At 40.0% G+C, this 144,179-nt stretch overlaps 3 protein-coding genes across 4 annotated transcripts in view; all 3 read right to left on the bottom strand.

Moving 5' to 3' along the window:
- The window catches only part of insra (insulin receptor a), a 62,215-nt gene extending 27,078 nt beyond the window's left edge, over positions 1 to 35,137 (bottom strand). The window contains exons 1-3 of the mRNA XM_050074616.1: positions 33,921 to 35,137; positions 24,899 to 25,447; positions 1,045 to 1,381 (exon numbers count right to left, since the gene is read on the bottom strand). Of these exons, the coding sequence (XP_049930573.1) occupies positions 1,045 to 1,381; positions 24,899 to 25,447; positions 33,921 to 34,020 (986 nt within the window). The 5' untranslated portion in view covers positions 34,021 to 35,137. The remainder of the gene's footprint in view (positions 1 to 1,044; positions 1,382 to 24,898; positions 25,448 to 33,920) is intronic.
- A 15,429-nt stretch (positions 35,138 to 50,566) lies between these two features.
- mfsd14a2 (major facilitator superfamily domain containing 14A2) lies at positions 50,567 to 72,603 on the bottom strand. Its single transcript, XM_050032427.1, has 12 exons — positions 72,358 to 72,603; positions 69,165 to 69,260; positions 65,504 to 65,566; positions 62,692 to 62,819; positions 62,440 to 62,554; positions 61,991 to 62,209; positions 61,007 to 61,120; positions 59,928 to 59,999; positions 58,688 to 58,800; positions 55,554 to 55,651; positions 54,895 to 55,052; positions 50,567 to 54,131 (listed from the first exon to the last, which is right to left on the bottom strand). The coding sequence occupies exons 1-12, from the start codon at positions 72,439 to 72,441 to the stop codon at positions 53,919 to 53,921; spliced, it is 1,473 nt and encodes a 490-aa protein (XP_049888384.1). The 5' UTR covers positions 72,442 to 72,603; the 3' UTR covers positions 50,567 to 53,918.
- Positions 72,604 to 74,852: 2,249 nt separating this feature from the next.
- myo9b (myosin IXb) lies at positions 74,853 to 113,123 on the bottom strand. Of its 2 annotated transcripts, XM_050032441.1 has the most exons (41): positions 112,737 to 113,123; positions 111,594 to 112,421; positions 102,168 to 102,262; positions 101,915 to 101,977; positions 101,532 to 101,631; positions 98,981 to 99,081; positions 97,476 to 97,599; positions 96,455 to 96,544; positions 95,607 to 95,723; positions 95,223 to 95,357; positions 94,630 to 94,751; positions 93,704 to 93,845; positions 93,192 to 93,381; positions 92,883 to 92,958; positions 92,308 to 92,400; positions 92,150 to 92,189; positions 91,862 to 91,984; positions 91,022 to 91,102; positions 90,800 to 90,910; positions 90,556 to 90,678; positions 90,074 to 90,223; positions 89,692 to 89,837; positions 87,512 to 87,826; positions 87,179 to 87,260; positions 86,722 to 86,919; positions 85,584 to 85,690; positions 85,379 to 85,458; positions 84,308 to 84,492; positions 83,393 to 83,500; positions 82,320 to 82,496; positions 82,179 to 82,220; positions 81,972 to 82,083; positions 81,803 to 81,876; positions 81,474 to 81,666; positions 79,510 to 79,638; positions 79,262 to 79,367; positions 78,937 to 79,068; positions 78,619 to 78,742; positions 77,149 to 77,246; positions 76,941 to 77,065; positions 74,853 to 76,051 (listed from the first exon to the last, which is right to left on the bottom strand). In XM_050032441.1, exons 2-41 carry the CDS (start codon positions 112,353 to 112,355, stop codon positions 75,762 to 75,764), a joined length of 5,661 nt encoding a protein of 1,886 aa, XP_049888398.1. In that variant the 5' UTR covers positions 112,356 to 112,421; positions 112,737 to 113,123; the 3' UTR covers positions 74,853 to 75,761. The 2 variants fall into 2 exon arrangements, with proteins under 2 accessions (XP_049888398.1, XP_049888399.1); XM_050032442.1 differs by lacking the exon at positions 86,722 to 86,919.
- Positions 113,124 to 144,179: the final 31,056 nt, after the last annotated feature.

Raw genomic sequence — 144,179 nt, 5'->3', positions numbered from 1 at the left:
CGGCACCCCGGGGCAGTCTGTTCTGAATGCCTCTCTCCCCTGGTGTTAAAATGCCACCAAGTCAACTACCCAGTCATGCTGTAACAGAAGACAACAAGTCTTGAAAGATCCAGCTGCGTTTTCAACCTCTGTCACAGCAGAATGATTAGAGCTGTCTGCCGGACTGTCTTACAGGCGCGCCCACACTAATCAACAGCCCTGTCACGGTCAATGAAGGTGTCAAACAGGGTGGCGATAAAGGTTACCGGCAGGTCAGGACAAGTACAACGCCCTTCTTTAGAGAAGGAAGTCTGTACAGATGTAGCGACGAAGATACAAGCACAACAAGTAGTAAATTACAGACGTAGGGAAAAGGGAAAAAACACTTCACGTCTAACTGTCTGTGCCTACAGGTCGCACACTGCAATGCAGACACCAGCGGTTGGTAAACAACCATCAATTTAGTGCTGCGAGTGAGCCAAGGGGGAAGGGAAAAAAAAAAAAAAAAAAAAGCAGTGGATGGCTACCGAGTCAAAATCAGAAACGTAGATGTGCCAGGTTTCCTACTGTGTTGCACCACTTTGACCCAGCTGCCTGCTGTCTCACATGCACGCAAAAAAGAGGTGTGTGTGTATGTGTGTGCGTGTGTGTGTGTGTACAAATACAGAGTGCTTTCTGAGTTCATCAGGAGGACCTTCAGTTCCTGCACTGTCACTCAGTGCTACAAACACAGTGACAAGAGTCAAACCAAGGCAGGAAACTGCAAGATTTCAGAATTATTTTTCCAGATGATATCTTTTTTAAATTTTCCACTGCATTTGTTTACTTATCTTTCTCTCTTTTACATTAGGGTATGTTGCTGTTGTTATTGTTGCTGAGATTTCTGCTGTGGTATTATTCATTTTTATTGGACACCCTTTTAGTATAATTGGCTGTTCTATCAAAGATAGCTGTGTACGTGAATGTGTGTGTATACATGCAGAATATTAACCCAGCTTCACTGATCACACATCGTTCCATCCAACCCATCAAGAGCCCATCAGACCGACATGAGTGTCCACTTACGAGGAGGAGTTGACGGTCGTGTAGCCGGAGGGACACTCAGGGATGCAGGCACCGTTGTGGATGACGTACTCGTGGCAGTCGGGGCTCTTGCTGTGCTCCTTCTCCCGCTTGCATTTGTTGTGGAGATCCTGGCAGAAGGTGAAAGAGACACAGCGCCAGCCCTTGTACGTGAAGTGGTTTTCAGGGCAGCGCTCCACACATTTGTCCTCATACTGGAGGCCGCGGCAGGCCACGCAGTGACCGGCTGAGTGAGGCTTCAAGCAGCCACCCAGGCACTGGTCGTGGCAGCACTGGTCGTCCTTGGTGCAGGCTCGATGTTTGCACTGAACAGGGCACACTGCAGGTGAGAGAGTGACAACAGAGTTAGTAAAGTAAAGTAGAGACAAGTTAAAGAAAAAAGTTACTTGGTCAATTCGTAATATGTAAAGTTTTTAATGTGTGCTGCAGGAAGAGAGTCACAGGAAACAGAAACTGATCAGCATTCAAACACCCACGCAATATTTCACTTCCCCAATGTGACTGGGGTGATTTTAATCTTTAATGACTGTATATCTTTATATCTCCAACTCCACAGATATCTCTCATGGTCACAGTGAAATCCCTCGTCACTGAAACAGCCAGCAGCCCAGAGGACCATCTGTCACTGGCCAACAAGCATGTTGAATACAAACAGTGGGGATCCAACACTAGCTGACAAAGGACAGACACTTCTACAGAAGGCTGGGTGAAAGTGAGACGGGGGGGGGGGGACTGGCATTCAAGCATTAAGTATTTTGTAAGTGAGACACGTGCAAGATGTCTTTGCTGGGTTTCTCTTGCACTTGTCCAGAGGCTCTGAAGCGCATTTCATGTGTGAATGTACGACTATAAAATGTTGTTAATGTAAATGTCACTCCCTTTTTTGTGCTGTGAAGGGTTTGTTTAAAAATAAAAAATCTTGTAGCACCCTTAGCCTGTCAACTACGGAACCACTCACTATGATTGATGTAGATATATCACAACATCTGTTCAGATAAGGCAAATCACACATCAAAGCGTCTGGTTGATTCGTGCTGAAAACCATTGCTCAATTAATTGACAGACAGAAAATTAATAAGCAATGAATGTGTCAGTGGATTTATCATTCATCAAGCAAAAAATGGCAAAAAGTCACTGGTTCCAGTTTCATGAAATTGCACTTCTCTGTGTTACATAATTAAAAATTCAATACTTTTAGGTTTTGGATTCTAAAGCCAGCCTTACGCCAAATGACTTTTCAAGCATTTTCACTGTTGCAGACAAATTTTCAGTGTCTGAATAAAGTCCTGAGAGTTCTACCTCAGTTGGTGAGTGCTCCTGTGATCTCGATCGTTTGGTGTAAGGTGGTCGTAAAACTCTTAATTCTGTCTTTTTCTTGTCTTGATGTTCCGACAAAATCAAGCATGTTCAATTTATCATACATTTTTAGACCTGGATCATGCAAGTACTGGTGTTCAGTGACTTTAAAATTGTCCACAACCAATAGCTGTGCTCTCTTAGCACCATACAAGACGCAACAAACCAGACAGACAGTAAACACTGAGGGGAATTCTGAGAGGCGCAAGAACGTGAACAAGTCTCAGTTCTCTTGTATGGTGGTAAAGGAGGAGAAAGTTGTTAGCAGTTGTGGAGTGAACAAGAGTCAGTGTTGAATTCGGTGTGTATCTGATCCACCAGTTTGAATTTATTTTAGTGAGAAATCTAGTTTTTGAAACTATTTATCCCTCATTCCCATGATTTCCTTACACTAAGAAGGTAACTAACAAAGGCTGGCAGTGAGTTGAGGCAACAGAAACCAATATGTAAGGTTTCTACACAAATACAGTCTCTTTATGGATTATATTGATGCTAAATTGACAAATATCCAAATTGTTCCTAGAGTCATGTGTTTTTGCAGACAAGTTGTACATCATATTTCTTAAAGGGTGTTTGGCGTAATATTTTCCACTGGAACAGGATGGAAATAATTTCAAAAGGAATCTAGTCTAGTAATAGTTTAATAGTGACTCTGCAGGATCCCTAGTGTTTGCAAAATCTTTTAGTCTGTGACTAAAAAGTCACATCATCTCTTTTGTGAGAGGGTGTCAGACTTAAGACTTTTTGAAGTCTTTTCAAAGTCTTCTGGTGTATGGTAAGTGTTAGCTGGACAAGACAAGGCAGATGAAGTTGTCACTTTGGGTTCTGGGCACATGTAATGAACAGTTTTCATTATTTTATGTCACTTAAAAGTTGAAAGATTAATGGAGGAAGCACTACAATGGCACCTGATAAGTATCGATGCATCGCTGAGCCCTTGGCCATAGTAAAAACAAGCCCCAAATCATCTATAGTAGGCGAACAAAACCAATGCACAGGCCTCTTTCTAGCAGCAGGACCTACACAGGCTCTCTGTGAGCAGGTAGAAGAAATAAACACTGACAGAAAGATACAGTGTCCTGACAGTCGCACAAACACATGCTGAAGTTCAGAGATGTTTTTTGGGGCGTAAACACGATCATCTAAGGACAGAGACAAGTCTGTAGGCTGGCTGTTTGTGCATACGTCTGCATGTGTGTGTGTGCCTGTAAATCAGCCTGTTACATAACATTAGACTCTCAGGATTGGCAGATGTGAGTGTGTGAGTACATGCACCGCAGTTGGTGTGTGTGTGTGTGTTGTTATCTCAGCATAGGTGTGAGGACAAGTGTGCAAGGATGGACGGAGGCTTCTCAGAGGTAAATACAGCTGACTGACCTGCCTGCTGAGATTAGCTTCTCATCCACAAGAGCCACATTAAGACTGTTGGACAGCAGGGGAGATAATGAGTCTCTGAGGTTAGGGGCAGGTTACAGGTCAGACCGTAAAGTATGTGTGTCTTTTACGGGTCTGGACTAATATTGAGTCACAAAACCAAGAAGGGAGAGTTGGGTGATGCAATTCCCATTACAGGAGCAATTTATCTCAATAGTCTGTTCCTCTTAACTGGCTTTCTATTGTTGAGCAAGTGTCCAAAAAACTGCTTGGTTTCATTAGTGTCACGAGGTCAGCCCTTAAATGAACAAAACATGGACACCCTGTCCTCTTACATTCGCAGAGGTAAGCTCTTGAAGCTCCTGAAGAGCGTGTGTTTGGGGCGGGCAGCAGCAACATGAGAATGGCAGTGTAAGGGGGAAGCTAAAGGGGGCATGGTGCTAGGAAAACAAATGATATAACCACCTTTTATCTACGTCAGCCTGTCCGTCTAAATAATCTACTCTGCCGTGGGATTTACAAAGAGCACTGATGATGATTTCCACACTGACGAGCAAAAATGTCCTCTTGGTACTATGTTTTCCTAATAGTTTATTTCAAAATCTGCCCTTAAACTTCCCCTCAAATGTATGTACGCACATGCACTCACACACATATACTAAAAAACTCTGCTGTCTGCTCAGACTGACTCCTGATCCTCCAGCTGGGCTCCATGTCGCAGCACAGGCCCAGCAGCAGATCCACCCTCAGCCTTAGCCAATGTGTTGGCTAGCTGTAGAAGCTAGCCATTCAAATGGCCTCTCCCATCTCCAAGGAAGACAGGCACAGTTTAACCCTTTGTGTCCCTCTCTCTTCCCTCCCAGCCAGTCAGACAGCAGTAGCAGCAATGGGAGGTATGCAAAGAAATTACGCGAGAGGCACATAGTAACAGGCTGGAACTGCTCTGCTCTGCTCTTTACGTCTTCTCACTACCACGAATCGGCTGCTCTTCTACCAATCTAAAGCACAACTGGTTCTTATTAAGTACTTCTGATTTATTTTTTCTTTTCTGTCATGCACATAAATCTTGTCAGCGGGAAAAACACAGTGCTCTGGGACAATCTCTCTATTCTTTCAATTCCTTGTTGGGAGAAACGTGGTGCAGTAGTGAATGGGTTCAAACTCGTGCGCATGTTAGTTTTGTGCCGAGCAGCTCAGTGCCTCGGGTGATGCATTGTGTCTCGTCTGTCACGTCCACAACTTAGGAGTTTTTACAGACTTCAACAACCTGGGAACTGAAAAATCTCCATCCAGACTGAAATATCTGTTCAAAACAAAATCAATCCTCCTTCAACAAACTGACTGCCATCAGCTAAAGATAAAGATTTCCACTTTTTGTTTGTATTTTTTGACCAATCCAGAACATTTTTGAATGATGTATGGTTACTGTTGTCTGGTGTTTGAATGAGATCCATTAAATGTTGCAGCAGGCTTTTTGAAATTATAATTCAGTAATAAAGTTGACTTCTAATGAAGACAAACCACACAGTCTTGATACAAAACACTGCATAAAAGCTGAAACAATCAGGCCATTAACTGATTAGTTGATTGACGTACAAATTAATCAGTGACAACGCTCACAATCTTTTATGCATTTCTGGTGTATAATAATCAAACATCTCAAATAATTATTGGTTCCAGCTTCTCAAATTTGAACATTTGCTTCTTTTTAAATTATATATATTATATAATAATATTAAATAAAATATCTCTGGGTTTTGGTTGGACAAAACAAGAAGAGTTAATCTTGAACTCTCAGACCTTGTGATGGGCATTTTTCAATTTTTTGATATTTCTTCAACTAAACAATTTTGAAGACTCATCAGAAAATATACGATCAGATTAGTGGATAATATTATTTTTTAATCTGCAGCTCTACATTGTTTCTTCTTTAGGTTTAAATTAAAGTTGAAACGACTGGTCAGTTAATCGATTGGTCAACAGACAAGAAAATTTGTTGGTAACTATTTTGATAATCAGTTAATCACTTTAGTTGTATGAGTATGAATGCCAAACTTAATCTGGTTCCAGCTTCTCCAACGTGAGGATTTACTGCTTTTCTACGTGTATATAATTTTAAATAGATCGATTTTGAATTTGCTGGTTGGACAAAACATTCAAAGACATTCTCAGAAGTTGTGATGGCCATTTTTCTTTTTGTTTGTTTGACATTTCGATTGAGTAGATTATAACTAATGATGAAAATACTTGTAGGGCTGCACAAAATATAATTTTTTATTGTCATCGCAATGTCAACTTGCGCAATAAACACATTGCGAAAGACTGCAATGTTGCACTAAGGCATTTTGTGAGTGAGATGAAAGAGTATCGCTAAAAAAATTGACTAATTTAACTATCATTCGTTTTTTTAAATTGGTGCCCTTTTTAAGTTCAGTGTTTAACTTGTTCGATCAAAGAAGGTTTAAAATTTTTGCCTCTTTCATTGCTTTAATTTAACAAGCACGTGTATTTTAGCAGTACACTGAAAACTGAGTACACTTTAATATCTGTTTATTTATCATCAGTAATCTCTTTATTGTTATTGCATATTGTATATTTTACCTATATTGTGCAGCCCTAAATACTTACCCATTGCAGCAAGTTAAAAGTTAAACATCTTAAGTTTGTTTTTAATCAGAGGCACCAGTGGATGCAGACTTTTAGGGGGGAAAAAACACAAGGGTTAATGTGGGTCAGTCAATTTCAGTGACTGATGTCAAGCTTCTGACATGCGCTGAGTGCCACCTGAGAGAACAAGCCGGCAATCACTTTCATGAAGCACCAAAACAAACCACTCACTGTCCAAAAGATTTTTACAGCCCACTTTGCCAGCAGCTGACCTGGCCATGTCTGCATAGTTGAAATCAATGCTGGTAGTTGATCCTAAATTAGCGGTATCATTCACTATCAGACATCATAGAGGCTTTCATAGTATCAACAACAGTGGCCACACTGAAGGCAATAGACTTGTTTCTTGTGTGCTTGTCAAAAATGTTTTCAAGGTCGAGACCCTGAGGACCTTTGAGAGTGGGGCCACCCCAAGCCATCTTTGATCTCCCGGAGCGAGAAGAACGCTGAGGGGACTGTTCAGGGGAGTTTGTGATTCTTTCCTTAAAACATGCAAATCTCTAAATACAAGCCCAGTTTCTTTATTATCATTATAGACCCTTCAGCGAGCGCCCTTCATGAGGAACAGAGGTCTTTTCTCAGTGTGTCAATTAGTTATGCTCAGCTTGAGTTTGCTGTTGTCAGCATCTCTACTACTTATCTTCCATTTGGACAGAGTAGAATCACCTGTCACCTGACAACAATAAATCAATGGGGTTTTTGGGAGACAAGTGCTGGGTAGGCAGTTGGACTTAGGACTGTTTACGACTTGGCTACATCTTTTTTTTTTTTAAAAGTATTGAGGCTGAATGTGTGTATCGCCTCCCGTGTCTGAACTCCTTATCCGTATTACTCTGGCACACTGGTCAGGGCCTGTCTGATCTCTTGTCATGCGGTTTGTGCAAAGTGCAGCAGGATCACATGAAGGCCAGGGAATAATGCTGCAGAAATGCCTGGCGCTTTATCTCATCAGCGGAGGTTTCACTGGGATGAGGGGGGAGCAGAGCCACACAATGAGACGCTCAATCCCCGAAGCCCGAAACGAACATCAACAACAAACCAACACAACTCCAGGCCCCTGTGTGACAGAGAATAATGCACCCTGTCAGGGCAATGCCAGCTTGGAAATGGGAGGTGAAGGAATAGATTTACACAGCCTGCCAGCCGACGGCGAGCTTCAACAACGTGGGGCGTCGAAAATGCAGAAAGAATCCACATTGCTCGCAAGGAATGACTCATACAGTTCAAAACGGCCCGTTGTCTACTGTCTGCAATAAATGCAAACACACTGCATGAAGAGTTACCAGACTTTTCTGCCTTTCTTGTTTCTACCAACATCTAAATGTACACCAGCAGGCAATTACTAATGCATTTATACAGGCAAGGACAACCAAACCTCATCGTACCCTAAAGTCAGGGATTTCTGCCTAAAATTAAGAGCCTCCGTACTTTTCATTAACCACAATCCTCCCTAAAATCATTTCGTGGTGAGTTTTTCCAAGTTCCTTTTTTTGGCAGTGATGAAACAGGAGCATAATCAGGCTTTCTGCGTTGAGATCATATTAGACCCCAGAAAATGCCAAACGGGAATGCGGTGGTGCGCTGGTTGGTAATTAAAATTCCACGGCCATGACAAGGGTAGTATTTAGTTTCTTATGAAAGACGGTTTTTGCTGAAGGCCCAGAAGAGAAGAATCTTAAGAACAAATAAAGTGCTTTTGAAAATGGTCATCTTTCAAAGTTTGCACACTTCTGACAATCTAACTCTCTGTCTGTATGTATGTATGTCCATGTCTTTCAATTCTCTTGACAAGCGTTCATCCAATCAACTTCACACTTGGCGGGTGTGTGTGTAGTGTCAAGTGTCAGCTCTCTAGCTCTCGAGGGCTACATAGGACATATATATTAGTAGGATGTTACTACTGCCACTGTGTACTGTATTGAGAAGGGTTCCCTATACACTGTTACAGTGCCAAATTGCATGCAATTGTTTCTCCATTGTTTGCTACATGATGTGTTAGAGAACTGGATGTGCTACCGTTGTTCAGCCTTGCTTCCAATTTTGCCCAGTGGCAACTTGCAGTGTTGCAGCGAAAAATTCCCCTACAGCCCCGAAAGTATTTTCCCCATGGACCACAATTATAAAAGAGACATTTGTAAACTGCTGACAGGACACTTTGAACTACAATTGTCAGTTATGATGCTTCCTATTATGTATTTTTTTTATCTATTATATTTGTAAAAATTTCCTTGAGCGATTTAAAAGTGATTTAAAAAATCTATTACTTTATCATAATGTTAAGTCTATGAGTCAAGTAGGAACCCACAGGCAGGGTCAGCAGGAGAAACACTGCTAGGAATTTTCAAAGGACTGCATACACCTGGACGTAAACCCCAATGCTAGAAACTTTTCTGGGGTATGCACCAGGCGAGCAGTTCTATTTGGACTGAAGTGGGCTCTGGTATTTAGCTCTTATTATGGATATATGCAGTTGATTCAATAACAGATGAAGGAGGAGATACTGGAGACGTTACATTGTAGCCAACTCAAACATTTCAAGCATCAGCGAAATAACTTTTATAATAAACGCTTTTGTTCCCGGAAAAAGCCTGGTACCAAAGAGCTAGCAGTTAACGAACGTCGCTTATACTCCCAAGGAAGCACAGTGTTGAGTGTTTGGATGAGTGGTTTTTGAGAAAGCTGCAAGCAGCAATATCACAGGCCAAGCAATCAGCTAGTTCAGAAGAGGCACTGCACTAGTTTAAAACAAACAGGCAGAATAAAAGAGCAGCAACCTGAGTATTAAGTAGTAAGTTGAGTGGTAACTGTCAAAATTGAACTTTGACAGTTGATTCATGTTTCACATGTGACATGCATTGCTTGGCACTCACGGCTTGTACAGCACGACAGCTGACTAGATATTTAGGGATAATGAGGTCATGCATTAAATATGGAAAAGGCAAAAAGGAAGAGACAAAAAGCTAACCAAATTACTTGTATAGTCAATGCATACAGAGGTGTAACTAATGACTATTGTAATTTTGGATTAATCATTGCAGTCTATAAAAGGTTATAAAAGAGCAATCTAACCTAATGCTTGCTAGAATCCAATTTGTCTGGCAGATGATTTTGAATGTATTAAGAGAACCAGTTTTGTTACCTATTTTTAGTCAACTGAATGTGTGCAACATGAAGATATATGAAAGTTGTTAATTTATGTTAATTTGAGGTGTATTTATTTGTAGATAACCATGGTAACAGTACACTGATCTCACAGTGTGCTGTCTCTGACTGTATGGTATATGACAGAAGGCCATCAAAAGGCCAACATCTTTGATTATCTTGCCGTCGTCAGGCTGGTATATGAAGTTATTTTTGGTCATTTAATAAGACCTTCAGAGTGATTTGTATAGTACTATCAAGTCCATTACCTACAGGTCTATCTATATACAGCACATGTTATAGCTGATATTACTGTGTAGTGCCAGAAGAACATAGACTGCAAGAACACAAAATGTCCTAAAAGTAATGGATGTAAATATGAGCCAGACATCAGAGTCTGTTTTTTCCATTGCCCAATTTACATATAATAAATGACAGTAGTGCAGGGCTCGACAGTGCGAGCGTTTCACTCGCATTTGCGACTAAAAGTAGATGTGTGCGAACTATAAAAAATATTTAGGGGCACATGTGCGCATAAAAAAATCAGCCGAAGCAGCCTATATTTTTGTCAATAAAAAAATATGATAATCTAACTGCAAATGTTGGAGGAACTCCAGCCGCCTTCCCTCTTCCCTCTTCCCTGTGTGACACGGTTATGGGCGGTTTTCCAAGCCACTGTCGGCACAATGCGCTCTTGCGCCGCGGTAGCACATACACAATGAATGGGTCCGTCGGCGGAGGTCTGCGCTTTGCGCGCTCTGTGTGAAAAGGGCTTAAGTCCCACTGTTGGCAGCGTGGAAATAAGTCAAAGTGTGGAGGAGATGGACCGGGTTAAGCGGTGGATCTCCGGGGAAGCCTGCTCCGTTCTCCCCGTAGTTCAAATAATTTCAACTCTGAGCGCAGCGCTCGGGCGGAAAATCAGAGCGGTGCCCTCTCCATAGACAAACAATGGGACAGCCAGCGCAAAGCAGTTTTACAGCTGATCATGTATAGAGGCCTTTAGGGACCGTTCACCACGGTACCGCTGCTGGGCAGGGTGGAAATAAAGCCCTTTTCACACAGAGCGCGCAAAGCGCAGACCTCCACCGACGAACCCATTCATTGTGTATGTGCTACCTTGGCGCAAGTGCGCACCGCTCTGCTGCCGAGCTGAGCGGCGTGCGAGAGGGCGCATGTCGCGGCGTCTGCGCGCTGTGACGACACCTTGGCGCCACGAGTCCAATAGCAGAGAAGAGCCTGAAGTAGACCCGGAAGCGGTCACCATGGAGCTGTAGCTCCTGAACGAGCCTGTACTCCCCCAAATCCGGTCCTCTGCGCCCTACCCCTCGGTGGGCGCCGCGAAAGCTCTGTGTGAAAGAGGCTTAAGTCCTGCAAAGTTTCAGAGGACCTGGAGAATATTTTAGGATAGTAATAACATTATATAAGATAATCATATTGCAAAGATAATATATATAAGATAATAACATTAAAGACAAAATTAAATTGCAATAGGCCTACTTTTTCAAAACTTGATGATTTTACCTTTCTGTACATTTTGTATACAAATTCATTAAATAATTTTGCTTGTAAATGTCTATTTGCATCACGTTTATTACGGAAAACACATTATTTGATCAATTTACATTGTGCCCCTAAAGTTCTTTGTGCGCTCCTTACTTTTTCAACTTAGGAGCACATGTGCTCCTTGGGAAAAAAAGTTAGCGTCAAGCCCTGTAGTGTACACCATATTTAGCATTTCCATTTCTATAATAGAATCAAAATTCTTCACAGTACTGTTAGTGTGATTACTGGTTTCTGCCCTGATAATGTCTGTCATTAATACAGAGCTGTGCTGGTTTCCTCTCTACTAGTGAAGAACAGATGTTATACAGTCCCCACTTCTATTTCCAAACATCTCTCTACCTACTGGAGCTCCTTCTATAACTTTAATAAGAGTGAGATGGCAGTGAATGAAGATGGATGGATGGCAGGACATAGAATCAACAATGAAATATTGCCGCAAGCGGCAAGTGCGGATTCAAGCCCTTTCTTGGTCAACTGAAGGAAGCAGCTCAATTGCCAAAAATCAAAGCCACAAGCAGCAGCGAGCCGGTTTCAGGCTTCACAAGGCTGAGCAAAGTCCCTTCAGCTTTTTAAATTCTGCCTAAAGGAGTGAGACCAATCACACACTTGTCCCACTATTACAATGTCTGCAGCTTTTCGGGTAATTACTTATCATCAAATATTTATAAGTAAAAATATAAAGGAAAAGCATTTATCAAAACGTGAAAACAGATGACTACTAAGTCGTGTGGAAACTGTTCATAATTTAGTTGGCTGACAATAAAAAGAACAATTTCAATTGATAAATCAATAAAGTCATCTATCGACCAAAACCAGCAAACATTCTCTGTTTCCATCATCTCAAATGTGAAGGTGAATTAATAGAGTAATTTTTCAAGCAAAAATGCCAAACATTTGTACGCTCCAGCTTCTCATTAAACAGATGTTTAAATATTACTTCCAGCTCTGGAAAATAATCAACATTTATTACATTTTATAGACAAAGTTAATAATTACCATGGACTAAACAATTAATCTATTGCTAGAAAAACATAATGGAAAGATTAACTGATGATTAAAAATACCTGCTAGCTGCAGCACTTAAACCAAGAAAGACAGATTCGCAGGATCTAAAATTCTTCTGGTCCTTTCTGTGTTACTCATCCTTTGCATCATCCTCATGATCACGAGAAGGACATGAACAAGTGACACGTTTAAACTCATTTAATTCATTTAGTCGTGTCTGACACAGAAAGCCGAAGACAGATATCAGCTTAGGACCGATTATTCTTATTCTAATGTCTAAATATTCAATTATGCGTCAAAACACAGATGAGGAAGATTAAGACTCAAAAACAACTGGGTTCAATCTAATTCAAATTAAAGCAAAATTAAGTACGTCACAGCAAAAGATTAAAACTGCTGTCTGAGTGTGACCTTATAAAAAAGAACCAGCTAATGACCTGGGTTTATTTGTCTCATTTTTTCTTGGTAACCACTTGTCAGCTCGTCTGACTCAGCAGCAGCAGGGTTCGATAGAGATGACTTGGGCAGCAACGGGAAACGTAAACAATTTCATTAACTGGCCCGGCCAGCGTTAATAGAACAAAAACACACAAACAACATGGAAAAGCACTTTTTGTTTTTAATGTCGCCCTGCCGCCGCTGTCATCAGAAGGCAGGATATCCAGTCTGTCCGTGACTGGAATAGAAATGATAAACACTGTGCTCTCATTGATGGGCAATTACACTGCCTGCTTTACAGGCAAATGACGCACGCCACGGCCTTGAATCTTCGTTTCCTTCCAGGGCTCAGTGTCAGACTGAAATAATGACTACCTTTGTGGTTGACTTTGACTACCTCTTATGACATCACAAGCATTTGTCACGCTTCCATCATTAATGCAATGACACAACACCCTTTAAAAAAAAAAAAAATTCAAATTTTAGCTAACGCAATTAATCTTTTTATGAGGAGGTCAGCAGTAGAAACAAATGAAAAATATTAGCAGGGAGAAAATAATCACAAAACCAGATCTATGATGGAAGGTCCACTAAAAAGAGTTTCTTCAATCAGAAAATTATCTAAGCTGCCAAGCGAAGTCTTTTTTCATTCACTAAATTGTCCACAGCGACCTACAAATGAGGTCCAATGCAAGCCAACACAGTAAAGGTACTGCCGTCTGCTGTCTTTATTCATGACACTTTTGAGAGCCTGTTTGTTTCCAGCAGTGCCAACAACAGATTATGTGCAATAAAAAGAAAATCTTGGAAGTAAACATGACCAGTGATACAGACTGAGACAGCTTTAGGCCGATTTCATACCAGTTCGCCCCTCCTGACAATCGGAGGGGAAATCTAGTCCATGAACTTGGTCGGTACCGATGTTCAGTCCAGATTATGTGGTAATGTGAGGGGTTCAGTCTGTGAGGGGTTCAGACTGCACACAGACTCCTCAGGGCTGCTCCGATTATTTAGAGCATGTACTACTATGATTACGCCAATGAGAGAGACAAGACGGTGTTTCCAACCACTGTAAAACATTCCAGCTCTTGAGGCTAACATTTACTTGCATACTACTGTTGACAGATAATAAAACTGACAGTTAAAATCTCACCTCCAGTTCTCGCTGAAGAATAGACAACCTGTGTTAACCATTTTCTCATCCAGACTCGTTTAGCCTTCTGCTTTTGTTTTTCTCACTGCAAAGCATTGTTATAGCAAGATACCGCCATGCATCAGTCTCTGTTTTGTTTACATCTGCTTCCCCATGAGATCATGTGGGAAAGATCATTGAGGTGATGCATTCACGCTCCCTCTGGAACAATAATATTAATAATATCCTAATAATACTGTAGTTTGTGCACGTTTGAGATAACAGAGAAGAAGATCTGTGAAGTTTCTTCACATGTGCATGATACAGCCCAGTTTAGTTTTAAAATCTGGTAGGCTTCTAAAAAACTGATTTAGTGCTGCACACCTATAACGTGTGATTCACAATGTAAAGGAAAAAAGGATCAACACTGATTAAGCGGAGTGACTGTTATATCAAAATATTACAATGGAAGAAAGCAATAAGCAGCAGTCTTCAGAATAAACCTTTTCAAATCATTTACCAAAAACCAGTGGAAGTTATTCAAGTTGTGCTGTAAGACAAATTAATATCTTGTGTTTTGGATTTATAAATCTACTGCCATTTTTTCCTTCAACTTTTCACAATTTTTTTTTTTTTAGTTTAGTTTTCTTGGGCTGCAGTAAAAACACTCGCACACACAATCTTTAAGCCTCTGAGATGCCAAAAATCAATTACATCTGTGTCCCTGAACCAACTCCCTTTTAGAGAAGTCCATTTTCAAGAGCACCATTACATGATGTTTTTCATTTCCTCATTCATTTGCAGCCTTGAGTACAATCAAAACACTGATGCATCAGTGCCATGTTATGGAGTGAGGTGTTACGGTATTAAACAATAATTATATTTTGTCACATTGCATACAAAAGAAAGAAAATTAGGTGCAGGTACAGCAGAACAAAAATGTCTTCCCCCAATAACACAAACCGTATTTAATAGAAAAATGACAACATAAACTATTAAAAAACATCTGGTTCAAGGCCTGGTGTAAAAAGTGAGAGTAGATAAAAAGAAACATTTCTTGCCAGTCTGATTGAACGAGCAGTAAAACAGCAGTAAGCTGTTGTAAATCGAATGGCTGTGGTGAGTGTGAGCGCGTACAGCGGTGAAGAAACGCCTGTCGGCCCAGCTTTAACAAATGCCTGAAATGTCTGGGATTCCATGGGAATGGCTCCAGGAGCTGAACGGCGAGGGTTCGCAGGGTGCAGCTCTACAAGACTGAGTGCCAGAGCAGTTAAGTCAACTCAAAGGAAAGGACTCATGGTGTGTGTGTGTGTGTGTGTGTGTGTGTGTGTGTGTGNTGAACCATGAAAAGAGTAGACTGTCAAAGCTGGAAAGAAAAGGGGGTAGATTTTTATGAGTTATACAAATCTGTCTGATCTTGTCTGATGCTTTTTTTTTCCTTTTCGTGGCTGGTTACAAACCAGAGTTTTGATATAGAAATAAGGGCAAAACAGGCCAAAATATATACAACAAAATAAGTTTACTAATTGGGTCCCTCATAGCTGCTGTGTACTTCAAGTTCTGCTGCTTTGCCAATTGGATTTATTCACTATTAGCGTCAGCACAGCAGCTTTATTTTCTTGCTCTGCTGAGGGTTTTTAAATGTAATGTCAAGACCTTTGTATCAATAGGTGTGTTTCTAGCCATCTCTTTTTGGAAAAATTGATGTATCGATAAAAGGCTAATGCAACTTAGTGCAATGAAAACAGATTCGGCGAATAAATGATAATGTACAGCCATGACTGACTGTCATTTTGTCATCACTGGATGGCTTATGCACCCTGGGCTGTTACCAAAACTCTTCCAAGACCACATAGCTGTTATATTAGTTTTTCAGAGCTCTGTTTCTTTTGTCCACAGTGCTCTCTGTTATCATAAATCCATTGTTTTCCCTCATTTGAAGCTTAACTGGTGCTCTTTTAATTACATCATACCATTGCTGGCACCTGACTGAGGAATTAGCGCCATCTACTTCTTATCTTGCTGAGCCAAGTCCAAATAACTGCCTAACAGTAGTGGATATTAAAGTACATGACTTTGCATTATTGTCTTTAGACAATTTTCTGAAAATCTGGTTAAAATTTGCGCTACATGTGGATACAAACCCAACTAATGCTTCCTTGCCTCGATTTGTTTTATTCTTTAACATTTTTTGCTTGTCTTTGTGTTTAACTTCCATTCAAATGTTTTACTTACTTTTAACTTTCTGCACCAAACATAGGAATAGGAAGAAGCATTTATTCGAGGCAGGCAAAGAAACCAAAGATGAAAGATAAACAGCTCACAGACAGGCTGAATATTTGTTTAGAAGCCTTTGCACAGTGGAAACAAAGAAGGAAAGGAAAGGAAAGGAAAGGAAAGGAATTCAAACATGATTCTGGTGTATGAGGCTTCTTTTGGGCAGATAATCTAGTTGCCAATAAGAAAATCCATGGCCCTTACCTTGTAAACTTGCTGGCCATATGTGCATGTGCAGTATATATTGTGTTTGTATGATGCTGGATTTAACTAGCTGTGTGAGATCTCTGAATGGAGGTTGCAATTCTGTAATTAAATCACAGCAGTCCGTACTGTGGGCAGGATATCCAGTTTGTCAGCAAATACATTTTGCACAAACCAGGAAAGGTAAAGTAAGTTTGTCTCTGCTGGTGGTTTGAGGACATTTTCATCCAGTGGAATAGCTGTTGACGCTCAGCAAGGGCGTAATGTCTTTCACAAGTCTCGATTTTCTACCACCTTTGTTTTAGCTTTAACACAATCTAATTTACTTCTCACGGCAGTGAAGGTCAACAACGTGCAGAAGGCTGCAGATTTAAGCTTTAATATTGTATAGAGGATACAGAGTGAATGGTGGCCATGACAAAAATAGAAACAGAAGGAATGATTCATGTGATGGGAGGAGGACAAGGCTGGCTTGGCTTTCAAACACAGTTCATGTTTTTAAGGCAATGCCACAGGCAATGAATACAGAAGCCACACCAGCCCTCAACATGTCAAAGACATCTAAGAGCAGTGTCCTGACACTGCTGGCAGGTTTAAAGTGACACACAAGCAAGTCAGGAGTCAATATAATAAAGCCATATTTTCTTGTCACACCAGGGGTCACTTCCATCTTAAAATAATAAAACTTAATAACAATATTCTCCTATTTCCCGACAGACAGCTTTACTAGCAGCTAAATTTGTCCTCTTTCCTGCCTTGCTGACCTCCCACGGGTCAGCCATCAGTATTTTGGTCTCATAAAAGTGTCTGCCGCTACCGAGGCAACACCCGAGGCCCCTGTGTTCATTCATAACCTCAGAGAGGAAGCAGACCAACAAAGACAGGAAACAATTGGGAAGAACTCTCTGTGAACTTCTACGACCACCATTGTTCAGGGTGGAAGAGGATCGTGGCGCCAACACTGACCGTTGCGTGTGGGAGCTGCGACAAGGTCGGCAGAGGGGAGAGCTGAGGGTCAACGGTGAGGCGGAACCCATTCCCCAAACCCACTCACCCCTGCTCACCTTCCTCACCCCCGTAGTGACCGGTGACCTCGCTTTTCCTCCTGATACAGCCCGGGTGAAAGACTGATGTGTTCATATCCATGATTACACCACAGTGTTACTCTCCTGTTTCCTAGCAGCAAGACTAAACAATAGCCGTCCACTCTGTCTGCACACACACACACAGAGGTTATGTCCCTGTGTGATTTATAACCCATGTCTGTGTTGCCGTCACAGACTGACCCTGACAAATCTCCAAGTCCATCTTGTGATTGGTGGACAGACATATGTGATGTGAGCCAAGAGTATATTTGGAACATCCATATCAAGGAAGGTCCAGCGCAGAGTCCTCACCTGACCTGGTTGAAATGGGATTCATAGGAATACTGCAATTGTGACAGCCTGCATGAAACCAACAGCAGTCTCCCTGTGCCAGCAGGCTACAGAGGCACACATGCTACAAGTGTGGCAAGTGCCAAACCACTCCGAGGTTGAGGCGTCTGCTAAGAGCTGTTCACCACCTTATGGGAGCTTATTAAATATGTAACAGATCTTGCAAACCCAAACACTGGTGAGAGCTGCTGTGGTGGCTGAGTGGGAGGAGGACAACAACCCCCCCTGGGCGCCTCATCTCCGGCAGAGGGTAGATAATTAAGATCACTTTTAATCATGTGTGTAAAATACTGGCCACCTGGGAAATACAGGCTAATTTATATCTCTCTGGGCTTGGTGGAAGGCCTGCAACAAAAACTGGTCTGAAAAAGAACAAACACAGACTGCGTTTGATTACAAAAGGAACAAAAATATTAAAAAAGAGCCTTTTTAGTGAAGATGACACTTTTGTTGCAAAGCTGAAAAATGACTGTAAAAGCACGTCTCTTAACAAATGTCGTATACTCAGATGGGCGAATTCACAAAAGGATTGCAAAGCTTTTGTGACCGCTAGATCTACACAAATAGGACAAAAAGAAACTGTGTAATACTCAAAGCACCCGCAAAGTGTGAAATGCACTCTAACTGTGCTTCCAAGCCAAAAGCATTTTGGCGCTCCTGTGCTATTGGCATGTATTTAAATTAGGTAATATGCATACATTTGGGCCCTTTCTATGCAAATTGGCTTCATTGCAAAACAGTCAAATTCACAAAGATCAGCGCAGTTCCAGTTATATTATTAGTGTCTTCAGAGTTGGTGGTAACTGAAGCCTACTGACAGACTGGGACAGTAAATACCAAAAATGATTTCTCCCTGTCACATTTGTCAATTCCTTGCCTCAAGTTCTGATGAATACCTCTGCACCTCGCCCATCAAGACCTGTAGCTCCCGGTCTGAAAATTTCAGCTTTCTTTTTTTCTCCGCCATTGCTCTGCCTTCTGTGTTTTTGGCACAAAGGCACCATTTATATTTTGCCACATGGCAATCAGAATTTTTTAATCAGAAAAAAGCGGCAAATTGCACTCAGCTGCAAAACTTTATGGGTGTTTTAGTGCCGTAATAACTTTTGTGAATCCCACCATGGAGACTAGGCAGATAGCGGCTGCAAGTGATGTGCAATTCAATGTGCTATCGGTGGCTGCAATCCATCCTTTGTGAATTTGCCAGCAAATGTCTTACACGTAAAAACTGGATTATGTGCACTGTTTTGACAAAGACTATTTTTTACTTCAACTGGCATTTTCCGCAAATTTAAACAAAAAGAAGTCTGTTAGATGTGTAAGATTAGGGACACCCTTAAAGACCTCAATGTTTTATGGTGCTGACAAAGAAACACAATGTTCTGCCATTGTTGCATATCATTCCACATCTTCTCCCCCCTCATTTCCTGCCATCTCTCTACTGTCTTCTCTCTAGTAAAGACATAAAATAAGAAAAAAGAAAGAAAAAAAAGGACCAAACTAAAGAAAAAAAACTGATGGACAGATGGACATTCTGTCGGTGCAGCGGAAACGAGTAAGATCCCAATGGGAAGCCCCTGATTTCTTATTGAGTCGGAGCCAATATTTTCAGCTGCCAGCCTCTTTCAGGGCTCGGGCTAAGCTGACGTGCTATCAGCCAAACAAGCTGTGCCGCATAACAGCCATTACCAAAACATAATCAAATGCCCATTATCTTCAAATGAGTGTTGGCAAGAAATAGTACTTCATTACAAGTAAACAGACTCAACTGTAATATTTCCCTTCACGCCAGCTCGTAATTTCAACTCAATTTTTTAAAAGGAAATAAAGGCCTGCTTTGTTTTGCAACATATTTAATAAACTTCTGTTTATAACAGAGAATTGAGATATTAAAAAAGGAGACATTAGGGATTCCATAACTACTGATTATTGCCACTAACAGGGTTTTTCAAAATAGTCCTTTATGCGTTTTGGATTAAGGCTCGGCTTTACTCCGTGTGAAGCATACAACAGCAACAGCAACATAATTTTGATTCTGTTTATGCCACATTAGGTGTTTGCATACATGGAAATGCTCACACCTGCAGTTGGTGTGTACAGTCTACGCATATAGTCCACATGGTCATAAATTTTGGGCTGCACGTGGATGTCTGCAGGGACCCTCACGGACATGGACTGTTGACCAAAGATCCCATCACACAACAACTATTTAAACTGTTATCTAATTACGTAATTGAGAAGCGTGAGGATCTGTCAGATTCAACTTGTCGAGTGATAAACTCATGAATCACACTGCACATTCACTTCAATTTAACTTATCAGTCTAGTGATGCTTGCTAAAGTCACATCCTTGCTGACTGGCTGACTACTGTGCAGTGTTAACTTGTAGTTTAAGTGGTCAAAACATCTAACCCATACAATATATGAATATGTTACACTGTCCAACAAGTAATCTGTGACATGACACAATGACAGAAGCCTCTAAAATGCACAGTAATCACTAAGTGCTCAAGCTCTGTTAGAAAAGCTTTTTTGTATGAATGTCTGGTTTGTTAGTGTGTTTGTCTGGCATTCATCTTTAAAACTCCATGACATATATCAAACATAATTTGTACACAACTTCAAAGAGTTAATTGCCAAGATGAGAGAGATGCTTTGCAGGATGATGTCTTGTATTTACCACTATTACAGCTGTTACATGTTGTGTGTGTTGTGTGTGCCTGTAGCCAAATCTAATCAGCTTTAGTAATGAGCATCTCCTGCAACCTTGCTTTGCCACTTTGCTTAACGGACGCACCCAATTTGGTGTAAAAAGGAGGGGGAAATTAGGAGAGAAGCTCAAATTACCCGTTACAGAGGCAGGGAAGGGAAATGGGTTGTGACTCCAAACATGGGAGCTAAGCCAAGCCTCGTGGCTCTGCAGCTTTGTTTTCTGCTGGTGTACAGACCAGAGAAAGTGTGTGTGACCCGCAGTCACCTGTGGCACTTAAACAGCACTTAAAGCTATACCATGCAGGATTTTCCTAAAAAAGAAAAAAAATGTATCTACTCATACAGAAGTATTCCCTCTCAATCATAACTTATGACCCACTTGAGGAGCATTGCTATGTATTTTCCTGCAGAGAATCTGCCCTCCATTTGAATTCTCTTATGTTATTCTTACTTTCTGTGTTTGGGACGAATATGGGGGTGTACTTCCACTGCGCCCACGTGAGGTAAGGACTTTATAAAAAGGTAGCGACCAGGTGCCAGATTGGTATTAACAGGCAAGAGCCACAGATCCAAAAGGCACAGTTTCAAGTCTATACCACCTTCCTATCAAGAGTTATTTGCGAACATACTTTCCCGTTTTTGGACCTGACTCCTTGAGTTTCGAGTTTATCCACTTCCCAACGTCCTAGAAGGTCGGATGGGCTCTATCGATGCGGAAGGGCCGAAAACGGGAGTGTAAAGTTTAGTTTCAAGTCTATACCACCTTCCTATCAAAAGTTATTCGCGAACATACGTTCCCGTTTGTGGACCTTACTCCTTGGCAAAACGTCTGACAAAAATGATTCTGGGATGAACTTTCACTTTCATTTTCGCTGGCGAGTGTGTTTACAAACAGTAACTGACAATCCTGCGTAGTATAAATTTAACCACTGCCTACATTTTGCATAGCAAAATTATGAGAACTAAAAGAGACTTGCTGTGTATAGATATAAAGAATACAGCAAGTTTGGGAGAAGCAGCTTACTTTAAGAACTACAGTAGGTCTATAAAAAGCAGTAACAGGGTACATCTGAAGAGGACACCGAATGCCTTGCACTCTGTCCTGCGGTTCTAGCTGGGGCTTAACAGATCTTTTCATGCTTTAGTGAAAGTAGGCAAAAAACCGCAGGTCCCAGACCTCAAGACCACAGGCCCTGCCCGTGCCGAATGCAGGCCCATGACTGTGCTTGCCAGTCAACATTTGGTCTTGATTCATCGTCAGAGAACGGCACAAAATTAGGAAATTGTCTCTGCTGTGAGACTTTTTATGAAACACTTCCGCCTTCACCACAATTTGGCAAAAGGCCTTCTGGTCCTGTTCTAAAAATGCCTTCAAGGATTTGTGATGACTATGAGCAGTCACCTAAAGCACAAAGTCATTAATGTAAAAAACTATTTAAAAAAAAAAAAACAACATTCTTAAGCGGCACGGGGACTGAAGAGCATAATAATGGAGCTCACTCAGCTCAAGAGAAACTGCCACACCAAACAAACATTACTAAGAGCCTCAAAAGGCAGACATGTGCAAGGAAACTCGTTCAAAAGAGCTGTTAAACTAACGCATGCAGTGTTGCGTAATGGTGCGAGCCAAGGTGTTCAGACAGCACCCATGCGCAAAATTCTTCCCAGCACTCGAACTTGAACTCTTTGGCAGTGTGAAATGGGTGGGCTTGTCATTTTACAGTAAAAGTCAGCACACAAGGGCCCATGTCACAGGGGCTGTGCTTACGGGGGGACAATGGGAAACGTGCCACGATGTCTAATATCTTCTTAACCTCCTTCACACATCATGAGCAACGACAACACTACAGTCTATTGAGAGTAAACATTCAAAGACTAACTGGCGAGGTGTTGCGTCACATTAGAGTACAGTTCAAGCTGCATTGACACAGAAGTTGGCCTACTTAACTAAACCTGAGCACATGACGCAGCTCTGACATTTCAACACTAAAGAAGGGACATAACTCACTTTTGGCAAAACAAGGCTGCAAGTCAGTCCATTCTGAAACAAACAAAGAACTATTTTTGTTTCAAACATTGACCCTCATCAGCTTTTATTTGGTCCAAATGGAGAGCTGAATTCTGTAAATGTTAGACCGGTTGGACGTGTGGCTAAAGAAGGGGAGGAGGGGAGTGAAAATAATGATGTGTTGATGGAAAGCAGATCTACACAAATATGCTATTACTAGTCATATGCAAAATGCACAAGACAATAATGTAACTGTTTGATAGAGTTTCTCAATTATAACGAGTGTTGCAAATGTGGGAAAAGAAACTAAGCAAAATCCACCTGTTGAAGGGTCCACATTGCTTGATTTGTTGGACCATCATTTTATGAATATTGAATTTACAATCATAACAAGGATCATAGCAGCACATACCCACATTTGACACTGAGGTTGAACGTTGAAACCAGCTAATTTTTTGGCCTCATCCAATATTCAATTATAAAAACTATAAACAATTAACTGTTTTAGTACTTGGTGGTATTTAGTCCTGATCCAGGACAGTTACACATATCACAGTGGCCATTAGAGGGAATCCAAACATTTCAAGCACTCCATTCATTAAACTTGTGGAGGGCAATGGATAAAATCTTATTAGCAACTGATATGGATACTAAAAAATGTGTCAGGCACCCAAAAAGAAAAATTAATTTGACAATAATGTGGTGGCTTTATTGAAGTCTATATAAACCATGTTAAATTACTGATGGAGCAGGATTTCTTCCCCACCTCCTGCTGCAGCTCCAGCGTGCTCAGTGCTGTCACTGGTGGCTGGAAACTTGTCTGTAGTAACACCACTGATTAATGCATAGTTCACACTACACAAATTTAGTCCTGATTTTCCACTTGTCAACAGTTTTTGGAGCTCCCTGACAAAAACCCCAGTTTAGAGGCAAATTGGCATTGGCTGGATGCTTGCAAATTAGTGCTTGAGCGCTATGTGAGAACTGTTCAAAGGCACAAGTCGAGAGGCCCGCTGTTGCATTGCAGACACAACCCAGATATCTAGCATTTAGCTATATATCTGGACCTGCTTGGGACCTGTTGGTGAGCTAAAGTCAAGTATTTTCGTGCCAAAACATAGCTTGGACACTATACATAATCACTGGGGACTCCTCCTGATGAAAGATCTTGCTGTGTGTGACCTCCTGTCACCAGACAGTCATGTGGTGTGAAAACCACCACAATTTTATGGCTCCCAATTACAAGACAGCAGTTTGTGTAGTGTGAACACTACAGCGATCTAACGACTTCGAAAGTCGTGTAGTGTGAACTTAGTTTTGGCCGATCGTGTACACGACAGCGGTGTTTTGGGTGCCTGAAAATGCAGCGTTTTGAAAACGGGTTCCAGAGTGCAACTTTTTGGAAATGGCAGCGTCTCCGTTGTCACGTAAACTTGCAATATGCAGTTTCTCTGAAAACGGAGACTTTTTGCACATGCGCATTACGGTTCCAGTCACTAGGCATGCCGACCGTCACAACAACAATGCCAAGCTCTGTTTGTGCTGCTCACCCTGTTGATTTGAAGTGAAGTGTAGATCTGTTACTGTAGCAACTCCACCTCGTCGTCCATCCAGACAAAGTTATCTGTGCATGCTTTCGCCATTGTGTCTTCTTTGTTTTGGTTTGTAATCACTGCATTGTAGAGGAAGGTGCTTCAGCGCAGGGCGTCATGCCGTGGTGGTGCTTTGCAAATTTACACTGCCACCCATTGGCCTGGCCTGCATACTACAACGTTTCCAGTAGATTTTGCGGCTCCGTGTGAACGAGGATCGTTTCAATAACATCGTCATGTAAACGCACAAGTTTTTTAAAACGCAAAGGACAGACTTTTCTGTTTTTAGAGAAACCGTTGTCGCCTAAACAGGGCCTTAGTATAAAACCATAGTCTCATTTATAAAGCATTATATATATTGCTAAGAAGAATGCATTCCATCCAGTGAATAATTATCTTCGCTCTTCTTTTCAAACCAGATTGTAGAAATGTCGAAGTGTCTGGAATGTTCGGATTCCCTCTGACAGCCATCCAGGACTGTGAGATGAAGTATTATGTTATGGTCCTGGATCAGAGCTAGACAGAACTGCTGCTTGTTTGCAGATTGTATGACTCCATATCTCCCATAAAAAAATCAAAGGGAGCAAAGAGGTGCAACTAACTATTATTTCCGTTGTCGATTATTCTGTTAATTATTTTCTTGGTTAATTGTTAAGTTGTCTGGTATCAATCAGTGCTTCCCCAAAGCCCAGGATGACTCCTTCAAATTGTTTTGTCCACAACCCAAAGATACTCAGTTTAGTGTCACAGAGGAGGAAAGCAACCAGAAAATATTCACATTTCAGACGCTGGAATCAGATTTGACCCTGATTCCCCTAAAACCAGTTGATTAATACATTTGTTGATGATTGTTTAAAAGTTGACAACTAATAGATTAATTGTTGCAGCTCTATAATTTATGACATGAGAGTTATAACAGAAGACTGCTTACTTCTTTGACAGTGGTTCTGAGTCCAGCAGCGTTCACTGAAGTGTCCATTGATGGTGGTGGTCTGGCAGGTGGTCTTTCCGATGGCTGCGCCTGGGCACACGTCTCCACACTCTCTGTCGTTCTTGTTGGCCATGATGTAGTTGTCCTCCACTGAGTCTAGGATCTTGGACCAGTCCAGAGTGGAGAGATAGCACAGATCTGGGTTCTTCTCGATTCTCACTGCTCCGCGGGTGATGTTCATCAAGCTATGGAGGCCGATCTCTCGCAGCTGGAGCATCTCGAACATCACAAGGGCGTAGTTGAAGAAAAGGTTGTTGCCTCTGATGACAGTTAGGTTGGGGAAGAGATCACTGAGGGTCTCCAGGCCATAAACTCTGAAGAGCAACAGGTAGTCGGTGACCACCCTCAGTTTGGGGAAACTGAGGCCCCGGAAATCCTCAGGCTTGGTCCTGAACATGAGTAAGATCTTCAGGTGGCCTTCGATCACAGTGCAGTTCTCTAGCGTATGTAGGTTGGTCACATTGTTGCGGATGTCCTTGCTTGGACAAACTAAAAAAAAAGACACAAAAGAAAAGACACATGTTCTTAAAAACATTCATGTATGACTCATAAAACAAATAAAAACATGGCTCAAATATATAACGTGGAAAGGCTGAGATGTACAGTTATGTCTCAGGGGTTACTAAACAATACTGCATTACGAATAGGAAATGTTATGACTCTCGGACATGAACAATAAAAGACCTTCCAAGAGACAATTTATCTTGTGCAGTTGTTGGCGGATTTCAACTGCTAAACGTGACTAATGCGTTAGGCAAGATGTCTGCTCTGTAAACTGGAAAAACAGGGTTGAAGAAGTCAGACACGGTCTCAAGGAGGAAAATAAATAGATCTCTTGGTAATTAGAGGGGGTATCTCACTAAAAAATATGTGGTTATGTCTCTGGCTTTGATGAAGACCAGACCATCTTCGCTGACATTTTGTTTAGCAACCACATATCTGGCTGTGAGCCACTGTCTAATATGGAGTGCTGTCATCAGTGTGAGGCTGTGCTCATCCTTGGTTACGCTGAGTTGATTTGTGGAGTTGCTTCTGTAACTCAAGACACTAAAAAACATTAGCTAATACATTAAAAATATTTGTCTGGGAGGCGAATTCAAGCACTGATGGTCAAGTATTGCACCAGTAGTAGATTTGTGGCTTTGTCAGTCCTCACCCAGACACATGATCCTGTTTGATGGGAAATTCCTTAACTACATTTTAACTGTCTCAATCATTTTAAATTCTACTGTATCACAATAACACAAGGGACTAATGTCAGTCAATCAGTCATATCAGACAATAGTGAACAAAGCTGCGCACAATTTGTCTTTTAATTACTTGATTTGTTCAACCAACAGCCTCAAACTCAATAACATCCCATTTAACAATGATATATAGCCCCTTGAGGCAAATTTGTGATTTGTGATATTGGGCTATATAAATCAAATTAAACTGACTTGAACAAAGAATAGCACCAAATCCCCACATCTGGGATGCTAGATGCATTTTTGCCCTTGTTGCTTCAAGAAAATACTTCATCGATTCTAGTTATGCTTGATGAATTCTTTTAATCAACTAATTGATTAAGTAGCTCATTGTTTCAGCTCTGGATCAATGCCAACTACACTGCAACTCAAGACTATCATTTCTTGAGATCATTTTCCAGGACATTTCCATTCGAAGTTTATATTGTCACAGTGTTTGCACAACATAACTGAAAGCCACCTATTAAAAATACTTAACATACATAAACTACCATTTGAATGTTAATATGATCCTGAACGTAACTTTTGGGGAAGATAGCCTAGTAGTTCATTCTCAGCTAAAGGAAAATAGGAGAAGTTTGAAACATTTTTAAGAGACATTTTACAAGAAGTTTTAGGACATTTAACCTTTTCCATTCATTTTCCATGTGTTTTCCATGACCGGAAAATTTGTCAATTGTTTTCTAGGTTTTCCAGGGCGCGTGGGAACCCTGATAATGTAGTACAGTGCTCTTGAATCCTCCTGCATAATACATTATGCAGTACTATTACACTCAGGGGGTTCTGTATGAAGAGATCTGACAGTAATGAGGATATCCTCAACACTCTGCTCTGGATATAAGCCAAACTCTTAAGCATATGCTTTGTGTGACATAACACAAGTAATGATGGTCATAAAGATGTTTTCCTTCGCGGGTGTAATGTGGCACATTCCAGGCCCAATTTTACAGTTCACAAGTCACAGCTGCAGCTGGAGGTGTGCTGCTGCCTGGTGAGTGGACTGTTTTTGTTTACCAACCAACCCACCGTTGAGCTGGGTGCATCAGGCCAACTGGTTGGCCATGTGGGGAAGAGGTATAACAGCTAGGCGTGCACCTCTTTATGGCAGCAGCTCATTTTACACCTTCTGTTACATAACAGTACAAGACAACCGGCTCACACACACAGTGTCCAAACAACAAGCTTTTCACTCCATGACCTTAACCAGCATGCTCGCTCCACAGCAGTTATCTACAGTTCAGCCTACAACTTTGAGGCTTGTTTAGAATAAACACAAAATGTCCTAACATGGGTTTTAACTACATGCTATTAAAAGGAACTTGGCTCGTTGAAAGTACATTTCTCTTTTTAAACTATATTTAAATCTGCAGCTCTCTTTGTGGCCTTGGGTCCACTGCCGAATTTTAAGCATGAATGGCATGCCACAAACCTGTAATTTCAACACATCGACCTCCAAATGAAACATTTCCGATCAAACTGATGGTAACTGCCAGAGGAGTCTGCAGCGATTGTAGCCTACAGTAGATTCATCAAGGGACACATTTACAACTACAACAAGCCTTCATATTCCTAATACAAGACTCCACACACACTCAAACAAAACAATTTAATAGACAAAGACCCTCAGCAGTGTACAGTACAAGAGGAAAGTGGTTCTGTAGTTGCTCTTAAGTCAACCAGCAGAGTACTGAGTGACCCTGTGGAGAAAGCGAATCATCACAAGGCGGCGAGTCTGGGCTTCTATCAGTGTACACTTTCAGCCAGGCCAGTATTTTTAGCACTGCATTCCCAATAGAGAATCTAATACACACCGGCCGTACCGATAGTGGCTCACATTGGAAACTGGAACATGGCAGCCCTGGTGTGTAAGTGAGGAATTTTAGAGCGGCAGCAAAGAAAGAACTGGCCGATCTGACTTCTCCATGTGTGAACACTTAGTTAAGGAATCAAACTTTGGCAGAAATAGGAACTTTTAAAAAAAGTTTTTTGCTGCTCTGGCGTAAAGCGCTGAAACTCAGTCCGAGACGACATGACACAACTCAAGCAAAACAAACCGGGTGCATCCCAGAATTTAAATGTTCTCTGTATTGTTGAGAAAGAGAACAAACTGGGAGACCTCACAAAGGTTACTATGGTGACTAGGCCAGCTCCAGCTCTCCATACATCACCTAATCTGAGCCAGACAAGACTGAAAACACAGCCATGGTGCTCTGAATCGACAATTAGAGTCATTAGAGGGGCAGATTGATATTGACTTAAGTCTCTCACGGCCTGCAGCTCCGAGACAGATGAACTTTTAAGGTTAATTAAAAAGGAGTAGTATGATGATTTCCTATAAATCCAAAGGAAGAACCAAAACCAACAATTTATATATGCTACTAACAAGACAAGGCAAAGCTGATTTGTAAAGTACTTTCCAAACAGAAATAAATGCCTTAAAGTGGCATTTAAAAACCCAATAAAAATAAAAAATAAAATCAATTTAAGTAAAGCAAAATTAATCACAAAAAATAATCGACCATTTAATCAACAATGCTAGCAACTGTTAGCAGCAATCCTACACATTATTGTAAATAATGACCGCATGAAGTGGGCACTGCAAACAGAAGCCCTTCTTACACTGCCTGTTCAATGTCGCAGCGGCTAGAGTGTGTTCAGATCCACTGGATGACACCTGAAGGTGGTCCGGCTCACAGTTTAATCAGAACACAATGGTAGTTGACGTAAAGGAAATCCATGCAGTTCGTCACATTTGCAAGACAATATCCATCCACAAGAAGAAAATGTTAATTTCTTCACATCTGACTTCTCTGATCCTACTTGCGCAATTTCTATGTCACAATTCAGTAAAAAATAAATGCAAATAAGCTGCAAACAAGACAAGGTAATAAAAACAAACAATAGCCTAATACAATGCCGGTGATGACATGCTGTCCTAATAATAAATCCAGATAGATACCACTGTGAAACACCTGATGAAAACAACAAAGGTTGTTAGACTGATGGCGTATCGTAGCGCTTGGCCTGAGAGAGAGAACTGAGGCCTCAATGAGCATGCAAGAACACAAACACTCTGTGATTGCAAAACTTCCCTTTTCAAGGTTTCGCTGCTCTGCTGTTTTCTAACCCAGGCTAAAACTAGCCGTAGATCCACAAAATGCCGAGGTCACCAAGATACATGTTCACCGTTTCCAAACTGACATGTGATGTAATCCACTTTAAGACGGGTTGTAAAAACCTAATCACCAGTCGGTTTTAAAGGTACGTTGTGAACACAGAAAACAACTTTCAACAGCTCATTCTCTCTTCTGAATTAAATGACATGTAATACAAAAAAAACGTAAAATCAAAAGCAAATGAGCTTAAATTGCAACAAATGTTTAAGCTCGAGGCTATGTTTAGTACGTCTGCATACAACCATTTAACTTTGAAAGGCACTACGCTGCAATTAAAGTTAATTAGGAGAGGTTTGTCATATCTCTGACTGCACAGGGTCAGGTATTATAGCAGTCAAACCAGCGACATTACTACAACTCTAAGAGATACAAACTTCTTAGGAAATTTCTAAAGGCTCTCCGATAAATGTCTTGTGAGCAGGACCGGGGGCAGAACGGGCGGGTTTCTAAGATATGGCTGCTGTTAGGTAGGGGTGACATGGCAAGTGCAGCACACTGACAATACAATACAGTACAACAGTCCAGGGAATCAGACTAAACCAAAGTAATTCAGGCCTCGGTCTTTAAATAGAGGGAAATGGAGTAAAAAGAGAGAGCCTATAAAACCACAAAGTTCCCTCTTGGGGTTGTTTGAAGTGGATCGTGTATGGATGGCTCTGGACCAAAGATCATTTGGTGATTCAGTTGCACACCAGCTGCACTTGCATACACTTTATTCTTGCTTCCAGTGTTGGCATTGAGGTAATTATTACCTCTTAAGTGTGAGAGCACAATAACAAGCACATTTCCTTTTAACAGGGGCACGGTGTCAAGGGTAAAGATGTGACACAACAACGCTTCCTTGTCAGGCGCCTGTGTGGTCGGAGTGCAAGAGTGCAGGTGTGCCAATTTACTCCATTTTTGAGCCGTATATAATTTTCAAACCTGAACTTGTCAACCAGGATTACTGGGACATTGTTGAGGGTGACAAGTGTAAAGATCATTCTATTGTGCGCATGTCAAACGTACTCTTCTCATCTCCAGACAGCAGTGGCAGTTTGTGTGTGGTGTTTTTGTGAGTGTTTTTTGGAGAGGTGGTGGCGGGGTGACAGTTTCATCACCTTACAATTGCTTTTCTTGTCCGGAGGCGTAAATCTAGAGTCCCAGGTTGCTGGATTGTTGTCTGCTCATGAGACCTGCTCTGGCTAGAGTGGCACTCAACAACAGGCTGCCGGTGGCTTCATTGCGAGCCCCTGCTGTTTGACCCTCTTGATAAATTGATGTGGTATAATGGCACAACAGTACGCTGCAGTCTGAGAACCCGACCACCTGAGACCTCCACACACCACACCAAGCTGAACTAAACAACTGTTTGTGCGTCTTATGTATTGCCATTACATTCAAGAGCTAAACATCCTTTTTTTTTAATGGTAAAATAAATAACTGGTGATGTCTGTTCTGAAGGTATTTCCAAAACCCTCTCTGACCATCTAGATTAAAAAACACTGTGTCTGCTGTTTCATACAAAAAGATTCTCAACCTGTTCGGCAAGTTTCAACTGTTTCCTATCTAGATTGTCAGAAATGACATACTCCCTTGCTCGTTTTACACAAGACAAGAGGAATATAAACACAATGTTTTGTATGAAAAAAGCAAGATAATACAATGCAGCATCAATATAGACAAATATTGCTGGTGATAAAACTTTTGAACTGCATTGAGTTGACTTGAAAAGCTTGCCTCGGTGAGCTCCCAGTGCAACTGAACAGACAGGAAAACCACCACAACGCACAAATAAAAAGCATACATAAGTACCATAAATATAAAAGATAAGCTAAAAACAATACACCTTAAAGTGCGAGAGGTTTGTAATACAGAAATCAAATAACCTAAACATTAATATGACCTTTTATGTTTTGTTTCACGATGTACAAATTCTACATACAGCATCTGAGTCACTTCCAGCCGACATTTTTGTTGGGAAACAATGGCACAACAAAAGAAATAACTTTGAAAAAGATGTCATGGTGCAGCAGACACAGTATTTTTTCATCCATATTGTTAGGATAGATATTTTGGAGATACCTAAAGAGCAGCAGTAATGACTTTCTGGGCTTTTCAAAGAACACTAGGTATTTATCTCTCAGAAAAACGGATGCCTACCTCTGTGACTTGAATGTAATGTTACTACATAAGAGGCCTGAACTGGAGCTAGCGTAAAGTATGAAATATGCAATACGTAACAAAACAGTAAGACACATTAGCAGTTACACAGACAAATCAGCGCTAACATTTCCAACTGCCGGCTGGTGTTAAATAAATTAAATCAATTCAGGCTGCCACCAAATATAAGCTTCCATTATTAAGTGAATTTTTCCATCAAGCTGAGTTGGACTGGTACCAACAAGTAGCTCAGAAGGTTTCCCGACTTCGACACTGGTCAGTCCAGCTTATGAAATCGAGCAGTGTGAGGCCCAGGTTCCACTCTTCCCTTCTGTGGTTCACTCTCGAGTCTGAGAGGAGCACGAGGGGAGGACTGCAGTGCAATTACACAACTTGCTTTTGATTTATGTCTTAAAATTCTTGCTCAAACTGGTTTGATGACATCGCTCTATTCGCCGTTGACTAAAATCTGATGAACGGTGAGAGAGTCTGTGCTTTTCTTTTGCGTCAAAGCACCTCTTAAAGCCAACTGCAGCCACAAACAGTACTGCAGTAGTAGGAGTTTTAAAGCTACCTGGGGCTACATACTGTGCGTGGATACAGTGGACAAACTTCTCATACACTACAAAGGAGGATTGTGTACTACTGTTCATGTGCTTGTGTCAAGATTATTGAGACACAGCACAAACCTTGAAGCAATGTTGTCTTAAAAGCAGAAGAGGAAAAAATGAATGGGTTGACACATCAGAGATATTTGTTAATCTTAATAAAAGCATCCATAAAGGCCTTTGATATTTTGGGATTGTGTACCAAAACTAAAGCAATGTGTTTGGCATGCGTTCCCTGTAGGCAAAGATTTAATGGAAATTAGTGAGTGACAATTATGAAAATCAGTGTTTTGTCTGCATGTCAATCACACAACACAGAGTTAATTGACATACTTTTCTTGTAGTGGAGCTTTTGGGCATAATTTGGATTTGGAATATATTTTGTCTTTGCCATCTATTTTAGTAATATCTTATGAGTTCATTTCAAAACTCAAAACAAAGTAATAACACATGGACTGAACACAGGCCAACAATTCTTCAAACTATGGAAAGCCAAGAGTCAAAAGAACTGCTGAATTGATTTTGCTATTTCAGTAAGTCTACTAAACACTAGAGGAACTTAACAGAGTTTGAAAGTTCTTCATCTCACCTATAAAATCACCATTTACTACCACTGAATCATCAGCTCAGTTAAAAAATGAGAATATTTCCCAGCATATGGAACGATGAAAGAACTGTGTAGTGTCACATTCAATATGCTGGTCTCCGTTGTTGTCATACTCTAAGTGTCTGAAGTCAACTCTCTGAAGTTTAAAGCAGCAAGTAGTCCCACAGGTTTGCTATACATTTCCTCAAACGTTTAACCAATATTTGCTTAAAGTAACAGATTCCAACAGTGTGAGACACTGAGTGTGTCACAGCCATTGAGGTGTTTGAGAAATGTCAAAATGTCTCCGGGTGATTGCAAATGTTCATTCATTCATTCTTCTTATCGCCCGGTGCTTGTTGGCTGGTGAATATAAAGGGATTGTCACAAGCTGTAAAGAGGGCTTATTGTTACATTCCTGCGCTGACCACAACAACAAGCCACGGCTTTGCCTTTTACAATAACAACCAATTAATTCTCCTTAACTCTCAGACTTCTTATTTATTTGGGATAAAACATTTTGTTTACAGTTCCTGGGGACTCCAAATAGCCGATAAGTGTTAACCTTTGTCCCTTCAATGCAGTGACTGTGTACAAGCCCACTGTTGCTGTCTACGTGCCTCGATCAAATCACCATCACTAACAAAACAAAAAAATCTGGATGACAATATTGCAGTGAGACTAGGTCACAGGGTGTCTACATTGATCAGATGTATGTTTATACTGTCTAAAAATGTATGTAATTTAATATAATTTCACTAACTTCTGTATTTAGTTAAGTATATATATATATATGTAGCTGAAAGTTAATTAATGTCACATTATTTGGCTTCTACATGCATATGACAATATATCTCAATCAAAATATTAAAATAATACAATAAATCAGTTTAATTGATTTTCCCATTATCTTGGCACAATCAGAAGAATCTGTAATGGGTTTCAGATTACAGTGTTAATCCCCTCACATACAACACACAGATAATTGTGTGATATTTCAAAAACATTTTTTTATAATCAAATAAAAGTCTGTGTCTGCAGTTTTTAATTTCTGGGTCCTTAATTTATTGCAGAATTGATCATTTCTTAAGTGTATAAACAAGCAGTGGTGCAGTTCAACCAGCCACGGATTCAAACAATTTTACAGAATTAAAATGCTTAATATTAAGTATAATAAAAAGTGTTATAATAAGTATTACTTACTCTCTGCACTCGCTCGATGACAGCTCATCAAAAAGCAGACAGCGGTCAAAACAAAACACAAAGTCCGGAGCCACATAACTGACTCGGAATAAGACCCCATCCAGCACTATTCCGGGTCAAATACAGAATAATCCTTGGCAAGGAGAACAGTTCAAACTGGAGAAGAAATACCTTCAGGAGATTGGTTTTGTTGTGCGGCGTGGGCCAACAGGTAAACAAAAATAAATAAAAGACATCCCGGAAGATGGGCGGAGGAACGAGTCCAACGTGTTCAGTCAAACACAAGCTAACACTGCTGCTGCTGCTAAAGTTAGCCACCTCATGGAAAAGCAACGTTAACACACACCACCACGGGTCATGAGTGCTCTTTTGGTGTCTTTATACGCACTGGTTGGTTAAACTGGCCCAGCTGAGTTCGTCCGTGTCCGGAAAAAAAGAGCAACAACAAGACTTTTTGGCCGAGACGAAGCTAACGTTGCTGCTGCAAAGGGCAGTTAAGCTAGCTAGCTAGCTGCCTAGCCTGGCTCCGCCACTCTAGCCCAGGCCACAAGTGAAGTTTGCGCTGCTTTTCAGCAACTGTCTCAATTAAATTTAAGTTTAAGAAACCCCACACACACCACGCAGATGCAGCGCATGATTTTTAAAACGAGAGACAAGTTGCATGGAAGAAAATCACAGCAAAAGTGACCGTTAACTTATTTTAGAGGAATTTTTGGAGCCGTTTGCTGCTGACTCGATGGTTGTGGCATGCGTGGCGTAACGTTAGCGTGTCTTTCGTAAAAATCCCCTTCAAGTCCTTCAGCAGCGAGCACAAAACATCACAGTTGACTTATCCCGCGTGTGAAATACGGTTATTTTTTCCGGGCAGCTGGTAAAGCACGAAAGCGACAACTCCTCTTCAGTCAGTGCAGAGATTTCAGTGAGACCTCCACTCTGTGTGAGCGGCTGACAGACAGACTTCGTCGTGGCTCCGCAGCACTCCGCTCTTCTCTTTTTTTGTTTGGGAACAGAAAAAATAAAACAAATATGCTCCAAGTTGTGTTCACACTCCTGCCACGGCAACTAAGCGAGTATCCCAATGAGAGAAAAGTAGGTGTAGTAAAGTTTTCGACTTATTCTTTTTTTTCCTTTTCTTCTTCCACAAACAGAGGTAGATTGTACAGTCTCCCAGGTCCTGTAGGATCCCCTTCTTCCCAGCCTCTCCGCCAGTAAACAAACCCTGCCAGTGAGCCAGATGGGCTTGAGGGGAAATACGGACTGGAGCTTATTGGATTACACAACAAACTGATCCCACTGTCAGGTGGTAGCGCGATAAAAAAGTATGCATTTACTGCTTAGTGGAGTAAAAGACCTGATATATTACCCACAGAAGGCTGCGGTGTATTAGGCTGCTAGGACTAAAACAATGAAGCGATAAATCCATTGACAGAAAATTATTTTAATAATAAGTCATTTTTGAGCATAATTACAGAAGTGAGTACTTTATGGTTTTCTTTGTTTTATATGATAATAAGTTGGATGTTATTAACAGGTTGTGGACAGTAAGAGCTCCTTGACGTCACCACTTTTGGAAACTGATTATTTACATTTTGTGACATTTTATTGACCAAACGAATTATCAATTAATTGATTAATCGAGGAAATTATTGGCAGCATAATGGATTTTGAAAATAATCTTGGTTGCAGCCTGAAAATACTATTGTTCTTCTTTTTATTACAATTTAATAACAACAATAATATAGTAATATATCAATATTAACTTAAAACAACAGTAATAATAACAATTATTAAGGACGACAATAATAATAAAAAAAATAAATTAATAATAATAATAATAATAATGGTAATAACGTTTTAATTTTTAAAATAAATATTTTAAATATTTTAATATTTCTTAATTATTTTCCATCAACACTCTCGTGTCAGTGAATCTATTAAAATGAATCAAGCTGTTTGGGGGGATCATTATCATGATAATATAATAATCATTCATAGACCATTGCTGTGATTGGCCATCAGCACTACTGGCCTCACCCCCTCCTTTGACACAAAATTGCTGGCCAACAGGACACATGACCATGTGTAGCAGAGAAAAAAAATCTGATTCAGAGTTACTTTCAATAAGTTCACTCTGGATCTTAGAAACAATAAATCTTAACTCAAGTACCTCTTACTAGTTTTTCAGGCCTTTCAGCCACATGTCACAGTCTCTCTCAGTGGATGGGGTTTGCTCTGTTGTTATGGAGACAGCTCAGTTGTTGTTGTTTGTTCACATTGCAACACCATACAGAAGAACAGATCTAAGTGTGGCATTCAAGTACATAAATATTGTGAAATCTTTAGGGAATACATGTTGCATGTTATCTCAGAGTCACTTGAAAATATGCACAATAGAAAATACCAGAATTTTCATGGTTGGTTGCACAGACACTAAACAGGATTCTTAAAAAAGTATTAATATTATTGTGAACTGCATGGTATAATGCACACTGTAAATACAGATAGGCAGTATATAGAAACGTGCAAGCTGCATGTGTTTAGAGTAAAACAGTTTAGTGTAAGTATGCAAAGTTTTCATGCAACAACAGGTAGTGAAATGTCCATTGTAGTGTGACTGTAGCAGTGCTGAGATTTGATGGAGATCTACTAAAAGCGCAGCTGCTGGAATAAAAGGGATTGCCAGTTATTTTGCCACCACTTCCACCTCAGCCCTCCGCCTGCCCCCCTTCACCCTGCAGTGTACCAGTATTTAAGCTCAGTCTTTATAAGGTAGATGGCAAAATAGTGATATGATTACTATAATAACATAAAACAAAGCAGAATGATTGTCATTGTATTTTATTGCATCTTTTTGTTGTTGTTGCTCTGTGCTAATTGCGGAAAGCAAAACTTAACATTAAAGCTCCAGTGTATAGGATTTTTTGGCATCTAGAGGTGAGGCTGCAGAATTTAAACTTCTCCCGTGTGCCAATCATGTGGGTGATCTACGTGAAAATGCAAAAATGCAAATGGCCTTATCTACAGCCAGCATTTGGTTTGTCCCCTCTAGGCTGCTGTAGAAACAACATGGAAGAGGACTCCTCTTTCTAAGGTAATGAAAACACAACGATTCTTATCTTCAGGTGATTATAAACCAATGAAAACATATGATATTATATAATATATTTGCCAACATATGCCCTTAAATCCTACACACTGTACCTTTAACATAAACAAATTTCTTTCTTCACTGACAAGTTTAATTTAAGATCTTAATGAAAATACAGAAAGCAAATACTTGGTGGCAATCCAAGAGGAAAAAAAAAATACAGTTAACTCAATACCAACAGTACAGGCCTGAGGGCCTCCTCTGTGATCTCAGAAACTGCCATACAGGTTCTCCAACGGCTTTTTATGTTGTGGTAAATGATTACTAATTATGTCGCAATGCTGCTCACCTTATTTTACTACTACCAAAACAGCAAGGCTGCAAACACATGCTGAGTTTTTACTAATGTGCTTGTCCAAGAACCAGCACAAGTTTTGCATTTTGTATGTAGTGTTTTATTTAAATGTAAAAATATAACAATTAAGTTTCTGTCTTTGCATTAAGTATGGCGTGAAACCAAAGCTCAGGCAACCATGAAACACTGTAATGGGAGCTTTCTGTCAATCTTATTCCTCACATTTTGTTGTCATTTGTTCCTAATTTGGCTGTTATCTTCCATCCAACTCAATTCAAGAATTGAAAATCCATCTTTAATTTTCATCCTTACAAAGCCCAAAGACTGGCTTATTCTGGTCAGACTTGATCCTTCAGTACATGTTTAAAAATAAAAAAAGATCCTCTGTTATTTTAAGAAGCCAAGCGGAAAAGATGAAGAAGGAAAATCCTTGTGTGATTCAACCATTGTTAAAAAAAACAGAACTTGTCTCTTCTTTTGATCCTGGGATGTTCTCACACTCAGACAGACTAATGGAAAAACATCGAGATTACGTATTTCACACATGAGCTGAAAATATCTGAGATTGTCCTTCTTGGCATGTTTATGTGAGCTGCAATTGTGCCCGAATGCCATCTCCATCACCACCGCTAATTCACTACCTGTTTACGTCCTCCATCAAAGCAGCAGCATGTTTGGTGCAAGATAATCATGTCCTGTTGTTTATTGTACTGAAATAGATTTTACTGGAATCCTAAAAAAAGCTGCACTTATGGGATTTCTGCGGCAGCTGCAACATCTAAATCATTGGTTTGTTGTGAAATCTTCTGTGGCTGAGATCTTTCTGTACAGCAGGCAGGTGGTGCGAAATGAACACCAACCACTACCTGCTGTTGACACAGGCATTGATTCAGTGGGACGTGACCACTTACAGGTAACAGGAAACAAGAGATCAGCTCATTACTAATATCAGCACTTGGTAATCAGAGTGATTTACCACCAGAGGAAAACTCAGAGACTCACACGTGTTCTCAACAACACCTCTGAGATGGTGGAAGGAAAAGAGAAGCAACAGGGTCAAGAGGTGATGCTCGCTCACACCTTTCAACAGGCGCCACTTACAACAACAAGAGGAAGAGAAAGGTTACAGGAGCACAAAAGTAATTAGCTACTGTGCCGTCACGCAGTGCGAGAGCATCTTGCATTATAGAGGAAGCAGAGCTGAATTGCATCGCTGTGAATTCCATATCTTAAACATAATCCCTCATTGAGTGTGCAGTCTGTAGGAGTGAGGTGCTGTAATGAGATTACAGCCTGAATGAAGCCATGTCCCACTTCCCATTCATGAGCTGTTATAGACAAAGAGTTATATTTTGACTGTTACAACAAATATAGCCTAATTAGTGAGAAGTTCAGGTTTTGTCTGATTTTTTCCAATTATCTTAAGTAATTTTTGTGCTTGTAATGAATAAGTTGTAGAGGAGGACATGTTTGGTATTAGCATGTAAGACTTAGGAACATGCTATCATTCAACATTAATAATGATAATAATCAAAGAAAGACCTTTACATGAGAAAAACAACTAGAGATGATCATGCAATAGGATCGCTCCAGACGCGACACAGCGACCCACAACTTAAAGGTGAGCACCGCCAAGTTAAGAATTCCAGTATGTTGTTTCCATGGCCTCGGAAAGTGTAAACAATGTTTGTGAACAAGAGATACTCTCTCTCAAAGCCAGAAACCAGAGAAGTAAGTCTCAAACTTGTGATGTCATCAGCAATAAAGTCTGGGGCTGCTCTATAGACAATGAATCGGAGCTTGATTTTGTGGACACACAGAATGTTTGCTTTCTTTTTTATACCCAAATGAGGTTTATACTATTGTAGTGTTCTCAGTTCCAAAACAGAAAATGTACCCATATACCCAGAACATTCCCCTGGGTGCTCTCAGTGTCATCTATGGGTGCTTTCACACCTGCCCTGTTTGGTTCGGTTCAGTTGAACTCAGGTTCGTTTGCACTGTAAGTACAGTTCATTTGGGCAGGTGTAAACACAGGAATCACACTCGGGTGAGCACCAAAACAACCGTACCGAGACCTTCTTGAAGAGGTGGTCTCGGTCCCAGTTGCATTACACACTATTTGGGTTAAGCAAGCACAAGCATGTTACAGTCCCGGAGGATTATTAATGTGCACCTCCTTCTGTACGGCATTCAGTGCATCCAGTGCATCAAAACATTGTTCTTCATTGTTCTACTTCCTGGATTTTTCTTGCATGGAAATTCTGACCAATCAAGAGCAGCTTTCTCACCCAGGGCATTTCATATGATCCACTTGTAAATGTTGCTGTGAGAACACAAACCAGCTCTAGGCAATTATGCAACTTTGTAACAAAATTAGTCCCTGATTCGGACCAAAGCAAGCGAACACCCTACCGATCATTGTCTGTGGAGCAGCTCCAGAATTTATACGCTGTGACATCACAAATTTGAGTTTTAGAACTCTGGATTTGAAGTTTTTGGAGTTCCCCTTTAAAGCGAATTTTGGCCAGGGGCGTAAAGTGGCCCCTTACCTTCTTCCTACCCCCCTACTTCCAGCCCCCTTGCTTTGACCACACCCATCTTCAAACTTGGCCTTCATTTTGATCTCAATTGCACACCTGTAAAGTTTCGTGGCTGCATCTTGCATAATTGTGCCGTTATAACCAAAATCTGTCCACGGACAGACAGACAGACACCTGCAAAAGTATTCAAAACATCGTCTGTGGTAGTTCCTGATACAATAGGTGTTACCAGAACCTCATTTCGTCATGATGACACACATGCACACAGACTCACAAGATGATAACTTTACTAGCTGTTGCGACATTTCAGCACAATAGGCCTTTTTCATGGAGGACATTTTAACTTCTCACAGTAGGAAAGGAAGTCAAATTGATGATGGCTGAATTAATTAAACTGCTTTGATTTCGGGTCCCTCATATCGTCCATGCTGGCTCGCTGAGACACTTGTTAGTATTATTGGTAAAACCTGTGCCTTTCCTACTGTGACAGTCAAAATATCTGCTGTGAGAAATGCCTATTAAAATCTGAAAAATTATATTGAACAAAATATCCAAAACTACAACAAAAAAGGATAAAAACAGCAAAATAAACAAATAAAACACATAAAACAAATCACAAGTTGTCTATATGTTTAATGTGTTGCATGTCCAACAGTTCATTACCTCCTTTAAAACATCCACATCTTTCTCCTTAGATGTTTGTCATGTGAATGTGTCACGCCTGTGATCGTCCATTAACCATCTTTTACCATTCTAAAACGTCAGAGCAGAGGTCTCCTTAACCGTGAATCAATAAAAGGCTAAACACAAAAACACCTTGTTACTAATGTAGGATGATGTCACTTTCATAAAATGTTTTGTGCCTAATATGTGAGGCTGAAGCAGAGTACGTACTCTGCTTTGCTATTTTGGCCAGATTAGGGTTATTATGGGGTATTATGGCTCAGAACTATTGATGTGTTATTGAAGTGAAGATGAACAACAAAACAAATGACTCATGAACACATGATGTGAATGCTGACGACCCCTCGCCTGTTGCTGGGGACTAAAAAGAGGTTGTTTTTTGACCCGTGTCTCTTAATCCTGATGACCTCCTAATCCTGACCTCTGCTGGGGTCTGTTCAGCGTGGAGTGGTCTCACTGTACGGTGAAAGGTCAAGTGGTTAATGGGGGGTGGGGGTCATGGTCCCTGCTTGACTTGAAGGAAAGAGCAGTATTTTAGAAATGTAAATGCACTGACAAGCATTTAGCAGGTTAATTAAAAATGTTTTTTTATCCCACAAGGGAAACAAGAGTACATCAAAAAAATGTATGAGAAAAATGATTACCAGTTTCAAGGATGTATTTTTCACCTTGTGAGTCTGTGTGTGTCATCATGGCAAAATGTGGTCCTGCTGTGTTTATATGTCTGTCCGTCTGTCTGTGGATAGAATTTTTCAATGCAGTGATGTTGCATCTGTGCAAGATGTGGTCACAAAGCTTCACTGATCTGTAGTTGAGGTCAAAATGAAGGCTGAGTTCAAGATGGGTGTGGTCTAAGCAAGATGGCTGGAAGTAGGGATGGGCCATTACCCCCACTCCCCTGATTTGTTGTTGTGCATTACTGTATCGCAGCTGGAGTGATCCCAGATGGTCTCTAGTTTTGATTTAATTCTAATCCTACATTTAATCATAGTTTGTTTTAATAAACAGTTGTGGAATGTAGTTTTGTGTTGTTTTAATCAGGGACTGCTGTGAAAATAAGGTAAAACACAACAACCAAAAACAATTAAAAAAACAAAACATCAACATCTCTGCTTTAGGAAATGGTCAGAAACCTGAAAGGTACACACAATTAGCCACTTAAGAATTGGCTGCCAAACAGCAACATTTGTGATGTTTGTGCCAGATTCAAAGTCCTTGTCAGGAAATCCATGTTTGCTTATCATTCTTCCGGGTCTGATTTCCCGACAACATAGCTTGGGGAATCAATGTTTTTTAACAGCCAACATGTAAATAACGGATGTCTGAGCTTCCTTAAAGGCACCACAAAGGAGCAGTTCTTCGTCCAAGCAGCTTGACATAACTACATGTCACTTGGACAAGAAACCAAATGGCGGGCAATTCTTCAAGCAAGTTTCACCTCTCACAAAAAATATTTTCATGCTTAAGTAAAATTAGTGGAAAACAATGCCTGTTGAAATAAATTTTCCTAAACACTTGGTGTGTTTTGGAAAATGGTAACCAATGTTTTAAAGTAGTCAGTATGTGTTTGTTGATGGGTTGATGGATATAAGAACATATCCATATGTTTGCATGTTTTGACTTGTGAACAGAGCAAAAATAATGTAAAAGAATCAGACATGACAACAACAACTTGTCGTCTTGGGCATCCACAACACCTGAGAATGTTCTCAATGTAAGGCCAAGACATATGGTTGAAAGCTCCAGAAAAAGATAGGATTTAGATATTTGAGTGAATGCTCTACACAATAGGTTTAAGAAATTTGAATCATGTTTGTGAAGATCAATGTCTGATCTCAGGAAGATTTCACAGGTCGGCAGGTTAACTGGTAACAAATGATAATATCATGACTAGATATAAAGGGACCTCCTTGAAAGGCTCTGTTGTTCACAAACAAGCAAAGTCTGTGGAAATCTGTGCGGGCAAACAGTGTCATAGTTTGAGAATGACCTTTCTCAATGCACAATTGCAAGGTATTTAAGGATTTCACCATCTGCAATCCATAACATTATCAAAAGATTCAGAGAATCCAGAGAATTCTCTGTAAGGGGCAAGGCTGAAATTGATATTGAATGCTTGTGATGATTGTATAAGGGATATTATTACATGGGCTTGGGAGTTCATCTGAGATGGACTGACACAGAAGAGTGTGCTGTGGTCTGAAGAGTCCATCATGGATGTTGTGTCCTCTGGGCTTAAAAGGACAAGGACCATCCAGATTGTCAGCATCTGTGATGGCATAGGTGTGTCTTCATGCCCATGGCATCACGGGTAACTTGCACATCTGTGAAGGCACCATGAATGCTGAAAGGAACATAAGGCTTTGGAGCAACATACACCGATCAGCCAAAACATTAAAACCACTGACAGGTGACGTGACCAACATTGATCCTCTGTAGCAGTGGCCCCACCAGCAAGACAATGCGCCATGCCACACCACACCACACCACACCACACCACACCACACCACACCACAAAAACTGCTCAGGAGTGGCCCGAGGAAGATGACAAAGAGCTCAAGGTGTCGACCTGGCCTCTGAATTCCCCAAATCCCAGTCTGATCAAACATCTTTGGGACGTGCTGTTACCCCACCTCACATCGTACAGGACTCAAAAGATCTGAAGCTAACGCCCTGGTGCCAGACACCAAAGGACATGCCTTGACAGGTGCCAAGTCCAGTCCAAGAAGCATCCACCGTGGATCGGGGATACCATTATCTCAAATGTTCAATCAGATCAGGATCTGGGGTATTTTTAAGCAAAGTCTACACCTTGAGCTCTTTGTCCCATTCCACAGGTCATTCCTGAGCAGTTTCTGTGGTGTGGTATGGTGCATTGTCCTGCTGGGGGGCACTGCCATTGACAAGTGCTGTTGCAGTGAGGGGGTTTACTTGGTCTGCAATAGTGTTCGGATGGATGGAGCACATCAGGTAGCATCTACATGAATGCCAGGACCCAAGGTCTCCCAGTAGAACATTGCACTGTAAGAAGATGATCAATGTTACTCACTTCACCTACCAGTGGTTTAAATGTTTTGGCTGAATGGTGTATGCTGCCATCTAGACAACATCTTTTTCAGGGACGTATCTGCTTATTGAAACAAGACAATGAGACACAGTGAGTAACAGCCTCAACAGTGAGGCTTGTACTAAAAGATTACGGGTACTAGACTGACCTGCCTGCACTCCAGACCTGTCACCCATCCTTTCCTAGTTTTACTTAAAGGTCTAGCGTGCAGGATTTAGGGGAATCTATTGGCAGAAATTCGAAAATAATATTTATAATCATGTTTTCATTAGTGTACAATCAAATAATACCAAGACTTGTTGTGTTTTCATTGCCTTAGAATGAGCCCTTCATGTACACATACGGAGCGGGGCCACTTCCAGTTCACCATGTTGCACCACCATGTTTCTACAGTAGCCAGGAATGGACAAACCAAACACTGGCTCTAGAGAGGGCCTTCGACATGTTTACATAACTGAAGGTTACTGTGGGTTCTTCTGCTTGCTTGGAAAGGGAGGGGTATTTATTTGGTTGCAATCTGCAACCTCAACACTAGCTGCCACTTACAGGCTTTTTATTTGTAACAGAATATTTTTACACTGCAGTACAGCTACTTTAAAATAAAGGATCTGAATACCTTTCCTGGCACTAATAGTGACTGTGTGGTTGACTCTGGCACAGCTAAAAGTCAGCTAAAAGACCATGATGAGGCTCTCAGGGAGTTAAAAGCTGTTTATTATAGCTTATTATATGCTGTAGAGTATGGTGGGAAGCAGTATAAAGTAGATCTGTGGTAAATAGCCTCAAACATTAAAAAACCCACCGATGTGGCACTTTAACTGTCACTCACAGCAACAGGTGCGTTAGTTTATGTTGTGTCTCTCTCAGTAATGACATAAATCTGCTTGAAATGATCAGCTCACTGCAGGGTGGGATTAAAGTGCTCTTACATAAAAGCCTGAAGCTGCACTTTCTGCCTCTCTTTAGGTGTCTGCTGCGTGCAGCCACGTTAAAAACAACCACGCTACCTTATTCCAACATGTAGGTGAAAACAACAGGGTCAGGGTTCAGTGTGATAAGGCTGACTCACTCTGTTATTATGGACGTACTGTGACATACTGCGGTTACTTGTGTCAGTCTACAGTATCTATAAGAGGTGCAGTAGATATCTGCAAGGTAAATACAAGGAGACTTGATCATACTTCCCAAGTCCTGAGTCAGGACAGGCAAGTCCCAAGTCAAATCAAATCAAATCAAGTTTATTATATAGCACATTTAAGGTCCGCAAAGGTACGATCTCCCCTACCCATCAGCCTCGATTGCTGGACAGTTAAAAGACATTGTGCTGAGGATCAAAGAGGTCTGGAGTTGGAGTAGGGGCATAGAAGTTTGGCAATATACTGGGGTGTCAGCCCATGTATGGCTTTAAAAACAAATCAAAGAACCTCAAAAGCAATCCCGTATTTGATAGGTAACCAGTGCAGGGATGCTAGCACTGGGGTAATGCTGTCTCTTTTTCTGGCCCCAGTGAGGAGTCTCGCTGCAGCGTTCTGCACCAGCTGCAGGTGAGACAAAGATGACCGGCCGACACCCAGGTACAGAGAGTTGCAATAGCCAAGCCTTGAAGAGATTAACACAGTGGTTTCAGTTGTCATGTCATTGTGAGAGATGGTGGACTTGAACCTTTCACCACAGGGTTGATTTGTTTGTCAAATTTGAGATCAGAGTTGAAAATGACACCAAGATTCCTGACATGGGTATGAATGTATGATGTGAGCGGTCCAGTCAAGACTGAGAAATCCTGAGTAGAGTCCCAAGTAGGGATGCACCAATCCGATATGTGGATCGAATATTGGCCCCGATATCATCAAAATAGATGGATCGGGTATTGGAAAATGCAACCTATACCTGAGGTGATCCTTTCCTTTTAAATCTATTGCGACGGGAGCTACGTCATACCTCATGGAGCGAAGGAGAGAATCTGCTGTGGGGAGGTATTTTGCTCTATTTCAACTGCTGTTGATGTTATTTTTGTTAAAAATAAATAGTTAATCATTAGATTAATCTGTTTCATCTTGTTACATTGTATCTTAGGAAAGAACTGTGTAGTCATCAATGCCTGATGCCTCTAGTCTTTTCTGTTCTACATGTAAAGGTACATAGCTTGGTATCGGATCAGTATCAGGTATCGGCTGATACTCAAAGCCACAGAATCGGGATCGTGCATCTCTAGTCCCAAGGCAAGAAGATAAGTCTCGAGTCATGTCGTAAATCATAACTGACAATCCCGAGTCAACTCCAAGTCCTGAACTTAAAGTTTTGACTCCTCAAGAAGTCATTTTTTGTTGACCAACTTTTCGTTTTTGTATGTGAATAAAATTTATCTTTAGCATCTTTTTCCTACCGTAAGGTAACGTTAATTCTTTATGGTTATCTCCTGCAACTTGACCTGTGCTGTCCGATTGGTTCAAACAAAGTGGATCTGAGGAGTTAAGTGTCAACTTGCTTTGAATGAATAGTATTAATGTTAGTAGATTCAGGAAATGGAGGGAAATCGATTTGTGGCAAACTTTTCAATCTTTGGGCTTGGGGAAAGGTATCAAGTAGTCAGAAGGCTTCAATCCAAGTCACAAGTCATTGGTGTTTAAGTCCAAGTCGACTCGCAATTCTTTTTTAATTTTGTAAACTTGAGTACAAAATAATCAAATTTGTAGCTTGGATCTGACTCAGGTCCAAGTCATATGACTCAAGTCCACACCTCAGGGGCCTTGTGTGTGAAACACCCATTACCCGCAGGCCCACACCTATCTAGTTAATCGTCAACTACATGTGCTAGGAAGTCATATGAGGAAACGTTGCTGCTCTGCATATAGAACATGGGAAAGCAGGCAGAGGTTAGTGACAAACCCAGGTTCACACAGACCCGTTTGACTGGAAGAACAATGAGGTTCACACATGATTCATCCCAGGGCTCTTCCTAGACGCCAGTACGCTACACTTCACCACCACAGGAAAAGATGCCGCCGCGTGTCAGGGCCGAGTGGGACATCCACCGATGGGCCCACTTCCCCTTCCCAGTGCGTCTGAGGTGTACAGCTCTAAAGAAAGATTCCTTCCTGCTGACATTTACAGCATTTTGCAAAGACAATACTTTAAGTTTAGAGGCCGAGCTTGATGGATGCCCTGCCTCTCTGGGGTTAATGGACACTCACATTTATAGTATTGGTGCTGTGGACTGTGCATGGCCCGTAGCCAAGTCCAGGAGGCCAGTTTTCAAACATGTAAGCACTCTTCCACTCTCATGCACCTAATTGAAGCCTGGGAAGTAAATGTGCTATGACAGCGACTCTGCATCACAATACATTCCAGCAGCTCCCCCCAAAATAGTCACATGGCCCCTTTTCATCCCAAACATGAGCACAAATGAGCAGCTTGGGGGGGCGGGGGGGGGGGGGGGGGCGACACTAAAGGGGCTCTTGCGCTCACACTCATGCCTTGGAAGTGATCTGNAGCACAAATGAGCAGCTTGGGGGGGTGGGGGGGGGGGGGGGTGGGGGGGACACACTAAAGGGGCTCTTGCGCTCACACTCATGCCTTGGAAGTGATCTGAACAGCTACCTTCTCTAAAGTGCTCAGCGAAGTTGCTCTTGTTAAAACATGCCCAATCCTTTCCCTGCCAGAGAGCTGTTAATCCTGACAAGGCTGTGTGCCCCTAATTCCCCGGAGAGCTGGAACCTGCCGTTTGTTGATGTGTTGTGTAGCTACAAGCACTGGAGGCTGCAAGTTAAAGCATTCCTCCCTACCTTTTAGTGCCATGAGTGTTATACATGGAAGAAAAAAGTAATATGTCAAACATGTATCTGCAAGTCTTCATGGAAACCAAACTCAAAGTGTGATATCAAACGGTCGCCAGGTGGTCGTCTTTCTCACACTACTCACTGGATGTCCGGAGCCAATATGCTGCAGTATTTGATGATTATGGGTGCTTAATAAGAGACCCCATTGTGCTGATGAGTCCATCATAATTAAACCACCGTCTGTGCCCAGTACTGTTAGAGGGCTTCGCAGGAAACAATGGGCATGGATTACTGTTAAGAGTCTTATTATTATCTCTTCTATCCCAGGTTAAGACCACACAGCACCTGTTGCTCCACTTGGACGCTTTGCCTACATCATCACATCCCAGCAGATAGAAGGAAAACAGAAGCAGACTGCTCAGGCATGCAGAGATTATAGTGTGAACATAGAGGGGAAATATCCCATTAGTGGCTGACATGTATCCACTTTTTGTCTACATGTAGGTAGACTAATCTCTCAAAAGCGAGAGTGAAAGTGACGTGAAAGCACCATTAATCTCCTGCAGGATCATGTTAACATGAGTGTAAAGTGTGACGATGGGGAAGTAATGTGCTCCGATTTATGGAGACTGTATTTTGCAAAGCTCTCCTCCTCCTGTCTATGATGAAAAAATATATAAAATGAGTCCCGATGTCAACACAATCAAGTAAAAATGATTATTTTACAATTCACTCTCAATCATGCTGCTGCTTTCTGTATAAAGCTATAGACTTGGCTTCACAGAAGCACACACAACATATAAATCAATGAAATAGGTCCTTGATAAATAATTAAAACTTAATTATTTTCTTATTCAACAGGTAGCAGCTTATAAATAATAGAGCATTTTAAAAGGGAATGAAATAAATGCAACCAGTCTATTCAAGGGAACACTTCATACACAAAATGATCATATGTATATTATTTACTAGGGGTGGGGGGAAGTGTGGCAATATTGCATTATCCCACAGCGCCAAATATAGTTGTTTTTTTTATATCTAAATTATTTATTATTATAAACTTTAGGTAGCCGACTTAAATAATAAAGCCAATCGTGATAACATCGTATCATAGATCCTCTGGTGATTCCCGCCCCTATTATTTGCCATGTGCTACACTGAAGTCATGAGGAAAACTATTTCTCACATGCCTCCACGGTGAACGAAGAATCAAAAAACAGGAAAATTCTTGTTGAACTGAAGTCATAGGGGGCCTGTTGTTAATAAAAGCAAAACTAGGTGTGTAAACATCGGTTTACAAACTCTAGACTCAAGACTATTTAAAACACTGACACAGAAACAGTCTTGCACAGGGACATGTAGCACAGCTTGGCAAGTGCGTTCAAACCCTGCTCATTGATTCCATTCAGTTTAAACAAGCATGCGTGAAACTGTTTATGCAAAAGTGTTTAAATCAGGGGTGTCAAACTCATTTAGTTAATGGGCCCCATACAGACCAATTTGATCTCAAGTGGGCCGGACCAGTAAAACCATTGCGTAATAACCTCTGATAACATTACTTCCAAATGTTAGTGTAAAGTACAAGTGCACTCTGAAAATGCTCATCCATTGATAAAACAGATGATGAACAGCCTGACATGAGAAAGAAAAATAAGTGCACTTTCAACAACATGTCTCAGTTTTTCCACATTCAGTCAGCCTCCTACTCAGTCATTACATGCATTTGTCCATACATTTCTACTCCTGTGCAGTGATGCTGTCATCACAACACTAAACAAGGTGGGGCCAGGTGAGGTTATCACCTACCTTACAAACCATTTATGAATCTATAGTTTTGGCAGTGCCTTGGTGGTTTTAAGATATAAGTCTGATACAGCTGCTGATTGACAATATTTTGCTCTACGTTCAATAACTTTAAATACGATCATGATTAGTACTCACTGATTTTTCAGAGAATTTTATTCCAGTCTGGGTGAAAAGCCTCTGTACCAGCATTTTACATGAAGTAGGCTTCTCACAGTTAACTTGCTCCTAAAACCCGACACCTCTTAGCCTTTACAAGTGCATCACTAATTGGTGTGCACAGCTATCTAGTGGGCCGGATTGGATCCTTTGGTGGGCCGTATGTTTGACACCCAGTAAGGTTATAACGAAAATGCATGTGTTCGGGAAGTACCGATCAAACCTCTGGATAAATGAGACTTGGATTATACTGCACGAAATGTGTGTGAGTTTGTAAACGGATGTTTGGATTCTACGTTCACCGTGGAGGGATGTGGGAAAAACAAAGTTTCCTTCACAAATTAAAAAACAAACAAACAACCTAATCATCATTTTATGGGCAAATTATTCCTTTAAGTCTTGACATACAGTAAAGGATTATTTTGTGGTCCATAGGACATATTGATTTATAGAGCATTGCTACTACAAATACTAGAATAAATAGGATCGATAACCAAAAAAGAAAAAGGATCCTCATCATGTTATGTTTTGCGTACATGAACGCTGTTGTTAGCATCCTGTATGCACATGTGCTGAGCTTTCACATAAAAGCACCTGAAATAAACCCTTATTTACCATACAGAGAACATTTAAAAGAAAAGCCTGATGTTGATGAAACTATTAAAATATTTTAAGAAAACTACCCCTGACTCACAACACATTTCTCCCCTCTACATATTACTGTAGCTGCTTTTAATAACAAATGTTACATTATTCTGGCCCTGGATCAGACGGCTCATCACTACTACACACTTGTTCAGGGGGGAGCAGAGTGATGGCCTTGTTAAGGATTTTGGCCAGACGGTGCTACAGCCTCCATGCAGCTTTAATAAAGAAAGGCTCAGAGCACAGAAAGTAAATGAGCTTAGGTCTGTGCATTAATAACAGTTGAGTATATACGGTGTGTAGGTGGTGGAGAGCATTAGAGCCCCAGTAGAACTCTGAAGGGCAGGATTACTAAACAAACAGGCAGCAACTTTAGAGCATTAAACAAAACTTGTGGTATTATGAGCAGTAAGTAAAAGCTGAATGAAATACTGCTTGTGATTTGGTTTAGCAGCCATTAAATGTATAATCTGTTTAAAACATCACACAAAAAGACCTGAATAAACACTCCCAAACCCACAGAGGCAAACTCAAACATTTCATTGTACAATAAACCTTTAATAAATAGTTTGTCATTAGTTTCCCATATTTACATAATAACCACCATTTACTTATGTTGCCATACTCATTTCTTGGCTAATTTTAGGCACACAGAGAGGGGGTTCAGGCCACAAACCACATCGTACTAAAAACAGGAGTGGCTAGCAGGTAAGTCTTGAGAAATATAGAATAATAATTGCACCATACAACCAAATAGACCAAGAGGTGGCCGTCTCCTTGAGCAATAAATATATACATTTGCTGTACGTACAGGTGATTTTTGTACATTTACAGTCATCTGCTTGGAAGCTGTACGAGTGCACGTGGGGCTGGTGCAGAATCTTACCAATTTGAGTAGGATCTGAATTCATGGGTTCACCAATGTGTTGGTCCGATAAATGATAAATTAAAAAAAAAAGTATGATATTCAGATTAAATCAACAACAATGGCCTCCTGTCTCGTAACACCCCCTCTGAAATAATAAAAACTATGACAGGTTAAGTCAAAACCGTCGAGGGGTATAGTGTGGTCAACATGTACAGCTTGGCTTGGAACATTCAGTGACTTCTGTTATTATCTACTGATAAACCTGGGAAATATATCAAATGTAACTAACCACGGTGAAATGCTTGTTATTCAACGGAGATCAAGACTGAAAACAGACAAGATGGACATTCGATAATTTACCATCTAGCCACGATGTTGAATAGATTCCTAAAAATGACTGGATGAAGTTTTAAAAAGCTATAAAAAAAAAATAGCATTAAAACTCAAATGTTCAGTCAAAGAAATTAAGACAAGAGAACACAAAACAAACAAAATATCCATATCACTCAAATGCACACATACACACACAGTATGAAAAATCAAAAAAAAAAAAAAAAAAAAAATTGGCACAAAATAAATGACATTTGTCTTCAGATCGATGTTAAACATCATGAAACCCACTGTTAGCTACTGATCCGTATCAGGTTGTAATTTGGCTTTAAATGCACTTGAGGCATTTAGAAATTAACTTCTGGAAAATCACAATAAGGATCAATTTACCAGTTGCTGATGCAGTATGTGAAGAAAGGGAACACAGTGTCACTGATGTGAAGCACCAAAACCAGCTGCAGCCAATATCACCCACTTACTCAGACCTGCAGTTCATGTTCAACCTGCGCCACCTACTGGCAAGAGAAGTAACAGCAGCAGCTTAGACCTGAAGACAGATAGGCTGATGTGTGCCATCCACAAGCAAGAAAGGTTACATCTGCTCTCCATTTAAGGTTTTACATTTTGCTACGTTTTAATTGTTAACCCGATCATATTTATAAATGAATTCTGGGACACTGTCAATGCTCTGAATGTCACTGTGTATCCTCGGACCTAAAGTGCTGTCCGCCTGGTTGCTTTGCATGTTTATATTTAGATTTCATGGGTTAGAGAGGACAAAAACTGTAATTTTAAACTGTTTTATGCTTGCTTGAACTTTTCTTTAATTCTTAAAACCGTTTTTCTTAATACCTAGTTTTTTATGAAGATATTTATTTAATGAGTATTTATTTTCTGTTTTAGCATTGATTGATTAGGACGCCTGCACCGTTATCCCATGTTTTTAATGAATAAATATATATAATCTAAGTTGTAAGGTGTTTTTGGAAAATGTAAAAACCTAAAACTCTAAAAAACAGGCGCTTTAAAGAAAGAAAAATGTGCCAGAATTGGTGCAGCTGTGACCTTCCTTGCCCGTAGAGAGTGACAAACATTTTTAGTTACCAGTCTGAACCACTGCTGAACTTTGCCCCCCTGTAGGTGGCGCGGGTGGGCGTGTGCAGAACAGCTCTGAAAATGTCCAAATGGCTCCCTTTTGTGGAGAATCAAAAGCCTTTTAAAAGTGAGTTCGAGTCCAGCTCCACGAGGTGCTTCACATCTGTTAGTTATTGTTAGGCAAATATGCGGTGCCTGTTAACAACGGTTTGTATGGGAGCTTAAATGTCAGGGACTCGGTGAAACGGTTCCATTGCTCATATGACCACTGTCGAATTCTTCATCACACTTGACCTTTGAATTATCTGCTGCAGCAGCATGAGTGATATTCTGTTTCACGTAATGATATTAAGTCAAAGACTCCGCGTTAACAGTCAGTGCCAACGCTGACACATGCTGATAGCAACGTTCTAGCTCCAAGTGGTCCAGAGGCTTTTAAAATAAAACCATGGTTCTGTTTAGCCTTAACCCTGATGATGGTGATACATGTCGGAAAACAAAGTAACAAGGAAGGGCATGAAAACAAAAGGAATAAAGAGTGTGTAACGGCTCCGATGGGAGCGATAGCGTAAGATTACAGAGCCTTTTCAGACCTCGGTCTTCATACAGGTTACGTAATTAATATATATATTTATATATATATTAAGTCACTTCGAGGCAACATTTGTTTCTTGAATAAAAACTTGAAGCACAGCTAGCCTTCAGTTGGAACAGAGAAAAATATACAACCCAAACTGTACTACTAATCTAGAGAATGGCAAGTAAACATTGAAAAACAGTTTCAGCTAATAAAGTGGTCTCTCTCTCTCGCACACACTTCTCTCTGTAAGAAGTGTGATATTTAAATAAAACGTGGTCTTACGAAGCTTTTTATATCTGAACTGGTTGACCCATCCTGACCTAGATTAGGCAGCGCCTTTTCAAACACTGGTTTGCAGAGAGACTCCCCTCACAGGTGTACAGTTGCTGCAGTGCATTCAGAGGAAGAACTGTGTTCCCTTCTCGGACGCTTCAACAGAGCTGTGAGCATCAGGACAGAAGTTAGCTTGTGAAAGACCATTAGACAAGTGCTCAACTAACTGTTTGTTACACTCTCGTAGGACAAACAGACAAAGTTGCCACTGCACTGGCTACAGAGGAATATGAAGAATCACACAGGGATTTAGTAACATTTGAGATCTACCCCACTCACACTCTAAACCAAAATCACTTCGGTTCTGTTTTGCACCAGGAGGGGGGCAAGCTGTTGTATGCTCCACTCTGTTACTGCTTTATAGAAACCAAGAATAAGAGTCCAGCTCAGCCAAGTCACACACACCTTTCCACTGCAGCCCAAAAAAATACTCAACACTCTCTTTACACAGGGTCTTTAGAGAGTCCTCACAATACCCTGCTTTAAAAAAAAGAAAAGGGGCTGCTAAGGAAGGAGTGCCCACTTTTGTGCTGTGGACACAAACACCTCTTCATGGCACTTGAGTCTGATGTGTGCCTGAGGTGAGAGTGTGTCCATGTGGTAAAATGTGTGTATCTGTCCGTGTGTGCGGGGGTGTCGGGTCGGAGCGCTGTCTGCCCCCCGTAGCTGTGGTTATACACTGCTGTCCTCCAGCAGTGGCTCCTTGCCCTCGGCCCCGCTGCCTTGAGGGCTGTGGGAGTGACTCTGTGCCCCGTTGCTGTGCTTCTTATAGGCGCCGGGCCTCATGCCGGGCCCCGTGTGCTCTGGGATAAACAGGGCCACCAGCAGAGACAGCAGCACTGAGCATGCACCAAACAGGAAGGGAGGGCCTGGGATGATGGCACTCTGAAGACACAACAGAAGAAATATTTTAAGTTCAGCGACAAAATGTGCATAGGCCTGTCACCATAATTCTGTTGTCGACTTATTCTACAATTTGTGGACATGACCTTGATTTTTTTGCTGCCCGTTTTGTTTACATGCATGTTTGCTTACATAAAAAGGTCATTAACAGTTTAGCCAACATGATGCACGAGTCCGAAGAATAGCTTACTGGTAACCGGCAGCTGCCATTTTGAATGAAAGAAGCAAAGTCCTGATAGTCTTTAACTTGCAAACCCCTGGTGAGGAGCCAAAAGCTCTGTCGTTTGTAATTTTACCCTCCAACAACTTCATCTTCTGCTCCATAAATCCACCAGCAAACTGCACAGCCCCACAAACCGTCCAACCCTGGGAGCCGACACATTGGCCAGCTTATGCACTGACTGTGTTGTTTCCGGAACTTCACTAAGCTTATCTATTAGTCGCAAGAGGCATCACAAATTTTATTTATCTTTTGCCGACCAAATTTTGTGCACACTGCAATGCCACGCAGCTGGTGGCACAGGTCATTGCTCTTTGACAGGGTGTACTGTACTTGCATTATTATGCTACTATATTATCACTATATCAGTGGCATAAAATGGCCTCAAAATGACAATAATGACAATTTCTGGGACCACATATCCTCCAACAAACATATATCATATATCCGATATGTATTGTCTCACAAAAGTAGTTATCGCGAGAGGTATGTATGTGAAACTTGTTATTTGTGTGGTGCAACTACCTCGTCAGTGGGGTTGGCCATGTTGGGTTTGGCACCTTTCTCAGAGCCGTCTGTGTCAGTCAGCTCCACGTGGAACAAGTAGAAGACAAAACCGTAAAGAGCAGGGCCCAAACCGTTACAAAGGCCCCGGATTCCAGTAATCATCCCCTGGACAACACCTACAGGCAGACGGATATAAACACAACACTGTCAGGAAAATCTCAAATAGATGCAGCATTTCAGTATCAACTGTCAGCTAGCAGCAAGACATCTCTGTTCGGACAAACAGGTAAACAGCAGCAAAACAAACATTTACAGATGCATGCACTTGTGTTTATCCCTCCTCTCTGTAGTGTGCAATGCTCCAGCACAGAAGGCCTCTATGTCAACAAATGGAAAAGGCTAGGTTCTGAACTTCAATACTTTGAATATACTGACCAAAATGTCTGTCTTGCACCTGGAATAGAAACTGTATAAAAAGGTACCTATATGTGGCGTTGAATGCAGGGTCAAATTCTTAGTTTTGTTCACCTATATGTGATCAGACATCAATAATTTAGCTCATTATAGACCATGTTTCATTTCGGCCTAAAGTTCGTACACAGCACTCTGTGTCAAGACAAAATCAAACACTGATGCTTGATTGTTTTATCAAATAGAAAAAAAGTTGAAAAACGTACCTTGTTGATCGGGGTCTGCATTACGGGACACGATGGCGCTGATGGCAGGGAAAGTGATGCTGGACATGGCTGCAACAGCTCCAGCGGCCCACATCATCCTACAATCAACAACACACAATTGTTAAGGATTAGGCTCGCTGCAGTAGTCTGTGTTACATGGTGTGACGCTGTTCGGCTGTTGTTTTGCTTTTGGTTTTATAGAAATAAAACCCATTTAGTTCATTACTTGTGAATTAGCATCCACACAAAGTCCACAGATACATAACCCCTCTAATTCATAAAATACAAAGTGTGCTTATCAATACTTAGTCTAACGAGAGATGCTACCATTAGGAACCGAAAGGTTCTGCTCTGTACAGCAGCAGAGTCGCTGTAGATTTCACTCGTGACAGGAGTAATGAGAGTTGACAGAGAAGACAATGGTGGAGGTTTGGGTGTCAAATAGAAAAGCAAAAGCAACTGTTTGACAAGATTTGATTTGAGATACAACTTACTATCCCTGTAATGTTTTATCCACAATTTAGTAATAATCATTTTTTCACTCATTCTAATTATTAGGGTAAAATAAATTGTTTGTTAAAAGTGTTTGCTTGAGCCAGTTGAATGAACGCTACATATGCATGCTTATGCAAATAATCAGGATGGTTCCACCCCCGCCTCATTTTGAGCCTGGGAAACCCTGAAGCCTTAAATTCATATAGAAACAAACTGAATGAATATAAAAAATGGGATCTGTAACCAAACTGCAACTATAAAACAAGTCCAAAATGTCAAAGCTAATTTTAGAAACAGCTGCACATCCCACTCTATGTATGAAATCTAAAACCACGACAATAATGGCCAGTCATATGTTTTCCGCCATCACTTGACTTTTAATGGTCACCCTAAAAGGTAGAGGCATTAGGTGTATAATGGATACTGTTTATTCCTTTTGTGACCATTGAGTCAACAAAGACAATCACCCTAATGCATAATACGGCCAAATTGACCTTTATTTAACTTAATTTCCTGGGTACTGACGAGAGCAGAGAGGAGACATGTTGTGAATGTTTTCCCTCAGATAGTGTGGGTCCCTCTGCCTTGCCCTCCAGGCTGAAACAAGAGAAACTTGAGGAGTTGTTGTTATGATCTCACTTCAAGGGAAGTGAAACTGGTAAGGTGACCTGTGTGTATGGGTGGTGGTTGTTTTGTGGAAGCAGCTTCTCCTCATATTTTCAGGTTTCGAGTGAACGAACAAACAAAAACCTTTTTTGTACAACTGCTTTCAAAAATAAAATTTGAAAGGCAATGAACCTCAATCTGTAACTTCCAAGACAGTACAATGCCTGTTGTCAAAACCTTTCAACCTTATATAGACAACACTGTACTGAAGCCTTCAAAGAGCTTCAGTTATCAGATTACAGTGTCACCACCTAGCAGGTGGCAGTACTATTGATTAAGGCTGTGCTCCCCTCTAGTGGTTTGTCAAGACATTACAACAACTGAGCATATCTAACTATAAAGCAAGGAGTCTCTGTCTGCCCTTCTGTGTGTCCTCTGAATATCTCAGCAAACATTCACCAAATCTACTTCACACTTGGAGAGTGTATTTCTGGGGAGCCAATGTTGTGCCTTTCTTGAATTTGGTGCAATTTGGACAAATGACATGTTCAACATTAATAAACTTTGAATAAACAAGCGAGGAGCGCTCTGTCTCTGTGTAAAGGTGAAGGCGGGGCATCAGGGCTCCACAGAGAGCAGACTATATGCGGAGCATGATATGTCTCACCATGTATAATTCACTGTCTTTCTGATTGGGAGTAGATTTCTGGTGTTTTCTTTGCCATATTAACTTATAACCAGGGAGGAAAGGAGGCTGGAATGGGCCAGTACTCCAAATCGTATGACTTGAACAGTTTTGTCAACTCTTAAATTACTTTATAGTCCTTACACTATTGAAATAAATCATTTGTTATACATTATGTCAGGTGTTTATCATTTCTTCCTACACCATACAGGTGTTAAAAAAAAGTAATGCATGTGTTCAGGGATGCATAAAGCAGGGGGCAGGAGGAGAATAATAATAAGCAATGAAGGAAGGCACAATTTAGGTGTAGGAAGGTGGAGCTTTCAACTCTAATATACTGCTGGATAGTTTAATGAATATAATAATACATCACATTTTACTGTTATATTTTGTGAGTAAAATCTGAATGTGCAGTGTAACCAGTAATATGTCCCTGTCAGGTAAATGTAGTAGAGGTACACAGTAAGGAAGTCATATATAATTGAGTTTCATATTTCAAGAGCTTTGGCAGCCTTTTGTAACTTATTTTGGGGTACGACGAGTAAAAATAAGCGACATAATTCAATTTTTCATACCTACACATCATAATGATTCTGTGGTTTGAACGTAGGTGTATTGCTCGCAACCCAAAGCAGCGCAGTGTGAGTGTGAAGTTGTGTGGATGAGCGGTCTTGAGAAAAGCTGCAAGCAGCAATACCACAGGCCAAACAATAACAGTTCCTTTTCGGAACAGGCAGGTTTTAAATGGGGACTGCACCAGTTAACAAGGATTTCCAATGAAAAAAAACAACAACAAAAACTTAGATTAAATTAATTATGATTATAGATTCTGGTTGTTATCTGGCCGGGCTTCAGGTTTTCGGAATATTATACACATCTTCAGCAGATCTGACTTTTACATTTGTCATAAATGGGTACATATTTTATGATTTTTTTTGACATGAAAGGTTCAATTAAGAACAAATAGAAATGCTTTATATCTTGCCATACACAAGTTAAACATTTACGCCATTTTATTAGGGATGAATGAGCCACCATTAACTAATTCAGAGGCGTTGTGACTTCGACTGTGGTTTTACACCATGCTACAGGAAATGATTTGACATGTCACATGCTTCCTCCCTTCCTTGAATTATATTCACTGAGTGATTATTTCTTTGTATCACTAGTGCCTTTTGTGAAGCTTGCCCACACTATTGAACCTGAGCTGCAGATGCAGGCATGGTAGATCCAAACAAAAAACAGAATTCTTAATCAATCTCTGGTTCATAATGTGTGGAGTGTCTGTCCAGGAATAAAAGTAGTGGAAAGGTGCTTGTGTTAGAAACAAGGTGAGGAGATTACTGACCAGGGCTGAGAGCCGAAGCCATACCACGCCAGCTGGAGGATCTGGAAGCCAAGGCCGAGCAGGATTGTGTTCTTGTTCCCTATGGAACGCATCAGTATCCCCAACACCACCGTCTGCAGGAACACAGCACACAGGTCATACAAGAAACCTCTGAGGAGGCATTAAGTTACACAGCAGATAGTTTTAATGATTTTAACACTCGAGTCTTGATGCTAACATAGCACTTAAATGACGAGTTGATTAATCGATGGGCTGAAAATTCATCTGCAACAATATTTAAAACAAATGTGAAGAACTGCTGCTTTTCTTTATCTTCTGTGATGGCAAACTGAATAACTGGGTTGCTTTGGGGACAAAAGGCAATTTAAAGGCCCTACTGTTATTTCTGTCTGCTCTGTACACACATCTAATCACATGTCTGTCTATTCTATTTCTCTTCCCAAAGTTTCTTCCTTTTTCCCCTGCTAAAGTTTTAGGTGGAGGTTTTCTTATCACAACTGTGGCTCTAAAGGCCCAGACACACCAAACTGACGTCAAAGAACTAGAGGCGTTGAAGGCTAACTGCTGCGTTGCCTCTCGTCACTTGTGTCACGACCAAAAAGTTGCAGACGGCAAACCAGCATGTATGTTCTGAGCCTGCATGAGAGAAAATAACTCCCCACACCAGCAGGCAACTGTAGTCTGTACTCCTTATTCAAAACATGAAATTGGAAGACCAAAACGACAAATTCAAGGCACTAGTTTGCACATTAGCACCGTAGCACCTTAACACATGTAGAAAGAATAAGGGATGTTTAACATGTGCCAGCTCACAATAACACAAACAGTTACTGTTTCTACTAAATAGCTCAATGGCTAAAAAAATAATAATCTTACGTTCCTCACTTTGTTTCTTGTCTTGTTAACTAAACTTAACTGCCAATCTGAGTAATTTTATTAACTGATGGGCTCCTCTGTCTCCGACACCTAAAGTGCCAACAGTGTGGGTCACACAGCAAAAACTAGGGCAACAGCCACTTATTGGTGGACCAACACTGACCAAAGGTTAACCGTCAGCTTAGTGTGTCAGGGCCCTACGAACGGAGGGTGGGGTATGCTGTACAGACGTAAGCGCTGTGATGTAAAATTTGATTTGACTTTAACACAAAACAATTAAGAACACTACTCAAACTCCAAAAATAAGGCGAGGATGGCTCAATTTCACATGTAATTCTTTTGCAAAATTGATTTTTTTCAGTACCTGAGCTAGTATTGAGAGGATCCCCACAACAGCGATAAAGGCAGCAACTGTCTCTGATGAGAAGCCTATGACCTGAGGGTGAGAGAGCATTCAGATAACACAAGTTAGGACATGACAAGACAAGCACAGTCAGAGACAAGGAGACACCTAAAACACAGACCCATTTTCAGGAGACACAAAAGAAGAAGGGGGTTTATTTGTGGCCTCTTGGTTAGCATGTGTTGTTTACTATTTCACAACAAAAGGTGCGCCTCTCCTTTTTCCCCTTGTATTTAGGTCAAATATGCTCTCCTTTATCTCCTTCAATACAAGCAGCCACATGAGTAGGGGAGCTGCAAGGTGTGTATAATTTATGATAATAAATGTGGAGAGATATATGATAAAGCAACTTCGGCATAAAGGGGACAGGATGGCGTGTAGAGTAATGTTAGCTCTAACGCTCCACAGCTACAAGTCTGTCTTTTTCAAAATGGTAGCAGCAGAGACTGTGTGTGTGTGAGCGCGTCACACTAGCCCAACTGGTTCATCAGACACTATTTACACAAACTAAACTATCATCACTTGGAGCAGTTAAATAGATAACATCTTGTCGGTTCATCTCGAAGGTTCCAGCTGCTTCCAGATACTTCTGTGCCGCTGTGTAAGGACAGAGACCGTCTGTTTCTGGCTACTCGTGTTGTTGGAATACTTTGGTTTTCCTGTGGTAGCATTCTGCTGAGACAACTAATGAGTTTGCTCTACTTATTCACATGCTGAAATCGGCTACACGGCAAACTTGCTGATCCAATCTTAAAGCGATGGAGGAAAAAGTGTGTGTGTTGGGCATATCTCGCCCCTGGTTGTACTGAGATTTTTCCCTGAGCTGCAAAACAAAAGTGTGATGCTACAAGATACAGCATGCATACAACTGTCAACAGAGTTTACAGTTTAATCCTTAAATAACAACTCACATTTGGATGAGTAGGTGCTTGGCATGTGGTAGAAAGTGTGCATGATGCGTGTGAATAATGTTCATGTGTATAATCAGGTTGTTTTTGTGGTCTTTCTGGATTGTGTAAGCAGGTAAAGCAGACTGTTACCTGTCTGAGATAGAGGAAGAAGCTGGAGTACTGGCCGGCCTCGGGGAGGTAGGAGAGAAACACTGTGATGCAGATGAGGAGCACTGTGGAGTCCTGGCCCACCTTACGCAGAGACTGGTCAAGAGAACAGCAAGAATGGTTAACCTTGTTGCTGCACAGCTACATGATTTAAAACATGAACAATGTCAGTGGCATTTTTTAAATATTGACTTATCAGTGTCTCCTATTAAGCCTAAATAAAAAGATACCTCTGCTGCCAAATGTCCTGCCATAATCACAGTGAGTATTTTAACTGCCATGTGAGTAGGACAAGGCCTGTGGATTTTGGAATTTTGTCCATGATTTTGGAAGCAAATTATGAAGGGATTTTGAACAGGTAGAATGACTACAACAAACAAAATCTGTTCGATGTACATCCAATTTTCTTTGCCAATATACAAATTTAGGCAGCAAGGCGGTCCAAAATCATCTCATCAGATCCACACACTGGCAGACACACAAATACCACCATAACAGATGCAAGAAACAAGACTACAGTTGCTTTTTGTCTTATAAAGAACCATGTAATCCCTAAAGCTACAGCATTAAAATGTATTTATTACAAATAAGGGAATCTGATTATGCATCATGGCACTGCTATGCAGGAATTAATGACTGAATGAAAGAATTGTGTTGATTTTTTTTCCGAGATTGAAAGAATGTATCTGTGGGCAATGTGCCCTTGCACATAATTTGCAGCACTATCAATTGTGTTCCCAGCATGACGCTCTTTGCTAGAGTGGAATACATTAATTTTTCAGATCTAGTTTACTGTGAAGTTAAAGCTTCCACTCAATATGTTAACCTTAAATCGCTATCTAGCCCAACATGTTTTTATACCAATAGATACACTGATATCTGATGAAACACACGCGATCAACTGCTGTTTGATTGGAAACAACCTGTGCACGATACTAGGTCAACAAACAGTATGTTGTTGCCTACCGCGAAGGGGTCTGCCTGTTCCCAGGAGATGGGCGCTCCCCACGATGCTGGCCTCATTTTCTCCGGCAGCGACTCCGGTACAGCCACCAGGATGAAGCAGATGTCAAGCAGGGCAATGGCCGTGGCCAGGATCACCACCAAGGTGTCACCATAGGCCACAGACAGGTAAGCTCCGATAGCTGGGCTGGTAACCAGGCTGGCTGCAAAGGTAGCTGATACCTGGGGGGAGGGAGAGGCAGAGCTGAGGTGAGAAAAACAGGAAGTGATTGATCTTTCATGCAGTTATCTTTATGGACTGCTGTGACGATTGTGAGTTTTGAAAAGTGATTAACAAAATACAGATATGTTTCTTCACTGATAATTGCCTCCTTGGATTTCATAATCATTTTGGAGGGTGTTTTGTGACACATATTTTAAAAGGGGTCTGTTTTGGTGAACCATCTCCTTACCAAACCATATGCTGTGCTCCTTTCATGCTCTTGCGTGATATCCGCCACATAGGCAAAGATCACAGAGAAGGTGACGGCAAAGACGCCGGACATGGAGATGACTGCAAAGTACCACCTAAAAGAAGAAAGAGTTTGGTTTGTGAAGTTTTGTTAATTGGTCGTTTTGGTGCTGTAGCTTGTTCTGTTATCAGCACAGGATAATATGTCACCTGACTGAGTAACTGCACAGAGTTGTCATTGTCTTGGACTCACCATGGGCTGATCTTCATCAGTGGAATGGGTGCACACGTGAAGAAGACCGTTAGCAGCAAGAAGGATTTGCGTCCCCATACGTCTGACAACGCTCCAATCAGCGGAGCACTCAGAAATGATAATAGGCCCTGGAGAAGATGGAGAGGGGAAGATGGAGAGGACATGGGACAGAAAGGGAGGTGGATGTGTCAGAAAAGTGCTGTAAATGGATAACTTCAGTGAGGTTACCACTCATTTCGAATACGTCATGCACACACTCTGTCAACACAGCCAGTTTTGAAACCTGCAGGTTTGGTAGAGGGCAATGTACAAAACCTAACTATAATCTATGCATGATACTGGCTTTACGGCTAACTCTCAAGTGTGGAAAATTAACACCAGTCACACATCTCAGCTTTGCCCCTAGGATCTTTTCCAGCAGTGGTGCCGAAGTGCTTTAGTTTTATTTTGCACTGGTGAAAAATTTAGCATGTCTGCTTACACAAAAGGCTTTACACACAAATTTGTACACAGTTGTAGATGTCAAATGACATTTGATAAATTGCTCTCCATGCCCTGTATGCTGCATGCCGCTCCTACATGCAGGGGCAGATGTAACATTTGACATCTAGTGTTTAATCGATGTTGTTAATCAAACTATGCTTGTAAAAACAAGTGATGACTAGTAACAAGTAGAACATAGATACAAGTTACCTACATAGAAATGTACCAAAATAGTTTAAGAGGTTTTTTAGTAATGAAATCAAAACCATAAAATACTACAATTGATCCCAGACTCCCATAATCAACCCTGCATGTCAAGTCGCAGTGACAAAATGACTCAAATCCTGGAGAACTGCAGATGAGAAAAAGCTGGTCTACATAAAGATGCCACGTTGGTCGTGTGGGCAAACTACAGGACAAAATAAAGTGTGTACATGTAAACACTATCAGAAAACAAAAGTGTATTGCAGCCTCTACAGAAGTGCTCAGTGGTATGTGTGTGTGTGTGTGTGTGTGTGTGTGTGTGTGTGGCAAGTGAGGTCAGAGAGATGTGTGTCTGCACTCAGGTAAGGAAGGTGGGCAGGATGTCAGGTTAGCAGTAAACCATGAATACAACAGTGAATGTGTGTGACCTACAGTTTGTCGTAACCAGACCCGTGATGCTATTTTAGTGCGTAGACACACTGTCTTGTGGGTTGTGCATTATCTGATCAGCATTCAAACTACTTCGACCTATTGTAGGCTGATAACAAGTTGTAGCCGATCGATCTGAGCACCCTTATATGGGGGTGTTCAATTTATAATCCTTGTTTGTCCCCAACTCTAGCTGCTTGAAGTAGAGATAGTGAGTTGATAGAGTATGGTGAGAGGTTTATATGGCAGCAGTGCTATTCATATGCCGCTAAATACAAATGGGGGAAACACAGCATCTAGAACTCAACAACTTGTGCTTTCATTTGTCTTATAGGCATACTGACATGAAGGCAATCATTATCCTAACAATTATTTCTATTGTTTAGGCAATTTGAAGTATTTTATATGGACTGTGAAATCTGGTATCACTGGGCTATTGTAGCTGGCAGACTGGAGAGAAAAGATCTTCCTAATCTAAATAAAGACAAGGAAAAAAAGACAAAAACAAAGCATATAAGGCCTGCTGGTGGAAGGTTTGCTTTAAAGTAAAATCTGTTAGGGTGGGACATGCTGATTGACACATGAAGGCCAGAAACACAAAGGTCTTATCTTGCTAATAAGAGAGTTATTTACTTTTTTTTTTTTTGAAGGTTCATTTTTGTGTGACCACAAAATTGTATATGTCATCATAAAAATACTTTAAAAAATCTTGATAACAAAAATGATGTTTCTCTTTTAAACATTTATTTAATCTTTGTCAATTTTAATTCTTTATATTGAATAATTTCACCCATTATATACATGTTATATATATCGTTGAATATACATTAATATAATTTTATGATTCATTGATATGAATGAAAGTGGGCTGAAAATATATTGATGTCTGTAATCTTTTTTGTCCTAATTAAAAATATTTGAACAATGGGTGGTTTTTGGTGATTATTAATAAGTTTACCCACTCAAATAAGCTGATTCACAGAGTAAGTATTTCTTGCTCAGACATTAACAGTCATAATGACTAGAAAACAAAAAAATCTGAAATAATTACAAGAGCAAACTCTCCAGCTATCCTTAGACACACTTCCCTTCTCCTGATTAAAGACCATCAAGGTGCACTTGACACACTTCACCCTTGATAGTGCCTCTATGAGCTGTTCTGTGGCCAGCTGGGGAACCTGCTAGAGTTACTGGACAGCTTGCAGGTGTTAACATGTTACCGCATTGGTGTCAAGGAGGGCGTCGCTGAACATGAGCACACATGCTCAGGAAATCTTCCAAGGGCAAATAAAAGCAAGACAAACTGGCTGAAGAAGAATGTTCGTTATCAGGGCCTGTAGTAGTAAAAACCCAGACAGCACACAGCTGCTGACATGCCTATTTGTATGACTTTATGTGACCAGAAAAATAGATTTAATATTTGATTAATCTGCAAAAACAGTCATACAAAGAAGGTAAAAATTCTGCTATTGCTCATCTATTTCTTGTGAATAATTACAGATCAACTCCACAGTGCCCTCAAATGCTTGCCCTTCCATTCATTTAAAGTCATTACCTTTTGCACAACACAAAGATATTGCTTGCTATTGAGATAATGCAGCTGGGACTGTGCTTTTGGCATGTGTTACCGTTACACTGCCGTCATGATAGATTAAGCATCAACGTCTGTATCTGTTTGTGTGTACTGTTGTCTTACCTTGACACCATGGATAAGCCCATTCATCAGGAATGTGTGTTGGGGGAATGTCTGGTGTAATACCTGAACAAAACACACACAGATAACACCACATGAAACCACTTTACCCACACATACTGCATCACATTTCAAACAATGGCTGACACAGGTTTATGTACTTTCCAGAGTTAAACTACAACCAGGGAGGAAAACAAGTTTGACGCCACATGACAAAAATGTACCAAATAATAGAACTGAAATTAAGAGAATAAACAATTAATTAAATCACTGAGGCTGTACAAAAGAAACTGTAACAATATTTAAACAGACAAAGTGTTACACACAAAATTGATGCTTGACACAGGATAAAAACACTAAAAGTTAAAATAATTTCCAGTGCAGACCTGGCTGCCTCCAAATCATGACAGTTTGCTGGGCCCTGCTACTTTACTTGAGACATGCAGATCATAGCATACAGTATTAGTCATTATGCAAATTGCGTATTAGCATTGATCCCAAACATTTTCATGGACAAAATTTCAAAACTTTTCCATGACATTTTAAGGACCCATATTAAAATTTTCCTGACAATTCACAATATATAATACGGACATTTTTCCATCTCAAACTGCAGCACAATTAGAAGTAGAAGTGGGGCATAGAATAGGTACAGTATGGAAACTTCGGTATTCATGGCTCTACATGTTAAATCAAACTGTAACAACATTACTTTCTCTTATTCAAACATATCAAATTCAAACTCCACCAAATATGATTCCAGCTAGCTGGCATACATTGATTGAGAGACAGAGTGAGAGTGGGGAGAAAATTAAGAAAGGTACGTGATAGTAAACAAAAGCTGTCACACATCAAGAGCTTAGTGTAAGAGCTACGGAAAATAAATTTGCCGTTACATTATATTACCTGGAAAGTTATCTGTGGAAGATTCCATGACTTTCCCAGGCCTGGAAAATGTGGTTGTGAAATTATTAGACTTTCCGGGGTTGTCCATGACTGTGGGAACCCTGTATTTAGTAAGATACTGAATACATCCACCCATCTTTCCTCTCTCCATCTCCTTAAATAAAATGTTTTTACACATTTTATTTATTTATTTATTTTATTTGTAATATATTTCAAAGCTCTCACTTTAGCTGGTAAACTGTCCAAATTTTAGCTCCCACAGACTGAAAGGATTTAGATCCAAAAGTACCACATCTTTGACATTTGACTGAATTTTGACTATGCCCAGTATTACAACTATGCTGGTCTGCAGTATGTTCAAACACCTGTAGATAATCTGGTGACCTACTGAAAAGGAGTTAAATGCTTGGATCACACTGCAGATAAATATGGTTTAATATGTTACATTTACATATGTACTTAAGTCATGAATGCAACAGACTTCTGGAGTTTGGATTTAAAATACATTTCAGTAGTCACTGGCACATGTTTTATGTTCTGAGACGACCTAAATTGTCCACACTGAGCGATAACACTATAAAAGATAGAAATTCATCAGGAAGAAAAGAATGTAAAGTTGTAGTTCTTCTTACATCTGATACACAAACTCACATTTTCCGCTGTTTAGGCAGTCAAGTGACCTAAACAGCTCTCACTTTTGGTCTGTACTAAGTGGTGTCATGGTTACAGGTGACATCCATTCATCCAGACTAGCTGCAACAATGAAAGAGTAATTTTACCTGTTACAAATGATGTTCATTTCCCTCTGCTCTGTTGAGGGTGAACATTAAATCTTTTAGTAAATATGATTTGTCAAACAGTCAAACAGTCCGAGTGTAGCTGCAGAGACTGGAGAGCTCATTCAGTCTTCATATAAGGACCTGGCTATATACTGAGTAGCTGAGTAATATCAGGAAGCAAAATAATCTCAAGTCAGATTTCTCGTGGTTACAACATTTAACTTACAGTAAAATCCGGTTCTTGGTTTAGTCAACAAACTGCTTTGCTGAGAAACTGCTCTGTTACCCAACTGTGGTTGGAAGTACCCAGAGTGCGTACCCTGTCAATGCTGCACAATCCTCTACATGCTACCTTAATTGTAGGAAATGTTTACAATTTTCTTGACTCTGAAATTGGCAGTTTGATACTTATTTCCATCAAAAATAATGAAATAAAAAAAGTTTACTCTGTAAATGCAGCCTTTAAAAAGTGGACTTTAAAAAGCTTTTCCTATAAACACATTAAATGGAGAACTTTTCTGTTTTCAATGCAGTTTATCACTGCTGTCCCAAAAATAAAACGAACCATTGTTGAGAGTATTTTAGGATCGATACGGCCAGACACTGTGGTTCCTACAATACTGTATCTCTGTGATAATACAGAGGGGAAGGGGATTCAGACAGTCAAAATCTAAAGTTCAAAGTCCATAACAGTCAGTGTACAACAAGTGTGGAGAACCAGTGTCATTGACACTAGTGTGGGAACATGAAGCTTTGGTTAGTGCGTGTGGAGCTTGACTGAGACGGAATAACAGGATCTAGTTATTGTTTAGGGGTACAGAGGGAAAGCTCGTGGCATGGCTAAGAATCTCCTCTCTCCCACTGGGAGTCAGTTACTCAACACACACAGACTGTGAATGCCTAGTGACGACTGTTGCTGTTGGATACTAATGAAGCAGTGTGCTCATTGGGAGCAGTGAAGCAGTCCCTCTCATCTTCAGGCGCCCTCTGATTAGTCCAAAATGCAAATCCTGCCTCCGCCCAGGGATCTTGAGGGCAACAAACCCCCAGTAATTAATGCTTTACAAACCCCCAGTAATTAATGCCCAACAGTTACACATACAACCACCTCTTCAAACAAGACACTGCTGAAAAGCATGCGTTGCATAAGCCTGTCTGGTTTACATCATGTGGCGCACAGATGTTGGCTCATCATTTGTTTGACATATCAGTTCCTACCCAAGTCATTCACATCGGTAGAGAAAAGGTTAAAAAAAACAAAAACTGGACAGGATTCAGTAAATACCTTGCTTGGCTTAAAAAAAAAAAAAGAAAAACTACTGTCAGAAAAATGAAAACTATTTATACACAATCCCTGCTGGTATAAAATAAAGCATGTCATCACTATGAGTCATCTTAGCACTTCGCTTACAAATTAGATCTGTTTTTGAGGAAATGACCATCTGTGTTTTTAAATATTGGCTGATCATTTTCTCGTGCCAACGTTTTTCAAATACACAGGTTAAAAAGAAGAAGATCCCTTAAATAATGCTCTTCAAATTGCCTGTAAGTACATAAAACATGCCCCTCTGCAGTGCACTGAAGTGAATGTGTGGTGTGGTTTGCCTGGCCGGCATATGTGCTGTGTGGTCTGACAACACAAACCACTGACCCCCTGATAAGCCTTTTCCACAATGAACTGGTGCTCAGACAATACGACTGTTTGATGCCCTTTTCATATTTCTTAGTCCATTAGCGCTTGGCAAAACATCTGCCAACACATAGGCACAAAAAACAAAACTGCGTCACACGGGGCCTTGCTCATTTGATTAGGAATTCAATCATTCATAGACACTGATGGGCCTTGTGTGATTCCAGTCAATGGGAAATGCCACTCTTTGGCTGGGTTTCCAGAGAGGAGAGGTGTAGGCGTATGAATATATTACTAACCGTTATGTCAGTTTACATAACAGTGTGTGTGTGTGTGTGTCCAGGCTTACCGTGAGCATCGGGGTGGTGAGAAGACCCCATGCAAAAAACTCCAGGAAGATGACAACCACAGCATGGTAAACACTGGGCTCACCGATTCCCTGAGGCTGGGCGGAGACAGACAAAGACACATACAAATAGAAAGGGGATTAGCTGAGAGGCAACAAACATTATTACATGCATCAAGGTGCCTGTAAACGGTAACACATTAACAAATCGAACCTTAAACTGAAATCTATTTCAAAGCCAGACTCTGCATCACCTGATCCTGAGGGACAGCCCACAGTTAGGTAAGAGTGAGTAAGAAAATGAAACAGTTTTTCGCTCTGAACTTTTGGACGAAGTACACTAGGGGAAGTTTTAATTAGCCAATACAGTGCTAAATGTTTAATTAAACAAGCCACCAATCATGTTAGGATTGCTGTGACTACTTTCTTCCCTTTAATTGAAATTCTAATTTATATTTCCTCCATAGAGCTATTGACACCTGCTCACGGGAGACAATCACTCAGATGATCGGCAGTTTTACATGCACACAAATAATGTAGTTACTGTCAATAAAAAGATGAAGGGAACATTTTGCATAAGGAATTTACATGATTCATGGCAACTCCTTTAAGCTGAGTTCACAAACTGCCTGCAATATATATGTTGCCAAAATCAAGTGGTTTTATTTTTCATTGCTACAAGCCATTCTGCTTTTTTTCCCCACCAACTTACTACTTTCAATTATTCTAAAGCATGAACTTTGCTGTGCCTGCACAGTATCGAAATTGAGGATCCAAAAACAAAAAGCGACTAAGCTGCATACATTCCAAGACAAATTTAAAAGCATGCGATCACTGTGGCTCTATTAATCCAGTCCTACTTACACTAATTGTGACATTAATGTGAGCGAGACAAGGTTAAGCTGTTTACATGACATCTGCAATATCAGCTATATTGCCTTACTCTAACTGCAAATGAATTTTGCTTAGTGCTTGTAAATGCACAGACTGTGAAGCAAGAGAAGAGGATTACTTTAATTTCACATTTATGAAGTGTCACCTGTGACTTTGTAGCCTATTTACTGGTACAATATTTTATAAAAAAAGATTTACAATTCGTTATTATCAAAATTCAAAGTAATAAAGTAAAGCATTACATTTCACAGCCAGGAACCAAGCTGTCTAATCTAACAGGTAAAATAACTAAACATTCTTAGATATAGGTTGCTGGGTCACTCTAAATACAGAGCTTAATCTAATGAGAAAAACACAGATAGACACCCCTTTAACTTTAATACAAACCCACTCCCTAGAGAAGAAGTCACTTTACTGTTACACAGTGAAATCAATAAAAGTCTGTAAGATGAAGACAAAGTGTGATGGAGTAAGCGTGGATGCTGAGCAGGGTCTTCTGCAGGAAACACAACAAGGTGTGACAATTGTGGAGACTGTAAATAGGCCAGGGCCAACTTAACAAAGACACTAGCTGCTAGTTCACTCGCACATGTGGTTTGACATTTCCCCACAAGGAGAGGGTGAAAGCACCACAGACAACCAGTCTACACATCTGGGTATGACTGACTGGGGTGCAAGTGGCAAACCAGAAGAAACTCCCCCCCTTTTTGTTCCATGATACGTCTATGATCACACCACCTGCCTGAGTGAGAAAATGAGGAACAATCTGAAACTGCCTTACAATATGGATGTTGCAACTTCCTTTCCACTGAAACGACAACCAGCTTCATCTCTAGAAACCACATTTTACTATTGACTTGTGAGCGTCTGAGCCTATTAGGTCATTATGAATGGATCATAGGTTGGATGTTGAAAGTGAATTCTTAATGGCTGAGTGGTCAGACCTAGCTGCAATAATGCAGTAAGGCAATAACAATGATCTCAACTAAGGAACCCATCAGGAGAGAACCACATCATGTCAGATGTGTTTTTTCCCTACAGACACAAGGCCATCATCAGGATGACCAAACCATGACTGAGGGAAAACAACAGTTTCCAGTTCTCTTCATTAGGATTACAAATCTGTGAGTCTTCATATGGATACCCAGCATGTTTGCCATAGCTGTCCAACTGATTACATAACCAGCATGGATGCCTTGTTGTATTTATAACGATCCTACCATTCTCACTCTGTGCCAACACTCTAATTTGGGACAATCATCACTTTCACCATCTAAATGTTACAAACTACCAGAATCAGAGAAGACATAATAGTTGCCTATTTGATCTGTCTATTGAGGAAGCTTGATGCTTCCAGGTAAGTGCATTATATAACTATGTAGGATGGTTTCATACCTGGACTACAGGTGTCAATGACCCAGAGAAAGGACTATAAATGTGTCAGAAGCAACGAGCCCTGACTGATATTTAACCAATCTTTAGCACCATATCCCCCAACAGCCATATTGTAGGCTGGCTAGCTATAAGAAACGTTACATTACCCGGCTGTCTTGGCAGTGGCAGTCAACATTTTAGCTTCCCTGGTATGTTGACTTAAATGTCATGTTTGCTTGTTTTCAACTAGCATAACTAACCCCTGTTTAAGTCTTGCCTTCGCCCTTTTACAAACCACATTATTGACTAACGATATCTTACGTTGTCTGACAAGTTACCTAACTTTGTCTCTTTAACAGTTAGCTAAGTACCAGTACCAAAAATAGCTTAAAGCCTTTATTAAATTATCCGTTTGTTACAACAGGCTAAAAATAACCCCAATTAACGTTTAACACATATGCTAGTGAGCTAATGTTAACCTAGCCCCAGTTTGTGCCTGATAGTGATGCACTGTCACACGTAAATTCTACAAGACTTTAGCAAACATGAGAAGCGATTAAACATTACGTGTTAGCTTATGTTGGATGAGAGAATAGTCGTGGTGTCTGAATTACAATGGAAAGATAAAGAAAAACACAGCCAGCGTTGACATTAGCCAGCTAGCGTTACCTGAGCTGACGTGTAAACGACTAGCAAACGTAGGCCGCTAACATTAGCCAATGCTAGCTCGGTTAGCTAGGCGGACCCAGCTAACGGTTAACATTATCGCCAAGGGAAACCCTCAAACACAGAAAGCTATAAACAAATACCGCTAAGACTGATACATTTTCATGACATACACAAGGCTACTGACTAACTTCGGCGGCTGAGAGCCAGTTTAGCTCCGCGGCAAGCTGAGTTAACGAAGATAAATAAATATTTAACTCACACTTCCTCCATCTTTTATTATAATTTTCTTTGCAAGAAGAATGCTGCGGTTCAGCCGCTTTTTCTTCTTTTTCTCCCCCGTCATTGTTAACTTATGTCCATTCTTGATGTCAGAGGGTCATCGTTGCACCTATCAAAACTAAAACAATCTACTGATTTCGGCTACAAAGCTCATAACACCTCGGCAGTCCGCTACAAGCAGCTAGCAGTGAGCTAACTAAATGATGATTTCTCATCCCATTCCCCACCTCACTTCAACCCGTCTTCCTGAACTACATGTGGACCCACCCTTCCATTGCAACGCCGCTCAGCGATTGGCTGCATGATGAGGGCGCAAGCCCAAACTGTGCGTCTGGTTGGTTCAGAGAAACGTTGGGTGCTATTGATCCTCCAATGGGGATTTGAGAACATCACACCGCGGGTTCGGTGTACAAAGAGGAAATCCGTATATGGTAAGTAGCTGTGTTTATCAAGAAAAATGGACAAGATGTACAGCTATTGCATAGAACCCAGTAAAAACAATACAGTAATAGACAACGCCTTTACTAATTATTCAAATGCAAAATGGAGGGTTGCAAGTCTTTTAGTCTCTGTTTTATTCAGTCTTTTATTTTCAGATTTGTCTTAAAATATAATAGTTTTTGACTGCAATAGAATTTCCTTTTCTGGTACCTGCTACTTTGGAACAGCCCACTCTATGATTGCACTATTTAAATATGTAAATGTGATATTTTTGTTCCTGTGCTCCTTTTTATGCAATTCTATTTATTCTTACTATTATTATTACTATTTTTAAATAATTTTAAGTCTTTCCTGTCTCTTATTTGCCTCTTTTCATTTGTTTTTGCGTTGTTTGTAGATAGAAAACCTTTTATTAAGTCGTCCTCTGTCTACAAAGGTACATCAGACATACGTTTACACAGTACAAAACAGTACAATGCAGGAACACAATGACAAATGATAAATGTCCTAATAGAGGACAGCATAAATGGGGATGAATATGTAAGCACCAGTTAAAATATAATGTTGAAATGACACAGAAATATGTCAGAAATGTCAGAAATATGTTCAAAAGTATAAAAAAATATAGCACACCATCAAAGTAAGCAATGCCTTTAGAGCTTTACACTTTATCAAATTAAATTGTGTTAATCCCTTTGAAATTAATGAGGATGGTAAAATCCATTCTCACCTGTTTTATGTTGTCACTGTTACAGGGGATTCAAAATATTTCAAAATATGTTGAATTATGTAGGCTCTCTTTCCATCTACACACATTTGGGTTTTCCCTAAAGATCATCAAATTAATTTAAATGTTTTGCACCTGCAATTAATCCATGTAAAACGACATGTTAATACATTCCGAGGCATAATATCAATCATTTTAGAGGATAATCAAGAACTATGGAAATTAGCGTCCATAAAACATGTCTCAGAGTAAATGAGTGATGCTCTCATGCAAAGTTTAGATTTCTGTGAAAAGAAAGTGGTGCATGATTAAAAGTGAAACCGTTTGTGCTGGAAACATGCCAGAGGGTGTGTGCAGCTATGCAACTGTGGGAAATTTTTAGTAAGTCACTAAAAAAAAAGTTTAGTCTTGTGAAATGCTTGGTAGCGATCAAATCAGAGATGTAATTTCACAAAGAATGTCAGCCTAATTTAAAGTTTTCTGATCTAGACAGAGTAGTTACTATTTTCATTCATTTTCTAATTGATACAAAAGGCAGTTCTTTCTCTTTAGAACATCCACCTGAAGTACAATTTTTAGTTTCCTTTGTGGTATTGTTGCTCACTGATCTTTCCACAAATAATATTTCATGTTCTTTTTTTAAGTTGTGCTGTTTTTCATTTACTTTTTTAATCCTTGACCTGTTTTTTTTTAACAGAATATGGCATGATATACTTAAAGAAAAAATGTATTTCACTGCTGGAAAGGTGGTCTTTCAATAACAGTGGGCTGACTATGCAGTAGAAAGACACATTTTGAAATTGATGCTACATGACCAGAGAAAACCAAGGAAAAGGGCTTTTGCTCAAGAGGTAGAAAACCTACAACTACCACAATGCACTGACTTACACTGGACCAGTGAACACTCCTGCTGATGGATAACATGCTAAGAGCCTGGCTATTTTGACACTAGAAACAATATTTGATCAACACTGCCTAGTTTTACCGTTTGATCCAAGTTTGGTCTGCATTTGAGGCAGGTCTCCTCTAAATCTGCTTCTTAACTTTTTGTGTTCGTGGAGGTGGGCATATAAAAATACGGAAGCACAATCTGTAGTTCGAGCAGCAGCCCTGGAGCCAGCAAAAATTCACTGGAGATCTGGTTGCTGGTGAGATGAAGGGAAGTTTAACACAGTTCATTTGCACATACTACCCACACTGTTAATATACAAAGCTGGTTGTAAATCCACAAAGTATCCCTTTTAGAGACGTGTGGTAGTTGAAGCTGTAGCACTGGTTACACTGATTTGTAGCCTACTACAGCAAGAGACATTTGGAAATGGTCAGTTTATTTTAGTTGGTGACAAAAAACAAACTTGGAGAACGTTCACCCCAATATGCATTATTCCTACCCCATATAAAATGTACAGGCATGCATATTTAAAAAGCCTACATGTAGTCTAAACACAGAATGTTTACGTGGTGGAACTGCAAAGCCTCACAATACCAAGAGAAGTGACAGAGGGAAGTATTTTCAGTCAGTCTAACAGGCAGCAATGTGGCCATTCCCCTCACAGGTGTATTGAATCAGTGGTCAGTCACAGCAGTAGTTACCACAGGAAAGTGAGAAGCAGGAAAAACAGAACTGAAACGTTTCACAACAGTGCGCTCGACGAGAGCCCAATATGCACCGTTCGCACTCTGTACAATGGAGAAGCACACTGATTCTCTCATGAACCTTTTTGGTACTCTTACAATACTTTTTTTTCACAAACACCATAAAGTCCCATTAGTATCATAGTGGTCAAGCTCAGAATAATGTCCATTAGTAAAGGGACACTTGTGTCCTCAGTCGCTCCTCGTCATGTTGTCCTGTTTTTCTCTACAGATGAGACACAGCTGGTCACACAGCTTCACAGAACTGAACTAGAGTACCTACATTTTATAAAATGTGAACTGTACAATTCTGAAATAGGTTTAAAATCACATACAGAGCATTGTATATAAAGAGGCCGAGGAGTCCTTGCTGTTGGGTCTTCTCCAGATCTCTTATAAAAACCCTGAAGGGACAATTAATACGATCACCCATTAAATACATATTAACTCTCGAAGCACGTTGTTTCCATAGCAGCATTGACAAATGGAAAAGTCTATAAAACAAAGTGCACAGTTCTTTTTTGACATAACACACTATTAACACATACTTGGGAATATTCCACTGATTACAACTTGTCATGTTATGCGCAGGTTAGATCTTCATCCTCGTCGATGTAAGGGATGTCCAGGTCATCAAAGCTCCCTTTGAAAGTCTTACTGGTGTTTTGGGGCTCGCTGAGTGGGGAGGGGCTGTCTGGGCTGGGCAGGAAGCACATGGACTGGGTAACATCTGTCTTTCGTCCTGATGCAAACTCTTGGTGTGCATCACTTGTTTGAGCCATCAAACTTCTGACTCTCTGCGCCAGGTCAGGAGGTTTAGGCGGGCACTCGGGTTTCTGAGTTTTCAGTCGCATGGTCACCTTTGCTGGTACTAGAATATCAGATAAGCAAACATATTTGGTTAGAGCTATGTGTACAAACACACTATCAACCCAAAGACATAAACAGAACCAGTTATTGTAATGCAGGCACACAGTCTGTGGGGTTAAAGAAAGCCTAACATCTAATTAGATCCTCCACTCTATTGTGAATACTTTCTCAGGGCCTCAGGATGCTTCAAACAAAGTGTTGGTTGTGTAGTCTGACAATGTCAGTATGCTCTTAACAGACTACTTCGTATGCATTGGTGGGGCTGTGTTCATCAACTTTAGTAACATTTTTCAAACTGACAATCTGAGAATGATGCCCACTTTTTGGCCAAGTGTAAAAAAAATGCAGCTTTCTCACTTATTTTAATGAGGTCACTCAGGTGGTACAGTTCGCTGTGTGAACATAGCGGGTAAAAAAACAAAAAAAGTTTAACCTGGCTCAACTTCTGCTGGACCACAAGGTAACGCCATCCACTGAGGCGCTGTGATGGCCTATTAATATGTGTATGTACGCAGCGCATTTCTACTGTTTACCTCACAACTGTTGCAATAAAAGATCTACATGTGGTTAAAAAGCAGGTGTATCTCCAGCTCACAGTGTAGCCATTCATATACTTTTGGTTTTAGATTCATTGTACGACCCAGTCTGTTTCAAGCATACTGAACCCTTAAGTATGATGTCTCTTCTTATCTTCTTTAAAGCGCTTTGGGGTTGCATTTTTGATGTATGAAAGGTGCTATATAAATAAAGTTTGACTGATTGATTGATCTCTTCCCTACACACATACTATCCAATATCCCATGTGCCATAGTGGGGATCATTTTAACTTTATGAGTGAGTTGTATTCTGATACCTAGAGGAAGGTGAAGGTACCTTACCTCCCTACTGACCTTCCGAGTCCAGGCTGCCCATGCGATCCTCTAAACTCTCTGAACTCATCGATGACGATGAGTCCAGGTTGTCATTGTCAGAGTTCTCCTGCTCAAGGTCAGGTAACCTGCAGGCCAAGTCCACCCTGAGAGAAACAAAACAAGATGTTATTATTCAGACTCATTGCTCAAAATGCATTTAACACTGCATGAAAAAATCTCAGCTCACTTCTCTTGCTTGATGGACTTGATCCTGTCAATGAGGACCCTCTCCGTTTCATCCGAATTTGGCTGAGGAACATCGAGCTCTGACGGCTTTTCAACAATCTGCACAAAGATCAGGATAATCAGGACACTGGCTCCAAATCAGATGAATTTTATTCCAAAAACTAACTGCTCCTCAACTACTGTAATCTACTGTTGAGAAGTTTAGCAACTGGGTCATTTACTGTAGATGCAAGAATGGTGGAGACTTGGACTTGGACTTTTTTGTTTAACAATGATATGCAGTAAATGTTAGGTGACCATTGGTGACTCTGGCTTATGCCACTCAACTCCCAGGTATAAATGTGTGGATTAAAACCAATATAAACAAGGATGTTAATTTCTTAAATGTCTCTTTTCTCAGATTTATATCAAGTTAAACAACAATTTAAGAAAAGCTGTTTTGCTCACGTTTTTATGTGTAAATTTTACTTCACAAATAAATAAGGTGACTGTAAACAGCTTTTTTATCACCTAAGAAACATAGTCCAAGTACGGCCATTCCTTACCTATAAAGATGCTGAAAAACCTTTTCACACTTTTATTTCAAATAGATCATTGCAATGCTCTTTTTACTAGGCTTCTGAATCAGAGATTTGAAGAACTGTAACTTATTCATAATTGTGCTGCTAGACTTTTAACCAAAACAAGGAAGAGAGCGCATATAACCCTGGTTTTAGCTGTGCTTCATCTGCTCCTAGTATCTTTAAGAAAACAACGATCTTTCATTTGTTTTTAAAGCTCTCGATGGTTTGGGACAGTCCTACATTGCAGACTCTCTGTCATATAATCCTTCTCAAGCTCTCAGATCCACTACTGCTGGGTTTTCAAATAAACAAAACTCACCACAGCTTTTGTTAGCTATGCTTAAAAATTATGGAATTTCAAATTTCTGAAATAGCCTACCAAGAGCTGTAAGAGATGCTGCCTTAAAATAAATAAAGTTCTCTCTCGTCTTATTTAATTTTATCTTATTTGATTTGCTCTGACAACTAAAAACCTATGTTTTTTAGTTTGGTTTTTAATTAATGTCATTCTCCTAATATTATTTTTTATTAATTCTTTCATATTTTAATTATTCTGACTTGTCTCTGTGTCTTTTAACCATCACATATATTATATTATCTACTGTCTTTTTATTGTCAAATTTTGTTGTCCTTCTTGCTTTTTTTAAAATTAAATGTGTTGTATTATAACTGCTGGCAGAAACGCCTGACAGTGAATTTAATATATGTTTTTGTGAGTTGATGTGGCAGGTCTGTGCTGTCTTGATGCATTTTTGAAATATTCCAGCCAGATTGACGAACAAAAAATAAAAAAAAATAAAAAAAAATAAAAAATTAAATGACTGACAAAAGCTGCTTGACCCAGCTGTTACTTCATGATGCTTGTGATGGTGTCATGATCTTCCTTTGGTCTTGTAGTTTTCTCTCACCGTGTTTTGTCTCCTCAGTTTGAGCTGATTGACAGCTATGGCCTCTGCAAATTCCAGCTCCTGGATATTCTGCATCTTTTCGTTGTAACGTCTGAGCTGCTCAGTGATTAGGATCTCCACACACCTGCAGGTAGCACAGTGAATGATGAATTCATCCCTATAAAAACAACGACCCTCTCTAGAGAGACATACGGTGTATCTAACAATAGCACATACACTATTTTGAAGACACCAGGGTTTTTCAGTGGGCAAGAAAATCAAATAAATAAATCAAATTAAACTTCTTGAAGAGTTACGAGAGTGTGCAGTAAGTCTCACTTGGTAGTCTTGGACACATCCTTCATACCAAGGAAGGGATCGTCACTGTCCTTTGGACGCAGGATGCAGGGGGCAAACACAATAGCAAGAGAGCTCGGTGACATCTTATTGTGCTCTTCCTCCTTTGCAACCCTAAAAAGACACAGATCAAGATCTCACAGGACTTTTTATCAAACACAAAAAATCAACAGAGTAAGGAGTGGAGGATTCTTTGCAACCCACATTTTAGAATACAGTGGAAATCATTTTGTTTTGACAACACATGAAACAAACATTTCAGTTAAAGAGCAGACGCAGTAGAGGGGAACAGTGGAGATCTTCCTACCTGACAAGGTGGAAGATGAGCCGCTCTAATGTGTTGAAATTAGCAGGAGGAAGTTCCTCAACCTTTTGGTACACAGCCTTTATTCTCTCAGATTTCTCGGGCAGCTCTGGAAGCAAACAAACATGGAGATCAACAAACTTCCATGTCAGAAATATTTGACATTTTTTTTTAATTGAAAAATCCCAAAAGGCATCTATAGTTGTAGCTTCTCCACTGTGGGCATTTGCTGTTATCAATATTTTACTCACCAACAGCATGCAGAAAGTCGTTGTAGAGCGAAAAAGTCATGAGGGGGTCTGGCAGCTCTCTGAGCCAACGTTTAACCAGACCTGTGATGGTGTGGATTGGGTAGTTGTCTAAACTTGGTTTCTCAGGATCTGATACCACAAGACAGAACACACAGATGAGAGACACAGAGAAATGTAAAATTATTTTATAAGTCAATACAATCACTTTTCATTCTCCACAGCTGGCTGAAAAAGGATGTGATGATGAAATTTTAGTATTATAATGATAGAAGCATAAGGTTTATAATTACTTAAAGGAATACTTCAACCCCAAACTGATCATATTTGCATGTATCAATTACTCTCCCTGGTCTACATTTACTTTGTGAAGAAAAAGCTTTTCTCACACAATACTGGTAAATGATGAATGCAAAAATGAAGAAATGTCTTGATCGATTAAAGTGATAGGGGGTCGTGTTTATCTACAGCAAAACTATATCAAAACAAATGTTTACCAACTCTCACACAATCCGTGCAGTATAATCCGAGTGTCATTTATCCATTTGTATGCTCAGTACTTCTCAAACACATGTATTTTTACTCAACCTTAGTATTAGTAGCAGCATTAGTAGTGACAGCAGAACTCCTGGCTGATGAGCAAGCTAGGAGGTGGGATTTCATGAGTACACAAGCAGAGTTCAAACACATGCGGTTGCCCAAGCACGCTACCTGCATATGACTGGATAAATGAGACTTGGATTACACTGCATGAGTTGGCTGTGAGTTTGTAAACAGATATTTTTATATAGTTTTGCTGTTGTTAAACACGGACCCGTGACTTCAATCCATCAAAAATGTTCTCACTTTTTGGACTCTTGGAGGCATGTGAGAAAAGTTTTCTTCAAGAATTCATCCTAACACTGGGTGAGTAACTGATATTCAAGTGATCATTTTGACACATTTTTTATATAATAATAAAAATATAATACAGCACACAAGTTATCAAATGTTATAAGTTTTAAGTTATAATATGTCTAAAGGCCACTGCACACTGAGTCCGTTTTTTTCAGCTGTGCTTTTTTAATATGCATCCGAACAAAATCGTTATGCACAGAAACTTTGCTCACTGATTCTAATGCGTTTTATTGTTCTGTTTGTTGCGAAAATTTGCAATACTTGACAAAATGAAAAGACACATTTCTATCTTTGCCTCACTCCACTGAAGTTACCTATCTGACTGTCACCACTCCCTCCCTGTCTGTCATGTGGCACTGCAGCTGCATGAAGGGGCGGAGCTTCCCTCCCTCTCTGTCTTTCTCTCCTCTTCATCATTATCCACCTGAATATATCTCTCTGACCTGTTGAAAGTGAGCTATCTGAGTGATGAAATGATTCTGTGTGGCCCATTCCTCCACCTTGTTACGGCTGTGTCCTATCACCACATTTTCTTCACAGATTCTTGTCAAACAGGCTTCTGACAGATGCAAAAAAATGCAAAAAATCAAACCTGTTCCGAAAAAAATGACGAATGAAGTTTCGGACTCAGCGGGCGAACATGACTGACGCAGCCTGAGGTCGTATTTATTTTAAGGTGTAACAATTTCGGAAGAAAAAACAGACTCAGTGTGCAGAGGCCTTTAGTCTGGACCTGAACTATATATATATAAAAAAAATTACAAAAACATACAAATTAAGAGAGACTAGACAACAAAGAAAAAACATGTAGAGAGAACAAAAGAAATCCTGTCATGTCCTATCATTTTAAATGTCTCCCTGGTAGATAAAGTAATTTTCTCCCACTTAAAGTCCACAGGAACTTTTTTTCCATTGACAGTGGTTGTCCTCGCTCCACTTCAATCATACCACTTAATGAAACCAGGAACATCATTTTGTGTGGAACTCTAATCAAGTGGACCGTAGCTGACTGGATCTGCTGGCTTGCTGGCAAATTTCAAGTGTGAGCTGGTGTGCAAATAACTCCTTACCAGTCTCCATAATCTGGTGGAGCTCCCTCGCTCGACAGGTTGAGCCCGACTTGCGGTAAATTCCCTCTGTGTAGAGGCCATTTATCTCCACGTGCAGCAGCAGCAACTCCACCACTTTAGGGACAGTGGTGACTTTATTGGTGAGGACACACACCTCTACCCCAAAGTGAAGGGAGCCGGGTACACTGTCATCCTAACACAAGCAAACATGAGAGCAGGACACACGAGGGATTTATGGACAGGAAGTTTTGATAATGGGATGTGTATGTTTTTAGTTATTCAATCATATTATAGTGTTTGTAGGAGTATTTAAAGATGTCAGTTCCTACCCGTCTGGCACACCGTGTCGAGCAATCTGTGATGATGTTGTTCAGGCATTTTTTGTGACATATTAACTTGCAAGCTATAAGACAAAACAAAAAAATAATAATTGTGGCCCTTTAATTTTTTTTTTCAAATGCTGTTATATTTTGTGATCTTTCAGCTCTTTGAACTCACCACTGCACATGTAGGCTTTTTCCATTGCCCAGATGTAGGAGCCACACAAGTCACATGACTGCATGACATTCACCTGGTATGTGCTGAACAGGTGATCCAGAGGACCGTTAGGCTGTAGAGAGAAGAAGCACAGACAATGCACTGGGATGATTCACCTGGATGTATGATGCAGAAACTTCACAATGCAAGTAAAGATATTCAGCTTACACATTTTTCCTTTTTCCTCCTCTTCTTTGTCGTCTTGGTGGACTGAGAGAAGCCAGAGGTGAGATATATGATTGAATTTTAATAGTTTATCATCACCAGGTAATACAGAGACTGATGATTGATTGAAATTATAAAATTTACCTTGGCTGGTTCAGACTCGTTCCTTCGTTTTACCTCGGCCCTAATAAAGCCATCCAGAACAGACTGGAACAAGTTGACCACCAGCGCGACTTCCGACTTCTTCCTCTTGGTGCCTGCAAGCGTGTTCACTTTGTTGCTGTAGCCTTTCATCAGATCTTTGTAGCCGATTTGGGGCTTCTGTTGGTCACAAAGTGTGCATGAAAAGTTCAGTAAGTGACCACTTTCCACCTTCAAGCATTTTAGGCTACGTTCACATCACAAGCATATGTGGCCCAAATCCGATGTTCTTGCTCTCATGTGACACAGGTCACATTTCTTCAGAGTAGTGAGGACACAGAAATATTTCACATATAGTCCAGGCGGCTCTGGCTCAAGATGAGGTAGAATGGGTCGTCCCCCTAATTGGAAGATTGGCTGGTCGATGCCCGCTTGCACGTCGAAGTAACCTTGGGCAAGATACTAAACCCCATATTGCTCCTGATGGCTTTACCATAAGTTTGTGAGTGCGTGTTCATATCTAAACTGAGTAGCAGGTGGCACATTGTGTGGTAGCCTTGGCCACCAGTGTATGAATGTGTGTGTGAATGAGTTAATGTGACAATGTAAAAGCGCTTTGAGAGGTTGGATCACTCTTGATGCTTGCACCGCTTTGACATTCATTTTCCCCCCAAAAATGTCTGTCTAATAAATGTGATGCTTTTTGTTATTGTTCTGACACGCCTGTGTGAGACGTTATTGATTGCATGTGAGGCGATTGAGGGCAGAGATCGGTTCACACTGATGTCAAATATGGGTCACTTCAAACATAAATGTGAACAGTGTAGGCAGAAAGATTGGATCTGGGAAATAATTGGAATTGAGCATTAAGCCCTGTTACTGAACATGGCCTTAGTAGCAGACTTACAATGATTTATTTTAACAGTCAGTCCAACATTTGAAACACTGTAAAGTATTCAAAAAAACTCCCTGCAATGATCATGAATGGTAGATACATGTTAGTAAAAGACTCTTCCCCCTCATTTCCCTCTATTTCATCAAACTTTATATTGTAAAGAGGAAGAAGCTGGACTGACCTGGACAGAGTACATGCCTTTGATGGTGTCTCTGAAGTGCACGGTGGCTTTGAGGAAGATGGTCTCTGTTGGCGACAGGTCTTTAATTCTATTTTGCAGGTTTAGCACCTGAAGACAAAGATGAGGAAATTATGAACATGTAGAACAAAGGATTTAGATTTTTATTCCTTCAGCAAGTTTGCCTTCAGTGGGGTGAGATATATGTCATGTCACACAGGAAAGTCATTGTATGTGCCTTAACCTTTCAGCTGTCAGGGAGCCCTAAGAACACAGGATTACTAAAAATTATACAAACAATATTTACTGTCCATCATGTACAGCTTGCTTGAGATTTTTTCCAAAATCCACTGGAGATTGAACAATAATAACATCACAATTTCTATCTTGGAAAAACAAACTACTCCACTATGAAACTATATGAAAATAGACAAAATTAAATTTACTATGGGAATAATGCATTATAGAAATATATATAAATACCAAAAACTGTATAAACAGACACGTAACTTGTAAAATAATACAATAAATGATCAAAACTCCACTCATCAGTGATTTCTCACTGATTTACTGGAATCACTTGTTACTTTAGGAGAGGATTTCCTCAGCTACTCCTTAAATTCATAACATAAGTATTCACAACACTGTTGTTACTGGTAATCCCCACCACCCTTCCCCTCAGCCATCACACTGCTGCAGCCATGGCGTATATTTATACTACAAGTGTGATGAAGATGTTTTACAACTGTGTAAAAGAGCTGAGCTATAGCATGATGATGTACACAAAACTGCACTTCTACAGCACAAACAAGTGAATTACTTCATATGTGTGTCAGAATTTAGAGGTGCTATAAATAAAACTGGAGTTAGCTGTTATCGGCTGAGCTTCAGATAACCCTCCTCAGGTGCTGATCTCACCTGCTCGCCGAGGAATTCGTCCAGGTTTCGCAGCTCATTGGGGTTGGTGATCTCACGGTCCAGAGACGTGTTACACTGCAACGCCCGCGTGGCCCGGCTGATTTTAATGGTCGGGTTTCGATTGGTCCTCTCAATGCTCTGGTTTGGCATGTGATAGCTGTGTGGAGTGTAGCTGGCCAAGGTGACTGCACACAGATGAGAAAATGTGGCATTATCAGGCTGACAGGACCAATTACAAGTTTATACAGTTACTCTGCTGCTGATGTGTAAGATACTTTGGAGCCTCCTCAAGAAGACCTTGCTTTACACATATTGCTCCATGTTGCTGATCAGCAAATCACCTCCAGATGGCAGTGAAGAGAAGAAGGTGTGTTAGAGTATTTCCATACAATGGTCATGCAATAAATGCCATCAGACCCATGCCACAATACTCCACATGCTCTGGATATGCCCATCTTCACATTTATACAGGACTTCTATTTTTAAAACTATCTTTGAGGTGGTGTGCCAGCCTCTAGTCCCTTGTCCATTTGCAGCACTATTTGGGGTTTTACCTGAGGAAGCAAAAATGTCTCAGCTAAAAAAAGATTTTGCAGTTTTCAGCAAAATGCTTAATCTCAACGTTCTGGAAGAAGCCTAGTTTTCCCACTCACACTCACTGGGTGAGAGATCTGTTGCAACTCTCTAAACTAGAGGAAAAATAGACACAAGTGATAAATAAGAATTAACATCCACATTTTATACAGTGTGACAGCCTGTCTTTCAATGTGTGGATGATGTGCTGTTATTACCAGTTTTAGAGGATAACTGATACACAACCTTGATGTAGACACAAGGCAGACACATCCACACCTTGTCCCAGATAGAAAGCTGTTACACTGTTATTGTTTTCTGTTTCCTATTTTCCCCCCTTCTTTCAGACCTCATCTTGAAGTAATTCAGATTCTGTTTATACTACAGTACTTTCAACCCGTTGCTGCTTATCTAAAGTGCACTGCATATGTACATGTTGAAGTATCTGCATTGTACAAATAAATACATCAAGACTGCTCCTCTGCTGCTTTAGGTTACCTGCTTTATCTGACGGGGAGTCGCTGCCCGGGGAATACTTAGGCCCCCGCTTTTTCAGGAATCTACTGAGAAACCAAACCCTGTAGAAAAAGACAGTCTGTATCAATTCTATGTCGCAACATCAAATACATTAAGTATGGTCAAAAACATAATGCTTGGCTTAAAACATTGAACAATTTGCTTTAAACTGAGTAAAGAGTTTTACTTCTCAGGAGTTGTGAGTTGTGACTGGTTAGATCCCTGTTGTTCTGACTCCTCATTTGTTCTACTGACTGGAAGACTGAACCTTGACCCATCAGGTTCTGATGGCATCTGCAACAGTATCAAAACACGGACATGCTGTGAGTCAAAGCATAAAAACTTGCTAACAAACAACTATAAAAAACAACTCTGACAGGAAAACCAAAAATGCCCTCCTGATACCCAGGTAAAAGAGTCAGTCTTCTTTCCCCACCATGTCTCCCCGCAGCGGCTGCACCACTGCTTCACCACCACCACCAAATCAGGCCACATAAACATGACAAAATATTAGCCCCATAGTGGTCGTCCTACACCACCATTTTTAACTCATGCAAAGCAGCTGCACTGTCTCCTGCCACCAGCTGAATGTTGACCTTTTTTTGCTTTAATTAGTATGCGCCAAGTTAGTTCATATATCAATATTGTGTCAGTTTGTTAAAACATTTATTTACACATTTAGTTTTAAACCTTATCCCCCCGTTTATATGTTCATAATTAGATGCTATGTGCTCTTAACACCAATTGCGTAAATTTTGTAAATAATCAATGATATTCCAGTGGTGTTTATAATATTTAAAGAATGATGATTTTTGCCATAACCGGAAGGACATGGTTCATTTAACTATTGGTTTATTAGTATGATAGTGTGTATTGTTAAATAAGATAATATGATGAAAAAAAGAAAATATGATTGTGTTCAAAAATCTGATAGTCTTAATTTGTGGTTTTGTGTTCAGTATTTTGTACAATAAACATGAAATTAAGTAACAAGCCAAAATAATCAAAGTCACAGTCCCTGTCTTGATTTTTAAGTAAAAAAACACTGACATAACAGAAATTCATCATATCCTGTGGTGAGTCTGAACTGTGCCTGCTGACCTATGACTCATTTGGGTGAGGAGACAAAAAATCGGAAATAAGCTTTGGAAACGGGCTGTGAGAGTCCTTTTTTCTGTTTTCGTATGCAACAGGTCTTTTTGTTGTCCTGGGCTGCAGGGCAGAAATGAGAAATCGCAGAGCAATGCAACCTTTCGGACATACACATGCAAGACCTGCATGCAGAGGAGAGTCGTGATCCATCAAAACGTCCCTTTGGTCAGTACCTTGACCTGGGATTTGAGGGCCCGGACATCCATGCTACTGGTTGAGCTCTTCAGGTTGGACACATGGGGGCTGATGGGAGGCAGTGGAAAGCTCCAGTACTCGCTCTCCTTGGAGCCCCCCAAGTTCATCATCAAACCGCTGCGGGCGTAGGCTAAGCGCCGCTTGCGTTTGGGCTGCTTGCGGAGGCGCACCCTGACCTAATTGGGCCAGGAAAGGTGATGAGGCACAGGCTGGGAGGCCTTTTTTGATTCATGTGTAAGGAGCCACCATCTATGTGTTTGTCAGCTTACAGCACACAGAACTACTGAATTTTTAAAAGCCAATGCCAACATTTAATGTTGTACTGGACACTAACAACAACTATATGAGAAACAAAAAGAAAACTGATTGAATGTTCTAGCTGTGGGTGAAGACACAGTGTGTTGGATTATGTAGAAACATATTGACAAAAGTTACCGGATTGGAAGAGGGCGAGCTGTCAGAGCCTGATGAGCTGATCTTGGACAGTTCATCAACAGACATGGACTTTATTTTGCGCCTGTGTTGCAGAAGGAAATAAGAGCAGAGCTGTGGACCACTGTCGGACTGAATCAAGATATTCATTTTGAGAAATATTTGCCATGTAAACATCTTACCATGACATAAACAGGATAGATAAATATAAAGACATGATCAGACTGGTGAAACTCAAAGCAAGTTTATGACGTCATTACAACAGTTTGTTGGGGCCATATTAACAAAGCTGCGACATTTTTGGAAGAAAGACTAATATGAGTTGAGGATGCTTACTGAAAGTCATCTGTCTTGTGTTGTCGTCGCCGTATTTCTGGACTTGATTCATCTGTCGGATCACCGTCGCTCTTTCTTTCCCTCCACTTCTCGGCCTTCTCCTTGATGCCCCCCATGTCTTGGTAGCGCTGAAGCGAGCTGCTCTTGGAGGGGCTGGCGGAGCCATCATCACTGTCCACTTTAGGGTCAAGTGGAACGGAGAAGGGTCTGCTGAGAGGGGGAGGGGATACTCTGCCCTCTCCCTTCTCCCTGCTCCTGGACCTGTTGGGGCTGAGTTCCACTTTGTGCTGCCTTCTTAACTCCTTTTTTGACAAGCTGTTATGTGAGAAGCACTGAATAAGACTTGCATCACAGCAACACATCTGTAATATAAACACTAACGCTTTAATGTCTGATTTGAGACTAATTTTACCTGAAATGCACAGACAGTGAACCAAACCACAATGACCTAACTGTCTAGATAAAATCCGGGCAGATGATAACCCACCATAGATTATCAAAGATATATTGGTATCAGCATGTATGTTGGCGCAGACGCAGAACGTGTTGCAGAGCAGAAATGCCATAAATATATGTTTATACTATATAACAGCCGGCCACAAGAGAGACCTGGCAATTTTATTTTCATCTATAAAATGTTCTCTACGTACGTATCTTGGTCAAGATTCTTAAATAATCAAAATTAAAGATCCTTATTAAAAGTGTTTGTTTAAAAGACATCAGTTGGCTCATTAGGGTTGTCTTTGAATAATATTCTACCTGCTGCACACATGTCCCTGAACAGAGCACCCACTGCCAGCCCATTCATGTGACATTAATGCCGCAACAGCTCATAGAAGTTTCTTCTTTTTTACGACAACGCCTGTGTGTCTTTTCAAAGACAGGCACACTATTTGATGTTGTTGAATAAAAACTCAGTTGAACTGGGGTTATAAATGCAGCTTTTTTAAGTGCTGTATTTAAGTTGGGTTGGGTGGATGGCACACTGCACATGAAACCACTACACCTGTCATGTCATGTAAAAACCATTGACCCAATATTTAGGATTGTCATGTTCAGGTGTTTCTGGGAACCTGCTTTTATACAGAGCATGTGTTGGCTTCTATTCCAAAATAGAGGTGTTGTTTTTTAACATTGTTTAACCTCTTGAGACCTGAACTTTTGTTTGGTATGCATTTTTAATTTCTCATTCAGCATCTGGGATGAATAGGACCCGATAAGTAAAAAAAACCCCAAAACGTAACATTGTCAACGATAAGAAAGTCCCAGGTCCTCCAACTAGTACTTCCGGATTAACAGTGTCTTAGCTTGTTACTGTTGCTAAAATTGGTCAAATCTGTACACAACATAAAACTACCAACATTAATAAGCATAAATGAACAAGTTTCAACCATAAATTGGCACAAAAAGTGTCCACAAACGAGGACAGCAAGTTAAGTAGAATGAAGTCAAGGTCAAGTAAACCCAAAATGTGATGTCCTCATATGAGGACACAGGGTCTCAGGAGGTTGTAACATGTTAAATAATAATAATTCATTCCCCAAATGATGATTAGTCTATCAATTACTCACCCTGTGTTACACAGAATATGTGAAGAAACGTTTTTCTCGCATACCTCCACGGTGAACAAAAACAGAGAAAATTCTTGATGAATTAAAGTCACAGGGGACCATGTTTAACAACAACAAAATTATATCAGAACATCCTTTTACACACTCTCACACATCTAGTGCAGTAAAATCCAAGTCTCACTTATCCAGTTTTAAACTCAGTACTTCCCAAACACATGCATTTTTACTAAAACCTTAGTATTTCCAACACATACACATAAACAGTCTCAGGCACGGCAGAGTCAGGCTCTTGCACTGTTTACTGTATGCACAAAGGGCATAAACAAACACAAAGTGTTTTCAATAGTACTGGATAAATGAGACTTGGATTATACTGCATGTGATGTTTTGATATAGTTTTGCTGTTGTTAAACTGAGACCTTATGACTTCAATTCATAGTCTTCCAAAGTCTTCTTCACAAATTCACCTTAACATGGGGTGAGTATTTGTTCTACAAAGGATCATTTGGGGGGTGAAATATTCCTTTAAACTCCACATACCGGTAAGTGGCACTGTATTCAGCAAGAGCAGCTGCAAAGTGAACAGTGTAGCTTTAGTGGCATGTGTACCTGTCCCGTCCAGGTCGGGTTTGGGACGTGTTCTCGCCATCCTCCGTCCCATGTTCGCGGTTTGGCTTCTTCAAGGAAATCCTCCATGCTGTCTGGATCACCGTAGCAGCTCGGTTTTGTTTCTCATAAAACTCACGCCAGCTCCTCTGAAGAAGACCAGAAATACTCTGTCAACTTAAGTCTGCTGTGTCTTTATTTGTTCTCAAGACTGTGGGAATGTTTCTTTTCTTTTTGGATGCTTAGAAGGCAAACCAAGGGCACTGACTATCTACTGTACACCATCCTTGGAAACCTCCCATGGGATTAATATTTTTATTGTCTAGTAGTCTCCATGAGAAAAGATATCTGATCATCTTCTATTTCTGAATACTGTAAATGGTACCTGTATGACCATAGTGGCATCTCTTTTTTGCAGGTAGAGCATCCTCATCAGACAGGCACGGAACCAGCGCTGCAGGATGATGATGTGACGCATCACTTCTTTGTTAAGAGTGTCTTGGAGCTGTTGCCTCTCCTTCTCCTTGAGGAAAACCTGAGGAGATGAAAAAGAGGATGAATGATGAAACCACTGGAAACATTTGCACTGGTACATTTTAATACATGCATTACTGCTTATGTGACTTGTATTAGTAAGTGACAGTATTCTCTGATACTTTGACATTTTGATTTCTGCATGTCATGTTAATTGTTTCATGTTTTAAATTCAAAACACATTACAGAAACATGGGTGCATGCAGGACTCATGGGTTAGCTTAGTGTGAAGTAAGTTTTCCACCATGACAATGTTACTTTCATCCTCCTACCATTGTGTTGCTTGGTGAGTGAAGATCAGAATAGATGACTGATATTATTGATAGTATTTACCTTGGTCTTTCCTATTTGATAGGTGGTCTTATCCAGCTCCATCTTCTCAAACAGCTCCGTTATGTGCTCTGGCGTTGCTGTAGCTCCTTTTGGAAGCAACACTCTGAACTTCTCAACAAATTCCTGTCATCAAGAGAAAAACATTATCAGAAGTGCAAATTAACTTTCTTCTCACTGACAGGTACAGAGGTGATTTAGTTTTCCTTTTCATACTGTGCAACATCATTCCCAAATGACTGCAAACCTTGAATGTGTATTTGGCGCTGTAGCCAGACTTCTGGATGTGAACCATCTGCAGTAAGCCCATGTGTTTGATTTGCTGTAGCACAAGTTCTTCATCGAAGTGCAGCTCTTTCTGCAAAAACAAAACGTGTCCCACTAGGTGATGAACTGTGTTATACACTCCAACATGTCAGACTACATTTACAATCAGGATGGTGTTTTACAAATTCACAAATGATGTTACCTTTTTAGTGTTAGAGCGAACACAGAAAATAAAGAATGGCTTGGCTTTTTCGATTGTCTTCATCAGTTTTCCGAGTGAGGCCTGTGAGATACAGAAGTGCAGTGAGTGATGTTTGATGTATTAAAACCAAGAAAATCCACAGTTGCCCTCAGAGCAGACAGACCTTTACACCGAGGCCTGTCTCGCTGAAAAACACCATGTTAGCAGGTATATTCCAGGCACTGAAGTAGACTGGACTCTAAGCTGCTCCTGCTGATCACTGCTATGCTGAACCTGAAGATACAGCCTGCGAGGTCTGCACTGGGGGAAAACTAAAAGTTCTGTCTGGCCTCTTATTGTGAGAAACGCCTTTAGTCACATTATGACGCAGCTCCTTAACAAAACACAAGCTGGTGGATCCCTAAAAAAGCTCTTTGAGAACATCTGCTCTTGTCACGATGAAGTGAAAAAGATGTTTTGAACCCTGATGGGTTTCTATCCATCTGACTTATTTTTTTCTTCAGCTCATCCTCTCACACCACAAAAGCATCACTTGCAAATGTGTCATTTGAAAATGTCGTACTGTATATCTAGTATTGGAAAAAGAAAAAAAGGAGGAAAACAATTTCTGGAGTTCAGATAAAATGTAGACATGACCCATAATTTTATTGCAACCCCTCTGGTTTGTCTAAGTAATAAGCTGATAAAAGTCAGTATCACTTTCAAATGATCAATATCTGAATTTGAGATGACATGTGAACCAAACCTTTCCCCTCCACATACATGTATACCACATCACGTCATGATTTAAGTTAATTAAACAGAGCAATAATACTCAACAGAGGTACACACAGAACAAACCTGAAACTGAGTGGCAGCTGTCGGAGGCTTTGTCATCCGATGAGGGTGGAAAATGATTTTGCTGGTTCGGTCATGGCTGGCGTTACCAACAATATGTCGGAGGGACTGCAAATCCATGAGGTTCTGTTTAATAAGACATAATAAAGTCTTTTGAGTTTCTGACTTTCAATACAAAGGGACATTAGATGGACGTGAATTAATAAATGAACTGAAGAATGAACAGAGTGAGTCACTCATTCACAGTCAACATGTTCAAACATCTGTGTAGTGCTGCACCCAACATTTTACCTTTGGAATGAGCTGCTTCAGTCGACCGCTGCGACTTTTCCTGCACAAAACACAAACGAAATGAGGCTCAACAAATGACTCATGAAACAGAATGTGAGAGGGTAATGTGTGACATTAAATATCAGTGTGTCTGAACTAAAGCCACAAGGCCCACTTACTTTCTCTTCTCGTAATTGACAAAGATGTCTTCAAATACATCCAGAGGATGTTCATCAGAGCGATCAAAGGAGAAATCCAGAGTCATGCTGTTGCTGTAAATGTCAGAGAGGTACTTTAATTTTCAATGTACATTACCATTTAACAACCTGTGTTTAGATGTGTTTATTACTGGTAAACAATACATTGTTCCTCCTGCATCACTATTCCCTTTTGAAATGTGCTTGTGTGTTTATGATGGTTGTTTTTCAGTGACTTGATTTTCTTGGTGCGATCTTGTGTGTAAGTAATATGGTCTCTGGCTTCTTCTGAAATTTCCTGAATGAATGAAGTTTACTATCTAAGAACAGATAAATGAGACAATGAATGAATAAATGAAAGAAACAATTTATGCAGTATTTGTGCCTGTGCTTGGAATGAAACTGGATGGCTAATGGCTGCAGAAAACGCCTGCCTGATTCAAGATCTGTTGTCAGTTGTAATACTCTTGGTTGTATCAAAAGGAAAATCAAGCTGGAATACAGAAATATCATTGGCAGTAAAATTCACAATAAATGAACCAGTGTAGTAAATCTACCTGGACAGTCTGTCCACAGTGCTGCTGTGCTGTTTCATCTCTCTGAGGGTCTTGCGGGAGCTTCGTCTGGCAGATACTGTGGTGACAATTTAACAAGTTGGTTGTATGTAATCATCAGAAGATTTGTAAAAAGAAGAAAAAATAAAATATGTTATTGAAATGCGGAGTCCTTCAGAAAAAGTCAGCTGAACAAACATAATTCCTGCTAAGACCCATCTGCAGTGTTTTATTTTACTTTTACAGGGTGAATCATTTTAGCTGCTGGTTACAACTTAAAATGCGGCTCTATTAGCAACGAAAGCTACCTACACGACTCTGCCCGCTGGCGTCCCAAGTTCTTGAATACTGTGAGGATGCGGACTGTGGCTCGAAGGACTCCCCATCTGAACAGAGCTTCTGGACTGGATGCAACCAAGTGATGCACGAACGCCCGCTCGCTGCTCCGTAGAAGTGAGATGACTTCAGGCCGCATGTGCTCCGTGTTTTTCTGCCGGAAATCCTGAAGGACAAGAAGAATCAACATGTTGTATTCCTGCATTCTTGCTGTAGTCACACAGAAGGGAATCTCTGGAGCTCAACATTCATTACATGTATTCACAACCTGAAACTTCACAGTGCAACAACAGTCTTCTCAGGGGGAGGGAGTGGAATTAATCATTCACTTAGCTCAAAGATTTTCCCAGTTTTTCCCACGGTGGTTTATTAACATGGTTCCAGGCAGCCTACCCTCACTATGTCACATTGTGCTTGTACTGAATTTCAAATGTTTATTATTTATTTTTAAGAATAAAGATGTTTGCAGTGTGGGATATGTACTCCACCTTGATGTGATATTTAACCTGTCCAGCAAAGTGCTGAATGACAAAAGTCGGCTCTGTATTTGAGGAGGGTACAAAGAACAGGTTGTCCTGATGCTGCTGCTTCAACTTGTCCAACAGGGTTTCATCTGTGGCCTGAGGGAGGCTGAAGATACACAAATAGGAGGACAGAATATCAATATCCACACATTGTGTGCAGGAAAGAAGGTAGAAAAACACTTGCTGAGATGACTTAATTTTGACCATGCATACAGTTTTACTTTTTGAGACATAATGATATCACAGATAAAAATACCATGACTTAAATTTCATCTGTATCATTCAGTTATACTTTTAGCCAGCTCCCGTTAATGGTGACTGGCCTGCAAAACTACCTAAAATTACATTCATTAAATTGGTATTAAAGCCATTACTATGTAGGATTTTCCGAAAAAACAATGTAATGCAACCGACTGATACGAAAATAACCCCTCTCAGTCATCACTTATGACCCACTAGAAGTGTTTGGCAGTGTATTTCTCTGCAGAGACTCTGTCCTCTGCCTCTATAATCTTATTTTCTTGTTTACTGCTAGGCTTGCAGTGTATGGAGGAGGGGCCAAGTTTACTTACTGTGTTTACAAAGAGTAACTGGCAATTCCTGAATAGTATATCTTTAGTACATTTTTTTCTGTAGAAAATTGGTGCATGAATATGGAAGACAAAATCCAAAGGAATTCAGTTAAGCTGGATTTCTTGTAGTGACCGACTGATCAGCTGACGGAGAACAAAAGGTGATAATTTCTTGTCATTTCTTGTTTGAGACGAACCACTTACCACTAAGACTAACCAGACTGACCAGTTTCAATATCCTCTGCAAATGCCTTAATTTAACTGACCTGCATGATATTACCATAATAAACAAATCTGCTACAGGCACAGTTCACCTACTTGCTCTCCTCATCCAGCAGGTCGAAGAGTCCAGTTGACTTCTTGCTGATCAGCTGAATGCAGTCGCTGTTGTCAGTGTAGTTGATGTCTTGCCAGATGATGCCCTCGGACACATAATCTTCCTGAAATATATTAATCAGAATTACATAATTAGGTGATTCAGTGGAAGTAAATGTAAATGTACATGAATGTGTCTCTGTGGCACTGATGTGGAGATGTTTTCGTAACAGCCAAACAATAAATACAGAAATAGGGATGTAGAAAATCATGCAAAACATAAAGTAGTAACCACAGTGCCTGCAAGTTTTAAGACCAACTTAATGCTTAATGCCAACTGCAAAAATGGAAAACAAGGAGTAACATTTCAAGGACTGCTTTATGGTGCAAAACATCTGTCTGTAAAATAATGTAAATCCTACATTTTGCTAACATGATTTCAGATACTGAAATACTTTTGCAGGCAAAATAGTAACTCATTCATGTACAAAGGCAAATAGACATCTAATAAAATGTGTCAGCCATGCCGAGTCCAAAAATAGAGTGAATATTACTAACCCGGACGTGCCATGAAAGACTTAATGAAAAACACCTACTTGCTCAAGCTCGAAGATGTGCTGGTTGATGTAATACTGCAGTTTCTCATTGGTGTAGTTAATGCACAGCTGCTCAAAGCTGTTCGTCCGGAGGTTCTCGAATCCAAACATATCCAGGACACCGATGGACAAACACTAAAAAACAAAAAAATAAATCAGGTAACGACACAACACACAAAGTCTAATTAATAAGCTACATTAAGGCTGCACATAACTGCTAAACCTACTAGGACAGATACATGCCTACTTCATCACTCACTGTCAGTGCTTCAAAAATGACTTTACACAAAATGATGATCATTTGTTATATATAAATGAACATAATATATGGACAAAACAGTGTGCAAATCTCCGAAACGTGCAGTTTTTGCCTGTGTAACTTACAGAGACTGACTCCTCCATGTCTCGTCTATTGAGCATTGCGTGGTTGATGTGAAGGATGATCCAGTCAAACAGAGCACTGTATAAAGACTTGGCCATGGAGTCCCGCACTGTGGGGGCCTGAACACACAGAAACATCAAACGGAAAAGATAACTTAAACTCAAATGAAAAAAAGGTTTATTTTAAATTCAATAGAGTCCACAACAAAATTAAACCAACTCAAACTTAACATATTTGGATTAAATTTAATGATTTTATTATTACACCAAAAGAAATACTTTACTAACAAAATGATTATTTGTATATCAATTACTCATCATATGTTATGTTGAATTTGTGAAGAAAACTTTGTTTTTCTTGCATGCCTCCTTGGTGAGGGAGTAATCCAAAAACTGAGGACATTCTTGGTGAGTAGAGTTAAAAGGAGGACCACATATACCAACTGCAAAACTGCATCAAGACATCCGTTTACAGACTCCCACACAACTCGTGCAATATAATCTAATAAATCTCATTCATCCAGTCATATGCTCAGCACTTCCTAAACACGGTAATGGGAATTACAGTAAAACAACTGGACGAATGAGACTTGGATTAAAATGCACGAGGTGTGTGGGAGTCTGTAAACGGATGATTTGATGTAGTTTTGCTGTTGTTAAACATCGTCTTCCTTTTACTCCAATTTATCAAGAGTTTTTGCATCCTTTGTTCATCGTGGAGGCATGTGAGAAAAAGTTTTATTCATGAATTCAACATAACACTGGGTGAGTAACTGATTTAGCAATGATCATTTTGTGGGTCAAGTTTTCCTTTTAGGGGGAAGCTGTAATACTGAATTTCAACGCTATACCTCTTGTAGTGTGTACGGTGAAACTACGGTGGCGTTGGTGGTCACTACTGTCCTCTTGGTCAAAGTCTTCACCAGTAGCTCCTTTTTCACCTAGAAAAAACAAACAAAATAAACAAATGGTTACACAGAGAGTTAAACATTACTGTGACACATTCTTAATCCCACGGAAAATCTGTACTAATTATTGTATTTGTCAAACAGAACAGGTTGAAACATGTTTGTTCTTTTACAACACAGAGAGCTATTTTAGGCTCAGCGATGACGCAGTTCATCTCTTCAACTCTGCTGACTGAATGAGAATTTCCACTGTTAAGCCCCGTTTCCACCGAGCAGTACGGTACGGTTCAGTTCAGTTCAGTTGGGTTCGCGTTTTTTCCGCTTCCACTCTGAAAAGTTGGGAATGGTACCAATGGCACCGTTCCGTACCATCCCAATTTTTGGTCACTGTTCTGTTGGGGTACCTAGCACACAGATCTGGTACTAAAAGGTGGAGCTGTGAACACTTTGGTGCATTGATTGACCAATAGCGGACGGTCACTCTGCTCAGGGCTGAGTTGTGGCTGGTTTTGAGGCTCATGTAACCACTGTTCATACCGTGGAGAGTTTTACATACAGTAATAAACTGTAACTATAAAATGAAAGGATGTTTTGCTGCCTCTTGCGTCAGCTGTAGTCTGAGAAAAAATAACTTAATTCGCAGGGCCAACTGCTGGCGACTTTTAAGGTGGATCGTTTACTTGTCATGTTACTCAATGTATGAGTTGACGACGTGAATCCATCAGCACACACTTAAGAGTCCTGCTTGCGGCGGAAACGCTAAGCGGACCTAGGGTCTAGGTACCATATTTGAAGGTTTATTTTTGGTTCCAAAGGTACCATACTGAAAGTGTTTGGTGGAAATGGGGCTTCACTGTGTTTTCATCTCAAGTAAAGGCTGTTGTCAAACACTAGAAATCAACAAGAGACTGTGGGTAAAAATCCAGGTGATGATTTTAGCAGTTAGCATACATAACCAACATACTTTGAGCAGGTCAGACAGTGTGGACAAAACTTCAGCAGGTCCAACCTCCAGGACCTCCGTGTCCTCTGACAGTGTGTACGTCACATTGCCCAGGTGCAGGATGGCAGACAGGATGGAAAATATGCTGCACAGTAAAACAGGCACACACAAACAGATTGCTTATTCCTGCCTGAAATGCATTCACTGTGAATTTTTACTTGCTGTGTACTGTGGAGTTTTAACAAGTATATTCTGTGAAAGCTTTTAATCCCATTATCAGTTTAAAAAAATAATCTGACTGAACTGTTTCATATTCAGTTTGCCCTTAAGTTTAACTCGCTCCTACTTACTTTGAGACTGACTATTTCTTCTCATACTGTCATACACACTGTATACTGACGTGTTTCTTTTGGTATCTTATTTACATTTCTTTGTCTGTTTATTTCAACCTTGCTGCTAGTTAATCAGAGTCTCAGTCACGTCATAACCCAAAGCTGGTGTGAAACTTGTGCATTTCAAGCCAACTAACAACAATATCTGGGAAGATAAACATTGCTGTGTTGATGTAAACAGATCAGTGTTGCCCTCTAGGAAGCACATCTAGTACTGTAGAGGCTCATAGCAGGTGATAGTTGACACTGCCATTATCATATTTTCTATGCTGGTATGTCTAATCAGCTACATTAGGCAACAAAGCCTAAAAACAAGCTGTACATGCAGGTCAAGAGTTGCTGAGTAAGTTCAACTAACTATAAACGAATGCCTTAAGAGACTATTCATGTTTATTTCTGTGGACTTCACTTTGACTCCTCCTCTGAATCTCTGGAGGTGTTTACTAAGGAATGTCTGAGGTCATTTATAAAGGAAAAAATTACTTTGTCCATAGTTTCTGCCTGTTTTGTTTCCAACTGTACACTTCTCTTTAGATCTCTTCACTTAAACAGTGACTGTGTCTTCAGTGTAGTTATTCACCAGGAGGACCAACCTGAACAGGTTATAAACTATGCTGCTAGCGCTTTTATGTGTACGCAGTGTCCCGAGGCTGTCAGGCACTTGTCGACATGCTTGCTGCATTTTTTTCCTGCTTGACTTGACAAGCTCTAACCTGTTACTGACACCAGTATAGAAAGCAGGAACTCTTTGACGGTGTTCAGTTTAATGCCAAATTACATCGTCTACCTGTGTAAATTTAGATGAAGCTGACTCAGAGCTGTGCTGTGTCACTATGAGGTGACTGAGAGGCAGAGTGAAATGTTGTTGTTCCACACACAGCAAATATTTGTCCTTCAAATAGTTCTGTAAGTCCTTTCATTCTCCACCGTCTCAGGGGACCAAGTGAGTGAGCTTTACTGTAAAAATATATGTGCCTGAGACAGTCTAAACCTTCTGGCATGTGCTGTTGTGTCCTTGATGACAAACCTACATGTCTGACAGCAAACAATGACAAAAACAACAACAAAAAACAAACATTTGACTCCGGCCTGCAGCATTCTAGTTGCTCTGTTCATTATCAAAACCATACATACTGTTTCTTGGTGGAGGCCAGGAAGCCAACCATCTCCATAGCTTGATGGAGTCTCTCGTACTCCTGCCCAAGTTTCTCCTCCTCGTCTAAATGGAAGTCTTCCTGCAGAACAATCAGATGACAAGCGGAGAGAAAGAGGGGGTTAAGATGAATAATAATATAATAAAACCTTCATTTATATAGAAAATTTATGCATCAAATGCAGCATAAAAGCACACAATCATAATATCTATAACAAAACAATTAAAACAAGTAAAAACAAACAAACAGCCTATTAAGTCTAAATTAGACCATTAACATTACTAATAGGTCTAAATGAGCATTTTGACTTTGCAGAGTTGGCGGTGAAAGCAAATCAATCTGTCCAAGCAGTATCAAATTTTCCTCCAAGACTTGTGCTTTTTTGGATTTGGAATCCATAGCTAGCCTAACAAGGGAAACTCCAGACTGGTCACTGCTATTGAGGTTTGGCAAAATTTGGAGGAAATGCTGGCAGGCCGTAGATGTATGATGCACATTTCAGTTAATTCAACATTTTTTAAATTTGGTGCATAGGTGCCTAATTTCTTTAGGCCTACAACAATGATAAATGAAAAAAAAAAAATAAAATCAAAAAATAAAATCAAAGCTACAGGGAGCCACTAAAGAGCCTCATGTGGCTCCAGCCATAGGTTACCTACCCCTGCCCTAAGACATTCAGGCAGACTGTGTCAGTGCTTTGAGGTGAAATTAACACATGCTGCTTCTCTGTGCCTTTTGGTTCTGACCTCAGGGACAATCGAGATGTTTGAGTCAGAGGATTTAAGAGGACCTGGCAGGCACATGTGTCTTAACCATGCAATGTGCTGATCTTTTCTTCCTGTGTCTATTTACTATGTTTCTATTATGTCTCAATCAAACATGCAAACTGTTAAGGTGCAGTGCTTGTTAAGGCATGTATGTATGAGCATGCAATGTGCTGATTTTTTTTTCTCTTTCCTGTGCCTTTTAATATGTACTTTATTATGCAATTGACAGAACTTGGATATAAGCACTACAGCACTTAACCCTTAATGTCCAAATATCCTCCACTACCATCCATCATAATCACAACAAGAACAATGTACTGGAGTTTGCATTGCTGCAGTCTCACATTCCATCTTTACACCCCAAACAGTCCCTTCTCCCCCATCTGACTATTACTCGGTTGCAAGCTTACACATGCATAATGTGCAATATGACTTTTATGCCTCACTGCGCGATTTATACTGTGAAATTGTGATTGTTATGTTTTTATTTATTGTAATTGCTTCATCTATTTTATGGTTAATGTATTCACTTTTTTAGGAACTTTTGCCTGCACCATCTGGCGCGGGGACTAGCAATGGAAATCAGCCCTTGGCTGCAATTGGGTGCATTTACATTTTTATTTCAATGAAAATGTTCATTAATATACACTGTCCCCCTTGAGAAATAAATAAAATTGAAACTAAAACCATGTCAGACAGATAAGAGGAGGCAAAGCCATTCAGTGATTTAAAAAAACATATCGAAGAATTTTATAATTAATTCTCTGACAGACAGGTAACAAATAAAAGCGCAGCCAAAGAGATGTATGCAAAAGATAACACATGAACAACAATGTAGAAAAGAGATCAACAGAACCTTCTTCCTCTTGTTTTTATAATTTAATTACTGATAATCTTTTATTAATTTATTGATTTTCATGTTAATATTTGAGGTTTTATTTGATTCTCTATAATGCACTTTGGGCACTTGATATTTGTCTTCTCTATACATAAACTGACTTGACTGTACTGGATTTTCCAGGTTGTGTTCACACCTGTAATGGAGTTTTAAAAGGTGAAAATTGGGTTATTATGGGACCATTTTGTTGCTGAGCCCTCCTGCATAATGAGGAATACACAATCCTATAAGTGACAGCAAATTATGCTGCACCTGACTGAACTAAAAGGCTTTAATCATTTTATTGTCTAATGTCTAGGCAGAGCGAAAACAAAGAAGAACAGGAGTTAGTTATGAGAATTAGTTGAAACTGCAGCTTCAACGCCATAAACATAAATCAAGGCTAATAAAAACAAAACCAAAGGAAGACACAATAGGCGCTGAACCTGAAAAGGAAATGGCTGGTGGTTGGTCCATGTTGCAATATAAACACATGCAAAATGCGCAAGATTACTTGAAGCCAGACAGAGACCAGCCTTTTCAGTTGGTGTCAGAACTTTAAGTCCATACCAGGGTTCAAACAAAAGCATTCTCAAAAGACATATATAGACACAACTAAAATATAATAAAATGATTTTGTGGGAAAGCATGTGCACTGTAAGTCTAATTAAAGTGAAGTTTTAAAGTTTTATGTGAGTGTCTGTTTATGCACAACACAGGCAAAGCTGTGACACGCTACAATTCACTACTGAGACGTTTCTAGATATTGTGGTTCTGTCTCTGTAAAACATCTACCGCTGGTTTTCCCCATTTGATAACATCAAATGACACGTTTTACGCTAGTCCTCCCCTTTATAGCAGTAGCTAAGTGTGTGGATCAAAGGTACCTGCTTGAGGTAGAGATAGTCTTGCGGCTTTAACAGATGAAACTCCTCCTGCTCGTCTTTGGACGCACCCACCAGCAGATAGTAAAACACGTGGAAGTTCCTGCGGGTCAGAGGTCACATGGCGCCGATACAGTAAATCAGGGCTCACATGTTTCATTTCAACTCTGGTGTTTACTCAACATTTTACTGCACACAGCGCTGTGAAGGTGGTTAGGTTAGGGTGAGTGTTTTGAGTGTCTGAGACTGCTTTTACTGGCTTATGTTAAAGGTCAGAGTTCAGGTAAAACTTGGAGACAATGTGACCAAGGTTGGTACCGTTTACGTACTATTTCCATGCTCATTTGAATGTATAAATTAGAAATAAAATATAAGCTTAATAATACCTCTCCCTTTGATCTCTGGACACCAGGCGGCACTTTTCTAGTAGGTACTTCTCAATAACTGCCCTGCAAGAGACACACAAGAGGAGAATGTCAACAGAACCTGAGAAGCTTTGGTGTGGTTGCCAACATTGTACAATTACGACACAGCAAGAAAAATAATCTGTTAAATGTAACATATATATATATTAACCAAGACAAACTGTTAACTGTACTGCAGAGGCCTTGAAGAGAAAAATAAAACATGAAGCCTTACCCTCTGATGACACCACTCTCCAGATAGTTGAGCTGGATGAACTTCCCAAAGCGACTGGAGTTGTTATTCTCTGCAGTCCTTGCGTTGCCAAAGGCCTGTTTAAAACACAGCGAACATAAGTTTTTGCTAAAATAAACAGTCAAATTTGTAGGCATGTTTCTCACAGACGCTGGCACCCAGACCTAAACACTGCAAATGTTTGCTGCGCAGAGCAGCGATTAAATTAGTCACTGTGGTTTGTGGATGGCAAGTGGGAAGGTACTGTAACCTTATGAAACATTGGAGATTAAAGAACTAGAGGTGCAACTACGGTGATTTTCATTATCAATTATGTTCCAAATGAATTGATTTATCTTTGGTCTAAATGATAATCTTAAATGTTTGTGTAAAATGTCTAGGTATCATTTGAAAATTCTGATACCAGTACAGATACCAGTGCCCTTAAAGTGATACCCATACCAACAGAGTTACTCATCTGATGCATTTTTTTCTACTTCATTTGATAACCATCATGTGAATGGAGGCAGTCAGTTGCATAAAATGCAACCAGAGGAGGGGCAAATGAATTGTTGGCAGCCAATGTGTGTGTGTGTGTGTGTGTGTGTGTGTGAGAGAGAGGGAGAGGGAGATAAAGCACGTATCGGTCAGTAAATGCAAGTGTCGGTTATACGCTGGGGATGCCGACATGAAACTATGGAGGGACAAATTAATGGTGTATGGTACACTGCACTCGATTTCACCACACCACAGACCGTATGTACAAACAGTAATTTTTACTATGTTTTTATTTTTACAATACTACGGGTGTGCCATATCACCTTGTTCACAATATTACCGGTATCATTTTTAATATTCATATTGTGATACTCGGAATATTTCGACTTATTGATATACTGATGTCATACTGTTACCCACGGCAACAACAAACATGGCTGAAAACAAATTCATTACCGACTTCGCAGTGGTTCCAAAAAGAGGAGCAGCTTCAGTAGTGTGGAATAACCTGTGGCGTCATGAATGTTTTATGAACAGCCCCGGACTTCACAGACTTTTTTAGTGAGTTATCGCTCAGAGGAAACTCATTCAGCAGCTCCTCTAGCAGCAGCACAGTTTCTCTCCCTCTGTGCATATGGGTGTCCGTGTCGACAAGTGATTTTGTCATAAACTTTTGGTAATGTAAACCTATGTGACGCTCAAGGATTGACAAAAAACTCCATATCTGTGAATGTGTAATAGTGCTGGTATCATAACAGCCTGTTACAGGTTACAGCGTGATGATTAGAGGAGAAATGGCAGAGCATAAAGGTCCAGGTGGAAAAACCAACAACAAGGACATCACCTGTTGATTTATATAGATATGCAAAGGTAAGGTAAGACTTTAATGTCCCCGCGGGGTAATTTGGGATACAGAGAGTAGTCATTATAAAAACAAAACAGACAGTACAATACATAACGCACAGAATCCAGAGTCACACACTGTCAGAGGTGAATCTGGGCAATTAGTGGTCACTGCTGATGGAGATAAGCGATAGCAGACTGAACAAAGGACGATCTGTAACACTCAGTGCTACATTTAGGGAAGCAAAACCTTCGCCCTGATGGGAGCATCTGAAATTCAGCACGGAGAGGATGTATATTTGGGAGCTGTTTAAATGTGTAATCATAGTAGATTTTATTTCTTTGAACTACTGATATTGTATACAGAATCTGAATCTCACTCTGAGTTACTGTTGTTTACAAACTTAAGAAATGAGAGATCATTTTTGTTTAGTTTTTACTGAATATTTGAAGGTAAACTAATGATGTGTAGAACTATATCACTTATTATGTTGCAAATCTATTTTCTTAAATTAATAATACTTCTTTTTTTTTTTTACTAATTGGTCATATCGTCAAGAATATTGTTATCACAAAAATACACTTAAATATTGTAATATTATTTCAGGACCATATCTCCCTCCCCTACTCAATACTTTCAAACCCAAATACATCCAGTTTATTATAATAAAATGCCATAATATTTTGTGATTTTTTTTAATATGATTTATTACATATAATTAATCAGTTTTTGTCCTCAGATGAACACTGTCCAGAGGTTACAATTGAATCGCCTTCTTATTTACCACAACATCATCATTACTGCCGTAATTCACTGCGTCACTGCATTGTATCTCAGTCCCCCTGGCTGAACTCAACGACTGCAATGCATCCTCAGTGTTTCCATCAGTAATGCAGTTAAACCACGAGACTCACATCTATTATGCACATAATTAAGTGGCCACAGGCATTTGGAAATAAAAGTTCCATCAAGCAGCCTTTTGTTAAGTTCTCAATGAGGCTTCTGCATAAACAGCGTGCAGTTTTATTGTCACTTAAGACACAGATACTTCCTCAGTGGATGGTGTTTTCCGCTCTGCTAATGTGACTGCTCTGCAGTTTATTACATTTCTGTGAAAAATTTATTTAATTGGATAAAGAATAAATCTGTCAGCAGGTGAGAGGAAAGTATTACTTTACAGCTATCTTATCAATTGATTAATTTAGAATTTCAAATTATTTATCAAGTACAAACACCCAACGGTAGCTGGTTGCTACTCAAATGTGAGGATTTTTAGCTTTCTTCCATTTCATAGTTAGAAATTACATGTCTTTATTTTTTTAAACAGTTGTTCAAAGCAAGTACTTTAAACACACACTGTAAAAAATTAATTAATCAATAATAAAATAGAGATAATAGAGATAATCAGTAGCAGCAGCCCGAGAGAAAACATAATGATCCATCTCACAGTTGTAGCGCTTGTTATTTTCTGAGTGGAGACAGTATCTAAGGCTCACTATCAACAAAACAACAGACTCCACCCAGGCTAAGTCACAACAGGGTAAAATGACACAACAGGATTATGAGCGCTGCAGCTGAACCTGGATCAGCTTCTACTTCCCAAGTTTCCTCAAGACAAAGGAAACTCCAAACTGATCCCATGTCAGCATCTAAAAGGTATTATTCTCTCTCATTCCAGTGTGAGCTATGCTAACGGTCGTGTCTTAACAGGCCAGAGCAATGCTTACGCAGACAGTGGGCGAGACCTGCATACTGTACTGATCGCACGCTGACAGGAAAACCTCTGCATTGCTGGAATGTTTCTACAGTGCTGTAAATACAGAGCATGGTTTTCATTTGAACCAGATCAAGCTTATCTAAAGAAGGAGAACACTAAATATGTAAGGCATGTGGAGAGAAGATGGTATGTGGAGGAGGAAGAGACACAGGTGTTTGCCACGTCCTAGTGTAGGGGCTGGATCCTCTGAAGGACAGATATACGATGAAGAGGGCTAGGTTGAACTTGCTCCTCCTCCCTGACAGAGACTAACACTTATGATGCATTTAGGTAGGCCTGGTCTGCTCGTAAAGTCAAAATTCCAAGCTTATCACCAGGAATTTGGCCTTGAAAAACTGGCAACAAGGTGGGAAACACCGGTGGAAAGCTGGGACAAGTCTGATGATACCTGAGTTGACAGATTGAGATGTGACATTTCACTGCAACAGATGATGAACACCTGGCAAACAATTTATTTTCGTAACTGATGAACTGATTTCTCATGCAAAAGTGCCAAATATCCTGGTTCCAAATGTGAGGATTTGTAAATTTTCTATGTTTTACATCAAATTAAAGGCCCAGTGTGTAGGTTATTGGGGGATATATGGAAATGGAATATCATAACTATGTTTTATTTAATGTATAATCATCTGAAAATAAGAATTGTGTTTCCGTTATCTGACAATGAGCCGTTTATATCTACATAGAGAGTGGGTCCTCATTTATGGAGACCGCCATGTTGCACTGTCATGGGTCTAAAGGAGCCCAGAACAGACAAACCAAACACTCGCTCTGGATAGGGCCATTCACATTTTTATGTTGGCTGCCATAGTTAGCAGCCCCTCTGTGACAAGCAGCTTTGGAAATACAGATTTTCTTTAACGTGAAACTGCTTTATTCCGTGTTTTTACCGCTTTAAATCACCAAATCTGTTTGTTTCGGGGAGGACGAGATCTCTGTGGATAATTAAGCTCCTAGTAAAAACCTCATGAACGCCTGGATCAGAAATAAGGTGAGCACACATTAAGTTCCCGGAGACAAAAGGTGAGCACACATAAAGTTATCGGAGACAAAAGGTGAGCACACATTAAGTTATCAGAGATAATAGGTGAGCAAACATTTGCGGGTTCAGGTCAAGCAGGCTGTCTGCGACGTGCTGAAGAGGGTAGGAGAGCTATGGACTTGTAACATAAAACTGCTTAATTCAGTGTTTGAATCACCTGTTTGTTTGGAGAGGAAGTAACTTCTGCAAGTAATTCAATTTTTGATAAAAACCTCCTGAACAATGAACACTGAAGGAATTCCAGCTGGTTGCAGTGTCCAATCCTCACCGCTACATTCCACTAAATCCCCTTAAATCTTACATACTGGACCTTTAAATATCTTTGGGTTTTGGACTGTCATCTGACAAAATTAAGTGATTTGCAAATGTCACCTCTAAAGGCCTTTACACACCAGGGGTGTGATGAATATATGACATATAAATGCAAACAACATATAAATGCAAATACTCCCCTGCATCAAAACTATTCAGACTGACAGCAATGCAGATTTGCAACGGTTGCAATAGGTCCGCCATTGTCATGAAGATGTGATATGACATCCGTTCTAAACAACGTGATTGGCTGATGCCTTACTTTCGCAGAGTGAAAGCTCAGAAAAATCTAACTTATACCAAAAAATTGTATCCTCTTTGCCGCATGATATTTGTGTTCTGTGTGAAAGTACTCGTGAAAAAAACAACAACAACAATTCAAAACAATATATTGACAATGAGCAAATTAACCACATAAAAAGCCTCCATCTTGCTTCATCTATTCATCCATCCATTATCTTCTGCTTATCCAGGACTGGGCCGTGAGGGCAGCATCTAACATCGACTTATTTGTTATATTGTCTGATTAACTACAAAGTGAATCAGGCTGCTGCAAAGAAGAAACAATGGATTTTATGACTCTAGCAATATTTACTTGACCACCAATCACCAGTTGCATATATAATGTGTTTATTTGGGTAACACAAAGACTGACTTTTATCCCTTTAAATTTAAATAATTTAGGTTTTGCCATAGGTCCAAAAAATTCACAAGGAAAAAAAAACATAATTAGAGGAGGGTCTGAAAAAATAAATTTACTTTTGTCTCACATTACATTTTTCACACATTTAATGATCAACAATCACCTAAATGTTGTGATGATGTGATGTTTTCTGACTTTGTGAGAGTCAAAGGATTGCCTAAATATTATTATTAAACACATGATGCAACCAAAGCAGAGTGGAGACACCGAGGGCTGCAAACGATATGCACCAGCTGTGTCCTAAAAAAAACAATCTGACAAAATAAGAGACACTGGGATAGATGGAATTGTTTCAAACCGATTTCCAACTAGAAATGCTGGCCTGAGAGAATCTACGTTCCCGGATTGGAAACACAGCTAAACAAGGGAGGAAAGAGGATCTGAAAGTGCACATTTCAGAGTGGGGTTAAAGCTATGAGAGAGAGGGAGAGAAAGGAGGCGATTTATACTTCTTAGTGTAGATTCGCCAGCAGACCTGGCTGAGCCTGTTCTGACACGTTCCTGCTTCTCTTCTCTCTCTGGTGTTCCCTCAAAGACAACGCCCTTCAAATTCTCCCTGTGGAGCTCAGCGCTCCACTTCCTGATCACCAACACCCAACACAAACCTCAAGCAACAACCACCCGCCATACTTAATGAAAGCAAGGTGCCATCACCTGCTGGCTATTGACTGCAGATCTTTCCCAGATTTCAAAACTAAACCACTTACAAGATACTTTGATGATGTTTCATCACTTACAACAGTGAATGTATGAGTACACTGCAGTTTTCTTGCACCACATACATTTAACTAAAGAGGGAAAGAAGAAGTAGTCTTGGCTTTGTTACGTCAAATAAAAAGGGAACAAGTATCTTAGGGTGTGACTCATGCATATAAAGGAAATCCCAAGACTGCAGGAGGCTTTTTGCAAAGCAGCCAAACTACAAAACCATAAAACCCCTAAACAACAGATTAACACATCAACTGATCCTCATCACTGCAGTCTGAATCTTGTCAGTGACTCTAGGCTTGGCCTCTATTGATATTCATTTCTGGTGCAAACACTTGTGCATGGTTGCCTCTGGTTAATCCTACGGCTAACTGCTGTGGAATTACATCTCAGTCCTCAGTAAACTTGTTCCTTATTTTCCCCATCATAAAAATCAAATCACACTCAAACAACAAGTCACCTTTTCCTCCTCAAGCTAAATTTCTGCCTCTCTGAACACCTATTAGGAAACAAGCACAAAACAACACAACCGCCTGAGAGATCATTTAGCAGGAAAAATACTTAAGCTGTTGCTTATTTCAACTGGAAACTTGTTGGACTTGTTCAGAGAGAGGAAGAATCCATATTCAGTCACTCTCTAACGTAAGGTTGGCCCCTGGGGATTGTGTGTGTGTGTGTGAGGGGGTGTGTGATCACAGACAAAGCAGGCCAGGATCCTTTGTGTAAAAGGTGAGTTGGTGTATTGATGGACAGATAAACCATGCACTTGTGCACATTTACAAATAATGGTAGCTGGAACAGATTTAACTGGTGCAAAGTGAAAAGCCATGAGCAGCACTTTGGAAAACAACGTGGATACGTGGAGCTGTTTTGTATTTTAAATGAAGTGAAACCAACTTATGTCTTCCCTGTTCTTGTGCACTGAAGACAGACTCCTAGAAAAAAAAAAGTTCTTTCCCCACAAAACACAAAATCTGGTAAGTTCCAATGACACTGGTATTTCCCTAAAAATGTGTTATGCCTGGTTTCATGTCAGTTATCATCAAAACACGTTGTGTAATCCAACAGACAACTGGAAAAACAAAGCACACGTCACAGGGAAATGCGGGCAGATGTGTCGTCCTGTTACTCATTGACACGGTTACTGTAGCACAAGGCTGATGTGCTAACCAACAAAGAGACCTTTTAACCTACATGAGTTAGAGTGAAACTGAAGTTGAAAAAAAACAGTGTGAATTCCCAGTTGACAAACACTGTTTTGCCCTTTGGTGCTTTTTGATTTAAGGAAATGTCTGCGCTTCACGTAAATCCAAATGTGAGAGGCAAAACAAACTATGCAAATGCTGATATTTAAATATATTACTGATCATACAGAATCAGCATTAACGATACAAATGTCTTACTCACAATGGCCCTCTATGTTCTTATCATTTGTTGTATTTTGCTCTCACAAGTATATGACTAACAAAACACCACGGAGTCCTTCCTGGTTCAGATAACACGGCCTTTTGTGGTTAATGTTGATTACGCTGATCCCATGTTTTTATTGCAGGAAATGCAAACACATGGTGCTGATTCTATATATTTCCTGTAAAAAGGGACTTGTTTCTTTATTTAGCAGCTAGCGCTTAACGTTTTTGAATAAAAGTCAGCAACAGGTCTAAAAAAAGGATCTGAGAAAAGAGTGGGCAGTTTGTGTGATCAGCAGCCTCACTACTCTATACTTCTACAACTTAATGGTGGCAGAGTCTTGGTTATTGTCACTCTCTGCACGCTGCAGCAAAGGCAGATGATCTTCTGGTTAAACCAGCGAGATAGTAGTTTTCTAAATCAACCCACAGCTCTTATCAGCACCATCTGGGGTTTCTGACACCACTTGTGCATGCAAGTTAGTTTCCTGTGGGGTTAAAAATTGGGACAATTTGTGGCGTTTTACAGATGAAGATGACTCAAAAAATGTTTTCAATAACACATGGAAGGCCAGACCAATGTGCTCTCATGGGCTTAGAATTCATATCATGCTTTTTTATCAATCAGTTATAGGGCTGCAACTAACAATTTATTTCAGTATAGATTAATGATTATGATGATTTTTCAATAAAATAGTGAAACATGCCATGTGTAATTTCCCAGAGTCTATGTTACTATGTTTTATATGACCAACAGTCCAAAAATCCAAAGCTATTTGGTTAATTATTATGTACGACAAAGAAAAGTATCAAATACTCTCATCTAAAAAGCATAAAACCAGCAAAAAAATATAATTTGATCATCAAAATAGTTGCCAATTAATTTTCCATTGATCGACTAATAATTAACTGACTAATCGTTGCAGCTCTAATCAGTTATAGTTTTTTTTTTGCTTAGCTATGTCAGAAAATAGTGAAAAATACCCATCAAAATATCCTAGGGCCCATAGTGGTATCTTTAAAGTATTTGTTTTGTCCAAACAATAGTTGTAAAACCCAAAGTTTTCTATTTGCACTGATATAAAGTAGTAAATCCCAACATCTGAGACTCTGGAACCAGAAAATGTTTGACAGTTTTGCCTGACAAATGACTGGATTAATAACTTGATTAATATTCTGTTGACTGATCGTTTTAGCCCTCAGTCTAAGAATTTGGAAAGACATTTGATACAGATGGTGAGGCACAGCAAGAGTGACAAAGTGTCTTCTTATTGCCTCCACACAAGTGAAGGGACAGTTCACTCCCAATCAAAAATACATTATTTTCCTCTGATCTGTAGTGCTATTTATCAATCTAGACTGTTTTGGGGAGAGTTGGAGGTATCAGCCATAGAGATGTTTGCCTTCTCTTTAATAGAATAGAACTCAATGGCACCCAAAGTGCCAAAAAATACATTTGAAACACTCAACAGCAATGTCCCTTTCCAGAAATCATGACCTGGTTAAACAAGATAATCCACAGACCTTGTTGTGAGCAGTTTCATGAAGGAACTATTTCCTTTTAACCGAACTACACCCACCAACCGTATCACTGCGCAGAAGGAAGCGTACATCTACTCATGGACGAGAGGCTTGTGCTCATGACAGTGCAAGATGTAAACTTTAATGGCGGCCACGGTTGAGCTATAACATTAGCTAGCTCAATGGTGCTAGGTGAGCTAGCAGTAGATGCACACTACCTTCTGCGCGTTGACACACCTCGCAAGCATAGTTTGGTAGAAAGAAAATAGTTCCTACACGAAACTGCTCACAACAAAGTCTGGGGATTATCTTGTGGAACTGGGTCATGATTTCTGGAGCGAGACATTGCTGTCAAATGTATTTTTTTTGAGTACTACAAGCCGAGTGCCATCTAGTTATATTATATCCGAGAGAAGGCAGACATCTCCATGGCCGATATCCTTAAAACTGGGCAACTCACACCAAAACAATCTTGATTGATAAACAGCCCTACAGGTAAGAGGAAAAATATTTTGATTTGGGGGTGAACTGTCCCTTTAACAGTGTGGACTGCTACAGCAGATGTGGGTGTCTGTGGTTTCAGCAGGTGGCCAGCCTCAAATCACAGTGACCTACCTCTAGCACCGGGCCAGCCCCAAGGATGGTCCGTTCAAGCCCGCTGGAGTATGTCTTCTGGCTGAGGGCGGTCAGGCAGTGGATGAGATAACTGCTGCTTTCAGTCTTCCCTGAGCCACTCTCCCCAGACAACACAATACACTGGTTGACCTGTCTGTTCAGCATAGCACGAAAGGCCACGTCTGCTATGGCAAATATATGAGGGCTCAGTTTGCCCAGTGGCTGGTTCTCGTACATCTTGACGTACTTGGGATTGTAGTAAAGAGGCAGGAATTTATTGGGGTTGATGGCGATGAGGAGGTTGCTGGCGTAGGTGTAGATTTTGAGCCTGTAGAAGCGCTGGCGTAGTGCCTCCAGAATACTCTCTTCAGTCACACTTTGCAGGTTACAGAGGTCATCATATTCCTCTGTGCTGCTTTCTACTCCATTGTTGGCTTGCAGGATGAAGTAGTACCCTTGGTTCTGACGGTGCCACCTCTGTGCCCCCGGCGGCCACAGCAGGACTGTCTCCAAAGGGCAGTCCCCATTCTCCAGCAACCTCTCCTCTCCACCACTCTTCCTGACCTCCAGCAGGCTGTACGTCTTGGTGGCATCCAGGCCCAGAGTGACCACTGCATTGTGGATGACTGCTCTTGCCGTGTCCCCGGCGCTGATCTGCAGGGGACAGTAGGTAGCTGTGTCCTGGGGTAGCCTGGGATAGATCTGCACAACTCGGGTCTCTCCATCCTGTTCATAGGGCCCGGCTCCATCTGTAGTGCTCATACTGATATGGAGATATACAGGCAGGCTTCAGCATAACTCACTGCCCCAAATGTCTGCCAGCATCCACTGTAGAAACAAGCACATCATGTGACCAAGAGGCAGTTTGAAAGGAAAAAGAAAGTAGAAATGAAGGTAAAAACACAAGTCAATCTAAACCTCAGCTCATTTACATTTTAAATACATTCTTACATTATTTAAAACTGCAAAATAGATAAAAGAAAATACTTGCCCTATTTCCACCCACAGTATCAACATGTTAATACCTACTGTACCAACGACAGTCGACATTCCCGAAAATTCCCACATATCCATCCGCCCAGGTGACAAATAACAAACAGTAACAAGTGTCAAACTGAACTAAAATATCAAAACAAGTCTCACCTGTCGAAGATAAACTCTCATTTCATCTTTAAAAGTCGAAATACTCCTGAAAGCGACGACAGGAGGAAGACCTCTGGCATCCACCAACTCCAATCACACAACTTAGGGGAAAAAAAAACGTTTCTCCACCTGAGCTTCCCAAAAAAGGTGAGCTAACAAACTGCTTATTCACCGTTCCCAATGATTAAAGGTAATTTTCCAGCACTTCCGCGACGTTATTGCTCCTGTAAATCAGTTTCTTTCAGAAATTTGAGGATTAACGTCTCCGCGTCGTCCTGAGCGAAAAGTTAAGCTAACGTTACTTCCTAGATTTCTCCACACGCACACACACTGACTGACACACACACACACACACACACACACACACACACCCGTCGACGGGGTGGAAATAAATGATTTTCCCTTCACTGACCTGAGAGATGTCACACTTTAGCCAACAGGAGATAAAACTGCTGAGGAAAAGAAACACCACAGGACGCTGTGACGGAGAGAGAGAAGGTGACACTTTCACATTAACCGAGGAGGAGGAGAAGTTAATAGACATCGACACGACTGAGCAGTTTAATTGACCTCATTTGTTATGACGGGTGAGCTGTGGGTCTGGAGCGCCCCCCGGTGGTAGTATGGGGTATTACAGCCAGCTCACAGCACATGACTACACTTACTTATCACATGAAGGCACTGGTGTAAATTACATTTAGCCTACTCAAGTAAAAGTACTTTACATGAGTAATTGCAGTTTTTTTTCTTACTTTATACTTCTGCTCCACTATTGAACTAAAAAAACAACAACAAGCAAACAAACAAAACCACAACATTCCCTTACATAGGACCTAAAATGCACAAAAAACCCACTGAATATAAAAATTAGAAATTATAATTATTATTATTATTATTACTACTACTACTACTACTAATAATAATAATAATAATGATGTTTTAGCATGTTTGATTTGGTGGATGTCTAGTGCTTTTTTGTATTTTTCTTACTATCATTTTTACTTTTTACTTTGTTTTTATTGTGCAATAAGACATTTACAAAAAGAGTGAAGACAAGTACATAAACAATAAATTGATAAACAAGATTATACAAAGTGTGACCAAGACAAAAGACCAAAACAATTATGAAAGAATACAACAAATATGAAAGAAGACATCATGATTTTTTTCTTACTATCAGTAAATATCATGTGCAGAGTCAAACCAACAACGAATCGATCAAACTAACAAGCATCGGCTGTGTAGCTAAAGCTGCGTAGTAAAGCTCCAAAAACAAATAAAGACATACATTAATAATATTAATAACAAACAGAGGAAGAAACAGGCATTTACAGATGGTAATATTTACAGCAGAGCAGGGTTAGTTAAAGAGGACCATAACATTGACATTCTGGGTGGTACTCCATTATAATATCATGGTTCTGTTACAGCAACCTATCTCCTTCAAGACCTAGGTAGGACTTGCAGTCATTTGTTCCATTGTGTAAACCCGTTTAAGTCTCTGCAGTCACTAAGTTACGATTGTGATCCCAGTTCACAGTTATCATTTTCTTGGCAATCAGTAAAAGTATCCACTATTGTACTTTGGAAACAAACAAACAAACAAACAAACAAAAGGAACAAACAACAACAACAAAAACCCCTTATTAATTAAATTCCCGTTATTAACAAAAGAGAACATTTCCTAACAAATAAAAATAAATAAAAATAAGATAATAACACAAACAGTCTGCCTCTTTATGTTTTTTATTTTTATTTTTCACATAAACACACAAAACATGTTGACAACATATATGAGATGTATGTTACTGAACCATGTCACTGCTTCTAACTTGGTGCCTTTCAGTAGTATGTCTGTTTTACCTTATTATGTGTCTTACTGAGTGTAATGTGTTCTCGTTTACTTTGTGTTCTAGTATGTTTAGTATGTGAGACTTGTGTTCTCGTGGTTTTAGTATGTGTCCACTGTCTTGTCTTTTGTGTACTTGAAACTTTTGCCACCAGTCTTGGCCAGGACTCCCTGGAAGAAGAGTTACTGTAACTCAGTGGGACCCTTTCTGGTTAAATAAAGGTTAAATGAAATAAAATAAAATAAAATGAGATACGTATGTATATCTATATATGTACTGTATATATATTTTCTATTTTGTTTAAGTGACTATTTTACTGTACTGACTAATACTGTTTTTCAAGTGATCAGTTGTTGATTTAATTCACTGTCCTTTAATGGTAATTGTTCTTTGGCAACACATCTCAAATATCATGCCAGTAAAGTCTATTGAATCAAAACTGGATGGTGGTTTTGTATCCTTCCAATTCACAGTTCTTGGCGATCAATAAAAATAAATATTGCACTTTTAATTCCACTTTATTGATTTGACAGCTGTAATAAGTAGTTACTTTTCAGATTAAGCATGAGGATAAAAAACATTCAATAAGCTTATAAACATGGTGTGCTGGTAAAGATTACACCAGTGGTTTTAAACCTCTTTGGCTTGTGTTTAGTTGGGGCCCCTGCCACATTTTACATGTCCATGAGTTAGTCACAGAGACATTTTCCCTCCAAATTTCTCAGAGGATGTTATTTAAATAATTCTGTGTGGCCCAAAGAAGTTAAATTATCCAAAAACAATAGACAATTTACAAATACTGCAAAGCACAAGCAGTGGCTACAGTTTATTCCCTCTCCTGTTTATCATTTCACAACATCTCAAGTTATCTTGTGACTCCTTTAAGGGGCCCAACCATTATGTTGGGAACCACCGACTGAAAACCTAAGTATATAAAAAAGTTACTGTAAAACCAGCTCCACCTCGATCAGCTGCAACAGTGACATGCTGCTTGTACACTGCTGCATTAGTATTAATAATCTAATGTCATAAATTCACTCTGAAAATAAGAAATAATTTTTTTTTAGCAGCACAAAACAGAAGAGAATATTAGAAACAACCAAACAAAAAGAACGGGACAAAATAAAATAAAGTTTTATCTTACCACTAAATTTCTTTTCCAGAAATAATGCAATAAATACAGTCAGAACAATCAACATTACATGATTACAATAATTAAAACAGCTTTGTGAAAATGTGTGTGCAAAAGTTGATGTTATTCAGTGGTGTAGTGGAATGTGCAGGTATATGGGTTAGTTCTTGCTGATTAAATACCCACCTATCAGCCAAAAAGCCACTGGAATATATAAAAGAGAATACCCACTTCCTCCTTGGTAACCTACCTATATACCCACCCACCTCACCAGCCACCACTACACCACTGACGCAATGCACTGAAATGTCCTGACGTAAGAATATGCCAGTGCTGTTGGGTCATTGTTTTGCTTGGATATGGTGCAAAGGACCCCTTATTTTCTCCTTTTTGTTTACCTCAGGTGTTTCACAGCGGAGAAGACGGACAGCTTCATTAACAACAGACAGAGCCTTTTGTGATTAAAGTTTAATGCCAGGTTTTAATGGCATGTTCCTGTGTCCTGGTCTGCACTCCTAAAACTGCTCCAGAGGCTCCAAATCCTTCTGACAATTTTAATTAACATTTTGGCCTCAAACTGTCTTGTGAAAGCTGAAAATTAATTAGCTGTCTTGAAAAATAGTGTAACATTTATTTATTTATGAGGGAGATGGGAGGTTATGGGAGGTTATTTTAAGGTTATGTTGAACAATATGTGGCTAAGAGCTGCTCCTGGTGACGGCAAATTATCTCAATAAACCTGCTGGCAAAATGATGCTCAACAGGGACACAAACTGTGCTTGTGACAGTGAGTAATGAACCTGTGCTGACCTTTCTGGGCTGTGTGCTTTCACTCTAACTTGGCCTTACTACTCTCATTCACAGGATACTACATTTAGTTTATACAGGAAACAAACAACACCTGTGCAGAATGATGCAAACCAATGCAAACACACAAAGACAGTGTCAGAGACATGTTTACACCAGGCTGGAATCTGCTGTGATGTGCAGCAGTGGCAGCATTGTGCAAGTGAACACCTTTACAAAGATCAAACAGGCATACGTTTATTATTATTTAATTTCTAGGCCAAAAAACAAGTTAATTTTGAACCAATGGAGGATTACACCTTTTTTTCCCCTCTTATTGCACGTAACCATGAACTAACTTCTGCCATTAAAAACACTCCCAGACAATTAAAGGCTTTTCTATATCACATTTCAAAGTTGTACACAAAGACAGTTTAAAGCGCTTTGCATAAACATTAACAAGGAAATACAGTGTATAACATTTAAACACAGATTAAAGGGGAAGAAACTATTCTGAAATATATTAAAAAGATAAAACAGAAAAGAGCAAGGTCATGAGGGCTGGAAGCAGCAAACATAATTGGTAAAACGGAGGTGATAAAAAGCATGTGAATTGAAAAATAGACCCGAAAACATGGATGTGAAATGAAAATGATTTGAGTAATTTAAAGCATTTAATTAAAATGGTGGTGATACAATGAAAACAGCCACGTTTCACCATTTTACTCATCGTACATTCATCACTCATTATTCACGACACAAAATTGCCATTTATCATTAAAGGAAAGTGGCCTCAAGGGTGGAGGTTACAAAAATAATTGAAAAAAGAAATAATTTGAGTGATGAAAATGCTACAAATCAATAAAAGAAGTGACCAAATGTATGTGAATTTAAAAACCAGAGCATTTAACAAGCATTTTACATCCTTCCATCCTTCAGTCAGGGTAATCTTTTACCACTCTATCGACTATTTTTCAATTCACGTGCATTTTCATCACCTAAATTTTATAATAATAATAATAATCATAATAATAATTTTATTTGTATAGCGCTTATCTGAACAAGGTTACATAGTGCTTCACACAGTGCATGAAAATAAGACTATTATAAACAATAACAGCACAATATTTAAATTTTTTTTTTCAAAAAATAGAACAAAAGGAACTAAAACATAAAAGTTACAAATCAAAAAGTACAAATCAGGCATCAAAAGTGAAATGTTTCCTATAAAAATATGTTTCAAGCAATGATTTATGCAACTAATGTGCTAGCCAGCCTAATCTCCTCAGGCAGAGAATTCCAGAGCCTTGAGGCCTTGATGGCAAAAGCCTGGTCACCTTTAGTTACCAACCTCGATCCAGGGACGACTAGCGAGGGTAGGCTTTAGGATCTCAGGTCACGACTTGGAGCATAGGTAGCCAGACGCTCAGCTGTATAACTGAGGGCTAAAACATGTTGAGCTGTTATTAAAATAATTGTAAAATCAATTCTGAGGTTAACAGGCAACCAGTGGAGGGAGGCGAGAATTGGGATGATGTGTGACCTACGATTTGTCCCAGTTAAAAAATAAGCTGCAGCATTCTGTGCTAGTTATCAGTTAATTTTTGCTACCTTAAACCAAAACTCAGACAGCTAAAGTAAATAACACAAAACTGATATGGAGGAATGGCTGCTGTGTTTCAATCCTTAGAATCTGTTCACTTTTTAGACACGCACTACACCTACAGGTGAGACAAGATGTGTCTGAAACAGGAATAATCAGCACACACAATGATTAAGCAAAAAGTCCAGTCTGTATTTTAGGCTTCCTCAACATTTTAGGTGCCGCAGATATGTAATTGCAGCTGTGTCAGAAAAAAATCTATATGATATTTTATATCAGTTCCACAAGGCTTTCTCCTTTTCAAGCATGGGATATTAATTTTTGCACATGTGCAGATTTTTTATTAAATGAGTTGGCAGGACGATGTTCCAGGGTGAAAAGTAATTGTTCACAAGGCACCTCGACCACCGAGTACATCCAAAATCAATAAAACGTCTTATGATGATATAGTTTTGCTTATGCTAATGCAGCGCCTGCCCGGTCAAGTATATAATGACTGCAGAGGTGTTGAGCCGGTGTATCCCAATTTAGTGAAAAAGCTCGCAGACACACTGACAGCTTATTATAGTGTGAGGAATGAGGAGAGGCAACGTGAAGTGTTACTCAGCACAAATCAGCTGCTGTTGATAACGACTACCTGCAGAGGCAGCCAGATCCACCCACGCAGGAAGACAAATTAGGACACACACACACACACACACACACACACACACACACACACACACACACACACACACACACACACACATCCTATTTGCGTCAGAAATGCAAATTCATCACTCCTGACAAAATACCTGCTGCTGAGTGCTGTGATAAACATGTTTGTGGTCACATGCGATGTGGTCCTTCTGATTATTTTAATAGGGATAGTGATAACAGCCTTCTTGGCACCGATGGTGTCACATTAGGTGTCACTCTTGTTCCTGCTGAACTGAGCCAGTTCTGCAAAGACACACTGAATCCAGTTCAGTAGGCACAGGAGTGCACAACTCGGAGAAACTTCACATGATCACAACCCCAAAATTATCGTAAGCACAACATTTAACAAGCTGTGGTTCTATTTTAAACTCTGTGAGGCAAAGCAAGTCCACAGTTGACACATTGATGATGCTTCTATTGACAGAAATAATTTTTTTCTTGGAAAATGTGCAGCTTTATTAAATAATCTTTCCAAAAACAGACATATAGAGTGTTGAAAATTAACTCAGAACAGGAAAACTGACAATGAGTGCTTTGCTTTATAAATCACACTGACTAGGCCCTCTGTCATCCATCTTTAACCTTCGTTGTCTTCTTCTTCTTCTTCTTCATAAAACCCCCATATATCAGGAGAAGCTTGACTACTGTACAGTGTGTCTGGGCATGCAAAGACTTTTAAAGCATTCCTCTTTTACAGTACAGGTGGCCCAGCTTTTTCATCACATGCATCCCTCTTACCTCACCTCTGCGTGCGTCTCTCAGACATGCAGGTGCTCATTCTTTCATGTCAGACACTGAACTTAGCCACTGTGAACAATTCCTGTCTGGTTCAATGCTCACTAATGAGCTAAGTTCTGCATCTTCAGAAAAGTCATCCCGGAGTGACGTTCGCAAGCAGGACATCTGAGCTTTGTGTTTCTCATTCTGCAAGAAAAAAATAACACTGAAGGCAAATTGTGAAATTATACAGCCTCTTAATGGAGATCATGGATTTAATTGATGTTGCATTCGTGCTCAAACCTGTAAAAGTAATAATGTCTGCTGCGTGTTCCAAAAGGCTGCTTCCATGCTGTGATTTATCCAAATGAGAAATCCAGGTCCACTGCAGGCAAAGACGTCATTAAACACAGAAAAAACTGAGTTAAGCTGCCCATAAAAACAAACTGCATTAGTCTAATATATTACACTGGCCAATATAGTATAAAGGTAGAATGTGTGGAGACATTAGCTGAAAGTTAGCCAAAGAATTAGATCCCAGTTTATTACTTTCAAATGCATTATGAATAGTTCCTTTCTTAACATGCATGTTAATAAGCCTCATATATAGTAAGTGCCTCACGTCACTTCTCACATCCAGTTGTGGAAAACAAATTTATATTATTTACTTAAGTAAAAGTAAAAATACTCTGAAAATACTGAATTAAAACACATAAGTATTATTAAGAGTTTCCTTTGTAATAAGTTTCTATAGCTTTCATATAAATGTAATCAAATTTTTTTCCCTCTGAAATGTAGTGGAGTAGAAGTAGAGTAGCAGAAAATGAAAATACTAAAGTAAAGTACCTCTATATTGTAGTTAAAGGGACAGTTCAATCTCATGTCAAAAATACTTATTTTTCCTCTTACCTGTCAACACATTCTCACTCTGACCTTGTCACATATCGACGTTTGGTCATGGACTTTCCATGACCACATACGACGTGCAAGGTACCCTGGGTGCGTTGGTTGGTGATGTTCTGGGACGCTGTGTCAAGTTCTGCCTGTTACATGCATTGTCTTCTTTCAAAGTACACTTCCATTTCACAGGAAATTTACAGTTTACATACAGTCTCTTTCAAAGTAAATGCAGTACATCAATACAACAATGCAAATTGATGTTTGTTTTCCTCTATCAACAAACACACGTGGCTGGGTTTAGGCAACAAAAAATTATGGTCAAGTTTAGGGAAAAAAAAACAGGGTTTGGCTTTATAATCCGAACACCATTCTCCTGGGTGAAAGTTGGTGTTTGTGTGACCCGTCCAACATCCCTCTGCCTGCTCTTCTTTGACTTTTGCCACATTAACTTTCGTTATTGTCTTGCCGCATTTCCCCCTGATGCCGCTGAGCGCCATTAAACTGTAACGGTAACTGGCCGTGTATCATGCCAACATTAAAGGGTGGCTTTTTTCGTCAGTGTCTGACGCCGCAAGTCACTGCCCAAGCGCCAGATTTTGACGACTATATAGTGTAGTGCCATGTATCAGTCTAGATTGTTTTGGTGGGACTTGCTGTGTGTTGGAGATATCGGCTGTAGAGATGTCTGCCTTCTCTCTATTATAATGGAACTAGATGGCACTTGGCTTGTGGTGCTCAAAGTGTCAAAAAATATATTTGAAAAACTCAACAGCAATGTCTCTGAAATCATGACCTGTGCTACACCTGCACAGAAGGAAGTGTGCATCTACTGCTGGCTCACTTACACAACTGAGCTAGCTTACGTTATAGCTTAGCCTCTCGTCCATGAGTAGATGCACACTTCCTTTTGCCTGTTGATGGGGTTGACAGGTTTAGTTTAGTAGAAAGAAATACCTCCTACATGAAACTGCTCACAACAAGGTCTGTGGATTATCTTGACTAACTGCATCATGATTTCTGGAAAGAGACATTGCTGTTGGGTTTTTCAGATGTATTTTTTGGTGCTTTGAGCACCACAAGCTGAGTGCCATCTAGTTCCATTATATTGCAGAGAAGGCAGACATCTCTACAGCTGATATCTCCAACACTCAGCAACTCACACCAAAACTGTCTAGATTGAAGAATAGCACCAAGAGGGGAAACATGTATTTTTAATATTGGGTTTAACTGTCCCTTTAAGCAAAACACTTGGCTGTTTGTATTTAGTAACTTCCCACCACTGCTCAAACGAAATTACTAAAGAAGAAAACAAAACCAGTGGTGGGTCAAACCAGGCCCAGATGCAGGCTCCAGCTGTCTGCAGGCCATTGCTTAAAGGTTTACTGTATGTAAATTACAAGACTACTAGTTTTTTTATGAACCTTAAATGCAGGTATCTGCTTTCTCTTTTCACACAGTGGGTATATTCCTTCGCTCCTCGGCTGGAAAGAGTCTCTACCGTCATCGTTTGTACTCGGATAGTTTGTCTGAGCCTCAGGACACAGGCTCAGTTTTCAGAATAAACTGTTAGTCCGCCCAAACAGTGGTGTCATGACATCACCGCTCGGTGGAAAACAACTCTCTCTCACGTTCATGCTGCCTCCATCTGGAGCCTCGCAAGTAAACTTGCTGCAAGCACAGGTATCAATTGTATCTGAATATTTAACCAGTTACTCCCCTTTGGTCAATCAAATGGCAAAATTTGACTGCATATTTCTTCTTTCTTTCAAGTTACACTAGTTAAATCCTAATTAACAAGAATAGGAGTTCATGTGAAGATAATAACACTTACACAAAGTGTTAATGAGAGCATTGTCGAATTCCTTCATCACTTCTTTATCCTTGTTACCCAAATCAGTCATCATCATCATAGACTCTGTCCTCAAAATGACTTGGATTTCACACTCTTGCAGCGGCACAAATCTTGTAAACACAACCCAAGAGTTGGATTAGTTTCAAGGGTATCAGTGTCCAAGTGAAGTTACCTGAGCTCGACTGCCATTATGTCATTTTTCACCCTGCTTCAGGAGAAGAAAAGGCAGCTGCAGCCTTTGTCATCCCGCCACCTCCTTCTTTCCTGTGGAGAAGAAGATGTGTGATGATCCATCTTAGGGATTCAAAAGGCAGGATAAACAAAGCATCGCCTCCATACATGACTTTATTCAACTTCTCAAGGCTTGTTCTGCTCAGGTTCACAGTCTCCTCTGGAAGGGAGAACCCAGCGAAACATTCCAGAGATGAAGTTATAATGAGGAAAAAGTGGGTGGAATAGGAGGAAAGAGAAAGACAGAAAACAGGGGAACAGAAGGAAAGAGCGACACAGTCTAAATCAGTTTGAACAAGCAATTCGGCAGCGCCACATTCAGCAAAAATATTCCCATATAAGAAAAAATGCATCACAGTACAATTCCAGCACATGCTGCTGATTTAATCTTCATTCCTCTTCTGTTGACTGAGGAGCTTAGACACCAGCCTTCATGCATCTATTCATAAAAAGTGCCTGTAGAGGTTGTGAATCTTAACTTACCTGTTTGTGAAGAGGAAAGCGGGATGACAAGAAACAAGAGAGAGGCCCTGAGTGTTGTCAAACCTGATCACTCTCCGCTGGTTCCTCTGTTTTCTGTTGCATGTTCTTAGCAAGACAGCGCTGCTTTCTGCTCCTCAAGCTGCTCAGTGTGAGGTGTGGGTGAGCGAAGGGGGGGAGCATGTGTGAAAAGAGAGAAGGCAAAAAAAAAAGGGGAGGGGAGGGGAGACGGAGGGAGGGAGGGAGGGAGGGAGGGAGGGAGGGAGGGAGAAAGGATGATGGGACAGGTGTGGAATTTACACACCCTGCTGGTAGCGCACACTATTGGCATATTTGCTTCAGTGTGATGAGTCACCCCTCTCACGCTGGAAGTGAGAGAAAATGTGGGTTTCTGAACGAGAGGGAGACACAAATTGAAACACAGAGGAAAAAATTGTCTGCAGGATGTTTGATTGTTTCAGTCAGGCCCAGGATTTTAGTTTGGAGTTACTTATTGCTCAGGGTTACAACTCTGGGGAATTTACATGCACTGTCATCTGAGGATAAAAACACAACAACAAAAGAATTCAAAAAGAAGCAACCTAAATATGCACTCCTAACTAATTCCCCCCAATCCTGTCGGAGACATACTTGTTCTAGTGACACCATGAGTTTGAGCAAACATGATGACAACTTCATCACATATACAAAATATTCATGTTAAACATATAAAACAATAAAAATTGTCTTCACTTTTTCTGATTTCTGGTAGCTTTTCATGTTTTTATTACACTGTTTTGATAAAATCCTTGATTGTGATTGGTCAATTATAACATTTTATGGTCTGTTATTTCTAAATATCAGACTGCTGCTATAACAGGCTGTTGATAATTGACACAGGTCTGATCATAGACTCTAGAGGACCACGTACAGCCATTTTTAAATCAATAAAATCATTTTTAAAGAAACATTTTGCATCAAATTATTGATTTATGTTATAAGTAGCCATGTATTAATCAAGATAATGTACAAGTGAAATAAACCCCTTCAATAAACCCGCTTGCTGTACATTATCACTTACATCTCAAACTGAAAGCTAGAGTTAAATAGTAAATTACTTAAACAATACAATATATCACAAAGTAGGTAATGAAGCACAGATTTACACACTTAACTATGAAGTTAGATCAAATACATAAGATAAAACTACTATAGACAGTGATGTGCAAGAAGAGGAAGACAAAGACAAAAATCCTAATTCATGACGTTTACTGTACACAAACATCAAACATCATTCTCGACCTTGGGAACCCTATTTAATGTCAAAGATAGACTGTATAGTAATAATAATAATAATAATACAAAATTAAAAAATATCTTTATCATGTTTTATTTGACTATTAGTAAATTTTGTGTGCAGAGTCAAAACAATAATAAATTAATCGAACTAATAACCAAAGCTCCAATACCGTTCAAACGCCAATAAAAAACACATACATTAACCACACTGTTACACTAGGCGACATTTTCCGTCATTAAAATGAGCACTGTAATTTATTGAGTCGATCCAGCCAGAAATACTCACAAGAAAAGCAAATGTGTATTATTCCACAGCAGAAAATAGACCACATAAGTAAATGCACCTTTTTCTTTTGCTTTAAGAAGGATTTTCCTAAAAAAACAAAACAATGTATAGACTCATGTAACAGGGTCAATTATACAGCAGTAATATGTGTAACAAAGTTAAATGTACATTATTAAAATTAAGTAGTATAATTACACAAAATTTGTTTCAGTCCTCATTACCTGGCAGGCTTAGGTCTCTATATTCAATATGTGGAACGTTTGATACTCAGTTTCTCTACCCCTACATTCACCTTTGGGGGTATCCCACCTATAAAGGGGTGTCTCCCGCCTTACCTCCTCCCTTTTGCTGTTGTGCTCCATGGGAGAGGTAAGCGACATTGCTCTTGTAGATAGATAGATAGATAGATAAGATAGATAAATACTTTATTGATCCCGAAGGAAATTCACTTTGCAGCTGCTCCATAACACACACATTCCAATAAAAATAATACTTAAAACATAAAATCAAGGAAAGATAAAATACTACAATAATAATAATAAGAAGAAGACGAAAAATAATAAAAGTGTAGGCATAAAAAATATATACATCATGTGTTGTAAAGTTATTATATAAAATGCTAACATATTCCTGTGTCACTTAATTTGTGTACGGATTTCATTTAAAAAACACTGCATGGGATTCATGCTAAAAATGTACCATTGGACAAAAGCAAAAAATGGCGTGCGCCAAAAAATATTCAACATTTTTACAATTAGGTTTGAACCTCACAATCTGCATTGCCAATCTCTCATCTCCAAAATGTTCATAAGCATGGGTCAAAGTTTCTTCCATCAAGTCTGTGTTTATAGATCACAGCTTTTGCGTGGGAAGTGGCGTACTCTACGTCTCTTTCAGGCCTCGTTTTGTGGGTACGCAATGTTTGGAAATGAGACCCAAGGTGCCAGTCTATAAGCAGCAGACATCCAAGAGACACAGCATCAAAAAAACTTAAATATAGCGAGAAGGAATGCCACACGATAAGAAATCTGGCATTGGCTTTCACTTTAACTTTGACTGGTGAGCGTGTTTTCATATCGTAACCAACAATCTTACAAAGTTTACCTTTAAGAGAAGAAATGACTAAAGATCGACTGTGCAAGTCTGTTTTGGGACACAAGTTAGGTATATTTGAGACCCAAAATTTATGTTCATGGAACCAATAGACTTCAGGATGAGTACAACAGACAGGATAGCGAAGTATTGAGAGACGGACTAACATATAGTTGGTTTTGGTCTTTTGTTTGGTCTCAAGGAGATTTGTTTGCAAAAAGACAAGTCTAGAATAACCTGTTTTAGCCTTTAAGAAAAGTGCAGTTTTACACAAATGAGAACAAGAGCTCCATAAATTAGGACTACATATTTCTGAAAATGTATCCAGTAAGATTTTTGTAATTTTAAAAATGCAGAACAATGTCCAAAGTATATAATTCCTTTTTTCTTTTCTATAGTTTGTTCAGCTGAGAGATGTTTGCCTAATGACACTAATTCAGAAAATACAAAGTTAGTTACAATCCCAAAAACTGACTCCTAAACTCACTTTTTGCTCCCTGTGTTTCTTTGTTTTGGAAAACTGTCCAGTTGTAACAAAGCAGAAGAAATGGAAAACTCTCACCCTCCATCACACGAGGGCCCTCATGTCAGTCACCATACCCTCCATGTACATTCTGCCCTCTCTCCATCAGGATGATTGTTTTGATTTGATGACTGCAACCCGATACGCAGTGCTTCCATACATGGTTGGTACATGTCACTGTCCCCCTCCAGCAGGGCAGCAGGGCTGAAAAACACAGGGAGGCTGTCTCGAGTTGTTTTTCTCCCCTCGCCTTTTAAGAGCACTCAGCAGCGTGCTCCTCTGGCCCCTAATGCACCCGGTCCATTTAGCAAGGCAGAGCTGTGAAACCCAAGATCACAGGCATGGTCAAAAACAATTTCACCCTCTGATTGAGCCAATATCCACTTTACATTTTGAGAAGAAACAGGAATCTGATATGTGTTGCTGCACGTGTACAATATAGCTACAGGTTCTGCTCATTTTGTCTGTTCAATTCAGCAGTATTCCCTACACTTGTAACCAGCCCTGATGTACTGTATCAGTCTGTGAAACCTCCAAAATTTTTATTATTTTGCCAGATACCTATTATACTCCCAAGACCTTTATTTGACCTTGTAACCTTAACTACTAAATACAAAAACGTACTGGTATGAGAGAGAGAAAGCACATTTTCTCAGCAACTGTTTCTCAAGGGTCGTTGTTTTGGAGCGAGAGTTGCCCCGAGCACAAAGAGATGAGGCGGCTTCTGTGTGAAACCAGATCCAGTCTGAAGTGATGGGCAGTGCATGGCGGGGAGTCCTGGATGCATTAGCTCAGGCTAATGGGCTAGCTGGCTCCGAGAGGCCTGACTGTCCATTATGTGCGGCTACGGCTGGAAGAGTTTAAAAGTAAACGGCTTTTGACTGCTCTGATGTCCAACAAGCCCCTTAACTCTCATATTATTATGTGGTACTGATGTCTGTGATATTTGATTTTATAAAACATTATATGATTGCTGCTGGACATAAACAGGATGTTTATTGGCATTCTGTGCAAGGCAATTATTGTATGTTTTTCCTTTAATTTCTGTCAGGCTGTTGGGCTTTTAAGCCCTGCTTGCAGGTGAAATGCCAATGCTGGTCTATAAGTCGGTCCGCCACTTTGGTCCAGACTAAAATATCTCAACAACTACTGGATAAATTTCCATTAAATTGAATCCTACTGACTTTGGTGATCCCCTGACTTTTCCTCTAGTGACACAAGGTTCATATTGTGGTTTTGACTGGAATGTGTTGACAGCTATTGGATGGAATGCCACGAAACTTGCTACACAAACTCTCCTCAGGATGAGTTATGATAACTTGATTGTTGATCCCTTACTGCAACTAGTGCCATCATTAATTTCTCCAAAACTCTGGTTTATGACCAGATACCTGCAAAACTGATAGCTAATGCAGCTCCGGGAAAAGTTCAGTCGAAAAGACTATACTGCAATTTATTTCTCATATGATGGCATTCACTCCTCGCACGCATGCTCACTCACAATCTTTGCTCTCACTCTATCAGCTGATCACATTCAACCAACAGCACAGCGACACACCTTCATCGTTAGCCTTCCATCTTGCTGTTGTCTTTATAAATGGTTCTCTGTTTGCCTTTGGTTAATTCATGCTACAGTTGTAATGGTAAATGTTAAATGGACCTGCATTTGTATAGCGCCTTTCTAGTCATCTGACCACTCAAAGCACTTTTTACACTACGAGTCACATTCACCCATTCACACACACACATTCATACACTGGTGGCCAAGGCTACCATACAAGGTGCCACCTGCTACTCAGTTTTAACACACTCACACACCGATGGAACAGCCATCAGGAGAAATTTGGGGTTTAGTATCTTGCTCAAGGATACTTCGACATGCAGACTGGAGGATCGAACCGTTGATCTTTCAATTGGTGGACGACCCGCTCTACCTCTGAGTGCACACCTTCCACCTCCCCATCACTGCCTGGTCTTTGCAGATTCATCAACTTAATAATTTCTTGACCTTCATCAGCCCAGCGGTCTTAGTACCAGCCACCACAAATGTCTGGACTTAATGGGAGGATTTATCTTGCTGCTGCTCAGGGCAGCTGCCCCTCGATTACAAAATCTCCCTGTAGAGTCAAAGACTTTCTGTGAGACCTTAATCATCACATATCATCTGTTAATCTGTACACCTGTAAACTGTATTAAACAGTTATTTTTCCTTCATCCAGCTGTCTCTCCTGTTTGAAATGCCTCAGCTGAACTTTTCCTTTAGTGCTAATGAGCAAATGTTAACATACTTGCATTCTTAAACTAAGATACTGAAAATGGTAAAGATGAGGCCTTCATGTGGTAAATATCAGCATGTAAAAGTTGTAAGCATGATAGCATGCTAACATTCTCAAAGCACTGTTGTGCCAAAGTACACCCTCACACTCTGTGCTAGCATGGCTATAAACTCTTAATTTTGCCAGATAAGAAATTAGCCTGTTTTTATCTTCTCCTTTTCATCTATCTGTCTACCGGTCTATCTATCTATCCATCCAAGATAAAACAACATACAACAATCATGGTTCCCAATACATTATACCAATGAATTTCAAAACCTTTCCATAACATTTCCATAATATTTAACCCCATCTCCATGACTTTAATTAAGTAGTTTAAAATAGGTAGGCACATCATTGAATGTATAATGGACTGGTTTTGTGTTGGTTAAAGTTGTTGCACAGCTAGCACTTACCCCATATTGCCATCATCAAAACGTTTTGTCGCAGAGTTCACATCTAACATGGCTCGAGTTTGACTCCCTCAAGCCATTTATTATATTTGTCGTTCAAAAGCCATACATTACGAACACACACTTCCCAGACATTTGCAGATAAGCAAACTGCTAGCACTTGCTAACATTATGCATTCATTAGGTCATCCTGCCGCCAACTAACTGCATACGTCATTGTAAGACATAAGATGTGTTTTGGGATTTTCATGAACATATTTTAAACAATAGCCGAAACAAAGTATATTCAAAACTTTTCCAAAACATCCTTTTAATTCGAAACCATTTCCAGGCCTGGAGAACAGTTTTTCTAATTTCTTAACTTTTCCAGGAACTTCATGACCATGGGAACTCTGAGCAATAAAATTTAAGAGTAAAAGAACCAGAAAAGATCTATAAATCAATCTAATCCACTTTGTCATTTTTATGAGGGCCAGTTTGACATTCACAAAAATGGCTAGACAGATCAGACATGGCCTGTGAGAGGCAAAATGATCCCTGCTTCACTTAACACTAAAAAGTGACTGCTAATAGTTTGACTGAAGGTGGATAATGTTTTTCTGTCCTTGCAGTGGGGTTCAGGTCACTTGGCATCAGCTCCAGAGTTTGGTGTAAGATTGTTAAAAAGGTCAAAGAGAAGGAAAGGAGCCACGTGAGGAACAGCTCTTTATGTAGAGAGAAGTGGATTGATTTGCATCCTCTGCTGCATACAAAGCCAACAGACATTTTTGGAGGGAGAGGGTAATGGAGAGGGAGAGAGGAAGAGAGATAGAGAGACAGAGCACTCAGGCAGCAGCTTTTTTTGGACGTACTGCAGGACTTTGGAGGATGTGCCATAGAGGGAGCTGTTGCATTAATCAAATCTGGAGGTGATAAATGCCTGAATAAGAGTTTCAGCAGCCAAGCATGAGAATGAAGGACGGAGATGGGCAGTGTTTTTGTGGCAGAAAAGGTTGTTTCACTCAGCTGGATTATTCAGAAAAACATCCATGAGAAAGCTGAGTCACATCATTATCTGTTTGATTAAAGTTATGTTTAAATATTAAGAATACAACAGATATCATTGCAACATTTTAAAAACATATTTTTAAGTAAAACAGGGAAACAAAAGGTAAAAACCTGTGACTTTAAACAAGCATTTGTAACTTACTGGCTGTTCGCAGACATAATTCATTGCTGTGAACAGATGACCTTGCAAAACTGTCAAGGATCATGAGTGCCACCTATTGATCATGATGAGAATTTTAATTTATTCGAGGTGCAAGAGATCACTTCAATCAATTTCATGCCTGCTTGGTTTAAAAATGAGGGAGGAGAAGTGAACAGTGCTATTCATGTAAGATCGTTTAGTTTACGAGCAGCTGCAGAATGTGTGCAGAACATGTTCACCCAGACACCCTGGACTGTCAGCGGGGTTAGTAGCTATCTAGTTGCATACAGAAAAAGGAAAACAGCATCTGTGTACAAGGCTGGGCGACCTTTAACCCTCCCAGTGGTTAGTGGGAGTCAGTGACACTGGTGCATACCGAGCTGTCAGGTCAGCTGCAGTCGCAGACTCCCAGCGCTTCTGTGGTACAAGTGGTATCACACAGGAAATGCAAAGAGCTAATTATATTGAGTAAGTTTGGAGTGCTTCAGTTTGAAAGCGTATAAATAATCATCCAGAGATGATCCGCTCAGAGGAGGTCACACTATGTTGTTTTTCTCTCACTTCTGAATGAAAGTTCATGTTAAACTAATACTTAGTTTCCTGAGTTTAGCTGACATCTGTGAGGAACAAAAACATCCTCATACATGTTTCATAGCTGTGTCTCTATAGAGTGCATCAGGAATGGATCCTAAAAGCCTGAAATGAGTTGGCATTTTAAGTTCCCTCGTTTCAATGTCAATCGGATTTTTTGAACAGGTTTTTTGTAAGGTGCCTGAAAAAAGGTCTGAGGGTGAGACACTTTTAAGACAAGTTTTGTTCTGCGACATAAAATACTTCAGTAAATACACCACTTGTAAATTTTAAAGCCTTTATTTGTCTTAAAAAATGGTTGTTAACAAAAGCTAAATGAGACTACAGAACGTCATCACACCGAACACGGCTGTACAGCTTTGTTGTGGGGGTGACATTGACGTCATTTGACCGTTGTGTAGTTCATTTATAGCCTAATGTTATCTTTTTACTTCTGGTGATGGCATTTAGGCTTCAAAAATCATAAAAGTGATGTTGATTCGTAAGATTATCTTGCTGAACAACATGTAAGCACATAAACTTTTGTTTGCCACAGAGTTGATTTTCTGCAACAATCCAAAATCCAGTGGGAAAATCCCATTAGTTTTCTGTCAAGGGAACCAGGGTGATATTTACTTTTGTGTTGGCCTACAAAAAGAATGTCATCCCTGCAGCACTCTATTCCATTAGTGCTGCAACCAGTGATTATTGTCACAAAATATCAAAGATACCAAAGACGTTTTTGTATTTATTTCTCTATTAATGGATAAATAATTTGGTTAATATAATATAGCTGAAAAAAGTACAGTTTCCTTCAGTGAAAGTCTTATTTTGTTCATCCAAAATACAAAGATATGCAGTTTACTATAATGTTAAGACATGAAAAGGCAGCAAATCTTGATAATTGAGAAACTGGGACTTCTTCTGCTTGAAATGATTATTCAAATATAATTAACTGATTATCAGGATAGTTATGATTAATTTTCTGTTGACTGTTGTGGCTCTAAATTAAATACTAATTATTTACACCAGGGGTGTCAGACTCATGTTAGTTTGTGGGCCGCATACAGCTCCATTTGATCTAAAGTGAGCTGGACCCAAAACATTGCATAATAACTAAATAAGAACATGTCCAATTAAAGATTAAAGATTAAAGTCCCACTGATTGTCACACACCTGAGTGTGTGAAATTTGTTCTCTGCATTTGACCCATCCCCTGAGGGATCGGTGAGCAGCAGCGTTGCTGCGCTCGGGAATCATGTGGTTCCACTTCTTTTACTGCAAAACAACATGTCTCAGTTTTTCCACATTCACTTAGTCTACTGCTCACTGTCATTACATATGCATTTCCCATACATTTCCACACCTGTGTAGTAATGCTAGCATCACCACACCAAATTAAAGTGAAAACTATTGAGGAAGCAGGTTACAATATCCCCTGCTTTACAAACCATTTACACATATAAAGTTTTGGCAGTACCTTAGAAATAGGTTTCCACCAATGTTGTTTTAAGAAAGAAGTCTGATACAGATTCTTCTGGATTGAAGCTGCTGACATTTAACACAATGTTCACCATCTTTATAAAAGACCAAAGTAAGTACTCTTTTTTTTTCTGGGAACACTAGAGAACTGTATTCTGGTCAGGGTGAAGCTGCATTTTACATGCAGTAGGCTACTCACAGTTTAACTTGCTCCTGAAACCTGGCACCTCTTAGCCTTCACAACTGCATCAATATAAGGTGCGCAAGGTCATCCAGTGGGCTGGATTAGACCCTTTGGTGGGCTGGTTCTGGTCCCGTATATGTTATATACTAAACTTGGAGCATACAAGACATTAACACTTAATCGTTTCATACTAACATGCACCATCTACCACCAATTCTTCTGCTAATTTAACTTTTTAAATAAAAGCAAATGGTTTTCTAAGTATCTAATATGTTATTTTTTGTTTTCTGAAATCTCTCTCATGCTGTTCTCATCACAATTTGCAATTTATTTTAATGTTTTGCAGCTGTAGAAACCACACCAGACCCTCATTTCCTTAATGCATTAGCTAAAAAAGTGCACACTGTTTTTAGTATGCAGACTGACTTTTTTTTAAGTATACTTAATTGTGTCACTTTTACTAGTGTGAACACATAGACTCTCCCAAACATAATGACATTGTTTAATTATAATGATTTTAAAACCCAGTGTTCCATTTTCAAAGAAACGTGCCACGGAGGATCACAGTCCTCTAAAAACAGTGTTGATGCTCACCAAAATAGCTTCTACAGCTACAAGCTGCATTTTCCTACAAAGTGTTCTGATGTTCATCATCCAAAAGCTGTTTTAGGGAAATGATTGTTGTGTCTGAGGCCAGCTGCTGGTGGATGATGGCAGGAGAAAAGAGGATTCATTGTTGTTTTGGTGTTGATGGCAGTGAAGTGATGCTCTCAGATGGCACATAAACACACTGTCAAGCTTTTTTTGTACATTTCCCTGTTTCCATGCTCTCTTCTGTGTGCAAGTACTTTTGAACATGTCTCTATAACAAGGCATATTATCTGGGTTGTTACTGGAACTTTGTGTAGTATGATACTAGATAATTGTGTTGTTATTTTCACATGTCATTTGCTGCTAGAAATATTAGACATTTTCCACAAATAAAATGTACTTTTCAAAAAATTCGAATCATGTAGACATTTGCAGAATAACATACAGCATCACTGAAACATTTAGCATTGAATAAACAAGGAATGAATAATGGGGTTTACTTACGTACCTGAGCATTTGTATTCCCAGAGGAACATTGACGAAAGCCATCCGTCCTCACCTGTCTTGTGACTTTCGATCACTTGCTGCCATGACAGCCCCTCAGTCTTAAATTCTTGTCCCATGCTTCTTCTCTGGGTGGTTCTGGGTCTGTGTCTGCCAAGCAACAACCTCCGGGCCTGAAAAAGGAAGCCAGTTCTCAAGTGCCAGAATTTGCAGTTCTTCGAATGGCCACTTGAGGCTGGCTCGACAAGCCATTCAATCCCCAAAGACCCCCATGTTAAAATGCCTGACTTTCAGAAATGTCACGTTTACAGCCTGGTACAAAAAACAGTTTTGGTCTCTATAGCTATTTTTTGCTGGCAACTGTACTGATTTTTTATAACTCACCTGTGTAAATGTTATTAAGGCTTAGACTTACACATATTTAAGGTAGTGGCCACTTGAGTGAGAGGCTGTCTGCAAGGTGTCGCCATAGCCTATGAGTCACCTCCACCCTCTCATCCAAATATGTTCACTTTTGGCTCCAAAACCAAGACGGCGATGGCTAACATGCCAAACTTGAGGCTTCTAAATGGGAGTCCACACACCAATGGGTGATGCTCATGGGTGGCTATGTTCATTATTTTTTACAGTCTATGGTGCCGGCTTTGTGATTGATTTGTTTTGTTTTCTCAGTGTGTGGCCTACCCAGCTTAAATTCCTTCTCCTAATTTGAAGTTCTAACGGTTCTTGCTTGGTGTGGTCCCATAGGTTGGTTTGGTGTAAGCGTCTGGCCAGTAGATTCACAGGAGGACAGCAGTTGATGAATGTCTGTAGTTTGTTGAGTATGTTGGTGATAACTTTCCATATTTTGGATCAGTATAAGAAAAACTCCAGCTTGGTTTTAAGTGCTACAGTGGAGCTTTTCTTTTCCAGATGTTATTTAGGATGTTGAATGCCGTTCTTGCCTTTACAATTCTGGCTTGCTCCATTCCTCTGTCCACCGTAATTATGATTCCAAAGCTGTCTACCTCCTCTTGTTTGTTACGATCTATGACTATTGGTGCATTTTTTCTTGTTACTGATTCTCATGACTTTTTGTTGTGTTGGTCTTGTGTCTAGATGTAGCAGCTGTTCTTTCTAGTTTGTGTGATTTGTCCTGCATTTGTTGGTAGGCATGTGCAAGTATATCATCCCAAAATGTTGATCCTCTTGCTGTTTGTCCGGCTCCACTGGATGTCTGTTCTACTGTTGTTAGTTACTTGGTTCATGATCCAGAGCAAACATGACAGTCAGGACTTCGAAAGCCTCTGATTGGCATCCTTCAAGAAGGACTCGACATTGCATCCCTTGGTAGGTGCTCTTGATGATGCTGATGAACTTTGGTGGGATGTTATAGTGCGCCGAAATGTCTCACGGTCAACACTGTCAAATGCCTTTTCAAAGTCAATAAAACTGACATAGTCTATTGTATGGATTAATCGATGATAATCCTGAGGGTGGCAATTTGGTCTCCACAAGATCTACCATTCCTAAAGCCAGCCTATTTTTCCCTCCGTCTTTCATGCACCACTTTCTGAAGCCTCTCCAGCAGAATGCAGTTGAGCATCCCCCCTGTTGTTGAAAGCAGCATTATATGTCTGTAGTTTTTGCACTCCCTGAGGTCTCATTTCTTGGGGAATCTTTACAGTGATGCCATCTCTCCAATCCGACAGGACTTCATTTTCCTCCGAGATAGCCTGTGTGAGGTGGTGAAGCATGGTGTTTCCTTCGGATTGTTTTTTACCTGCTGCATCCTCTGCCTGCTGTGTTAAATTCTCAGTGTACTTCATTTTGTCCCTCCTGACACGTTTCCTAACTGCTTTGTTTGCTGCCTTGTATTCTTTCTGTGCTGTTGCCTTTTTTGTTCTAGTTTTACTTCTGTTTAGTGCCTCCTTTTTCCCCCATCCCCTCCTCACTTTCTCGTATGTGTCTGTGGATAATTAGGGTTTGCTTTTAGTCTTTTTTCTCACAACCATTTCTTCACGTCTTCTTGCATATGGTATTTGGATCTCTCCATCTCTCCTCCAGTAAACTTGGGTCTGTTTCTTGTTTTTGTAGCGCTTGAAACCGGTTGTGTAATGTGAGCCGGTATAGTTTCAATGTGCCTATATCTTGAAATTGTTGAATACGTTGACTTGGGGTCTTCCCTCTTTGGGATACTTGCATTACAGTTTCAGCTGCGTCCCTGCTAGGACTAGGTGGTTTTTGGACACAGCTCTTGTTTTCATGCTGACATCCAGCAGTGAGCGCCTAAACTTTTGGTTGACACAGATGTGGTTGATCTGATTTTCCATTGGTGGAAGCCCATGTTGCTTTATGGATGTCACTATGTGGGAAAACTGAGCCTCCAGTAACCAAGATGTCTGTACGGACTGTTGCAAATGTTTCTCCATTTTAATTCACAGTACCCAGCCTTCCTAACCACTGATGTTTTCACCTATCTTCTCGCCCATTAAAATCATGATGTCCGTTCATTTCTACATGTTGAGCATGTGATGTATTTGCTTATAAAAGTGGTCACTGGTTTCATCATCTGTGCTGTTGTTGGGAGCATAGCATTGTATTTGAAGGTTTATTTCCTTGGGTGTGGAATGGAAGTTTGGGGATAATGGTCCTTGAGTTAATGGGTTCCCAGCTGATGAGCACGGTTGGATACCTAAACCTAATATGACTATACAATCGGTAGCTACCAGACTGAGTTACAACACAGATTTCAATGCTTCATTTATCAGATTTTTTTTGTCAGAGCGTGTGAGACAGCGTGTGTGACAGTGACGCTTGACAGTAAGGCTGCGGTTAATGGAGCAGAGAGTATGAGGTTAAATGTAGCAGTGTAATGTGTGCACAGTTTAGGCTATTTGTCATTGAAAAAATGCTACAACCCCTCAAGACCCAAGCCAAGTTTCCATGTCTTGCTTGCCACCTGCTGATTAAAGTAAAGAGGTTTAGCCCCGAAGTTAGTGAGCAAAATTAGCCTCCCATTCAGGGGTGTAGTGCTATTTGTTTAAGTGCTGTAGTGGGCCCATGATGCACGTCCATATTTACATGATAAATCACCTTACTTTAAATGAAGAACCGTTTGACTCATAAGCTGTCTCTTTAGCATGTTTGATGAATAAGGGCTCCAGTCGGGACTTGCACTGGAGCTTGAAAGTTGCCTCAGATGGTCTTCACTACAGCCTCGACTGAATGATTTAGAGGACAGAAAAAGACTCAGCTCTCGCAGACAATGCTATATGAGAGCTGCGGCACTAAATAAGATACAGCCACTTAGGAAAATAAGAGAGGTCGCTTAGCTGGAGCCAAGATTGAACGTTGTGTCAGCACAGTGTGTTAACCACACTCCCAGACTTGGCTGTTTCAAGAGTTGGTTCAACCAAGGTCTTACAGGACTGCCCATCTTTCTTTAATGGCTGTTTCCAATGCATAAAAACACCTCCACTGACCATCAGTAGCTCTTCTAACATTAAGCTTCATGAGGTAATCTTTGCAAACTTTTTTTAAGTGAGGTCACAAGGCCCTTTTAACGACGCTTAATTTATGTTGGCATGTTTCTCTTCAGATTAGATGTGAACCAAGTTAATGGTCTCACCAGCAAGAAACTATTGTGCCCAAGAATATCCGCAGTACATCAGAGAATGATTTCTCTTTGTCATCTGCTGATTATTTCCATATCTACACAATAAAAGACATCGAGAGTGACTTAAAACAACCACAAAAGAGCAGCACTCATATTTTTTCAGAGTAGGTTTTTGTGTGAGGCTGATTTGAAGTCATTGTTTGAAGCAGATGTGAAGCAGTGAGAAGCAAATGATGATTTTGACGTTAATTGGTTACCTTGGAGGATTTGGACATTATCATAATGGATGCCGTATTAAAGACAATATTGTAGATAGCGAGTGGCTGTCAGGTCGGGTACAGCTTTGATTTCTCCCTCAGTGCACCGATTTAAGTGCACTGCTATTCATCTCAAATGCAAAAATATGAAGGCTGCAGGCTTCATTGTTTGTATTAAAAGGCAGTGGCGGAGAATGAATGATTCAGATGCTGTTTGTTGGACAACATGAGAGATTACTTTGAACAAATGGACAGCCATGAACTTGAAGGTCAGAGGAATGGCAAAAATGGAGGGCTTGGACACATCACTCACTCTGTCCAAATGTTAAAGCAGCACTAGACTTAAAAATAAAATAAAATACATGAACTGGACAAATGTTTTCTGCTTAATTTGTATTACAGCAGGCATGTTTGCAGCAATTATATCTCGCCGGCATCTGAAAATGAGTTAATCAAATCTGAATAAGTGGGTTCTGAGTTTAATGAACGGAGACTCTAATTCCCCAAATGCTACGTGATCAGTGTGAAGAATCTGGATGGCTTACCATGTAAATATGTGGATGCCTTTAACCAGTGGTTTTCAAACCTGCTGGCCTGTGATCCACTGAAATAATAAAACAAATGTCTGTGAACGTCAGGGGTTTAAAAGCTTAGAAGTAAAACAATTCAGTCAGAGATTTGAGAATGTCAGAAACAATAAAGATAGTTTTGTGTAGCATAAATGTTTTCAGTCCAGAGTGAAATATCTCAATAACTATTGGATAGAATGTCAGAAAACTTTGCACAAACATTTATGGTTTCCAGACAATGGACCCTAAAGGCCCTGACACACTAAACTGACATCAAAGAACTTTTGGCGACGAAGACCGACTGTTGCGCCAGCTCATGTTGTCTGTGTCTCAGCCAAAAAGTTGCACTTGAACACACTGTAAAGTTGTAGTGAACAAGACCTTCAGCCGTTTGTTTACTTTCCTCACTTCTGTTTCTTTTCTTGTGCGCTGACCTGAACTGTCAATCAGAGTGATTTCATTCACCAACAGACTCCGCCGTCTCTTACACTGATTCAACGTGCTGAATTGGCTGAAAAAAAACCAACAACCAGTGCCACAAAAACTAGGGTGACACCTGTGGCCCAACATTGACAGACGACTGTCGGCTTAGTGTGTTAGGGCCCTAATGTCTGGTGATCACCTGATATTTGAGACATGAGACAATCCCCAAATCGGTGTCTGGCAGCTGTGGCTCAGAGGTAGAGTGGGTCGTCCACTAATGGGAAGATTGGTTCGATCCCTGGCTCCTCTAGTCCACATGTCGGATCATCCTTTGAAAAGATACTGAACCCCAAATTGCTCCGGATGGCTGTTCCATCGGTGTGTGAGTGTGTGTGTGTTTGAATGGGTGAATGTGACATGGAGTGTAAAAGCACTTTGACTGGTTGGAAGACTAGAATATAGTGCTATACAAGAATAAGAATAACTTTATTCATCCCCAAGGGGAAATTCAATTATCTGTCAGCTCATCTATTATATGTCAAAGAATTATAAAGCCTGATGGCTGTTGGTATATAGGATCTTCTGTATCTCTCTGTCCTGCATCGAAGACAGAGGAGCTGTCCATTTACCATTTTTACCTCATAGTAAACTAGACAACTAGAGATACTCATTTATTAATTTTCCTTTTATCCCCAAATATATTGTAGCAAGATTATCAATGGTAACTTTAGCTGATACAGATACTGATATTGTGAATGTTTCATACTGTCATACACAGGTTGCACACATATTACAGTTTTTCTCATTTGCTTGAACACATTTGTCCATTTAGAAGTTTTCAAACAGTACACACAGGCCTAAACTGAAAAGTCGCTGGCCAAAATGACACATTACTAACACCTAACAAAAGCAAATATTTCCATCAGTCAACACAGCTTGTGATCAAATTTATATATTCTTTAATCAATCATCACACAGTGGACAGCAGAATACAAAATGTAATGTTTTCTTCAAAGATGATTTTACCAGAGATAACAAACCCTGCTGCACTCTGCACCTCTTTAATTTCTGAGACGTCATGTTTAACTACTGTAAAAAAAGAGACATTTTCTAACAACGTTTCCTCAATCACTTTATTACATTCATTATTCAGTATACTTGCCTCAGGCCTCTTTGATCCATGCTTGCAAACAGCAGCACAGAGGAAGCATGTTTTATAGATTGATAAAATCTGATTGCTGATTGAAGAGTTGTGCAACGGACTTTCACACAGGTGCATCAGTGATTCATATTTATGCAAGTCATTTCTGTCAGCTGTGAACAAATGTTTTCATTTTATTTAACACAGTTAATGTAATCGAGTTTCGGTACCTCCTGTGAGATCTGTGTTGGTTTGAAACAGGGTGTGAAAAATGTGTGAAACCAGTGAAAAAGTGTTGAGACATTTGCGAGAGAAGACTTCTGCTGTGCAAAAAAGGTGATGAGGAAGATCAAATGGATCCCTGTTTCCATTAAGCGTGTCTTAGCAATTGAGAAAAAACTATAACTATTATTGCTGTATTATTCCCTTTGTTCACTGTGCCTGGAGCCACTCAAGGGAAAGAGTGAACTCTTACTGTAAATGTCGACAACATGCACCATTTGCTATAACATTTTCAAAGGTTGTTTTGTTCGTGCTGTTTTTGTGAAAATGTTGGATCCTTGAAAGCTTCTCTGTAAGATGCTGACCTTCAGGCAGCTGCCTTAAAATATATATTTTTCTCAAAATTATCAAAATGGGGAAATCTGCTCAGGACAGTCATCACAAAGTCTTTAGAAATGTTGTTTTTCTACATTCAGAAGTAGCCAATAATAGTCATTCATGAACAAGAGAAACTGTATTCAAGAACCATCCACATATTAACACTTCTGTGATATCATCTTGATATTAAACGTTGTAATTAGACCTTTGTACGCCATCTAAAAGTAGAAGGAATGCCACTTTATTTAATTTTTTGATGATATATTGTCAAAAAATGCAGTTTTGAAATGTTACTAAGTAAAATTACTCAAGTATTGTACTTAAGCCTGAGCTACTACTTCTTCTTCACTACATTTCAGAGGCATAATTGTACTTTTTACTTCACTACATTAATTCTGCTGATAAAGGATGTTCCTATGTAAAACATAGTCAACTTTTTAAAATATGATGCACTGTTATACATTCAAATACCAAAACCAAAAGAAAACTACAAGCTTCAACAGTAAAATGTCACTTAAACATTATTGAAACAGTAACAATATATAATATAACAGTCACAGGGACCTTAAGGATCCTAATACTTTCCCATTGTAACAATGTCATACAAGGAAAGGAGTTTGGCAGTGGTTTTAAAATCTTCTGCACTGGACTAATGACCAAAGGCCTTGGCTTTGAGCCGTGCAATGAACAATGTGACGTGAGGCTTATCTGGGTCAGAGCATGTTACCGCTGCTGGTTAGATCTGAGTGAAAAGAAGCTTGACTGTCTGTTCCTGTTTTAGAATCAGTGTCCCGGGCTGTGAGTCGACGCCAGGCCGGGCTTTCATGTGTTCATTGCGCAAAACTGTTTAGTCCCCAGATAAAACAAAATGTAAGAGCCAGACATTTTAAAAGGATGTTTTTTTAATGTCATTTTGTAGCCTGTGACAGGGTTGTAGTGTTTGAGTCTGTACTTGAACATTTTCTTGGACTTGTATCTGTCAGACAATATCTCAACCTGCAGACAGCATGGCTCTGTGGACGACAATGTTGATCTCATGTTTCACCACTTTGACCGAAATAACTCAGCAACTATTGGATGGACTGGCATAAAATTACAGAGGTTTATGTCCCCCTTTATGATGAACCGTAATAACTTTGGTGATCCGTTAACTTTAAAACTAATGCCATCTTCAGTTCAAAATTGAAATGTGTCCAATAATTTGGTTTATGTTGCAGAACTGATCACACTCTCATCAACCTCAGCTGTACACTAAACTAAGCTGGTGAACATGGCAAACATTACACTTAATCAGAGACATGTTAACATTGTCATAGAGTACATTTACATGGACAAAATCATTCAGTTTTTGCCCTTTAAAAAAACAAAACAATATTTCCACTAAGCTGTAAACATAGCCAGTGAAAATAAATATTCCACTAATATTCCCATTTACATGCAGCTGTGCACACTCCTATAAAATCATGTTGTTTATTACATCAAAATATGGAAAAATAGAACAACTGGAGGTGCTTCTTTGCATCAAAATTCTTTTCACAGTTTTCTACCAGTGGCAGCTTGTTGGACCATATGAACTCAGCCTTCCTCTTTCCTTCCTTCACCTGCTTGACAAGGTTGATGTTGCGAAATTTGCGCATATCAAAAGCATGTTGATATCCAAGTCTTTCATAATGTTTAAAAGCAGGTGTGCTGCTTCTTCTGACCATAAATGTGTGCTTTTCCTTATGCAATTCTACCTCAGCCTTGCAAACTGTTGGCAAGTTGGTTTATGTGCAACGTATCGGTGACAACGCACAGAGCTGACGGTAAAGAGACAAGATGACAAGAGTTGCAAACTGCAGTAAAAAACCCAGCTGACACACATATTCCAAATGGGCTGTATACATGTTCACATAATGCTATTATAACCTGAATAGTACCGGCATGTCCCACATGTCTTAATCGGAAAATGCTGAATTTGGAAAAAGGCTTAATAGTGGAATATTAGTGTGCATGAAAACATAGCCAGTGTGAGGATGTTATCATGTTGGTGTTAGCATTTAGATAAAGCCTCTTAGAGCGATACAAGCATGTGCATCACATGCTGTGTGTAGGGCACCAAAACAGCCCAGTATGATCATCATCAATCATTAACTCTCTCAGTTAAGGCCCTGTCAGACACAACACACTTTGAGCCACGCTGCTGCTGGTCCAGTGGACACAGCCCAGTGCAAGCTTGCTTTTAGTTTATTATTAGGCCAACAGTTATTAATACAGTCAGTTGCCTCTGCTGAGCGAAGTTTTTCAATGACCTCATCAACGACCTTGCAGCCATTTAATGCAGACATGTGTGCTTTTGTAGAGCCTCCAGCAGCTGCTGACTAATGCCTATAGTTCTTCAGTAGTGGAACGTATATGCAGAGTTTTTAAAGTTTTGTGACTTTTTTTCTGTCATGTGTGAGCAAACCAACACAGAAATTATGCTTAGGGCACCCACATGGCCAGCAGTGGCTGTAAATGCAGCTGTAGACTTAAAGTCTTGTTCACAGTTGTCCTTATTTTCACTTGGCCCATCTTGTTTAAAGTCCAGGTAAAGTAAAATCAAAGATCTCTTTCTTGACACATTAAACATGTTAGAAAATACTTGTTGAAAACATGTGACAAGACTGTGAACTGTACAGTGTTGTATTGTGGAGTTAGACCGTTTAACTGTTTTATTTTTTCTTTTCCACCATTTTTGTGACTTACATATTTTGGGTGGGCCTGAAATCATGGAGCCATCATTATCATAACCCCTCCCCTATTGTATCTAACAATTAACATTAGAACATATTACATCAGTGTTGCCTCGTTAATCCCCTGTATGCGAGAAGTTTGCCAAGTTAAACAACCTCTCTTTCAGTCTAATAATTACATGAATAAATAACGCTGTTAAATGCCACAATTATATAGCTTAAACACAGCAAAATAGCTGTCACTAACATACCTTTCAGTCTCTCAGCCCAAATTTGCTACCCAGCCAGCCGGCAGTTGCTGCTTACTGCTGTGGGGGGGTGTGTGTGTGTGTTGTGCCACTTGGTTAGCTGCTAACATGAATCTGTCGCTGTGCAGCGGCTCACTTGTTCTTTGTTTCACCTCCTTCAGGGTACACACTCCCAGCATTTCAGAACAGAGAATACAGTAAGTAAAAGTAAAAGTAAAAGTAAATTTTATTTCTATAGCACTTTTCACAGATAAAATCACAAAGTGCTTTACAGCAAGAATAAAAAGCAATAAAATACAGACAGAGACAACACAGAAAACTGATAAAGTCACAGAGGCCCCAAAACATCAACATCAGTAAAAAGCCTGTCTAAAAAGATAAGTTTTAAGTTCTCTCTTAAAACCTTCAGTGGACTCTATGCTACGCAGAGTCAGGGGTAGTGTATTCCAAAGGCGTGGAGCACTGGACTAGAAAGAGCAATCTCCTCGTGACAGCTTATTTTGTTCACGATTTTGAAATCAAATTTTAAATAATGGCAATTTTTTTGTTGTGTTTGATTACCTCACAACACATACCGTATTTATTTTGCTTTACCTGGACTTTAATGCTCTCCCTGCATGCATTTTTAGTTTTTACATCTGGTCCTCAGACCTACAAATATTGATTTTTAACTTGGAAAGACATCATCAATAACTTGATTTTGCCCTGGACAGCAAGACTTGCACTGCTTTTGGTCTCTACGTGGTCTTCTCTTAAGCTGACATGAATCTGGTCTCCCAGTTACCGTTTATTCATCTTAACTACAAACATGCCCTTGCATCCACTGGAATGTGTCCTGATGTGTTGTCAGTACAGAGCTGATAAAACTCCTCTCCCGTGCCCCCACATCGCTCTCTCTCTGTCTCTCCTCCCCCCAACCTTTGTTACCACTCAAGAGCCAAACCAGGTGGACACGAGCACTTCTTCTCTTGTCCCCATGGCAAGCGCAATCTCCCGCCAGCAGGGCAAAATGAATCATTTCATTCCCATTTTCTTACTGTCAGCCATGGCAACAGCTTTCTGTGAGCCATCTCAGCTGTGCATCTCAAGGCAACACTCATTCTGCCCTTGTCATTATGCTGTCCATTAGTGCTTTTTGCTATTGTCATTTAGATTTCAGGCCTTTTTAAACAGCTGATTCCCTTGTGGTGTCCTTGTTGTTCCCCCTATAAAGACA

This window comes from Epinephelus moara, chromosome 21 (genome assembly GCF_006386435.1).
Source record: "Epinephelus moara isolate mb chromosome 21, YSFRI_EMoa_1.0, whole genome shotgun sequence".
In the NCBI taxonomy this organism is placed as follows: domain Eukaryota; kingdom Metazoa; phylum Chordata; class Actinopteri; order Perciformes; family Serranidae; genus Epinephelus; species Epinephelus moara.
Note: the sequence above shows the minus strand (reverse complement) of the source record. Positions and strands in the feature narration are given on the sequence as shown.

Coding starts and splice junctions, on each gene's coding strand:
- mfsd14a2 (XM_050032427.1), bottom strand. CDS start 72,441: ATGACGGGGGAGAAAAAGAAGAAAAAGCGGCTGAACCGCAGCATTCTT. Junction 55,652..58,687: donor GGCTTCGGCTCTCAGCCCTG/GTCAGTAATCTC, acceptor TGTTGATTGTAG/GATGATGTGGGCCGCTGGAG. Junction 54,132..54,894: donor TGGCCAACCCCACTGACGAG/GTAGTTGCACCA, acceptor TTGTGTCTTCAG/AGTGCCATCATCCCAGGCCC.
- myo9b (XM_050032441.1), bottom strand. CDS start 112,355: ATGAGCACTACAGATGGAGCCGGGCCCTATGAACAGGATGGAGAGACC. Junction 89,838..90,073: donor ATGCCACTATGGTCATACAG/GTACCATTTACA, acceptor GGTCTTCTTCAG/AGGAGCTGGCGTGAGTTTTA. Junction 81,877..81,971: donor AAAAGCCTACATGTGCAGTG/GTGAGTTCAAAG, acceptor TTTGTCTTATAG/CTTGCAAGTTAATATGTCAC.